A 144,179-nucleotide genomic window follows, 5' to 3' on the forward strand; every position below is an offset into this window, starting at 1 on the left:
GAAGAGAAGCAGGACCGGAAGAGGATCCTGGGGGTTCAAGTTTGGTCCAAGGTTTAGTTGTTTGTAGCGCCACACACACAAAGTGAGAGAATAAAAGGTTGTTCGAAAACAGTGAAAGAGTGCAACTAAAGTTTCTCAGAGTCCTCGTCCTACGTTATTTTGACATGGCGGTAGATGTGTTTCCATGGAAAAAATCAAAACCCAGCAAAACACAACCTCGTTTCGTTGCTGGAACAAGAAAACACAAATGTGGACAAGCACACACAAATTTGTCAACACGCACGAACCAAGGAAGTTTCCCAAACATGGCTTTTAGCCCATGTCTACGCTCCCCGGTCATTTATCTCCTTGTACATTTCCTCCTTATCGTATTTACCCTTTGTCCTGTTCATTCATCACAATTTGGCAACCACTCAGTTGCCAATCAAACTTTTCGGCCTAAGGAAGAGTTACGCAAATTGAACGCCATCAGAAATCGGCTTCAGCAAATCAACAAACCTCCTGTTAAGACAATTCAGGTTTGTGCAAATTATTATTCTATTCACCTTGTCTTCTTTTCTAGACCCTGCTATATGTGTTTTTGTGTTTCTTTTGTGCAGGGTCCTGATGGAGATATAATAGACTGTGTTTTGTCTCATAAGCAACCAGCTTTTGATCATCCTCTACAGAAAGGACACAAACCATTGGTATTTATTGTTGTTACTGTGTTTCACAATTTCAGTTTAACTAAAAAAAATTGTAATTTTTGTGCATCTTTGTATGTGTGTGTAGGATCCCCCAGAAAGACCGAGAGGGCATAACCAAATGGATGATTTGAGTGAGAACTTTCAGTTGTGGAGCTTGTCTGGTGAGTCGTGTCCGGAAGGGACAGTTCCGATAAGAAGAACAAGGGAGGAGGATATTTTAAGAGCAAGCTCTGTTCGCAGATTTGGAAGGAAAAAAATACTAAACCGTGTCAGAAGAGACACCAGCGGCAATGGACATGAGGTATAACTTGAGAGCAATCATAGAAAGCAACACAAACTCTGATATTCTTTTCTGTCTTTCCCTTTTCTCTTTTTCTCAAAGAAAGTGAAGTAAGAATAAACTAATAGTTTTAACAGAAACCGATTACAGTAATTGGTATAGAAGTAAGCATATGGAAGATGAATGTTCCATCTTTTTTATCACACCCTTTTAAAAGTTAAGTAAATGAAACCACATCAGAGGCTGTATTCCACCCAATTTTACCATTTTGTCAGTCCTCTTGCTATGGAACTGAACATAGCAGTGAACTTCTCCTAATCTATTTTTTATTAACATATAAAATGGGTTGGCTCTGAAATATAAAATATATATTTTTTGTATTTATACTACAGCAGTTAAGCTCCAAAGTAAGTGGGGGTGTTTTGAAGCCTCTTTTCATTCATCCATTCATGTCTGAGCTACAATACAACTATCTCTATCTTATGTAAAAACTTGAGAAGCAAAAATGAAGTTGGAAGTTAATTTGTTATAGAAACCTTAATTATGCTATCTTGAAATTGGTCTGACAAAAGTTTGTGGATGGTTCACACTGCACAGCATGCAATTGGGTATGTGACAGGGGATGAGTACTATGGAGCAAAGGCTAGCATAAACGTGTGGGCACCCCTTGTGGAAAACCCATCTGAATTCAGCCTGTCTCAAATGTGGGTCATTTCTGGTTCATTTGGGGATGATCTCAACACCATTGAAGCTGGTTGGCAGGCATGTTGCTATCATTACTTCATCTTAATGAATTCTTCATTTACTTTGTACTATTTATTTTCTTTATCTTTCAAATTTTTTCTTAAATGCATTCCATTTGGTTACGCATTCAAAAGGCAGTTAGCATATTCAACCACCTACCTCTCCTTTTCATCCATGTATTCAATTTTGTACTTTAGCCAATCAAGCTAATTTCAAGTAATTTTCTATGCAGGTCAGCCCGGGGCTATATGGGGACAGGTACCCTAGATTCTTTACTTATTGGACGGTAAGTAAATTTATTGAAGGAAAAACTATACTACGTATAATTATTTTTCCTTCAATTCTAAGATACCTACCAACAAATTTTTTATTCAAAACCACTAATAACTGTCATTTTTTGCAGACTGATGCATATCAAGCAACTGGGTGTTACAATTTACTCTGCTCAGGATTTGTTCAAACAAACAGTAAAATTGCAATTGGAGCAGCAATCTCTCCAACTTCTTCATACTCTGGTGGCCAATTTGATATTAGCTTACTCATTTGGAAGGTAATTTTCTGTTCATATTACCCAAATTCACTTTAAGTTAATGCTGTAAGATAATGGATAATTTGCACAACATCAGTTTTGGGTCCCTTCTGTAAAATAAAGCATTGGATTTTGATGATAGAAGAGTGACGTCTACCATTGGATCTCAATACTTTTTTTTTCAGGCAAATCTCATAGTCAAAGGTGCCAAAAACTAAAAGAAAATCTAAACTGAAAAGATGGTTAATGCGAAAAATTTCGGAAGTTTCTTATTACCTTTGAATTATGTCATTACATAGTTCATAAAAGAAATGCGAAAAATATATTTTTCTCTGAAATTTTCACAACTCACTTATTTTATTAATTCTTAGTCTCTCTAATTTTAAAATACACAGTTTTCACTTTAAAATAAATACATAGACAGAGTTTGAGCGAAAAAAATTGTGTATTTCAAATCTAAAGAAAGTAAATATGGGCAAGAGCTTTTAAAAAATTAAAGCCGAACTTCACAATATATAAAACGACAAAAAAAATACATTTTATCTTAAAAGAATCTAATTTACATACACCATTTTATTTAATAACATTCCATTCTATCGCGAAGTCATCATAGTATTACAACATGATGTGATAAAATGATTAAATTTTATTAAATGTGTGTAAAATTAATTTGTAATTATTAGGCGTATAAATTAAAGACTTGTAAAATAAGTAAAGACAAGGTGATTACAAAAATTGGCAGGGTAATGATATATTTGAAAAATATAAAACAATGACAGAGAAAAAGCGAAAGAAAATTGTTTGGAACATCACACGCGTGCAGTGAGTGCCTACGAATAATGTACTGTAACTCCCATATGCTTTAAGATTCTTTTTCCTTTTCGAACTAAGGAGCCTAAATATTTCAGCGCACGCACCTCACCTTTGTTTTTGGTTTTCCTTCAATTTTCTAACATTTGAGGAAAAAATCACAACATTTTTGCATATTTCATGCACCTGTTTTTGAGCAATTTGTGTTCTGATGCTGGGCAACAACATGTTGGTATGAATGATTATGTGTATGTGTTGATTGAAGGTTTGGTTTATTGAGCAGGATCCAAAGCATGGGAACTGGTGGCTTGAATTTGGAGCAGGGATCCTAGTTGGGTACTGGCCATCGTTCTTGTTCACCCACTTAGGGGATCATGCAAGCATGATTCACTTTGGTGGAGAAATAGTGAATTCAGCCTCATCAGGGTCTCACACTTCCACTCAAATGGGTAGTGGGCATTTTGCAGAAGAGGGTTTTGGAAAAGCTTCATATTTCAGGAATATGCAAGTTGTGGATTGGGACAACAACTTGATTCCCTTGTCAAATCTAAAGGTTCTAGCAGATCACCCCAATTGCTATGACATCCAAGGAGGGGTTAATAATGCATGGGGAAATTATTTTTACTATGGTGGACCTGGAAGAAATGTAAAGTGTCCCTAAGGGAATCAATCATACACAATTATAGGTAGAGATAAACCCTTTACTTTACTTTCATTTCTTTTTCCCATTTCTGGGTTTTCCTCATAGGTTTTCTTCTTCTCAGCCTCATTTGTTCTTATAATAAATTATGCTTCTTATTTATTCTTATTTTCTTTTCTTTTTCAGTAACACCTTATCCATTCAAACACAACATTTGCACCTCGACTCTTTGTATATCTTCATAGAGAAATAATACACACATATATATACTTCCTTCTATGCTTCTTTCTCACATTCCTTTTTTCTGCATATACTTCTATTGCTCATAATGATACTAGCAAACACCATTTAGCCATAAGTTTAGAAAAATGTTACAATTACACATTAAAATACACGTTTATAACACTAATTTCATCAATATAATTTTAGACTTATTTTATTTCAATAAAAAAAAAATCTTGCTATAATTTAGTACAGAATTTTCAACTTATCAGTACCCGAGAAACTAATGTTAAATTTGTTTTCGTTCATAAATAAAGGAAGCCATTACTACGTCAAGAACTAAGAAAATGATGGAGATGGCATATTAAAATTAGTATTAATATGAAAAATTTGTGCAGAAAAGTGGTATTAATAACTTTGAGTACAAAAAAAGTTGTTTTTATCAAGAAAAGATCAAGTTTCATGTATAGTCGACAAATAATTTTTTATGCAAATTAATATATTTATTAGTATTTACATTCTTGTATTCTTTTACTTATAAAGCAGGAAAAAATTTCTTACGACTTCTACTTATATTATTACTTGCGTCCCAACTGAATGTGTATTTAGATTTTTTAAAAAATTAAACAAATTATATTTTAGTTTTTAACAAAAAACAATTTTATTCCTAATTTGACTTTAAATAATTACATCAATATTTGTATTTTCAACAAATAAAATAATATGTTTTTATGAGAAAAAATAAGTTTGTTCCGAAAAATTGATTTAAAATTTCATAAAATAGGTAAAATTATAAAAGTTGTAACATAAATTAAATTCAACCATTTTTTTAGTCTATGTAGTTTGTGATTTAACTCTAAGTTTAGGTTAGATCGATCCAGTTAACCTGTTTCATAATAATAATTATATTCTTTTAAATTAAATTTAATATTACTTTATCAAAATATAATATATATATATATATATATATTATAATTTACATATCAAGTTGTCATACAATTTATATATCTAAAATTAAAATTTATTATGGCTTAAATTTTAAAAATATATATTTTATTTTTAATGTTTTTATTTTTATTTTTTCTAAATTGTGTCAAGTTATTTATTGATCTTACGTATTGAACCAAAAATAAAATCACATCCCTTTTAACAGTTCCATAAGCATAACTTGTAGTTGAACACATGCATGTTATAATCACATGTCATAATAATTTTAAATAAACATTTTGTAAAATATCATTTCTTATGGTTGATTATTTTTTCATAAACTTCGCTTATGATGGTTTACCTCGAGATATTTTTTCACATCTGAAATTCACGAATATAGGAATTTATAATTTTTAAGAATCACTAAAATCTTTTTTACTAGTAAAATTATTCATAAATATATTCACATAAATTTTCTAAAAATAAAAAAGTATACATTATTTTTATAAAAAAACTTTAATTTATTAGTATATTAAATGATAAGTAATATGATCTTTTTTATTTTAAATTGGAAAAATTAGATATGACGTTCCTATTGTTGAACACATGTTTAAAAATCATTTCCTAAAAGTCCAGTTTCCTGATAATGTTAGTTTTTAAAAGTTAAACCAAACGTATTAGATTCATGAAAAGCTAAAATTGTCTTTCTACCAAACTCTCCCCTATAGTTTAAATACGAATAGCTGTATCAGGTCACGTCAAATGGTGTTTGACATAAAACACCATTTTCTAGTGGTTTTATTGAATATATCAATTACAATAAGTCACTAACAAAATTACCATAATAGGTTATAAAATATTTTTTAATAAATAATTGTAAAAAAAAAAATACATGCTTCTAAAGATGTACAGTATATATAAGTATAATACGGATTAATTTTTTTATAATCAAACTTTGATGGAGGTTTGTTACTTAGATAGCTTAAAATGATACACTTTTCATATACCAATATAAGTTGGGAGTACTTTTCTTAAGTTATTTTAAAAAGTTTATGGAAATATGTTGATTGGCTCTCTTGAGATTTTACCAACTAGCATGTTGAGGAAGAAAACGAGAAGTAGGCACATAAACGAAAGAGGAAAACAAGAAAAAAAAATATTTATTTATTATTTATATAAATCCATATGTAGAAAATATATTCTAATATAGATATAAAAATAGAAGAGACTCAAACATAATAGATTGGCTAATAAAGACCCAAACACATAAAAAAACAACAAAATACATAAAGTAGAAGTTAAAAGCACACAAAACGTTTGAGTGTTAACATTTAGCACTCTAAGAGCGGAGACAAACTTATGAAATAATCCAAAGGCTTGGTAAACATGTTTGTAAGTTGTTTTGAGGAGTTTATTGAAATGAGATTTAAAAGATGTTTCTAGAACTTTTCTCTAACCATATGTCAATCAAGTACGTTTATGAAAGTTATTATTATGAGTTATGTGTTTAGCTGACTGACTATCGTAGAATAGGTTAGCAATATTATACGAAGTGATGCATAAATATTCAAGTAAGTAAACCAATAATTGTATCTTGCAATAAGTGGAGGCTAAGGCGTGGTATTCAACTTCATATGAAGACTTGAATATCGTGTTTTGTTTCTTGGTTCTCCAAGATTTCAAATGTTCTACAAGATAAATCCAAAATTCAATAGTGGAATGATGTGTAATCACATATGAGATCCAGTTAGACTCACTTAAAGCTTTTAAATGTATAGTTGAGAAGACGTTGTATCGCTTAATGATGATGCCTCGTAGAGGTTTGAACAAAATGAGAAATTGTACAAAAAAAAATCTTATATCGAGCCTAATGTTAGCCAAATATAGCAAATACCTTAAGGTTCTTCAATACATTGAAACATCATAAATAGCCACATTCTAATCAAATAAGCTTTCATTCTTCTTAATTATGGGTGTAACAACTGGTTTAACATTCAACATTCATGTATCCAATACATATTTTTTTTGACAAATGTGTATACCTTCATGACTTAGCAATCTCTAAACCAAAGAAGAACTTCACCTAATCAAGCTCTTTAATCTTACAAGTATTATTTATAGTGATATTAACAAATTCAATATCTTTTATACAACTTCTTGCTAATAAGATGTCATCAACATATACAAGAAAAATGATAAAGAATGTTTTGGTGTTCCTAATGAAGAATGAGCTATAAGCTTTGAACATAATGAAATCAATGGTAGTAGAAAAAAATGAGCTTTTCATAACATCTATTTTTTTTAAGCTTTCATGCTAGACATATTTGTCTGCTTTAAATTAAGTAATTAAGTAAGCGATACACTTGATTACACCTTATTGGAGTGATACCAAGAGGCAAAGTTATATTTTTTTTTAAATATTACAAGAGTCAAAATCAAAATTCTCACGGTTAATAAGGAATAAAAAATTATTTCAAATTTTATAGAGAATGAAATCAAAACTTTTAACTTGAAGTTAACCTTCAATTATAAAATATTACAACCAAAAAAATATTTGTCTTTTGCAAATTAAATATGGTAGTGAATCTAGACAAGGGTACGTATATTAAGTGTCTCAAAACACAAAACCACAAAAAATTTAGAGGCAAAAGGTTTACAGTTCGTATATTGTCGAATTTGAATCACATGTACAAGTAGAGAGTGGTGTCCAAATAAACATTAATTATCCTAAAACATATAAGTGTATATCTCACAATGTAGCATTAATAAATGTTGACTATTTTGTGATAGCAGAAGACGCAAACATTAATATATGTACTAGCAATAAGGTGTTGTTTTAATCACCAACCACCACAAATTGTTAATTTCTAAACCCTATTCATAAACTTATAGTATGAGAATTGACTTATTTGTTCTGGTCATTATAACTTTTATATAAAGTATATTAAGATTGTTCGAGTGTGAGAGAAAGAAAAGGCATTTTAATGCACACTGGCTTGGTATTTGGGAGTAGAATTATAATGCTTCCACGTGAATATGTCCAACTTCATATGTAGCTTTTCTCGCATTTAATTTACCACCTATCTTCTCCTTAAAGCTTACGTTACTATAGGAATAGGAATAGGAGCAGCTATCATTCATAACAATTCATGGAAAAACACCTTTTAAGTGCCTTCATACTACTCCCCTTTTACTCAACATAATCACTCCCATCACCCTCACAACCAATCATCTTCTTTCAACCCATTACTCAAAACAACACTATAATATTTAAAATGATTAAATATAATTTCAGTTCCTAGATATTTATGTGAAGATGATTTTTGTCTTTAGTATAAATTTTAAACTTTTCTTATATTTATAATAAAAAATTATTAAAATAAATCGTTAAGTGGCTTATGATGTTAAAATTATTATATGTGAAACAAATTTATATTGTAAACTAAAATATTAAAATATTTTATAATAATTCATAATTAACGTAGATGTTATAATATTATAATATTGATTAATTCGTTTTGTTACGTACAAAATACGTTCTAATAGTTTTTTCTTATTAAGTGTTTAAGAACTCTTAAATTTAGATTATGAACCAAAATTAATTTCGCATCTTTAGTTTTAACTATGAAAAAAATCTAATTTCACTTTATAAAATGGATGTAAAACATAATTAACTTTATTTAAATAAACAATTGTATCCTTAATTAAATCTTGCACTAACACTCCTTATTCATTGCCATCCATTAAAGATTTGGTGTGTAACGTGCTTAAAGATGTATCATTCACTATCATATAAAGGAAATACTCAAATCAATTCCTAAAAGAAAAGTATGTTACCTAATAAATTTATATAAATCGATTTTTTCAATTTGCATGTAAAATATTTATAGGTTTTTGATACGTAATTCATGTTTTGTTATATTTGATGAAAATAACTTGTATATAAATAGATATATTTTTTAATAACTCATTTATATTTATATGAAAATTTTAATCGAAGATCTATTAATCAACTTACTCATCTTTCACAAACCAATTTAAATATTTACTCTATATTATTTATGTGATAGTGAAGAAAAATACCCTACCAATTGATTTTAGCTAGAATGAGTAAAGAAGAAATTGACTAGAAGAACAATTATTAATTACGAACCATGAACCTAAAGGTCATTGACTTTTATTTATATATATATATATATATATATTTATTTATTGAGTGCTAGATAAAGGATATGAAGATAGGCATGGACAGAAAGGGAGACATGAGATTATTAGGATCGAAAAGTTTTGGGATCAATATGGTTTAATTTTGAATAAGTTTTTTTAATTTAAAAGATGTTTAGATTTAAATTTAGTATGTTATTTATTATAGGCTTTTTTTTCTAAAGTTGGCTTTGCTTTTCTTTTCTTTTTTAAGAGTGACTTACTCTACTAGTTTATTAATAATATATTGAAAATATATGTTTTTTGTCATTATTATAATGTTAATCAGCTTAATGTATTTTTTAAAACAAATGATATATATAATTAATAAGAAGTATAAACAAAAAAGAGTTTATGTATATTCTATAGTAATTCATTGTATAACAATATTATATTAATAAGTAGGGTGATGTGGTGAAATAATTAGTTTTATTAGATGTATTTGTGAAAATATTAGTAGTGATATTTTATATAATTTTTTTTTAAAATATAGTCTTCTTCTAAAAGCAGTATCTTACTTTTTGCAAGTAATTATTTATTTTTAGTTAACGTGATTTCTCAACATTAAAATTAATCTATTTTTTTATAATAACTATGTCAAAAAGTAAGTTGAATGAATTTGTTTTTCATATATCGATAGTAAATATTAATTTATCTTCAGCTACTTGTTTATTACTTTATAATTAAGTTACGCTTCAGTTAAAAATTTCTTTTTATTAAATTTATATTTATATTATTTAATCTACAATTAAGGTGTTAGTTCCTTTCATTAAATTTATAATTATATCATTAGTTTATCTTTTCTTTATTAAATTTATGATTATGTTTATTTAATTTATCTTGAGTTATGCACTATTATTTTGTGTTAATTTATATTTTATTTTTCTATGATTTATTGAATTATATTTAACTACTTATTTAAGGATTTTTATTTGATTTGATTTGTATTATTTTAAACACGTCATTTGTGGAAAAAATAAAATCACAAGAATGGATGGTTAAATTGTGATTTAATTTAAATTTAAAAACTTTTCACGAGTATTGTCTAAATGAGAGCATTCTGACGATGATTTATATTATCAAACAATCAAAATATAACCCATTGTCTAAAATATCATGTCAGACACAACTAGTTAATTTCATTGAATTACTTATTTGTAATATTTACTTACTAGTGATGGGGTTGTTATTCTAGCATCTCATAGATTACAATTGATGAATGTCTAGATTAAGCCAATTTGTTGAAAAGATATATATATATATATATATATATATATATATATATGTGTGTGTGTGTGTGTGTATGTAAGTATTCTTAGATATTTTCAACAAGTTTTGCCTGATATAAATACAAAAGGTGTACCATCAACATCTCATAGTAATTATGGTCAAATATATATATTTGAAAGGTTATTTTATCAAATCACTTGAGTTTTCTAACTCAATCAAATCACTTGATTATAACACATTTGCGTGTTTGCTTTACCAAGTAATCATATTATAGTTCTTTCTCTAACAAATCAATATAAATGCATATCAAATACTTAATTTTAAACACACTTTGGTAAAACAAAACACTTAGATTCGCATTCTGACAATAACACTCCTTCTTGGATTAGTGCAAGTGTAATAACATGCAAAATAATGAAGATAAGGAAGAGAGAAAATACTCATAAATTTATATTGGTTCATCTGTCACAACAATCTACATCCAATTCTTCTCCAACAAGTCAAGTTCAACTAGGTAAACTAATGTTGTAAAATACATTAGATTATTCCTTGGACTTGTAACCACTCTTGAATAATCTCTTGAGTATTCTTTCCCAAGTCACACCTAGCTCAACGAGTATTTTTTTCCCGAATCACTCCTAGCTTAATAAGAATTTTTTTCACAGTCATGGCTTAATTAGTATTCTTTTGGCACCTAGCCAGTCATGACTTAACAAGTACTATTTGGGTACTTAGACACTACTGACTACTACTTTGAGTATTGTTTGACAAACAACCACTCTTGGCTAAAGTCTAAAAGTTGGGTCTTTCAATAATCAATAAAACATTAGGTTTGATCACTAGGAATGATTGCGTTTGATGACAAGTATAAGATTTATGTTTTCTCTCCTAGTTCATATGTTCTTTCATTCTAGGAAGGGGTTGCGTCTTTCAACGTGTGCAATAGGTAAGCACTCTCTCTCCTAAATGTTTGAATGAACATTTTTAATCTTTTTCTTGTTATCTCTTTCAATCCATGATGATAGTAGTGTTCATGCTTTGGCTTTAGGATCATTCTTCTGAAGTTTTGAGGAATGCTCTTTATCTTAGTAACAATTTGGCATGATATCTCTCTCTCTTTGTGTGTGTGTGTTTTATTCTTCTTGATGGTAAGTTTTAGATATGCACTAGAAGAAGGTAATCGTTGACAAATCATTCATATTCATTAAGGAAATTCAGTTCTTTTGATGATTTTTCTTTGTCTATCGAGCTTAAAGATACTTGGTGTATTTAATGCATTTTTTCCTTACACAATGTCTTTGATAATTGACAATGCTTATCTCCCTATGTAGCATATCCTTTTCAGAGTTGAAATGTTATGGTGTTAGGAGGTTAGTGATAAAGACAACTTTAGCTATTTTCCCAAAAGATCATTTGATGTTGACTTTAGTTTACATCTTTTACGAATCTCTTTTACAAACGATGGATATTTCTTGCATCCAAGTAGTACACACACGCATATATGTATACTCAAGAGATATAGTGTCATTTAAGTGTATCGTTTGATCCTATAAATGTATGTTCTTATCATATAAGCATTATGTCAAACGTAAGGAAAGGTTGCACAATGTTGTTTTTCCTATTAGACGAAACACTCGCGTCTTACATGATCTACTTGGTTGAACATCAATTGTTCTTCAAACGATGCATGATCATGTTTGAACTTAGGTGTTTTCGACACTTAGTCAAAATCATATGGATCCATATGTTTGATAAAATGATATTGAGTTTTATAGTTGTAGGTAAAATCTTAGGCCTCATTATTTATCTTGTATGTTAAGTTTAATAAGATTTATAATTAAGGCTTACAAAAATCTCATTCATTTTCGTATTTTTCTTTTATATACACATGTGATACAAGTAGAAGCAAAATTTGCTTAATAAGAGTTGTTAAAAAAAGTTTCAGGAGATTTTTTGGAGAATGTTGACTCATGGAGAACATAGTTTTGATATCCTTAAGAGATATTAAATATATTATAAATGCCCGTGGAGCAATAACCTTCATCACACTTGGAAGGGGTGTTGTTTTAATGTTTTTCCAAGTGACAGAGTCTACATCAAAATTTGTGGTAGTGGAGGCCAACGTTCGCACAGCCTCTACACAAAGAAATATATATATATATATATATATATATATATATATATATATATATATATATATATATATATCCTTCTATTATGTTGTAGAACTCTTATTATTGTACAAAACATATAATGTTCCATCTAAGAAAATCTTGTTGCACGAAAAAAATTACTCACATTTTTAATTAAATAACAATTATTTATATAATAGTTGGAATATTGAACTCTTCCTCTTCTTTAACTATTCCGTCCATTTGTATTTCCTCTATTATGACATCTCCAATTTTTTTGTGTTAACCAGATCCTTAATGTAACATCCCATAATTTACATATAACTATTACAATAAAAGTTATATCAGATTCTATACAAACTTGGAGTTTTTCAAAACATTCCTAATACATTATTAGGATTTATAGAAATACAAATATTTACATATACATAGCTCAAAATAAAACTCTGAAACCTCTAAGGCTCTCCCGCACCTGTATGGTCATATGCTCGTGTACATAGTACAATCATCGCAGTTCAAACACAACACGAAAAGCAAGGGTAAGCTAGTGCAAAGAAAATCCATAACATAATTCATGAAAATAGAACCAATTTAGACTAATAATTTATAAACATTTATTTAAATGATTTCATGTAAAATTTCAATACTAATTTTGTCATTCATATAGACCACACATGGATCTATTTTCAATCATAATCATTGGATTTCATTTCAATCCCACTTCGTCTTCCGGAAGACTTACTAACTATGCCCCTACCAGAGACTAACACCTAATCCAAAGATTACTAGTGAATCCAATAGAAAGGATCAGGGTAAGTTCAAACATCCAATACCGAGTGTCTACAGCGGGACCCGGTGTGTATGAACTCCCTCTCAGCTTCTCACCATCTGATATCTTAGTCTACATGACTTAGATCATTAGTGAAGCCAGAGGATCTCCGTTAAACATAGGCTTTTCATACTTAATGTACCATCAAATAACAACTCATACATTATTTCAAATGTATGACATCAATTTCATACAATTTTCATAATACAATATCATTCAAAAAAGTGATCCACAATATTTAAAAGTCTATTTGACATAAAAAAAATAACACTTTAATACTAAATCATCAAAACCTAATATTTCCACAAATTTAAATAATATATAAACAAACAACCCAATATATATAAACACTCAACATCCCTGTAATAGAAATTGAATATTGGGACCACGTCCAGATCTTCTAGCCTAGGGTTCTATTAAAAATTAAATTTAGCTTCCCTTACCTTAATTGCTTGCTTTCCAAGCAACTTCTAAAATTTTATTTCCTACAGTCTGGATAAGCTTCAAGATTTACGGGTCTAATGCAAATTATCCAAACAGAACAAAAATTCAGTATATAGTAGAATAAGTTGAGAGGGTTAAACTTCTCAACTGACCCACCAAGATTGATGACTAAATCCTAAGGAAAAACATAGAACAAAGGATATTTAGAATAAAAATGAACTTACTCTGTTTAAAAATCTGATCGGGTAGAAATATTCCTTAACTCGCTAGCTACAACGTGGTCCGATCAGATTCTAAAATAGATGAAGATTGGGAGAGAAAATTAAGAGAGAGGGAGAGAAGAGAATATGGAGAGAGAGAAATGGAGATAAGGAAGAAAAATGCATGCAGAGGTTCTATTTCTGTTTTTAAAAAAAGTGATGTTACACTTAACATGAATGAGACCATTACCACTTAATTACCTTTACTGTTGGAGGAAAAGAAAGAACACTTGGTAAGAACACTTGGTCGTTGTTAAGAAGAGGTTTTAAGTCTCGAGAGTAACATATATATCTCGGATAGCTCTGAAGAAACACATAGTTTGTTCAAAGTTCCGCTTAACCATAATCTTCATAAGAGCACAACTTCATTTTTTGAAATTAACCTTAAAAATTCAAATTATTCCCATTAAATCTTCAAATCTGTGTAAAAATAAAAATAAAAAACATTTATTTCTCGTAATTTGATGAAATATATTTATTATAATAAATTTAAAATGATCGTTCTTGAACATCTTTCTCTTAATTATACTGAGAGGTCTTCTACATTATTGTGTAGATGATACTAGGTGAAATATGTGAGGTTAACACATATTTTATTATACATTATTGATGTAGATAGTATTACGCGAAATATGTTAGGTTAACGTATGCATTTTATTGACGTTGATGAAATTCAATCACATTAACTATCATTCCTTAAGTTTTCTTTTTCTTTGTTAATAATAAATAGTTATACTTTGCCACTTATGTTAATTTATTTTATTCCATTTAATGTAGGTTGAAATTGAAATATTGAACCCCAGTCCAATAATTGACTCAGGTTCACCTGAAATTGTTGATGTAGTTGTGAAGTGATACTAATTTTAATAAAAAAAAGTTTATTAAGTATTAGCCTTAAGCAACCCCAAAATACTTAATCGGCCATACGCATGATAGAAACTAGAAATGTGATTTAACAATATGTTTGGTCCTAAAGTTTGAGTGAAAACATATTTTTTCCTTCGTTTAACTTAAAATGCATTGCAATTATAATTTACAAAAATCACGCGCAAGTAATTTTTGGATATCCATAATATCATGTAACAACATTTTATAGTTTGAATGCTGTAAAAATAAATTATATTGTTGGGACTCGGGGAAGTATTTCGAGAATTGATTTACCTACGTCCTTTCCTCGACAGAGATGTAATCAATCTTCAATGCTAAAATGATGATTCGACAGAGAGAAGATAGGAGGGGCCAAACAATTAATTTAATTGATTTATTTGCGAGAAGAGGAAGAAAATTAATTTAGAGAACAATAAAACTCTACTATTTCTACTCATCTCTGTAGATCTCTTTATTTTCTATCTAATACTACACAATTTTTAAAATATTTTATCTTTATTTCTCACATATTTGTATTCTTCACTAAACATTCAATTTTAGTTTCTAATTATTTTTCTTCTCTACTTCCATCCTCTCTGTCTCTTTCCATAAAACCAAACACACAATAAATGTTTACTATCACACAAGATTCAGTATGACATGTATTTTATTTTTCAATAATCAAATAAGAGGCCCTTAATGTTCTAAAGCATGCGCCATTCCAAAATGTATAAATCGAAATGGCAAAATTTAGGGTAGAATGACCGCATCATCTCAATTTACAACAATCAAAACTTGAAGGATTAGAGCATAGTGAGTCACTCCACAGATATTGCCTCAAGCAATTTCTGGGTGTCTTCACTCACCTCCACATTCTCCATCTTCAACCTCCGTTGCATGGCCGAACTGGTCCTACCAGCAGCTGCATAAGTTCTGATCAAGGATTCAAACACCTCCGCCCCTAGAGAATCCATAGATTTCTTCACAATCTCTAGAAATTCTTCTGCACCATCAACATCCTTCTCTTGTTCAAAATGCCTCATCATGATAACCATGATCTTTGACGATGGAATCCACTTCTCACCATTCCCTCTACCAATTGATATTGCTTTGTCTAGACAATCCACTGCCAACTTAAAGTCTCCCTTCTGCAAATGGTAATCCAAAAATATTTCCCAGGATTTTGCATTCGGCTTGGCACCGCTCCTCCGAGCGCGCTCCTTGAGCTCTTCAGCCTTCTCCAGCATATCTAATTTTGCATATGCTCCAATCAGAACATTTGCAACTCGAATATCATACTTAGGAGAGCCAGATTCCCACTCCCGGAAACATTTTTCTGCTCCTGGGAGATCTTTCAAGTTAACCAACACCTGAATCATATTCAAATAGCTTATGTTTGCAGTTTTAGGAAATGCCAGCCTAAGTGATCGCCAGACCCGATAAACCTCATATAAGTTACCAGTTCGCCCATACAACGTAATTAGAAACTGGTAAGCAGAAAGATCTTTGAAAGCGTTTCTCTTCTCCAATTCCTTAAGCGCCACTTCCGCCTTATCTAAAAAGCCAGCATCAACAAAAATAGATGCTAAGTTGCTATATGTTGTCCAGTCTCCAGTGACTCCATCCCTCTTCATTTCATCATGAACCCTTTCAACACCAGAAATATCATTAACAGCAGCGAGAGCCCTCATCCAGACATTGTACGTGAAAGAATCCAGCGTGATATTGCTAGCCTTCATTTCTCGTATGATGGATGGAACTTTTTCTGGCTGCCCTACTTTTGTATAAAGAGTCATAAGACTGTTGTAAGGCATGGAACTTAAAGGAAGGCTAAGCTCCTTCATCTTATCCATAAGACCTTCTGCCTTTTCAGTCATCAGTTCCTTGCAGTAGCAGTTCAGAAGGGCTCCATAACATAGATGATTCTTAGCCGATTCTGGGAGATTAACAAAATAATTTTCAGCAGCAGTAGTTCCTCGAGCCTTGGCAAGCAGGTCGAGATGTATAGCATTGTCACTGACTGTCTTGATCATGTTCCTCTTAGCCATAGTTTCCGATAGCTATAACAAAAAATACATTTCCCATCAATAAAAGTTATGAAAAACTATAGTCTGCCAACAACAATCTCTAGATTTAAAGATAGCATAGTTTTGTTCCCAACTTGCATGCACAAAGAAAAAGTGATCACACAAGACAATTCATCACTCAAATTTGAAAGAACTAATAAAAAGAGAAACATCAAGTTCTTTTCTTAAAGAAAATTCTATACTCTTCTTTTCTTTAAAAGTATGTAGGATGCAAAATTTCCCATTCTTCTGTGCATCAGTATTTTTTGTCTGTGTTAATAAGTTGACAGCACATACTATCATTAATTCACTACTAAGTTACTAACCCTTTGATTGCCTTTGGTGCATTCACATCCATAAACTAAGAAAACAATATTAATTAAAAATTCAAGACCTATGTCAATTGGTTAAAAGTTGAATAACAACAATAATACAATAATTCCTACAACATTACGTACCAGATCCGAAATCTTACTATGGAAAACAAGGACTGACTATATTTTCATTCCCTTCAAATAGGACAACGTCTTCTTTTCCCCAAAATAAAATACTCTCTTCTTAGTTTTCCATTTCTGAAAATATGTTATATGTGATTCTTAAGGTTGTATATTCTCATCATGATCCTTGGTGTTGCAAGAAACAGCAGCGAAATGCAGCCACAAAAACCTTGTTGCCACCGAAATCAAAGTGAAAGACCTATTTTCATAAATGAGATAACAAAATGATACGAATTTTTTTGCGAAAGACAGATACTAAGCTGAATACATTATCATAACCGAGGGACTAGCAAGAGACAAATTTCACTTCGAGAAGCTAATAACCAACAATTCAGTATATAAAGTAACCAAAATCACATTCAACCTAAAAAATGTTTAATAAGAAGAAATGGATATTGAAATGAGTAGAATCACTAACATGATCTGTTTCTAAACGTTAACATTACGTAGAAATGGTTTAAACATAGAACCTAAAAAAGCGAAAAATGAAAATGAACGAGTGACCTTGAGAGCAGGTTGATAGAGCTTGCGATCGCGAAGCTTCTTGAGAGTGTCGCCAACCTCCCATTTGTAGACGCGCTTTCCGGTCTTGATAAAGTTGTTGAGGCTCTGACGAACGCTGAGTTGGGAACTGCCATCTTTGAAGAGCTTCACGTACAGTGCTTCCTCCAAGTACTTCTTCGACCGCTTCACCACGCTCTTGTTGCGTCCGTTACGTTGCATCATCGACATTTCTCAGATTGGTGATACTTGCTGATGCCAAAGATCGGAAATGTTCGCGGTCGGAGAAACCAAACCCAAAACCCTAACTGCTCCAACCCACCACCAACAAGAAGAAATGATTGGGCTCACAAATACGAAGCCCAAATTGTATTAAATGGGCTTTCTGCCCATATTTCCAAGGTAAATTCTTCCTACACCTCCATACCTTCCCCATCCTCTTCTATATTATTTTTTAATTTCAATAATGTCTTTTTGAGTATGGTGTCTTCTTCTTTATTTTATTTTCAATTGGTGGTAGTTGCTTGTGGTGGTTGGTGGTGAACATTAGTAGTTAAGATAAATTTTGTGGTATTTTTACTAGTGATGGATGTGTTTTCATTCACTTCTTGTACAATCCAGAAGCTATAAACCTAGGAAAAAAAAAACTAATAAGATGCAAAAATTGAGTACAAAAAGTAAATAAATAATTATCTTTGCAGTGCAGAAGAAACTTTTGGTTCCAATAATTGACAATTTGTTTCAGGTTGCAATAACAATCCGCTTCATGAAACCACTGGAAGTGCAACAATAGTTATTTGTTTTGTAGAATCTTTGCAATGTTGTATGAGAAACAACTTCTAACTATAAGAGATCAAAACCCTAGGTAAATGTGGATTTATTTATCTTATGAAACAAATTAAAACATGTCAAATGATGAAATTATTCTCTCAAAAATTGTGACTAGAGAAGAATGAAAAGTGTTGTGACTAAAAGAAAGGTATAAAGGGTACAACTGATGTTATTTAAAATGTAAAGTTATGTTTCATTCAGAGTTATTTAATTTTTTTAAAAATGTTAAAACCAATTTTCCACATAAAGGAAAATTTTGTCTATTTGGGCTAAACTATCTATTAAAAAAGACATTATATACTTTACATTTCGGTATGAATTTCTAATCTGAAAAATACCTACTAAAATATACAATCCAAAATATATTAATACATTATGGATTATATTCTGTATATTTTTATGAAATTAAAAATACCTTCCAAAATATATATATATATATATATATATTTTAAATTTATTAATCCATTTTAGATTTCATGTTCCTATATATATTTCTAAATCTATAATATTTTTTTTATTAGGATAATAAATTTTTTAGATTGTAATAAACTTTTAGAATGTATTTTTTATTTTGTATTCCAGAATACACGTCTCAAAATACAAAAATTTATATTTAGTAATAGACAATCTGAAATACAAAATAAAATATATATTTCAGAATCTAAAATTCAAATACAAAATCAAAAAATATTTCAAAATGTATATTATATTATATATTTTGAAATACAAAATGGTATTTTGAATTGTGATATGCAAAATACAAATTTTAAAAGAGTAAAATTGAAATTACGATGACTCTTCCAGAGGTTTCTGTGCAAGACATTAAGAACAAGAGTTTAACTCTTGTGCTAAGAAAATATTGCCTATTCAAGCTTAATTAGAAATAACATGTGAAAGTAAGATTCCATTAAATGGTATAAAAAATTTCAGAGTTGTGTAATTACTCGTACAGTAGTATATAAAAAAAAGTTTCTGTTTATCTTTCTCCATTATAATATTTATTAGTCTCATATTTCTCTCTTTTTAATCATAAAATTTGTTTACTCTTTCATTGATACTATAAATATTGTTTCAATGTAAAGATTATAGGAACTACGTTGCATTTCACAGTCTAAACAAAGCATATATAGTTATGAAGAATTTTTTTCCCCAACTTCCTTTCTTTTCTTGTGTGTACTAAGGTTTCTCTAGCTGATAAATAGAAACCAAATACTTTGAATAATAGTATTATCAATATATTTCATTATCTCTTTTAATAAATTATTTTCCATGGTATTCATCGTCAATATAAAACTCCTATCAATGTACTTTTTAAGTGTTTAACAATTTATTAGTTATATAAAATTTAGTTGGTTTAAACATCTTGATACTTTTATGTAACCGTAAAATTAAAGTAATTTTAATGGAGATCGTTTAATGCAATACTAGATTGTCTAACATCAAAGAGCTAAGGTCAGATGACCTCAAGTTATCTCTTAACGAATCTAATAGTAAATCCAGTCAACCAGAGTTTAAAACTTATTTACAAACGATAAGCCTTAGAAATAATAATAAAGATAAAAAGGGGGTTGGGATGATTATGCAAAAAATTAAGATAAATGATTATAAAACAGTAAAAAAAAATGAGGTTGACTCTCAAGTTCATTCAAAAGTGAATTCGTCATTGATTGTCTTAAGATTTTCATTTTTTTCAACTCTAAAACACATTTCGTATTTCACTCGTCTAACGTCTACTTGTGAGATATTTATTTCTACCTCTTGAATTAAGCAAAACAAAAGATTTATTAGAATTAAGCAAACTAACCAAGAACTTCAATTAAAGAAAAGAATCGAATTCTAAACTAGCGTTAAAAAAAATCCTTAACAAAAACGAATTAAAAACTCATATAGTCTGACACAAACTGGCACAGAGAATTTTAAAAAAAATAAAACTTTACTAAAAAACTATAAAATTCATTTCAAAATCACAAGATAATCAACCCAAAGAAGTTTAATATTTCACGTAGAGGCAAAACAGACAAAAAATTACAAAGAAGAAAATAAGAAAACGTTAATGCTTTGTTGTTCGAACGTGATTGTCTAGCTTCTTCTTTCTCCTTGAAACTTGTATCTCACTATGTAGCTTCTTCTTTCTCCTTGAATCTTGTATCTTTTATAAGTTTTTATGTTCCAAGGATCTCAAAAATATATTTTTATCTCATATATTGTTTATAATTTTCTTAATTTCCAAATTTCTAGAGAATTCAAATTATGTTTCCATTTTTGTCGCGATTATGCATCTTTGTATTTTTTTTTTTTTGCAGATGATTTACTTTTAATCTATGTAGCACAAACACTAACACAAACACGGAGATACGTAAAATCTCTAAAATGTAGGACACGAGGACACGAATCTATATATTATATAATTATGAATTATATAAATTGACAATAAAGATTTATGTGCCCAAGTATGTTCCAGATTATTTTTTGGAGCAGAAAGATGTTTTTTATGACTGATTCACAAGGATTTGTTTCTTATTTTTTATAACCATAATAACAATTTATACAATAAAGTTTAAATTTTTAGAAAATTAATGTATTTTTCCATTTTAAAATTGTGTTAGAAGTGTACTAGAATTGTCAAAAATCTAACAAAATATTTTTTGAATTGGACACTTCACGAATACGTGTCCTACAGGTGTCATACGAGTGTCGGTGTCCGATACTCGTATCGAACACCGACACGCTATTTAAGAGGAGTGACCGAGCTTCATGGCTTCCAATTATGTTTATGAAATACTATAGATTTTATTTTCTAATACTTTAACTCAAATCTCGTTTTCTATTTTCATTCAGAGAAACATCTTGAATTTTTACATGGTTTGATCAACTTCTAAGAAATATTAAAGCATCTACCATGACTAAAACGCAAGATTGGAAGAAATAATAATTAAAATCCAAACAAACTCAGTTAAAAAAATATTATTTAAAACAGTAGATTTATACATTATTTTCGTCTAAAACAACTATGATTAAAGGTTAAGTGTAGGTAAAAACATAATCACCACATCCTTTTTAATAAAATAAATTCTAACATTTTAATTATTTACCTATGCATTGACCATATCTAGTATGCCATAAAAATGCAATAAGAGCTATTCTTACAAGTGAGTTTAGGCACCAAATTTCAAGGTTGTATAGGCTCGATTTCTAAAAAAATCTATTGAAACTTGTGGGAAAAGAAATAGAGAAAATGATTATATTTTTGGGTAAATAAGTTAAAGCTACGAACTTCAACTTTTGGAGAAGTTAAACTAAGAAAATTTATAAAAAAGAATATATTGTGCATAAATAAATTTTAAGTTTCAGAAAAATCAATTCATTTTTTTTTTCTTTTCTTTTACTTATTTAAAATTTTGTCCAAACTATATAATCTTATATATGCTATGCAACTTCATTAACTTATACGTTTTCGAATTCAAACATGTATTGTAGGATTAAGAATCGATTTATTAAACAAGAACATATAATGTAGAGTACAAATTCTTTTAATTATAGTATTCTATCGTAAAAACTATTAATCATTTGTTTGGACCAAGTAATCTGTAAAACTTTGTGAATAAATATTTAAAAAATGCATTTGTATTTATCGTTCATACATAGCTGAGGGACAATTATCTCCCTTGTCTATAATTGGTCTATAGGAGTAATTTACTTGGTAAAACAAAACCCTAGAATTCTCTTTAAAAAGAAGATGAAATTACAAGGAGAAGTTGGAAAAAGATGGACAGAATGTGATTACAGAAAAGGCCTAAAAAGAGAAGAGGGAGAACCAACCATTTTCCCAATCACAACAGATTTGAGCGAGGGGCTTGATAAGAGTTTCTGGCTTACACTTGACAACTCATGATTTTCAGCTTTCAAGACTATGAGTAACTTCTAATTTGATGCGGTCGGCCAAAACCTCATTTGACCTGAGATTCCCTTTTCCATCCACGATCATTGAATGCGACAAATATTTCGGGAATACAAAACAAAGATACAAATCTCAAATGAGCCTCAGTTCATACTCTCCAGCCATTGTTATGTATCTCACCCATGGAAGAGCCTGATACCCACTTTTCTCAATAATCTTCAAATATCTTACCTACAAATCAAAACATTTACACGGTTGAATAACTCCTTGATTAATTAATCAATCATTACCTATATTAATTGAATTTAAACACCTAATATCTCTAGACTCAAATATAAAGGAAAATTACCTAAGTTCATATTAATGTTAGCTAAGTTTATTTAATATTCTTAATTTCATAAAATAAAACAAAAAGTACATTCTCAAAATTGTGTAAACATAAACGTATTTTTGAAACAATAACATTAAATAGAGTTAGTAGAAATTTGTTTGTATTTAAACTTACTAAGCCTGTTTTTTTTGTTTGTATTTGAATTTAAAGAAAATGTATGGTAAACTTAAACATAATTTTCACACAATGTCATGTGGATGTTGATGTTTCGTTCAGATTACCTAGTCCCATCCGTTTCATTACTACTAGACAAAACTATTAATCATAGAAAAGTTGGAAAATTATGTATAATAGTATATCATCCATTTATGATGTCAAGTTCTTTCTTCCCATTAGTCATTAGTAGTTATTTTAAAATTTAATATCATCTATAAACACTCTTTCTGACCGGAATATCAATGCAACCGTGAAAACAAATGAATTTCAGAAGACCCATCGACTTAAAAATACAATCGTTGCTTCATGCATCGAGAAGTAATCAAAATGATAAGTGAGACACCAACAGACAAATAAAGACAGGGAAAGTGTGAGCAATACGATGTAGCGTGGACACCTATCTAGTTCTAAGTGAGTGTTGAACATGCTCCTGACACTAACTCTTATACATGCCAGACACTCCTATAATGGACACTCTTATACAATCATTAGGCGTCCGATAAAAAAAATGTCAGTTCAGACACTAGCTAAGACCCTATGAATGGACATGTCACTAGTACCATTAAAAAAAACATTCATTTGTTGGAATTCTTTTGTAAAGAAACCAAGTAGTGATTGCAAAATAATGTTTCTGAATATTTTTTAGAGAGGCTTGCTAGCGTAGGAAAAAGATGAACTTGTAATAATATAGAAATATAGATTATTAATTAGACCATTAGTATGTTCATATTTCATTCCATTTGAGTTTTTTCTCTCTCTCTTATTTAAGTAGTGTGCAATGTTCCAGTATCCTATATTGTGGATCTTAACCGTGTTCGATTATCTTTGTCAATGTTGTATCCATTACTGTCAGAGACTGTGATTCAGAATAGGAGATATATAACAGAGGAAATATTCATCTTTTAATAAGATATAGAGATGCATATAGGAATAGCAATTTTCAGAATATATGAAAAGTGTTGTACGCGTAGCAATACCTGAATCCCAGACACAGTAAAATAGGGTATCTCAAATTTTACGCGTATGGGAGCTTTTCTCTCGGGAGTTGCTTCCTCGTCTATTATACTGGGAAGACGAAACTCTGCCCTTAACATGTACTCCTGACGTATCAAACAACAGAACCAGATCCATTAGCTCTCAATCAAATTGTGCCATCAATTATGGGCGTTATTCATGGGTACAATGCAACTTCCTAGTGAATTAATACCTTGCCTCCGGGAAATGATCTTATTTTCCAGATTAATGCATCTTTTTCAGGTGCATATGACGCAGATCCCATTGAAGTCCGAACATTTGGATTGGTTGCGTCAGCAGGGACAGGCAACTCGATCTCAACATTTGTGGCAGTACTGTAAAATTCAATTATCTGAGTAGCCGGGGAAGTAAATACATATAGTAGTATAAATCTAGAGCAAACCACTCGTGCAGTCAGTACACAATATTAATCAGATTAAAAAGGAAGAGATATGAAGGAAGAAAATACCTGCGTTCCTTAAATTGACTCCTAGTTTTTACCATAATCTCGATCCGACTTTTTGAATGGTTTTCAACTTGTGCTTCCACCCAAATTAAAGGCTTAACCTGGAAACAGAGATCAGATAATCAACAAACTTGGAATAGTTTTTTCTCCAGTATGAGTGTAAACTATTTACTATGTCACCGCAAAGTCAGAATTTTATCTCATATAGAGAAAATGTACCTGTGTACTGAGCCTATATGTCATTAAATCAAATGACCCATCAGGAGGGATAAAGGAAATCGTTCGGTCATTCTCAAATCGGGCCAAACGCACACACCTTTGTCAAGTGTCAGCACATAATTTGAGAATTAGTCAAGAATAGACATAGACATCTTGTAGAAAGTATATATTTAAATTTGCACTCACAGTTATCAATCAGAGAATATAAGGAAGAGAATCATGCATACATACTGATGAAATTTGATGTCCTCCAAGTCAATTGCTTTTCCCTTGGTTGTTCTACCTTGTGCCTCTAATAATACTCTATCATTTAACCCAAGTTTACACTCAGGCATACCACTGCATTATACAAGCCATGGATTGAATATTCATGATTTAGATGAACACTCGAGCACAGAATTTAATTATACTAATAGATACTTCAAAATAAATGTACAGTCTTCTTAATCCAAACCACTATCAACTGTTAAAGTAGACTCTAAAATGAACCAAGTAGTAGAATCTATGTTCAATGTACACTTAAGACTGAAAATACGATAAAAAGAGCATAAAAGATTTATTTGTTATATTGCAGCTGATCTTTGTTACTTATAGAAGAAAGTTACATCACGAACACCAAAAGGTACAAGAAATTAATGCTAATAAGTAAACATCTCATAGTAGTTTTCCAATACAATTACTCACTACCTATATTCAATACCTATTCTGACACTCCCCGTCAAGCTCAAGCATACAAATTGTATGTACCAAGTTTGAAACAAATAAATTCAATCTGAGGTCTCAATAAAATACAAATTTCCTTGGATAGCAACTTTTCCCGAATAAAATGACAGCCAAGTTCTATGTGTTTAGTCCTCTCATGGAATACTAGATGGAAGCAATGTGGAGAGCAACTTGATTATCACAATACATCTTCATTTGTTGGATCTCACATAATTTTAATGCTTGAAGGAATTGTTTCACCTATATACAATTTCACAAGAGACATCATTGCCCTATATTCAACTTCAACACTAGATCAAGCAATCACATTTTGTTTCTTGATTTTTCAAGAAATAATGTTTCCTCTAATGAGAACACAATACCTGTAATGGAACATCTATCCATAGGAGATTATGTTCAATCAGCATCATAATATTCCGAAATTCGGGTATTTCTCTTTATCTTTGTACAACAGACCTTGCCCCGAAGCCTTTTTATAAGTATCTTAAGATGTGGATGCTAGCATTCCAACTATCAAAACAAGGATTTTGCATAAATTGACTAACAACACCCACTGCAAAAGATAGATCAGGTCTAGTAATAGTGAGATAAATAAGTTTCCCAACAAGTCTTCTAAATCTCTCTGGGTCAAAGAAGGGTTCATCTTTATCAACCATTAATATTTTATTTGGATCCATATGGCTATCTACTAGTCTATCGTCAGTCATGCATGTTTCTTCCAAGATATCTAAAGCATATTTCTTTTGAGAAACTACAACACCTTCCTTTGATTGACCCACTGCAATGCCTAGATAGAAAGTATTTAAGATTTTCAAAGGGCTTTGGTCTAAAAGTGAATACATAAGTGTTCCTTTAGCTACAAGATTCTAGTAGCATCATTTTATGTAATAACTATGTCATCAACATACACAATTAAATAAACACCTTTTCCAGGAGAGGTATGATGATAAAAAACTGAATGATCTGCCTCACTGCGTTTCATTCTATAAGTTTGAACAATATGAATGAATTTTCCAGAATGTAATTCACAAACCAAGTCAGACTCCCCCTCACAACAAAACCAAGAGGTTGCTCCATGTAAATCTCCTCTTCTAGATCACTCACGAAGGAAAACATTTTTTTATATCTAATTGATGGAGAGGTCAATGACGTATAGTTGTCATGGCAAACCAGAGACACATTGGTCATTTTGGCTGCGGCAAAAAATGTATCACCATAATCAAGGTCATAGATATGAGTATATCCTTTGGCCACCAATCTAGCTTTGAGGCCATCAACTTCACCATTTGGCCCAAATAATGGTGTAAACCCAACGACAACCAACAACCTTTTGTCTAGGTGGAAAAGAAACTAAGTCCCATGTACCATTACATTCAAGAATTTGCATTTCATCAATCATGGCTTGTTGCCATCTAGGATGATCAAGTGTCTCTTTCACACTTTTAGGAATGGTAACAGAAGATACAGAGGAGATAAAAGAACAATAAGAAGAGGAGAAACAATGATAGCTTATAAAATTGTAAATAGGATGGGGATTGCATGAAGAGCGAGTACCTTTTCAAATGGCATGTAGGCCGACTAGAATCTTCACTATCAGGAGACATAGTATGGAACAATGATGGTGAAGGACTTGATGAAGAGGACTCACCATGTGGTATTGGAGCAATCACTGGAGACAGTTGTTGGAAGGTGATAAGATGAGAAGATGGTCCAGGTGAACTGGGCTAATTATTGGGAGATGTTGGAAAAATGTTAGGAATAGGATACACAAAGGGCTCAACTAAGGCCATAGGTAAGACCAATTGGACATAGTTAACATCTTGTGGGGAGGAAGAGAAGAGAGGAGTTTCTTCAATAAAAGGTGACACTTATAGACAAGTGAAATCGATACCGTTCTTGAATACGAGAATATCCTAAAAAAGCATTTTATAACTCATACTGAAAGTTTATCCAAACCTAGAGGCACATTATGTACAAAAGACACACAACTAAAGACTTGAGGAGAAATGGGAAACAAAGGTTCATTTGGAAACACAATGGAATATGGAACTTTATTGTACAAAGAAGATGGCATTTTATTAATAAGATAATAGGCAGTAAGAATGGCATCACCCTAGTGATGGACAGATACATTGGCACCAAGCCTCAAGGTATGACTAGTATCAACTAAGTGTCTATTCTTTCTCTCTACAATACCATTTTGTTTAGGTGCATGAGGACAGGTGGACTGGTGCAAAATGCCATGTGAATTTAAAAGGGTGAAAAAACCCCAGATGAAAAGTAATCTTTGGCATTATCACTCCTTAAAATATTGATCACTTGGCCAAATTGGTTCTCGATTTCATTAAAGAAAGACACAAAGATATTCGAAAGTTCAAAACGATCATTCATTAAGTAAACCCAACCCAAGTACAACGAGAATATTCATCAATAAAAGTGACAAAATAACGAAACTCAAAGGATAAAACTCGACTTGGACCCAAATAGCATAATGAATTATAGAAAAGACAAAGTTGCATCCTAATTCAGTTCTTTTTGCAAAAGAAGACCAAATATGTTTTCCTAATTGACATGACTCATTCTAAGACTTGGAGTTTGCTAATTGGGAATTATCCTTTTTAATTTTGATAAATGTGGATGACCAAAGTGATCGTGTAGAAGCTTAGATGATGGGGATGCTAAACAAGATTTTGACGATCTAGTGCCTTAGATAGTAGAGTCCCCTAGACTCATGTCTTTCACCAATCAGTCGACCTATACTACGCTCTTGTATAACAAAAGAATTTGCATCAACAATTATAGAGAAATTTGAATTTTTAGTTAATTGACTTAAGGAAATTAGGTTAAAAGGACAATTTGGGACAAAAAGGAACATTGAGAATGTTTGTATCCACTTGAGAAAAGGAAGGCATATTGAAGGAAGAATTTGCCAACAATCTACACTCCACAACTAGTGATAACTATTAAACTTTACAAATAATTGTGGAGGAAGAGTATGAGAGAGTAGGAGAGAGGAGCATCTCTTCCAAAGCTGAAACTAGAGGAACAAGGACCAAAACAAGAACAAGGAGGTCTAGCGAGCCTTGTGGAGAAGACGCAGAGTAGATTTGGTGATGGGAAGGTGGCATGTGACCTTTACGTGTCAATCTGCAGCAAATGGAGATGGCATGTGTGACGAGTTGGGTTGGACATCGCACGACGAGACACCAAATTCGACGGTTGACGAAAAAAAGGTGGTCACCAGCAGTAGACACAGTGACAAAAGGTGGAAAACGTTGACAAAACAATGACTAGGTAGAGATGGTGCCAGTGGAGGATGATGGTGGACAGTGGTGGAGAATCGTAAAACTAGCATAGAGGGATCGACTCGCTCTGATACCAACTTTAGACTAAAAATATGATAAAAAGAGCTTAAGAGATAGATTATCTCTCAACTGATCTTTGCTATTTATACAAGAAAATTACATAAGGAAATCAAAAGGTACAAGAAATTAATGTTAATAAGTAAACAACTTATATAGCAGTTTTCCAATACAACTACTTACTACCTATATTTAATACCTAATCTAACAGTAACTATTCCCTAATCATGTATTGTTAGCACCAACTCTTAAAAAATTTTAACTATACTAAATGAGTGAAGCAATCCAATGTCTAATCAGCAAAAGAAAACGACATACTCCAAAATACTATTTTCATTTGCACTTCTTAGATTTTAGCAAACCTTTACAACATTTTTAAAAAATGTTGGATACAATTACGAGAGAAGAGAATCAAAACCAATATGGGAGGAAGAACATCCAGATTCATCACACCAATGAAGCCTAGATACTCCAAAAAATGGAAAAATATTGATATCCTACTTGTGTCGAGTACTGATACCCCCGACTACCAGTTCAAGAAGTATTTGAATTTTAAAAAAGTCGTATGACGCATCTGATTGTTAAACTCGGATACAATAAATTACACGTTATTGCATAGAGTCAAGTCAATAATTGTTTTGAGTTAACCAAAACTGATTATGATATGCACAGAAACTATACTTTTTGTTATGATTATGAAAGGAACAGTGAGGAAGAAATGGGCCAATTAGAGCCAAATAGTGAGGGTGGACTAAACTTTATGTCATAGGAAAAGTTTCAAAAAGAATAGGGATGCTCTGAGTTGGCATTGGCAATGGAGTGAGAGAAATGACATGAGGTTTAGTTAATTATATAAGGACTCAAGGGAGAGAAAAGACGGATGATAGAATTACTAAGAGGAGAGAGAGGATCACCGAAAATCTTCTCTCATTTAAGGGGCCACTTTCTGGGCTGATAGAATTGTTCTACCAAAATTGTCCTCATTTTTTGTTTTACAAAATGGTTTAGGCCTAACTCAACCTTAGCAATGACCCCACTAAAATATCCTCCCTACATACGTATTCATGTGGCCAGTCCAATTTCTTCAATTCAAACACCTTCGCCAATGGAAACATTTTGAATTAAGGATTTGGGACCACTGAAACATTTTGAGCATAGAATTTCCTAGAACTAAATGAGGTATATTCATAAACCACAAAAAATATGTATTAGATTTGCTAAAGAGACTGGGTTGTGAAACTGTAAAGCAGTAGAAACTCCTACTAAACAGAGACTAGGAACAAATATATAACACAAAACTTGTGTATGAAAGAGCCTCTCAACCCTGTCGTATATATATAAATTATGTACAAGAGGTTTGCCACAACTAGCAAGTCAGCTAGATGTTAAACTGAAGTACCCTAATCACCAGGACTTTAACACTTTGTAGCTGTTTATATAATTTTGATTTATCAAAAAGGGTCACAAGGAAGAGGCTGTAAGAAGCATGGGAACTTGCAAATAGAAGCATGCAAAGATGCAAATTGAGCTGGGAGAAGCAGGGGATGTCAAATCATTATAGCATTTTGCTGAAGGATGATAGGATGGAAAATGTGCAGTGCTTGTAAATTTTTAGGGAAACAAAGGATGATAGGATGGAATAACTTAAGTGAATAGCAGTATATCCTTCATGAAAAACGTCCATATATACAGACTAAGTAGCACTGTTTCCTAGGCTATGAATAAGTGGACTGCTACATGCTATACACTATTTTTTATGAACAATAAATGCAATTAACATGTGAGAGACACATGAGTCACATGTGAATGCAATGACTATCCCCCTCAAGCTTACTAAGCTTTAAGCTTCTCACAAATAAACCCCTTTAAAATAGATAAAATATAGCATGGGATACAACAATGGAAAAATGAGCATTGCTGGAGAAACAGCACAACAAAATGGCTAGAGTGATTATAGTTATGGATAGATGGTTAAAAGTAACCGAATAGAAAACTTATCCAAAATCACAGAAAACTGGAAACACATCAAATATTTCAAGGTGATAACAAATCAGATCTTAGTATAAATGGAAAAATGTAGCTGAGAGTATCTAAACAGAATCAGAGAATTTGATAACAAAGGTACGAATAAGATCAAATACACCAAACACATGTCCACACTGCTGGAGTTGACACAACTAAGCAAGGATAGGCAATTGGAGATTGACATGAAGTGGTCAAACAATAGAGGTAATGAAGAATAACTTCTCTGAAGAAATTCAACAGCGCTTGACAGATGCCAGAAATAACTAGTCGAAAGTTTTTCAGCAGTTGCTGGGAAAGTAACTGGGAGTTGAAGCTCGCCTAAAACATTGTCAAAAAAAAATTTCTACAAGCTTGTTAAAATGGTCACTCGCAGTGACAACTTGCTAGAACAGGTCGCCAAAAAAAATACTTGAAACCTCTTCACCATTGAATCTTCTTTCATACCAATAGTTTTCCCTGCTTACATGTTGGTTCATGTGTGTGGTTTTTTAATGGAGTTCCTTTTGAGATATTCAGAGAAATCAGAATGCTCTTTTGAGTTTCTTTTTTCATTTTTTTCTGGTTAAAGGAATTCCTGATCCTCATATGCTGCATTCTTCTTCACCTTTCACTACTCATAAAATCTAATCTTACCCTACCCTAATCCCCTGAAGATTTAAGAAAATGAAAACCATAGCGCTAAGTGCTAACCCAATTAACTAATAGCCCATGATAATGGCTTGAAACTCTAGTTTTCAAAGAAAGTATAAAGCAAACCTCAGATATGTTCTCATCTTCAATGCCCCAACCACATCAGACCTAATTATTTGCCCATTGCTATTGACAAGCATGTTAACACTCTCCACCACATCCAAGAAAACCTGGAAAAAGAAGAATATTAATTGGTAGTCTAGACCGTGAAATTACAAGTCAAGATAAATTCTAATGCCCACCTCATTTTTCTTGTAGCTCACTCCTTCACTGCGCCAGGATACAGCATTTGTCACAGCCATGGGAGGTCTCTGTGTAACTTCCATTTTATAAGCATCCGTCTTGATAAACTCACTAAGAATCTTTGCCTCAGTATATTGGGGGTAGCCAAAGTCCATTATTTCATCAAGCAGTTCATACTGTAAAGGACATATCCGTAATAAACATTTTGCCCAGAAAGACTAATTCAGCTGTTAAAGAAACTGGTGTTCAAAGGGACACTAGCATTTTACCACAACAACAAAGTTGTCCCTAAGAGATTCCTCTTCCAATTCTTCAAAATAATGCTTAAACACCTGCCTCAAAGACACGAACCATTCCTATGAATCATTATCGCTATGACAAAACCAAGCCTTCAATTCAAAACCACAATTAGAAATAACACACTTACATCAACAATACGATGTAGGAAGAAAAGAAGGCTAGCAGCATTGCAGTTTTGTCTGGTAGCCGTCATGAGGAAAATATTGCTATGCTGTATAAACAAGTAGGTCACGCCATTATCATACACAACCGGATCTTGAGACTGCGGATCTCCCTGCAACAATTTGAAAAACAAGCTTCACTATACAAAAATCAAAATTCTCCATTCCAATTCCACTCCTATTAACATAAAATCTAGCCTAGCTTCGACAAAAACATTATAAACTGCATCAGAAACAGCAGAACAAATTTCTCAAAACAGGAGCTGAAACGAGAATATAATTGATACGTTACTTGGTGCTGAGTTAAACAAATAATCATATCATAGATTGGTCAAAAGAAGGAATGAACCTCTTTTTCAATTAGTTTGGTGAAGAAGCGTTCGGCTTCGACGGCGGTGACATCGCCGCGGTAGTCGCGCCAAATGAGGACGCGGCCTTTGATGTCGAGAAGGAACAGAGCAGAGACTGCCCCTGACATTGGATTGGATCAGATCGGAATCAGAAAGGGATCGGGATCGGACAAGCGTTGCAAAGAGGGAGAAACGCTAGGGTTCAGCGAGCCATGTCAGAAGCTAAACCATGGTAGAGTAATTGGGTTTCGCACACTGCGTGTAGGAATTGAACCTTTCGATTTTGTTTCTTCTATCTATCGCTGCAATGTAATGTCGGATTCCATTCAAGGTGGGGGTGGGTTGAAACTCCAAACCGCGACTACGAAGTATGACCATACGACGACGTTCCGCCAATAAACAATAAAAATTAAATAACAATTTAGTCCACCAAATATTTCCTCCTATTAATTTTTCTTTTTAGATTTGTTTGTGTTATTGTAAGTTTTCAACAATTATAAGCATTATTTTCAGCAACATGAAAAAAAAAACAGTAAATTGATTACGTACATAAATTGAAAAACTTGTGACGCCTAATTTAGAATGAATTTTCCAATTTTCTAATCAATTTTTTCGTAAAAAGTTAAAAACCATTTTATTTCAATTCAAAATCTCAAATTCACTATTTTAATTTTAAATCACTTAATTATAATATGCAAGACATTATTAGTGAAAATATCTTTTATTAGGGTGGTTAAAAAATAAATTCAATCAAATTAATATTAAATTGAGTTACATGAAAAAAACTGAATTATTTAAAAAAAATTACACTAAATTGTTCTATAAATTTAATTTTTAAAAATTGACTTAATTCTAAATAAAGTTATTTCAACTGAATTGGACTATAATTTATAATATTCAAAAACACATTTTAAAATAAAATATCAATATATAATAATCTAAACAATTTATATAGTTAAACAATTATATAAAAAATTCAATTTAGTTTAATTTATGTAATTCTGTACAACACGTTCAAAATTATTATATAATTCAATTCTCTTAAATTACTTTTAAACTTTAGTATAAGTTTATAATAATTATTTCAATAATGTATTTTGTCTACTTATAATATAGTTGAATTCAACTCATTCAAAATTATTATACAATTCAATTCTCTTAAATTACGTTTAAAGTTTATTATAAGTTTATAATAATTATTTGAATCATGTATTTTATGTACATGTGTCTATACGAGCCTTAAATTTAAGATATGGGTATTATATGAGACCTAAGTCTTGAAAATAAAATAAAAAAATATTATAATAATAAAATTAATATTTAAAGTTGTAAAGAAGTGTGAATTAAAAAATATATATAAAATGTATAAACATTATAGAAGGTCTTAAAAGATATATAATACAGTAAAACTTCATATAAAAGACTTATAAAATCTCTTTTTTCTCCACTGGGATGCAGTCTTTATTGTAGTGCAAAACAAGGACAATACTTCAAAGCCTCGGTAGCAAGTCATTGCAGTTGATCCTCTCCCTTAAAAAATTAATTTAATATCGTGTGAACCAATAGTTCACATATTAGATATTAAATTGATAAAAACTTCTTTCATTGTAAATGTTCTTATACAACCTAATGTTTCTTGATCTACTAAAACAATTAGATTATTAAACATTTATTTAGTTGCTTTGTTGTATTACATTTTTTTATAAGTCTATTTTATGTTATTAATTTTATTCAAAGGACATAATTAATTTGAAAGAAAGAAAGTGTAGTGAAAAGAAAGTTCTAAACATGAACATGATAACTAAATATTTTTTTTTAAACTATCCACTTTTTGTTTTATTAACTTATGCTTTGGTTAATTCATCGACAAATTTTTTTATTAATTTTTTAAAAGTTGGAATTAAGCAACAAGTATTGCTAGCAAAGAATTTACAAACTAAGCATTAAGTGTACGTAAGTATGGTAAAACAGGTCAATTTCGACTCGATTCGTTGGTGACTTATCAAAAGTGGGGTAGGGCGGATTGGCTCGTTAAGGTTGTGCGGGCTAGAAATAGTAACTCGTCCCGTCTTAATTTTGGATTGGCGGGTTGACAACAACGTTTCAATAATTTTAATTTTTTTACTTTTTTTGTAATTTTTTAGTTTTAGATTTATTTACTTGGTTATAATAATTGATATCACTTTTTGAACAATAAAAATACAAGAAAGAGTAGTAAAATTAAATCAAATTTTAATATAAAAGAAAGCTAATATCTAACAAAATAAAGTAAATATCAATAATACTTTAATGAATGAAATGATATATAACGAAATTAATGTAAATAAAGTTATATATAAAACATTAACCATCGTCAGTTTTTATTCCAAAAGCATGAGATCCCTCTTTAAAAAAGTGCAAAAAAAAAAATAAAAAAGGGCAAGCTGACATAAATATTATTGAGTATCACCATTGGAACGCATTCAATTGATTTTGATTAAATCTCTTTTTATCATAAATTGCACATGTGAAGATAAATGCGATCAAGGTAATTTGTTTCATTTTTGTTGAGAATTCTAACCACTAAGGAGAAAGCTACCCTAACAAATTCTTTATCTTTGTTTAAACCACTTGATCAAATAAATGAGTTTTAAATTCTTTATCTTTGTTTAAACCACTTGATCAAATAAATGAGTTTTAAATTCTTTATCTTTGTTTAAACCACTTGATCAAATAAATGAGTTTTAAATGCCTTGAGCTAGAAAAAAATAAAGAAACAATGTCATTCCATAGAGAAAATGAAAACATGTTGATGTGAATGATATGATAAATCTGCATTCTAAGTAGGGGTAAGCATCTTTTTATTAAATAAGGATTGAGCTTGTCAAATATTGAGAAAATTGAGTTTCATTTTAACAGGCTCGTCGAGGAGACATTCATTACCAAGTTTTAGAAAAATGTCAATCTTATCACATTGGTTGATGAGTGATTCTTAGCCATTTGGATACTTTGAACATAAGTGATTCCACTAGTGTAAAAATGACTTATTAAGATAGTTGTACAAGAATTTTTATGATGGTTTTAATGACGATATATATTCAAGTGATATAGAAATTTGCACTTTTTATGTCGGTTGAAAAGCTAGCATAGTAACTGTTGTATATAAATTGTCATAAAATATGCAAACTATCTGTCATAGTATGTTCGGATGAAACTTTTTATGATTAGTATCTCTAGAACAATCTAGAAAATATGGCTTATTATGATGGTTCTCATCAGAACTGTAATAGTAAGTGATTTTCTATGACAAATATTTCTACCACCCGTCATGATAAATCAAATTGGACATATTGCAATAATTGTCATACTAAGTTTGTTTTTTTATTAAAAATGTTTACTTTGATCAATTTTTCGCCATTCATTAATAATGATCAACTGCATATCAATGTTATCCATTGCATACAATTTCTAGACAAAGCCATTAATTGATAAATATTGTACAAAAAAGATAAATATAACATTCATTGTATATTTAAATAAACAAATAAATTTTTACATCTTATCATATACACTTAAAAAAAATGAAGTTCACTACATTCACTACAAAAAAAGATATTTTTAGTGGGGGTTATATTTGACATTACCGACGATTTTAACCTCCGTTAAGTGTGTTACCTGCGGTTTGCTTTTCTCCTGGAACTAGCGTTGCTAACTGATTACCGGCGGTTTCTAAGAACCCCTGGAAAATAATCACTTTCCGACGGTTTGAAAACCCCCGCTATTACCGGTTTTGAACGTATTCCCGACAGTTTGGGGAACCTCCACTATTTCCGACGATTTGAAAACCCCCACTAAATTCAAAACTGGAATTGAAAAAAAGGAAGAAGCAGGTGAAAGATGAAACCCTTATTTAATTCTGCATTTTCTCCACTCTCATATTTTGAAATTCCAATTTTACCCGTCAAAATAAATTATCTCTGTATTCTAAATTCCCAAACGTTTGAAGTTAAACTTTTTTTTTCTAAAATTATAATCCAAAATATAAAATATGTATAATTTAAAATCTATATTTTGTATTTTGCATCATACAATACATATTTCTACTTGAAATTGTAAATGTATATTTTTAAATAGAAACAATTTTGGAATGTATTTTTTGAAACCTGAAATATATTTATTCCCATAAGGTTAATTATACATCTAAATAAAATCACATTTAATCTTAAAATTTACTTATAGTTGTTTTTTAATATTTAAAAGTTAAAAAGATATACAAAATTACGTTAAATTTTAGAAAAACAAAAATAATTCAAGTTTTTTACATTTTACTCCAAATCAATGCCCTGAGACAATTTCGTTCCCATATCACGTTCCCTGATTTGTTCATTCTTCAAATTCCCAGCATTCAAAATCGCAATTGCAAAGCATAATTCCAATAGCTTAGGAGCTCTAACGCCATTCGAATACAATAAAAAAAAACAAATAGGAACAATTCCAAAAAAAACCTTAAAGTTCTTTATATAACTGCATTCCACCTTCAAGAAATTTTTATCCCATTTTTCTCTTAGGGAAATCTGCAAAATGGAAGAGAAAGTAAAGTACCATTTTTATCTTCGATACAATCAAAACAAAATCCACAGATAACTAAAACATATGAAATCTTAGAAAGTTAAAACAATTCCTATTACATTCTTTGGCTATGATTGCTGATGTTGATCATTTGTTTCATCATTAGGAACACTTCCTCGATTGGATGCCTAATATATAAAAATAGTTATAATAAGTAGCATTCCAATTACAATATAAAATATATATTAATTTAATAAAGATTACCGGTGATGCATGAAACATAGCAAAATCATGAGGCAACTCTTCGAAATAGTTTTGCACAAAAAAAGTCATCATTGCTTTCATTTCATTGACTTGTGATGTCAATATAGAAACCTAATTTATAACACAAAATGAATGAAATCAATCACTTGCCATCAAAATACTATTGCCAAATCAAATCGGTCAACACCACAGTAAAAATTAAAATATAATAATGTACAATCACTATAAGAAAATCTTAATTTAGCTGCAAACAAATATTGAAGGCCATAAGTGGACACTAAATAGTGTCCATTAAACCTTCACTAAACCTTCATTATTAAAATAAATTAAATAAGGTGTGAGGAAAGCGTGAGTTATTCCCACGTAAACTTAAAAAAAATAAAAAATAAAAATAAAAATAATGGTTGCGTTGCTGAAAGGGCAGCTACTAAAATTATAAAAATAATTAAAATTTAAATATTTGAAGGTTAAGCCCACGCTAAAAGTTTTAAAATTAAATTTAAATAATATGAAAGTTAAGCCCTCACAAATTACACACAAATAATTAATTTTAATTTTTCTTTCATTTTTCAATTCTGAAGAATTCTCTCCTACTCACTTCACTCCACTTTTCCTCATTAGGCATCAGCAACATTCTCACATATATTTCAGTATCTTCAATTGCCCTTCTTTGTATCTTGTAGTCAAATTAGAAGCCGGACCAGGAAGGCCTTGTTGGGAAGAAAAGGAATCAAGAAAGCTTTTTACTAAATTTACATCCACATCTACTGGAGAAAAATCCTCGTCCATATTATGTTCTGATGCATTTGATGTTCCCTGAAAGTGCAAGAACAGAACAAAACATCAGTCTAGCAACTGGTATTAAATTTATCATTTTAAGATTTGTTATATATGAAATAAATATTTTAAAGACTATTTTTTTACTATTTAGGAAACTTGATATTAAAATTAGAGGATTAAATCAATGTCAAATGAATGATAGAAGTAATGATAAAACAATAATATCATAACTTAACAACTGTTAAAACAATAAAATAATACTTTTATTTGATGAAAATTAGATATTTATTTTTAAACATGTTACGTAGTAATAACCATATTTGTTTCAAATATTTATTTTTATCATTACACGGTAAAATAATAATAATTATCATATTACAATAAGAGATCTAAAAATATATAATATTTACTCTACACCATATTTGACTATTATCTTGAATTTTAAAATTGATTACTAATTGGATTTCGAATTTTACAGGTACATGAATTTTATATATGTGTGTATATTTCTAGTTTTTTAATATTTATGATATAGGATGATGTAGTTTGTAATCATCCCTTTTTAAGATTATAATATTGTTTTTCGTCATTTTTTGAATTATAAATTAGTATTATTAACTTTTCATGTTAATAATGTAAACTTTTACAAAGACAATACACATCCTTATTAAACCCACAACATTTGAGAGCATTCAAGCATTCAAGCATTGACAAAGGCATTCAAGCATTGCGACGACGGAGGCATTCAAGCATTGCGACGACGGAGAGCATTCAAGCATTGTGTCCTAATACTGTAAGTTTCACATTTCCTTTCGTTTTCAATCCATCTACAGTAGCTAATTTGTGTTTCGTGGCTCAAGGCTCTTTGTGGCGGATTGGGATTGCGGAGGAACAAGCCTCGCGACCACGCTTTCGGCGTTGGCGAACCCTCGTTTTTGCTTCCGCAACAGAGTTGTGCCTCATTCTACTGTGAGTTTTCTCGCTTCGTTTCTATCTTGATTTTTTTCATTAGAGTGAGGAGCCATGGGTATAACAGCGTCTTCTGGATCACTAATACCTAGGTGGATGCTTAGGTAGTGGAATGGTTTTGAAAGGTAGTGGAAGAAGAAGCGTTGGGACAAACATAAGCTTAAGCTAAGCTAACCTCCAGTGTTTTATATGGCATGGTTTTGATTTATGGTTAGTCTTCCAGTTGCTTAGAATGTGTTCTTTTGATGCTGCAGTCATGGAATCTTTGTACCTATGCAATTTGGATTGCTCTAATGGACTTAGGTTAGGTTGTTATGTTTTGTTGAATGTGTGGAAGGTATAAATTAAGAAGCCTAAGTTTATAAGAAGTTTGGCTCTCTTATTAATAAAAAAATATAGAATAATTATGCAGTAAAAATCTGCATAATTTCCAGCATTAGCAATACAAGTAGCAACATGGCTTTACAAGCATTACCATGCCTTTACAGCAATATAACACCAGAATTCCAGCACTGCATTCGCATGAGAACATATAAAAAAAAAGTGATTCAACAACAAAAAATAAAAGACAACATAAGAGACTAACTAAAGCACTGAAATGGTCGAACCAAGTAGCAGCAGGGACAGTAACAGTTGAACATTAGGGAGACATAAACCAGAACATATCTTTCTTTGTAACAATTTTTCATTTCTTTGTTCTTCTTTTCTTATATATGTAATTATCTTAAAATGTTTTCCGAAAACTAAGCTCTAAACTTATTATTTTTAAATAAATTATGCAAATTAGTAGAGAGATTTTTTTAAACAAATAATTACAAAAAGTAGAGATGATATATATTTTTATTATAAGTGATGCAAATATGATAACTTATAATAATCTACCAGAATCAACATTTATGTGAAGTACAGAAGACAGTCTAGTTCAAGAACAAACAGTTTTGGTATACTTGGATTTGATTTGGTGCTGTGCTACTAAGTATGGATACTACGTTTTTACTAGTTATTAAGAGTGTTTTAGGATCAAATTAAGAGTGAAGAATTGATGAGAGCATTAGGTTTCTAAAAATCAGAAAAGCGATTATGAAGCCTTGAATGTGTGAGTATAAGGTATAGGATATAAAGCCATTCATAATGTCAAAGGATGATTTCAAATGAGAGATTGAAAAGGAACAACAATATATCTGGTTGGATAATTAAAAAACTCATTCTGTCACATCCCCTCGCACTTATCTTATACAAAACCATTGCACCATGTTGTTTCTAGGGTAACTCAAATTTTCACTACATAAGCTTCAGGTTACTATTATTATGCTATAATGCTATGTTGTGGAACCATTCCTAAAACCTATGGTTGATTCTGTCAACAAAACAGCTCTTCCCCTTAGGCCAACCTATGTAAACCTCTACAAGTGGCCAGAATCTGATGTAGAATTTGTGAAGAGTGTGGATTCTAGCATCCGTGTAGGTTCTAATGTGCAAACAAAAGGAGTTGATAGCTTCTCCTGTAGGCAAATGTACCTGAGGAGCTACAAATTCTCAAAGAAGAAAGTTGGTGTCACAGAGAAGACCCTCAAGTGTTTCAATAAACTAAAGGAAGGGGTGGCTTGTGTGAGTAATAAACTAAAACTGAAGGGTAAGAATAGGGTTCTAGGGAGAGCCAAGGATGTTCCTTTTGCTGCCTTCTCAATCTTTCAAACATTTCTACCCTGCTCTGCTAAGGTTGATGTTCTTCATGATTTTAATCCAAATTCTCAATCTACATGCTTCTTTAGCTTTTCATGTTCTGCTACTTTATACTATGTTGTTCTATCTATGTTCTTTTTTCCTCCCTTTTTTTCTGATTTAAAAAAAAACAGAAGGAAAAGATAAAGAAGTGTTGTATACCAATTTCAAGCAAATTTGCAGCAGTGTTTTGCCAATTTCTTTCTGCTGCAGATTGATTTAAGTTGTTACCTCTTGTAATTATGTGAGAAAGAACTTGAATAAAAATTATATAAGCTTTTTTTTTATGTGTCTAATATGTATTATTATTAGTTGATTTGTTTGTAAATACTTTAGTACCATACAAGTGTGTATTGGCCCTTTCCAGTGCCTACGAGGTGTTATGTTGTGTTAGACAAATTAATCTTATGAAGTAATTATATATGATTAGCTGATAGGAAATTTATTTAGAATTAAAAATAGTTAAGAAAAAATATTCTAACATTTAATTAAGCAAAGATAGTTATATGTATTTGTAGAAACTAATAAATGTTAGGTAGGACAGATGTGAGTATCCTTGAAGCTTGAATACTGGCAGGAGATCTTTGAAGCTCTAGGTTCTGGTATTCACACATATTTTTGTCTTTAACTGGGACTGGCTAGCTATTTGAATTTCTCTGGTTTTTGAATTCCTTCAATTCATTAATTCATCTTATGCTTTCTTAGATTCTTTGTCTTTATTACCAATATCCATTTGAATTTAAATTATGCTTTCTTAGATTCTTTGTCTTTATTACCAATATCCAGACTGATATGTGAGGTAGGATGTGGAAACACTTGCCAGGGGATTTGTGAAGCTTTAGGTTTTGTTACCCTTACATTTCTTGTGTCTTTATTTGTGATTGACTAAACTTCAATTTTGGATTCTAAGTTTTGGTTGGATTCATTGTTAACCTTGTAGTGTGACTGACAGTCTGGCAGTTCTTGTGGGTTTAGAGGTCCTGAAATTTGGATTCATCTATTCTATTCTAACAATTGTTTTGCACTTTGCAAAAAATCAAACTACCCTATACCTGAAACGAATGAATTTAATATTCTAGTACTTGGCATGCTTTTCTTTGGCATGTACTCTCACAGTGTTATATTGACTAATAATTTCATCACTACTATATACATATATTCCATGCAGAAAAATGGATCGAAGTTGGATGTATGAACGACTTGATCCTTCAAGGAGACTTAGCAAACAATTCATTACTGGAGTGAGTGAATTTGTTTCAAAGGCAATGGATCAAACTTTTTATACTTTAGAAGGAGGGATAAGGTTGGGGTCCCCCATTACAGTCCACACCTACTCCCTCATCATTTCATTTCTCTAGTGCTCCATCCGTTCTTGTGACTCCTCAAATTCTAGTTCAACCCACTTATACATTAGTTCAGCCCACTCATACATCAGTTCAGCCCACTCAGGCATCAGTGCAACCCTCTGATACGCCAGTACAACCCACGCCTACTACGCACCATGATATCCCTGATGAAGAACATGATGGTAGTGGAAGAGTCATCATTCGACCAGTGGGTAAAGGGTAAGTTTATGATCACATTGAACTTTATTATGAATTGTTTCCTATACTTCATGTTTAACATTTTGGTTTGCATGTTTTGTAGATGGACACCTAATCATTGTGCTACTAAGGCAATTGGGCATGCAATTAGGTCACAATTTAGGGGTCCTTACTATCATTATGACGAAACACCAGAGGAAGTCCAACTTAAATGGTGGACTGAATTTAAGGTGATCATAACATAGCATTTTCGATCATTTCGATTTAAGTATTTATTTATATTCATCAACTTCTATTTAAATTTGTTGTTCTTTTTATAGACTCGAGTGACTTGGGCCCCTCATGATGAATGGCAAATTAGAAAAGTGTACGAGTCAAAGATGAGAAAGCGCCTTTCTGATATGCTTGCTAAAGCTAGGATGAAAGCGACTAGACCTAACTGGATTAGTGAACAAGCATGGATTGGTCTCTTGGACTATTGGGATTCAAAAAAGTTCAAAGAATAATCAATCCAAAATAAATTGAATAGGTCATCAACTCGAGGTGGGGCATTGCACTCTACTGGTCGTAAATCACACCTCGACATTGCATTGAGCCTAGTAAGTATCTATATTTCGTTGCATAAGCTTAAATTTAGTAGATAATATCTAATGTTGGTAACCTTTTCATTTATTTCAGGAACGAAATTTTGGTCGGCCGGTTGAACCTGATGAATTATTCATGGCCACACACACTAAGAAGGATGGACTTTGGGTAGATAGTCGTGCCAAACAGACTTATATAAGTTATTGCTCTACTTTTCTATACATGATTTATATTCCTTAGTATTGCCCCACTTACAATTTTCACAATGAACTAGGAAACCTACCATGAGCGATTGAAAGCCCTCCAATCAGACAACTCTGAAGGATCATCTTCCAACTGCCAACCGATCAATCTAACAACAAAACTTCAATGCTGGAAGGATGTTGCTGGAGGCAAGAGTAGAGGTCGATGTTATGGCACTGCAGACTTGGCTTCCAACATTCGCCATGGAGTGTCTTTCCTAACCCAACCTTCAATATTTGCTCCTTCTAGTGATTACTTTTCTCTTAATGAACAATTTCATCAACAAGTGATGCAAGCAAATGAAAGAGCCGATTAAGCAACTCAAATAGCTGCTCAAGCAAATCAAAAGTGTGCAATGTTAGAGGATAAAATAAAGTTCATGGAGCAAAAATTAACCATGATGATGGAGCGGCAACAAGTTGACACCTCAACATGCACAAGTCAGGTTCACCCTCACTATGCTCGGAACCTTGATGATCAACCCCTGCCTTGAGTTCATCATTTTGTAAGTTTTCTTAAAACCTTTCTTAAGTTTGGTTTGTAGTTTCCTTGACAAGAATTTATGCAATGCTACAGAAAGACATGGAGAGGTTGAGTCATTTATGTATTACTCACATTGCATGCATGACTCTTTGCATGTTTTTATCTTCTTGGCAGTCTTGTGATGAGCATGTTTTTATCTTCTTGGTAGTGTTGTGATGAGTGAGTGTGTTCATGCAGTAAAAGTTCGTGATATAAGAAAGGGAAAAAGGATTGCAATTTTGGGTAAGTATCTTATTGGCAGTGTGTTCATGCAGTAACTCTCATTTTTCTGTTTTGGGTTGTGACATCTATCTTTGCTTAAAACATTTGGCAAGTGTCATTGCCTTTCAATGTTCAATCACAAACTTCTTCATTTTGGTGTAATTAGATTAACTGTGGAAATCAATCCAAAAATTAGAGATGGTATTGTTTTATATTTGGATTATGCATGGATCTGTAAATTCGGGTCGATTCTCCTCAGTTTTGAATCATGGTACAGAGTTGAGTAACTCATGGGATTTCATGGTACTGGAATGGTACTGTTTCTAAGGCCAAATAATTGCATTTTGATTATGGTGATCAAACTCTTAACGCCACCCTAAGAAAAATGTGAAGAGTGGCTTGCTTGAATTGACTTTTACAATTTGTTGTTGGCCATTATAAACCCCCTTTATCCTTTTCTTTTTTCCTTTTATTTTTGGCGAAAACTTGTTTTATTCTCCTCAGCATCTTTATGGGGCTTATATGATGAGTGAGCCCTGTAGTAGATGGCTTGCTTAATAATTCATATTACAAAGAAAAGTTAACTGCACGGCCACATATGTATCTGACAAATAATTTTTACTGACTTGCATTAGTTAGTTTGTTGCCTTGCCTCTGAACACTAACATGTGGAGGAACTTCTCAGTACAATACAATTGGAATAGAAAACTTCATTCTATTAATTTATTCATCATTATTTTTTTTATCTGTGAGTGCTATAGACTCTTATATTATGCATGTTTTGTTAAGGTTGAATTCCATGATGGAATACAGCTTTACAATCAATGATGGATTTATATATACATGACCCTACCGATTGATTGGGTTAGTGCTTAGTTATGTCATGACAAGCATTGAACTGTGATGGTCCATTAGTGTTACGATTCCTTTGCAAGGATAATAATGTAACAAATTAATTGTTACCTATGTTGGCCCTACACCGCATCAAAACCATAGACAATTTTCAATGGAATGCCTTAAAAAACAACTGTTCTTTTGCAGCCACCAAGATATCACTGTACATGTATATTAGCTTGTTTGGAAGAAAATACTAAAAGGGGCTTATTTTGAAACCCTTAATTTCTGCAAATTTCTACCAGTAAAAAGACAATGAAAATTCTACATAAATCATTATTTGGTTAAATATCTTGGTAGTCCCTGTAGTTTAACAAATTTTACATTTTAATTCTTATATGAAAGACCATCAATTTTAGATTTTGTGCATTGTATTTTTAATCTTCTTTATTCATTATGAATTTAGATAACAGTGAAATGTATGCTATAACTAATTAAACTTAATTCTTATTATCCTTTATAACATCTCATACAAAGACACCAAATAATACAAACATCTTCTTTTGTTTTTTTAGTTTTTAACTTATTAAAAAAAACAAATTAAAAAATATTAATATTTAATATTTAAAATCTAAACTTTTATTTAAAAGTGGAGTTCAATAGCTGCTGTTTTTTAGTTTTTAATTTATCAATTTATTGATGTTTTTTTTTCTTTTTAATGCTATTGCAAAAAAAAAATTAAAAAAAATTAATATTTAATATTTAAAATCTAAACTTTTATTCAAAAGTGGAGTTCAATGCTAAAAATAGTGCATACAAAAAAAAAATTATGTGTCCACATATCCAAGGTTAAGCCCATTCTAATTTCATTGTCACTTTACCAAGGTCAAGCCCTCGCTTTATTCTAATTTTATTGTGCCACTATCCAAGGCTAAGCCCAAGCTTTATTTTTAATTTTATTGTCCCCTTATCCAAGGCTAAGCACACGCTAATTTTATTGTCCCCCTAGTTAAGCCTAAGCCCTCACTTTCTGCCCAAGGCTAAGCCCCCACTTAAGTTAACATTAGTAATTTTTTTTTGTTGCCAACTTGTAGGCAAAACCCACGCAAGCCAACTTATTGCGACGCCACTCACCCGACACTTTTTTTTTGCGATGGGGATATTAGCTTCAAAGTTGTGTGAAGGCAAAGCCCACGCTAATTGCATCTTTGCGTGGGCTTTTTGTGATTAGTGTCCGCCTTTGGTCCAATCTAATAAATTTTTTTTTTTTGTAGTGAATAATATAATAATGTACAATTGAGAACAAGAAAAGTAAATAATTGAGTAATAAAAGGTAATATGTACATGTTAGCAACAAAAACAAAGGAAAGCAATATGATGTTACTCTAATTAAACTAAATGGCTACAAACTGGTTCCAGCACTAACCACTATTTCATCATTTAGGCCAATATCCAAAATCACCACTTCCTAAAAAACAGAACTTACCATTAATAGGCTTTATTTCATGATTGTATCTAGCATACTTAAGTCATGCCAAAACACCACACTAATTAATACCCTATAAATAAATATTAAAAGAAAATATTATGTACAAATAAATATTAAAAATCAAAAATATACTCAGTGATGCATAAAGCTAGTAAACTAATCAGGTGTGTAGTTGCTTTGTGCCATCTTGATTGCTGACAAACCACTAAGTCCTTTGGAGATTGCATGTGTGAAAAGTGATGAAAATGACCATGAATTATCGTCAGCCCAAGTCAAGTGTATTTAGGTCTTAGGTTTATTAAGTTTTTGATAGAATTATATTGACATTTTTCCTAGTTTTTTGGAAAATATATTATACACTATGTTTTGGACAAACTGTTTATCAACATTTAAAACCGTGCCAAGTTCACAAAGTTGTTAACCTAATTCTTTCTTTTTAGCAGGTCAATCACTACAATAATGCTTCCATCCACTATTAAAACTACATTCATTAGTGATGGACTCCAGCAATACTCTTTTTTGAGTATCAAAACTTTTAGTTTTCCTAATTCCTACTGACCAACTCTATCCCTATGGCCAACTCCAAAAATCGAACAAGTCTCTAATATGATATTTCAATCAAGGTTTCCCATCTATTAAAAAAGGTTAGTGCCTAGCTTAATATTAAGAATGAAGATGAAGGAACTAGTGTGCAAATATACAACAGAAAAAAATGTTGCCACATTTCCACTGCTGCACTTCACATCCCAAATAAAAAAATATGATCAAAAGTAATAAATAATGAACCTGATTTTGTAAATCTGTATTGGAAGATGTCCCACTATACGAATGAGCATTGCAGCCAAATACATTAGATGGACAAGGAACCAAACCTAAACCCCTAACACGTCCACAATGTTCTTGACTTCCGAAAACATAAGCTAAGGAATCAGTTGTTGATATTTCTTTAGATATGAATGGTGATGAAGTTAATTCATATGCTTGAATTTTTTCCTACAAAGAACACAAGAAGAAATAAATTAAACTTACATTAAGTGTGATTGACAATTATAGACTTTATCATAATTAAACTTACACCAATTTCCTTCGCTTCATCACTCACAAATGCTCCATTAGCATGCTTATGTGTAGCTATCCATATATCTCCTCTACTAACCTTGTGGCCACACTCTTTTTCCTATTAAAATGAAGAAAAATTATATGACACATTCTAAGAGAGATTAAAACATAAATTTGACATGAACATATGTATTATTGTCACCATTTCTTTTCCTTGCAATGGTCTTAGATCCACCCGTGTGAGCAATGATTTGCTTTGTCCTATTCTCTTTATTTTTTAGAGCATTTTCCTAATCATCAACATGTAAAAATTAATAATCTGAATGTAAATGCCTAAAAAATGTTTTATTTATACCTTCGTTTTTTAATTTAGACGGTAATCCACAAACGAAGCCCAATGATCTCTATTTATTCCTTTTGGAGCCATTGCAATCAATTCATCTCTAGTACGTGTTCCATCATTCATTTGTTGCCACAATTCTTGTCGGTGGTCTCTCCATTTTGTGTTAAGTGATTTAAGGACATGATTTATATGAACATCAGAATGGATATCAAATTTAGCCTTCAAAACAATCAACAAATAAAATTAACAATAATTATAACATATTTAATTTTAAAAAAAATTAATTATAGTATAACTTTAGACATGATTTACCTGAATAGTGTTTTTAAGTATATCTTCTTTATAAACTTTAGGAATCTTCCTCCAACTAGAATAACTAATAGGAAAGGAATTATGGTTTCTTGCAATACTACCTAAGAACCTATTCAATAATGCTCCACCGTCTGCAATAGGTTGACCCTCATTATTCCATTTCACAAGAATCCTTTCATTAGGACGTAGATGCCAAACATCATTGGTTCTTAGCTGTTTTGTGTTTCTCTTTCCTTGCTCATCTGTGAAATATAAAAACATCTGTGTTTAAGGGATATAAGACTAAATGGAAAAATTAATACTACATAACTATATATAACATTGTATGATTTTAACAAATGATAGTGGCTTTATACAAATTTCCATTTTGAACTTGATATATAGTGACTTACCAATGATATCAACGAGCCATGCTCTTTTGCAGGCTATAGGCCTTTATTGATGTGCTTGCATCTCAACTTCATCGTTTTCTTCCTCTTCATTATTTGAATATACATCTGATATACCAGGTATTGTTGGTACAAGTACATGTACATATTGATGTGGTGGTGGCTGAGAATCAGATTGAGGTGTTATTTGTGGTTGAACAATGAATGTAAGAGCAGAGTTAGTCTAACTTTTTGAACATATCCTAACTTTCAAGGTTCCTGAAAATAAATCAACTCAATGAAAAAAAACAATTAATGATGTGATTATTAATAAATTTGAAAAAGAAGTGAACACAAATTACTTGGCTGAGATGCGATTGAAGGTGGAAGGGGAGCACGTTTAATACTTGGTTGAGGTGCAAATAGAGGTGGATGGGGAAATGGAGATGGAATACCTTTAGGATTACTTGTTTCAAGTCCTGCATCAATCACAAAATTACAAGTGAATTACAAATGAATCAATATATTGAAGAATGTAATTTATAGATAACAAATAAATTGTATGAAAGTTTAGACATCTAACCAGGTTTATAAGGGTGAGTATTAGGCCTTGAAGGATGACTATTCACTTGATTTTCTGACTTAGACTTACTTGAGTTTGCAAATTTCATCTTCAAGATTCCTAACAATCAATAAAACTCTTGAAGATGTAACATTACGTATTAATGAAAATTAAAACTCAAAATTTTAAATTGAACATATTACCTGGATGAGATGAAGGATAAGCTATAGATAAATTATTCTTGTTGGTTGGTATTTTCTTCATCTTCAGGTGGTCTACAAAAAATAAGATAAACACATAAATTTATGCAATAGGATAATAATTACATAAATTCAATGTTGTAGGATAATAAATTAAAATGAAATAGTAAAAAAAACCTTGTTAGTTGTATATTTTCTTCCACATCTAGAAATAATGTTTCTACGTTTTGTTGTTCAAATGGCTCAGATTCATGAAAATTGTCAACATCATCGTCAACCATGTTGTACAAGTCTCTAGGCTTTAAATGTACAGGTATGCACAAATTTTTATCAAATTCATCTTCTACATAATATACCATTTGAGCTTCTGATGCCTGGATGTATGGCTCGTCATCATCGTTATCACTAGTGTGGATCAAGTGTGAAAAATTTAGTAATGTAAATCCATACTCATCACTCATAATCCCTTTAGATGTATTAGTCCACATACATTTGAATAAAACAATTGAGAATCGACCATGGTAGTTTATCTCAATTATGTCTATCAATCGACCATAATACGGTACACCTCCAAACCGCATTTGAGTATCACTACTACTTGCATAACTCCTTGTCCCAAATGTACCAAACACTCCACTGTTTTGTGTTTTAAGCCAAAGGTCACGCTCCAATATACGAAATTTGAACCCATTAACATTGTAGGCACTATACCGCTTTGCACAATCAATCAGACCCATAACTAAGAATTTTAAATCATTTGAATGGATACCAATTGATCATTCCTTACCTAAAAGAAAAAAAAATATCATATGAAATGTAATATAAATATATATATATGAATCAAATACTATTGGTGTAAATATACATACACGACGTGAAAACCACTTTGCAAATTCTCTATGAACCCTCTTGTCTATCACAGAGGATGATCATGTGCGACTTCTTAGTTTTCTTCGTAGAGTATCTCTAAATTCCCTATATTAAACATATAAAATATATAAGTTAATACGAAAGAGAAAATCAATTATAAAAAAACACTATGGTTCATAAGCTTACTGCAGAAATGGGTCAACTATGGTGCAGTTAGTTAACAGATGACGATGTGCTTGCAACTTTTCCTTTGTAGATAAAGTGAAATAAGTAAAACCCCCAACTGGTTTTTCGACTGGTGGGAACAATGTATTTTCATTAGAAGGCACAATAGCAGGCTCATCATTAACACGATGCAATCGATTGAAGCCAGTCTCAATTCCATCTAAATATCTCGAACAAAAAGTTAAAGCCTCTTCAGCTATTGACCCTTCTGCTTGTGCTTTATTACGAACATAAGACTTTAATTTTCCTAGATACCTCTCAATGGGATGCATCCATCGATATTGGACGGGTCCTCCAAGCTTGGCATCTTTTACTAGATGCACAACTAAATGAACCATGACTGTAAAAAAGAAGGAGGAAATAACATCTCCATGTGACACAATGTGAGGACCACTCTACTTTGTAGCTCGTCAAGTTCATCCATTTTTAAAACTTTATTAAACAATTTTCTAAAAAACAAACATAAATCAATCAAAACAGAGCAGACTTCCTTAGGAAGTGTATTTCTCATTGCCAAAGGTAGAAGCTGCTCCATCAAAATATGTGAGTCATGACTTTTCAATCCTCCAAGCTTACGTTGTTTGACATCAATGCATCTGCTAATGTTACTAGAGTAACCATCTGGAACAGTTATGTTCTTCAAAGTTTTGAGAAAGACATCTTTATTTACATTTGTCAATGTATATATAGCAGGGAGATATCTACCATTTTCATCAGGCCAAAGATCAGGTCTAATACCCCAAAGCTGTAAATCCTTTCGTGCCTTTATATTGTCTTTACATTTATTTGAACTATCATTCAACAATGTAAACACCACATTATCACATACATTTTTTTTCAATGTGCATAACATCCAAATTGTGGGGCAATAAGTTGTCTACCCAATAAGGAAGTTCAAAAAATATACTTTTTTTTGCCATTGTTGAGTGTCTAACTTTGCATGATTAACTCCCCGCTGTCTTTTTGCCCGCTCTTCAAGTATTGGTTCTTCCCAAATTCAACATTAAGATTCTGAACTTGTTGTAAGACATCATATCCTGAGATTGCCAAAGGTGGACTTCTATCTTCTCTAGTTCCATCAAATCTCATGCGAGCTAGTCTAAATTTATGCCTTCCATCTAACCAATGACGATGACTCATGAAACAAAATTTACCACCTTTAAGAAGCTTCCTAGGAATGGTGTCAAAATTACATCTAGGACATGCCAACCCAGTATGTGTGTTCCATCCAGATAGTGTTCCAAGACCTGGAAAATCACTAATAGTCCACAATATGGTTGCATGCATATCAAACACTTCATTTCCATATGAATCAAAAGTTTTCACACCAGTGTTCCATAACTCTTTCAACTCTTCTATTAATGGCTGTAAATATACATCAATATCATTTCCTGGAGCTCGCTTCCCAGGAATGATCATAGAGAGAATGAATGAACTTTGTTTCATACACATCCAAGGAGGAAGGTTGTACGGTATGAGTACAACTGGCCAAATACTTTGACTAGTGCTTATATTTCCATATGGATTAAACCCATCAGTAGCCAAACCAAGTCGCACATTTCGAGGGTATGAGGAAAATTCAGGATGTTTAAAGTCAAATGACTTCCATGCTTCAGAATCTCTTGGATGCCTTAAGATGCCTTCATCTGTACTTCCCGATGCATGCCATCACATATGCTCGGCTATTTTAGAAGACATAAACATCCTTTGTTAGCGTGGCTTCAAAGGGAAATACCTTAAAACCTTTGCAGGAATCTTTTTCCGTTTGTTACTTGTAGCACAAGCAATTGTACTCTTTTTTTCCTTCCATCTAGATGTTTTACATTTCTTACGAAAATCCTTATTTACGTCTTCTCCTAAGTACAACATGCAATCATTCGGACAAGCATCAATTTTGGTGTAATGAAGACCAAGCTTGTTAATGGTTTTCTTCACCTCATAAAATGAGTGTGTAATTTTAGCATGTTCAAAGGCATCTGCTAACAACTCTAGTATCATGGACATTGCCTTGTCACTTTTTTTGCATAGACATTTGATGTGGTACAACTTGATCAAGAAAGAAAGTTTAGAATATTTATCACACCCTTCATATAGACTCTCTTGACCATCTTGTATTAACTCAAAAAAATCTTCAATATCATCATTAACAGTATGGCTTGAATGTGCACTCGTTTCCCTATCATTCACCATGTCATTTCTATATTGATGATGCCCAAATGCCTCGTTAACCATATCACACATCAGATTATTAGCAACAATTCTTTCATTATCTTCTTACGGCATTACATCTGCTTCATTTGTCACATTTACTCCTGTTCTCTCCCCATGTAGAAGCCAGACTCTATATCCACTTGGAAAAGGTTTAACAATCAAGTGGTCATACACTACTTCACGACACTCCCATTTGTTAAAGTTGCACTTTTGACATGGGCATATTATCTTCCCCCTCACACCATTATTAGCAAATGCAAAGTCCAAAAACTTATTCAAGCATTCCATATATTTTGGTGTATTTCTTGGCATGTCCATCCAAGATTTATCCATTGAAATGAGGTCTGCTCAAACAACGATTGATACATCATTTAACTATTTCAATAAAAATATATTCAATGATCTTAATTCTTTATTAACACAAAACCAAACATGTGAGGATGAATTTTGTGTCATGTTAGATAACAAAGGATGAAGATGCTATAAAGAAAGTTATCAAATAATATATCCTTTTTTATATAATAGTATAGATATAAAGATATATTCTAAACTTAAAAAAGTATATTCTAAATCAGTTTTTGAATTAATCCACATAAAAAAAATATTGTTTTGATGTCACTTGAATTTTTAAACATATAATATGTACCATCTCAACCAAATCAACATGTCAATCAAGAAATAAATACAGATAAATCAATACTCCGTTAGTACATGTATGCCCTCGTTATGTAAAAATTAAATTTTTATTTAATTACGGTGTAAGATAAATTTGTTGAGTTTTATATAATAATTATTTTTAAAGTATGTCCAAACGTATCTTCTTGCAAGTCCAGTAGTTAGAAAAAGTTGTAAAAAGCTTCAATATTACAACTTTAGAAACTAGTTGATTAATACTATTTTGGGCCAAAACTAACAATCTAATCATAATAATAGTAATAGCAACAGCAACACAAAAACTGCACACACATTATTCTAAGTTAGTTAATTAGGTGAATAGTTTATGTGCTTCTTTTCTTTTCCAACCTTATTTTGAGTACATCATACTTTTTCTAAGGCCAAAAACTGTACATTAAAACAGGGTGCAACAGAGATAGAACAAGCAGAAAAAAAAACAGAGTGCATTAGTGAAAAACTAGGACATGTTTTCTGCATAATTATGCAGAACTATACAGCGGTCCAGTACCATTTGGTCAAGGAGTTTTATCTAGCTAGAGTCTAGGAGTTTTGTCAATTTTCTAGGTAGTACAACTTGGTCCATTGGAACCGTTGGATATAAGTTGACTTGAAATCATAATGTACTATGCCTCAGACAATGCTCTCAAGCTCTTGAAAAAGTGCTACCTCACTGTGGCTACTCAACTTCTTTTTTCCAAAGCTATGGTTGAGAGTTTCTCTAGGTTACCTTAGACCATAATTCTCATTCTAACTAGTATTTTATGGTGTTCAATGAGAACACCACATTTGCTCACCAATAGCTTCGTAACTAATGATAACTTCTAAGAAACTTAAATTGAAAAACCACTAGTAATAAGATCTAAATACAATACAAAACAAACAAAAAATTCAAAATTAGTTAATAAGAGAAAACAATTAGACTAGGGATGAGAAACAAGTATCATAGGGTCCAAGCAGAAGTTGTTCACAGTTTTCACTTTGTAAAGATAAAGAAAGGGATGAAGGTAGTGATAGTGCAGGAGACACAACCGTGTAGCAACTTGCAAAAAACAGTATCCCTATACTCCACCACACAAAACAGTCTCCCTCCATTTATATCCTTAAAAACAAAATGCATACATTTTAAAAAAATATTCAAAACAATTCTAAAAAAATAAAGCTCGGAGATGAAGAACACGTCATCAAACCAAAAAACTAAAAATCATTACAATAAGAGAAGAGCCTACCTGAGACTAATCAAAGACAGTGTTCCAAGAGATCCTTGAGCAGAAACCTGAGGCAGGAACGTGCAAAACGCACCGCAACTCTGAAAATGAGAAATGGAGAAGATGAAAACCAAATTTGAAAAATCAAATAGGGGAAAACGGAAATGAATACCAAATATAAAAAAAGCAAAGTGAGAAATTAACATTCAATTCAGAGGGAAGAACGAAGAAGTTGAAGATGACTTTCTAGGGCAAAATCACAGTGAGAAATGAAGCTTCAGATGGAAGAACAAAGAGGTGGCAGATGATTTTTTAGGGCTGAAACGTGAGAGAGTTGAACTGGAATTTCTAGGACCGAAGGATCTGTAAAAACGTGAAAGGTGAGAGGGTTGAACGTTCGAAGATTGAAGAATGTGTAAAAATGAGAAGTGTGCCACCAACAAAATACACAAAATGAAAAATAAAGAAAAACAAAACTATTATTTTGATAAAAGTATAGGAACTTATTTTGTCTAATTATGAGATGTGCAACATTTTGGTATTATATGAAATGTAACATTACACATATTTTATACGTAACTTTTTTTATGTTTCTAAATTCTATAATCATGAATTATTCATACATTACTTAATGCTAACAAAAAATCAATTGTTAGTGAATCACAAACACTATTATGATGCAGTGAATGACAAAAATTATAAATATTATGTATGAACACAATAATATTAGTTGTTTAGAAAAGTAAGACATTATTATCATACTAAGAGAACCCATAAGCATAACACAATATACAAAAGATGACATTGTAATGATGTTTGAAAAATTATATTTATTTTTTTTCTCTCAAGTTTGTATATGAAGAAGTTTGTACAAATATAACTTAAATGCAAATAATTTTTCTCAGATTTAAATGAAGAATAAATACATGCAATTGCCTAATTATGACATCCGCAACATTTTGATATTATATGAAATGTAACATTACACATATTATATACGTAATTTTTTTTTATGTTACTAAATTTTATAATCATGAATTATTCATACATTACTTAATGCTAACAAAAAATGAATTGCTAGTGAATCACGGACACTGTTATGATGGAGTGAATGACAAAAATTATAAATATTATGTAGGAAAACAATAATATTTGTTGTTTAGAAAAGTAAGACATTATTATCATGCTAAGAGAACCCATAAGCATAAATATAGTATATAAAAGATGACATCATCGTGATGTTTGAAAAAATATGTTTTATTTTTTTCTCTCCTAAAAGTTTGTTTATGAATAAGTTTGTATAAATATAACCTAAATGCAAATAAATTTTCTCAAATTTAAATGAAGAATAAATACATGCAATTGCCTATTTATGTGATGTGCAACATTTTGGTATTATATGAAATGTAACATTACACATATTATATACGTAACTTTTTTTATGTTACTAAATTCTATTCTCATGAATTATTCATACATTACTTAGTGCTAACAAAAAATCAATAACTAGTGAACCACGGACACTGTTATGATGCAGTGAATGACAAAAATTTTAAATACTACCCATGAAACAATAATATTAATTGTTTAAAAAAAGTAAGACATTATTATCATGCTAAGATAACACATTAGCATATATATATGCATGGAAACAATAATATTAGTTGTTTAAAAAAGTAAGACATTATTATCATGCTAAGAGAAACTATAAGCATAAATACACTATACAAAAGATGACATTGTCATGATGTTTGAAAAAGTATGTTTTATTTTTTTCTCTCCTAAAAATGTGTTTATGAACAAGTTTGTACAAATATAACCTAAATGCAAATAATTTTTCTCAAATTTAAATGAAGAGTAAATACATGCAATTGTCTAATTATGAGATGTGCAACATTTTGGTATTATATGAAATGTAACATTACACATATTATATACGTAATTTTTTTTATGTTTCTAAATTCTATAATCATTAATTATTCATACATTACTTAGTGCTAACAAAAAATCAATTGCTAGTGAATCACAGACACTGTTATGATGCAGTGAAAGATAAAAAATTATAAATACTACACATGGAAACAATAATATTAGTTGTTTAGAAAAGTAAGGCATTATTATCATGCTAAGAAAATCCATAAGCATAAATATGCATGAAAATAATAATATTAGTTTTTTGGAAAAGTAAGAAATTATTATCATGCTAATAGAACCCATAAGCATAAATACAGTATACAAAATATGACATTGTCATGATGTATCTCAAGTAACTTTCCTGAAAAAGAAAACATTCTCTTTAGATCCCTAAAATCATATTTTTTTCATATCATTCTGATACAAAATTAAGTATTCCCCCGCTTTCTAGCAGGTTGTCTCCAATCCATTTACTTCATATAAATAAGGGCTGACAAATCCTTGCAGTTTTCAAATATAATAACTTAATCTAGTATTTATCTAGTAATTTTTGTATCTCTGCGTAACATTTGTTTGCATAGAAAACTATGAAATATAAATTTATGGACAAAGTTCAACTTAAGAAATGATTATTGTATAACTATTAATAAGATTACACTACAAAAAATTATGTATAAAGTGACAGTTTTAATATGGTGGTTACTAATATCCGCCACAATTTGCCGTATAATACGACATTTTACTATCCGCCAAAATTTTTCTTTAAAATATGTCATTTTTAACTGTCACAATTGTCCTTCATAATAAAATTCCCGTGTTTGGTTTCCCTCCCTACACCATTCCTCTTTATTCTAATTTTTTTTTCTAAAACTTGTTGAAAACGTGCTTTCACTCTTTGGAAACCAGTGTTTCCTCCCACTCTCTTCCCCCTCAATGCTAACTCTCTTCCCTCTCTCTACTAACGTGACATTTAAAAACCCTTACATAACCTTGACGAAACCCTCACACGATGTTCACAAAATCCTAACGCCCACTCCTCTGTCTGCCATTGCCGCCTCCGCGCAAGGTTGTTTTAGGTTTGTGCTTGCGTGCCTTAAACCTCTATCTTGGAAATCTATTGTTTGAAATCGTTATAGGTTGAAATTTTTCGGAATCTAACTTCTGATTTTTGTTCATTGATTGTACAACACACACTCGCGACCTTCACGACACCCTTACACGACCTTCACGAAACCCTTCCTCAGACATTCACGAAACTCTAACGCTCACTCATTTGTTCGCTATTGCCGCCTCCACGCAAGGTTGTTTCAGGTTTGTGCTCGCACGCCCTAAACCTCTGTCTTGGAAATCTATTGTTCGAAATCGTTATTGGTTGAAATTGTTCAAAATCTAACTTTTGATTCTTGTTCATTGATTGTGCTTTTGTTTTGTAAAGTGAACCGAGTTCTGAATTTTGATGTGTTTTTGCTTTGTAGATTGAACTGAGTTATGAAGTTTACCTCAAATTCAACACGTTATTACCTACAGGTTCTCGGATTCTTCTCCCATGATTTGTTTGTATAATGTTTTCTAATTTAATCATTTTGTAGTCACTGCTTCTCATTTTATTGTAATACTATTTTCATTTATTTTTAAGAAATAGAAGGTGATTAGTGTTTGCTTTAATGGGTTAGGAGAAATGTATGACAATAACATTAAGTTTTACTAGAATGAAAAAGGTGTGTAATTTGTGAAAGGGCAGAGCAAATGATGGTAACGGAAATGAAGAATTGTTTTGGGCTATTTTGGATGTTGTTTTGGACTATTTTGGGAACATTTGTTTGTGTCATGGGTATATATTGTTTTGGACTATTTTGTATACTGTCTTAGACTATTTTGGACACCGTTTTAGGAACATATTATCTCTGCCATGGGTTTGTACTGTTTTGGATTGTTTTAGGCTATTTTGGATGCTATCTTGGACTATTTTTGACATTGTTTTGGGAACATATTGTCTTTGCCATGGGTATATATTGTTCTGGGCTATTTTGGATACTGTCTTGAACTATTTTTTACATTGTTTTGGACTGTTTTGGGACCATATTGTCTCTGTCATGGGTATATATTGTTTTGGACTATTTTGGATTGTTGTGGGCTATTTTGGATGCTGTCTTGGACTATTTTTGACATTGTTTTGGACTGTTTTGGGAACATATTTTCTTTATAAAAGATTTGAAGAATTCCTAGTTCCTTGGACTATATGTGCACGGAGTTTTGGATTTGATAAATAGTATTTTCTTTATTATTGTTATTGTTTTTCTACATGGATCGTGTTTCTTTGTTAATGTTGGTTGCTTCCATTTTTATGTAGGAAAAAATTGATGAGCTAATTCTGCAAAATCCATACACTGCATCAAATATATCTCCAAATGATCCAGTTGGTGTCATTTTTGGAAAGGAGCATCCAGGGAGGGTCAGAGGACTTTCATATGGAGCTTATCCAACCCTTGCTTTCAGGAAATCCACAACAAGGTTAAGCAATATGAATCATGGTTCCTTTAGTGGTGGGTCTTCAACAAATGTTGAAGAAAAGGTAGATCAGATGGCAACTGAACTTGCAACTGTAAAGAGCCAAATGCATACTCTACTAAGCTACATTGCTTATAGACCAGACGTGTCGGAACATTTAGCTGCAATGGCAACAAATTTGGTACAACCATCTATTAATGAGGTATAAATTATATAAATTTTATTCTAATATTGTTTTCATTTCTTTGTTAAAAGTTGTCATTTGTAAACATATTTTAACTTATTTCAGGCACCGAATGTTGGAAGTGGTGCTCCATCACCAAACCAGAATATAAGATCAAGTGGAAGCAGTAAGACAAATTCGGATTGGAGTTTTAGTTGTAATATGTTTAGAAAGTGAAACAATTTATATTTTGACAATTTAATTTACTTGTTGTTTGGATTAGTTTAACATTTTCAACTTTGTTCTTTAAATGAATGAATGAAGTCATCTTTTGATTATTATATTTCTCAATTTTAATTATATTATGAAGTAATTATATTATGAAATTAATTTATATTATAATTTAATTATATTATGAAACGTAATTGTGTATTGAAATTTAATTATAATATGAAATTAAATAATATTATGAAATTTAATTATAATATGAAATTTAATTATAATATGAAATTTAATTAAAATATGAAATTAAATTATAAAACAAAATTAAATAAATTATTATAAATATTAAAAATAAAATTAAATATTTAATATTTGAATTATGACCGTCATAAAGGTTATCACAAATGTCATACTATACCGTATTAAGTGGCGTTTATAATTGTCACAATTTATGTTGGAATTAGTTTACCAGTTTGAAAATTACGACATTTATAACTGACGTAAATGACAAGCTTAAAATCACCACTTTATACAATGCATTATATGGCGTCTGCTACAACGGTTCTCACTTGACCGCCGCATTAAACTTTGTGGCGACAAGAATGCTAGCGGTATGTGGTATCGCCACAAATGTAAAATGTGGCGGTTATAAACGCCAGGTTATACGAAAATAATCGTCACCACATACACGTTTTTTTTGTAGTGTTAAAACAATAAAAGACCATTAAAATTAGATATTAGAAGGTAAATAAACTTACATTATCGTTGTGAGAATCTCCTAAGTTAACTAAAACATAAACAAGTATGAAGCCTCTCTGATGGGTTGTTTCCAAGGCTATTTGGAATGCATTTTACAAAACAATAGATAAGTAAATAACCCTCAATGAAATAGTTCTACAAATGAACATACATCACAAGAAAAATGGTTTCATATAGTTATGGATTGTCATAACATCAAGTAACACTAAATTTTATTAACTTTTTTTCATATAGTGAAAATTGTAGTTATATGTGCTTAATCAGTAATTTTTCGGTCACACACACCTTAAATTTATGTTTATATAGAGATACACATTATCACCTCAGATAAGGTAAAGTGGATTAAGAAGACAATCAACTGGGATCCATTAATTTGTAAAAAACAGGTTACATATTACATCGATTATGTGAACAATCGGTGTAATATGTACATTAAAATATGTGACTATGGAGCACATATTACATTGTTATGACCTATAACCGATGTAATATGTCCCTTATCGATGCTATTTTTTTGAAAAACCAATTTTGGTATTTTACATTGGTGTTTACAACTGATGTAATATGTGATGGACATTTTACATTGATGAGATATACATCGGTGGTATAACCGATTTAATAGGTCTCCTAGAACTGATGTAATATGCGTTATTTGCACTAGTGTACCACTATCAATATCAATTATATCAAGAGTGAAAGACGAGATGAAAATTCTTACTTAGGCTCAATTTAATTATGAGTAATCAAATCAATAATTTGACACAAAAAAGGTGTGTGCATATTTGATAAGTGTCATAATTCAGTAATATTTCATATAAAAAATATATGCACTTATGAATTATAATTAATAAAATAGTTATAATTCAATCCCTAATTTATGAATTTGAACTTTTTTTACATATTTTTGGATTATAAGATGAATGTGATGATTTATTTCCAAATTTGTGTTAGTTTCATGATTCTACGGGAAAATGGAAATAAAAGGGTTAAAGGAGAATGGAAAAGTTAAAGATAAGTTGCAAAGACAAAGTTGGAACATTGAAAACTCGCTCAAGTAAGATCACTCCAGAGAAACTCGTCAAAGGCTCGCTTAAGCGAGTTCACTCAAATAAAGTTGAGTTATTTTTCGTCAAACAAATCTTGATTGACATTGATGCACATATTAAACCAAATCTAATTTAGGTAGGAATAAATTAATAAAAAACAAAAATATTCATTATTATTTCTATTTTGCATGTATAAACTTTCTTAACATTTTTTATAAACATTTGTGAAAATATTTATAAACTTTTTCTCTAAAATTATTAAAGCCCTCTCATACAATGTCTAAGAGACTAATTATTCTGAAAAGTTTGGTTTAACTTTTTTTTTCCTTTCTAACACTCACTTCTTATTTCTTATTTTATGATCTTCATCTTATTATGTGTGGATTTTTTTATTTTATTGATACTTTGTTTTTACATTATTAAAATAATTTATGTTTTCACTAACTTTAACATGGAAAAGTCTTTACAATACTTTGCCAACCACTTTGAGAATTCATTTCTCTTAATATTTATAACTTACACAAAAGTCTCTTTCTCTCTTAGAACATATCCAACCAAACTTTATTTTCCTATAAAATCAAAACATGTATATATATATATATTCTCATTTGGGTCCAAGTAGTAATGAAAATCATATGGAGCAAAGATAAATGGTCAATAAATGTACATTCACTTAACTAGTAATTAACAAAGACTTATTACAAACCCTAATTTTCATCTTCCACTGTACAGCCCGCTGAAGACCTGGCTATTTCCACATAGGGATGCTTCCCACTCTGTTGAGGACATCACAATCTGTGACAGTGCCCCAATTATATCCCTCATTTCAGGCCTTTCTATTGGATCTTCTTGCAAGCACCACTCAGCTATTTCTGCCATCTGCAACATTATATATACACAAATAATATACATTATAATAAGTGATATACGTGGTACTAATGCTAATTCTATTTTTTTTAAGCTAATTGTATGTTACTGCTTACTAGTTTGTTTTATAATTTTTTTTAAAATATATTGATAAAATGTTTACACATATCACATATATCAAGATATTTAAATATTAAAAAATATTACTTTGATAATTGTACAGTTAAAAATATCAGTTTACAACTTTTCAAAAAAAAAATTCATCTCATCATGAGTCTAAATTTGAGTAAAAGGATCATTTCTTCTTCTATTTTTTTAGAATTGTTACATAGAACATTTGATTGTAAATATATCATAACTTAATATTTATGATTATTTTTTCTCAAGCTTTTGAAAAAATTATTAAATAAAAATTAATTTTAAAATTAAAAAATAATTAGTTGTTATAGTGACTAAATTAAATATTATTTTAAAGATTAACAAAATTATTTATATCTAAATTAATTTTTATTATTAATAAATAATTTATAAATTGGTATCTAATTAGCTACCTAGATTTTAACTATCAATTATTTAGATTCTAAAATTAATATCTAAAAGTTTTGTAGTTAATTAGATACCAATTTAAAAATTATTTATTAATAATAAAAACTAATTAAGATACTAATAATTTTTTTAGTCTTTAAAATAATATTTAATTTAGTCAATATAATAATTAATTAATTTTTTTTCTCTAAAATCAGTTTCTATTTAATGATTTTCAAGTAGTATATAAACATACACAAAAATAAATATACAATATTGAAATTAATGAAAATGACAAAAGATTATTATTTTTTGTAATGAATATGGTTTATTATTGTTTTAATGTTTTAAAGGAAAAGGAAAGTATGGGAAGTTGAAGACTTACTTTTGTAACTTATGGATGAATAATAATTAAATCTCTTTATCTTTTACCATCATAGATGAATTTTATTACCTTGTAGACATCTTCCATCCGATAGCTTGCTTCAAGATTCTTATCTATGGCATCTTCTAAGGCAATCTCTGGGTCATCATCTTGGAATATTTTATTAACCTGAATGTGACGAAAAGAGATCTCAATCTTCTGTTATATAAAAAGTTTCAGTGAACGAAATTAATTGTTTTCACTCTCAGCTTTCAGCAAGGAAATTTCAAACATGACTCAATCATTTTTTTTTTTAATTTTCTTAACACTTACAACACTGATGAGTGATTTCATTTTAATCTCTTCTTGGCTTTCTCGAAATAATGCTCGTTTCCCTGTTAACAGCTCTGAAAGCACCACTCCAAACGCAAACACATCGGTTTTTGGGGTCACTTGAAGTTCCTTCAGAGATCTTAGAAGGTAAAAAAAGAAAGTGAGTGAAAATAAAATAAAAGTAATATTTTTTCCTCAAGGTTTTTGATAGCAGAAACATTCTTTATGATTGAAATGCATAAAACCTTACTCTGGTGGAAGGTAGCCTGGTGTTCCTACAAGCCTGGTTGCTATAAAATTTTCATCATCGGTTCGATCTACTAGCTTTGCAAGTCCAAAATCTCCCACCTTTGAATCAAATGTCAACTCAATGATTAGAACCATATTTAGTACACAGAATTGATTGTAGCGATGTAATTTGACAAACAACTGAAATTACTATTATGGACTTTAAGCCTAACTCAATCCCATAAAATCGAAACTGTCAATTCATACGTGAGACTATAGGCACGATAGGCCCAACATAAACATTCGCTAGGATAGACCCAAAATGACTCTGATACCATATTACGAAGTGGACTTTAAGTCTAACTCAACCCCATAAAACCGGCTCAATGAGGTGAGGTTTGCACTCAGTTATATACTATGAAAGACTCTAATCTCTAGTCGGTGTGAGATCTCCAACACTTACTGCTTCACCAAATTAATCCTGAATCTATGGTTAGGTATATTTCTTATATGAAATCCAATTTTCTTCATTTGTTTGTACCAATAACTAAAAGAATTAATGAGAAGCATTTTGAGAGAGAAGTAGTGACAAGTACCTTTGCTCTGAACTTGTCATTAAGTAGAATGTTGCTACTCTTTATGTCACGGTGCACATAGCGTGCTTTTGTATAGTCATGTATATATTCAAGACCTTTTGCAGCATCCAGTGCAATTTGAACCCTAACACTCCAAGAAAGAGGCTGGTTCCCTGTTCCAGTATCATGCTCATTTCACCAAATATATCTTATAACTGTTTACATTTTTTCCTGAACTAATCAATAGATTTGTCAAGGACAAACTCTTATAATTCTTCTGTTTCTGTGGCTTTTCTTTGAAACAATTTTTGCTTTTAGTTTGGCTAGGAAAAGAAAAAAAGTACCTTTCAGTAATGGGTCATGAAGATGATCACTGAGAGATCCATTTGGAACGTACTCATACACCAAATAGAGGTCATCTTCTCCGTTGGCATATCCCAACAGCTCCACCTGTAATGGTCATTATCAAAAGCATTTCTCGAAACAAATAACATATACTTTTTATTTATTGCACTGTTTTATATGCTTTCATGTGTTTTCATGAAATTTAAACAATTATTGATAAAAATGAGATGATAAAATGTAAAAAAAATGGTTAAACTTAGCCTTGGACCACAATTTTGGCTCTTTGATATACCAGTGTTATATTCAAACATAAAAACTCTTAACAGTAGGTCAAAGAAAATATCAGCAGAAGTGTTACTTACAATGTTGATATGGTGGATCTTGCATAAGACCTTGAGTTCTGCATAGAACTCTTTAGATTTATTGGACCTCATTTTCTTCACAGCCACCTCCTGCAGTCAAATGATCTCTTGCTTATAGTCAACACATCAAAGGATGTGCTTGCACTGCTGAGGATCATTAAAGAATGTAGTTGGTATTTGCATACCTTGTTCCCTAACACTCCATAATAAACAGTTCCATATCCACCACTTCCTATTCTTCGACTTTCATCAAAGTTATTCGTAGCCTCTTCAATCACCTCAAGATTATATGCTATTGGTCTTTCTGATTCTAATGAAACAACATCTGCACTAACATTTAGCATGAATACTCTTTCTCTTTCAGTGCATTCACTGATACTATCACTAAAAAGTTTTTATTTGAATCATAAGTAACGAAAACTGTCTTTTAATTACCTTCTATATATTCTTTTTGAAAGTTATACTTTGAGGAAATAGTTCTATTGGCAATTGATCTTCTAGAGATAAGGCGTGAATCTTCACTGTTCTTTTGATTCTCTTTATTTACTCTGACAATGAGAATGATAGTTGTAATAACTGAAAGGAATGTCACTCCCGCTAAGATACCAATTATTGTTGTTGCCCACTTAAGTTTCTTTTCTGCAAACAAGGTAAAAATCAAAAAGAAATTGACTTTCAAGAGCCACTGAAAAAAAAATGTATCTATTTAGTTTGTTTGGATCAAAACTGTGTTGTTGTCAAACTTCACTTGGTCAGTGAACATCATCTGGTAAAAAATACTAGTGCGCCACCCATCTAAAGCACTTTGCAGAATTGAATTTAAATTATGAGGAAACATTATCATATGAAGTGGAAATAGTTGAATGAAATCCAAAAAAATGAAAAACTATTATTGAGGTTGATCAATGCTGATAAAGTAAGAGTTCATCTAAAATGTTGTTTCCTGATGAAATTCTGTTACTGACCTTAAAGTATAGTACTGATCTAATTTCTTTACAAACAGCAGCATGTAGCTAAATGGTAATTTCTGACACAAATTTTGCAAACAATTTATATAAGAAGAATCGTGCAGAGGAAGAGGCAGAGAGCCAACCTTCATTGCCAGCAGCAGTACTAGGTAATAGCCCTTTGGATCCTTTGGGAACAAATAGCACCCAACCAACATCTATGAATTTAAAGTTCGGATCCAGAATCTTGTTCATGCTCAGCATGTCAGCCAGTGAAGCATTTAGCAGATTCGCGATCAGTGTTGGTGTATCATTTGGCTGAACTGTATAGGTGACAACTATTTGAGAGTCACTTTCTGAGCACCCACATGGAATGTGTATTGCTAAATTCTCATCTGGGTGCAATGTACCATTAACTGGCCAAGCTTGGCCACTGAAAACCAGGTTTGAAATATTGGAAAAAGTGTCATGTGGCCTTACTTTGTAGGTGGTGTCATAGAAATATCCGCTAAGGTCACTTGTATGTTTGCAAGAACAGGGTACTCTGAGGAGGTAGTCTTGTTTGGTGCCATGCTTTATGGGTGTGATATGGGAAGAAGTAACCGAGTAAAAGGAGGAAATTTGGTGAATGGTGAGATTATGGGATGTGTGGTAGAGTGAGGCATTACATGTTGTGATCTTAGCAGAGCAATATAAAGGAGACAAATTAGTAGCTTTGATTGAGACCTCAAAGGCAAAAACTGTAGGAAAAGTTGTCAGCAAAGGGAAAACAAATGCAAGCAGAGGAGTGAAAGAAGCCATAGCTGTGATCTACAAACTCCCCTGGTGAAGGAGAGAGAAGGAGGAATACATGGAACTTGTTTTAAAGTGCATCGCTTGCCCTTGTCATCACATGCTTGTTGATTCTTTCAAGAAATAAACCTTTTAGTCCCTATGTTGATATAATCTGGGACCTTTTTCTTGTAAGTTTAGAAACAGTTGTCAAACAAAAAGTTAATTATTAATCGAGTATTAATATATTGATAATTATAATTTAAAATGTTTCAATACACTAGTATAGTCTTCTCAGAGGCGAGATCAATGATCGTTTACATATTCCTGTTCCTTCATCCGTTCTATCCACCAAAATATCTTTTTAGGATAAAATTGTAATAGAATACCGACTTTCAAAACAGAAAATACCTTGAATGTGGTGATTGATCCTAACGATGTATATCTCGGATTTTAGGTCGGAATGAAACTTATTTCCAGTTGTTTGAACTCTGAAAAGTTACTAAATCCAATTTTTAAATAATATATTGGTGAGTATTAAAAATTATATAAGTCCTTATATTTACTTCCCAAAAACTTTGTTGGCTCATGCTATGTTATGTGAAATGTCAACCCCTGTATTTCTTTTTTCACTTGCTTTTCACCTATACATATATCAAACTTAGATATAATTAAAGTGATTTTTTTAATATTAATCAACTTTTCTTCTTCCTTCATCTTCTTCTACTTTAAGATTAAATTTAACTTACTTTTAAATCTTTAAATTTAAAATACACATTTTTCTCTCTCTTCTCTTTCTCGTTATTCCTTGTCCCTTCTTTCTATTACAGTACTTTAAACACTAAGTATTATACTTTATTATTTAATTATTTTTATATGACGACAAGTTTGCGATGTAGAAGTGACAACTAATTAAATTGATATGTGGTTTGAAATTTGATACAACTAGGTGGAGGAGATGGCTAAAAATTCGTATGCATCATCAAATTGAATATGAAAATTGTACCGTCCCACCTCCGGGTGTTGACCAAAGTCAAAGTCAACGTCGGGGCCAAGGTCAACATGTGGTTAGACCATGCGAAGGGGTCAAAGAGGAAGTCAACAGAATAATTATACAAGGTGTCGCCAAAGAAGGGTGTCGCCGAGATAAGGCGTCGCCTAGACAAGGTGCCGCCAAGATACGGCGTCGCCAAACAAGCCACCGGTAGTGTCGCTCCCCAATACCCGTGGGTAGGAAAGACCATGGAGGGAGTGACGCCACGGAGGCTTCGGGCCCGCCAAGTGCAGAAACAATGATAAAGTAAAGAGAAGGGTGGCTTCAAGGCCATAGTACTAGCGTCAGTGGAGAGCAATCTGACTCGCGAAGTGCCCATGTCACCCCAGAGAGGCCTTTGGGATAGATACGACTCATGAGAGGGTCACGCCCAAGGGTAACCAGGTGCAGGGTACGAGAGGAAGGTAGATACGCTCTCAAAGCGAGTGACTAGAGGGTTGGGGGCATGAGTTGGCACCCAAAAAGTCACCCCTTGCGCCAGATGCACTCCAAGGAAGGAGGACTCACACGACGAAATACCCCCAAGTGGGGTCACGGTGCTGTGAGGCCCTCCACGTGTAATAACAGCCAAGTCAGGATAGCAACATCCATTTGTCAGGTATAAGGTAATTAAAGCTATTTAAAGGTAATTAAAGTTTACGTTTCGAGCGTTTTAAGGTACTTTAAATGCTTCAGGCGGTTTAAATGTCTTAAAGGCGCTGAACGTTTCATAATTAAATGCGCTTTAAGACGCTTTAAATGCTAGAGGCGTTTAAATAGAACCTGTTATGTTGGAAACGGAGTTGGAACTTTTGGCAAATTTTCCCAGAATACACTCTAGTTGCTTGCTCGAGTCTTTACGCACAAGGGACTAGAGAAAGGTTGTTTGCCAGAGGGAAAAAATATACACAATACACAGTTCTTTTTACCACCTTCAGAGCACCATCCACAGTGTTCCGATACGGAGGTGCAGAGTTTTGGTGTTTATTGCTAGCTGACTTGAGCGTCGAAGTGCAAACGGCCGCTAGGGCGCCCATTTGTCCTTCTTTGCAGGTGTTCACAGATTGTTAGAGGGAAGGCGTCCTTAGCTGACGGGCAAGGTTGCGCACAAAGACATCCGCGAGTCAACCGGCCGGAACAAAAATCATACTTTGAGAACATTTAGAGTTTTATATAATAATGATAAATTTAAAAATAAATATATATAATAAAAAATAAATTTAAAATTAAATAATATGAAAAAATATTAAAATAATAGTATTATGAATTATAATGTGTTATGTAAAAAAAATGTGAGCAGTGAACTTATCGCAATTGAATATTAAGCAAGTTTTACAATTGTTGGTTGTATGGACTAATGCTTATAACTTATAGTAATGTAGAAATTTTATAACAACAACTATATATTCAATTTTATCTTTGGCATTCACTTGCATCACTTTAAAGAATTTAATTTCATGTTAAGTTTAAGTAAAATATTTTATAATAAATGACCTCTTAAGAATTTTATAAATATAAATTTATAAAATTTGTCCCAAAAAATATGTTCGCTCGACTACGGTCCAGGTCGACTCCACTCAACTATGGCCCAAATCTATTCCTCTTGACATCGATTTAGGCCGACTTCGTTTGACATCCACTTGAGCCGACTCCACTGGACATAGATCCAGAACGACTCAACTCCAGATCGACCCGGGCCAAATTCGCTCGACATCTATCTAGGCTGACTCCACTCGACGTCAGCTCGGGATGACTCGGCTGGACATTGGCACATGTTGACTCGGGTCGCCATCAATCCGAGCCAACTCGGCTCGCCATTAATTCGAGCTCACTCGGCTTGATATCAGCCTGGGTCGACTCAGCTCAAAATCGACCTAGGAAGACTCGTCTCAAAATCTGCTTGGGCCGACTCAGCTTGGCATCATCCCAGACCGGCTCGACTCTACATTGGCAAGGCTCGACTCGGCTTGACATGGGCCCAAGTCAACACGACTCAACATGGGCCTAGGCCGACATGACTCGACATCATCCTGGATCAATTCGGCTCGACATGGGCCAGGACCAATTTTGCTCGATATCAGCCCGAACTGACTCGACACGACATGGGTTTGGGCCAAATCGACTCGACATGGGCCCGGGTCGACTCGGCTCAACATTGACCCGGGTCGACTCGACTCGACACCGGCCTTGGCCGACTCTGCTCAACATCGTCACGGGCCGACTCTGCTCGACATCGGGTCGGGTTGTCTCATCTCAATTGGCCCATACTGACACAACTCGACATCGACCTGGTCTGGCTCGGCATCATTCGAGTGGAGTCGACTCGACACGGACTCAGACTGACTCGACTTGACCAGGGCCGACTTGGCTAGACATTGGCTCGAGTCAATTCGACTCGACATGGACCCGGTTGACTCGACTCGACTTCTTGAGTCGACTCGACTCGACATGAGTTTAGGTCAACTTAGCTTAACATGAGTCTGGATTGACTCTACTCAACCTAGGCTTGGACCAAGTCAAAATGCAACCCAAAATCCAATTTAGATAATCCAAAAATGTATCCAATCTATATCTAGTTCATATCCAATTAAATGGATTGAAGTTAAAATCCAAAAATAAAGATTTAAATTTAAAATAAATTCATTTAAATAGATTAAAAATAATATTAATTTAAATAATAATGAATTGAATTTGTCAACTTAGATTTTTTAACCGCTCTTAATTTAGTCTTAGTTTGAGCTAATTCGGACAAGGCTTCCCTTATTTAAAACTAACACCAAAGATACCGTGTGGAGATGTTCCTTAAGCATGTGTAGCCGATCTTCTTGTTTATGTATCACAGAAATCAACTCTCGAATAACTCACATTTAAATATTAGATTAAAAAAATAATGAAGACCATGAGAATTAACTTTCCTTTATCTTTAATATATTATTGAGGAGAGATTAAATTACACTGACATACATTTTATCGACTGCTATATCGTTGATAAAAAAAACTGAAAAATTATTCAAAAATACAATATTATTTTAAAAAAAAAAGGTTAATTCAAGCAGTTTAAGACTTTTAATTATAGAATCACACACAAAGTCAAAATATTTGAAGACATTTTTAATTTTAACTACCAATAAATTATTATTTTTAATTGGGATAAAAGGGTGTATCATCAACTAAAATATCAAGATTAATATTTTGAATAGATTGCCATATAAAGTGAATTTAAATTGAAACATGCATTCAAACAAACCACTTTTACTTGTGATTTAATGTTATTTTGAGAATCTAAAGCCAAACTAATACACCCAACGTGTTTATGAGCAAACAACATAAAGATATTTGCAATATTCGAAACTTAGAGTAACTCGTGGGGTTACTAAAAGCATAAATGAGCATAGATAGAAACAATGGTTGTAGATAAAAGAAAGAGTTATACAAAGTTGCACGAAATAGAATGGGCAAAAATATATAGTTTTTCATAAAATTTAAGAGTTATTTGATTGGTTATTAATAGTGTAAAAGTATACACAAATTTTCTATAGATGTTTCCAATAATGTAAGTTCGTCTATCTATAAAGAAAATTTTTACATTAAGTCTCTAACTAGACTACCCATGTATCCATGTTTAGGGGATATATTAGAAAAATTTACCATGAATGAGATACGAGTTGCCCGTATAAAATAGTATGAGAAAGTCTCTAATCTAAAAGTTTAAGGTTCAATGTTTGTAAGTCTTCTTTCTTACTCAATTTTTTGATTTCTAATTAATGTGAAACTTTTAAATACTTATATTCCGAATAGTGTTCCCTTAAGTGTGAATTAAGTTTTTTCACAAGTTTCTACCATAATAAGATTTGTTTGTCTCACTCATTTATCTCAAAAGACTTCTTATAATCCTAATTACTACTGGATTTTTTTTACCATAACAGAATATATTTATCTATGTTTGAGTTGATTAACAAGACAAACCATTTTGATACCACGATTGGAAATTTTCTATAGGGGAGAGATTGGGAAGATTCACCACTAATAAGTTTGAGTTGCTCATATAAGATAGACATCAAAATCTAAATGCTCAATGTATATAAATGACCTTTAGACTATGATGTGTGTTGCATTTTGTAACAATTCTTTTGTGTGGATATTGCACAATATCACGTCCAAATAATTTTTATTGTTTTGTTTAATTATTTAGAATAATATTAGTATAACATCTTGACTTTCTTTTTTAAATTTTTTGGTTTGAGTCTAGTATCATCTAATAATAAATATTTTAACTAAAAAACAATTTCACTTCACAACCTAATAATTTCGAATTACTTTTATTTTAAAGTCGTTTATCCATATTGATAGTCTCACATTCTACTTCAACTTTAATTCGAAGTTTACTTTTAATAAGATTTTGCATCGGTATGTTATTTGTTTGAACATTGTAAGTTGTTTGAATATTCAAATAGCCTTAACAATCATCAATAAATTTTAATTAAATAATATTTTTAAATCCACATTTAGATTTACTTTTACATAAATTGTATAAAAAAAATATTGATCCAAAATTATTTTATATTTCATTCATGTATGTTAAAATCAATGTAATATAAATCTTTCAAAATATATTTATTAAAAATAATTTTTATCAATAATTACATAAGTATTTTGAGGAAAGGAACATGTATTTCATTTACAGGCATTTCATTCTCTATGGCAAATCATTTGTCATGATCTATCGTTAAATTTTCATCAATTAATGTTTATAAAAATATCTTCATGAATAAATATATTATTACAAACATAACTTATTTGAGAGATATAATGTAGATATGTCCAAATTAAAGATAAGAAATATCAAAGAAAAAAGTGCAAGAATGTACTAAATGAAAAAGATAAGAAGTATAAAGGAAATGAAATTATTGCAGCAAAGAAAAGTATGTAAAAGTAAAAGAAACAGTTAAAACGTTCAAATAAATAATGAAAATAAAATAATTGAGAACATTGTTGTAATTCATCTCTCGGTAAGCATTTTCATTATTTATGATTTTATTATTTGTGATTTGTTGATAGAGGAATTTGACAATTAATTAAAAAAATACTTTTCGAACACAAATCGAAATATTTTATTAACAAATAAGAGTTTAATATGAGATTATACTAAGCCATAATATTTAAGAGATTTGTATTCTTAACTAACCATATATTCATATTTTCAATTGAGTGAAGGTAGATGTGACTACAAGAAAATCATGAAATAGAAACAAATTTTAGAGACTAAAAATAATTAGTTGATATAGTAATTAAATTAGAGACATTCTAGGGACTAAATAAATTTTTGGTTTTTAAATTAGTTTCTATTATTATTAAATTGGTATCTAATTAGCAACTAAAGTTTTTTCTACCAAATTTAGATTCTAAATAATTGGTAGTTAAAATTAGATACCCATTTAGAAACTACTTCACAATGATAGAAACTAATTTAGAAATCATTTTTTTTTAGTTTCTAAAATGGTCTCTAATTTAGTTACTATTGCAACTAATTATTTTAGTCTTTAAAAATTGATTTTTATTTGATGATTTTCTTATAGTGTGTATTTGGATATGATATTCTTATGTATAATTTAATATCTTATTATAAATCTTGTAATGATAAATACATGCGTGACATAATTTTATAAATAACATAAAAAATACTATAAATGAAAGAGATCATAAGATGAAGGAGTTATAGAAAAAGGATGGAATTATGAATAATATAGTTATAGAAAGAAAAACATATTATAAACAATAAAAGAAGTTATAGAAAGTATAAAAAGTTAGAGAAAATATAATAAAAATAAGATGAAAAAACATACAATTTTCTATAAAATCATAATAATAATCGTAGTAGGTGTCCAATAGTTGTTTAGATGTTTTAAGCTACCTAAAAATTTTCAAATTTTCTATTTATAGAAGAATTTTACATGGAATTTTAAACTATCGCACTTATTAAATCTTATGATATTTTGCATGTTCAAATAATGGTGACTATTTCTTTCGGCACATTATACGGACATTGATACAACACGAATATGGACAAGAAGACATGTATAATATCTAAAATGTAGGACACGAGAATACAAATTTATATATTATATAATTATGAATTATATAAATTGACGATAAAGATTTATGTGCACAAGTATGTTGCAGATTTTTTTTTTTTAGCAGAAAAATATTTTTCATGACTGTTTTAAAAGAATTTGTTTTTTATTTTTATAATCATAATAAATATTTATACAATAAGTTTGAGCATTTAGAAAATTAATGTATTTTTCCTTTTTAAAATTATGTTAGAATCGTACTAGAATTGTCAGAAATCCAACAAATACTTTTTGAATTGGACACTTCACGAATACGTGTCCTACAAGTGTCATACGAATATCGGTGTCCAATATGAGTATCCGATACCAACACATCATTTAAGAGAAGTGTCTAAGTTTCATATCATATAACGGCAACTGCTCTTTGTAATTCGTGTAATAATAATTGTTTTCTACCACAATTATGTAAAGCTTGATGTTTTCATGATAATTTCTTGTGGTTAATAATTTACATTCTTGTTTTCTTTACTTTTAATATAAAAAAATTAACATTTTGGGTAGTTGGTTGGAATGCTAAAAATAATATATTCTTTTTCTGGTGCAATCTTATAAATATTTTTAATTTATTTTTTAAATATTTTGTTAGTTGACTTAATGACCTGTATGGTATAACATGTATTTTTTTTTTAAATGTTTATATAATGCCAAATTTATATCAGATTATAATTTTATAGAGAATTTTTTTTTATTGAAATTGAACTCCACGTCAAAAATTATAAAGTAAGGTCTTTCACTTTAAAATTATCAAAAAAAAAAATTATTCTCACGTTCTACTTCTTGTTCGATCGGTCCCTATATTATCTACGAAATCCATACGATTAATCATAAATGTTTTGAGCTATAAACCTTTTGAAATTTACTATTTGTGATTTGCCTTATACCATTTTTTATATAATCTTTTTTTACTACACAATTCGAATTTTACTTCAACTTTTACATCTTAACTTCTTTAAATCAATAATTTTAACTATACACGTTTAAATACTATTTTGTTTTATAGATGATTTTTTTACCGTTCTAAATACTTTAAAATCATTCTTAACATATATTTAAGTGGGTTTACAAACATCCCACTATACATTACTACTAATCAATATAAGATAAATAACCATTCACATAATATTTACATTACCATTTTATAAATCTTTCAAAAATAAATTTTCCTCCTCAAATCATATTATATATACATAAATTCAGAAAAAAGAAAACAAAATATAAACATATAATATTTTTTATGAGATTATCCTATGTTACTATTGTGTAACACACTATAATTAAAATTGATAAAAAAATAAACAAAGACACAAAACAGAATACGTTAGAGTTTAAAAGCAAAACTTATATCCATGCATTTATTTAAATCTTATACGTATATTGAAGGGGAAAAATTCATACATTTCATCCACTTCTCATTCATATATTCTCAGGAATATAATTCTCAGTTCATTGAATAAATCTCTATAAAAAAAATCAAATATCTATTTCTCAGAAAAAAAGTCACAGGTCACATCTCATATCATGGACTACTCACAAACACTTGAATTTACTTATGAAAAGTCATGCATTGAATTAGTATAAAAAATTTACACTTGTCATACCACCTTCATTAAGTTGTCATTACAACAAAGCTACATAATAGGAACGCAATCATATGATAAAATGAATCCCTATGGCATGCTAGAAACATTTCTTTCTTACGTGCATATTAAATCATAGGAGCTGCCTTCAAACCTCATCACTTAATCTTTTTCTCTATGTGAGTTTAATATCAAATAGAATCGGAATATCTCATACATAATCTCAAATTCAATACATAGCTTAATTCATCTCTAACAAATTATTTCCTACTTGAAAATATTATGTTCACAACACACCATATTTCATATCACAACCATAATATCATAGATTTTATTTCATACATATACACCCAATTCAATTTAAATACTAATAAATTGCAACTCATCATCCATTACATTATAACAATATTCAAATACAATATATTAATCAAATAATATAGTGAAAGATAACAAACAATTATCATTTAGAAACATTTAAAAGCATGTTATTTCAAAATTTAGAAAACACTCTCTCACTCACCCAACACTTTGTTTGTTTGCCGAATTAAACACATGTTGCAATTCGTCCATACGAAAACTCTACTTGCCCAGTGACCAAAGTATTCACCTAACGACTACACCATTGAGTTTTCATAAAACAACTTGTTTAACAAGAATTTACTCACCTAGTGACCAAACTCTCGAGTTTTAAATTAATTGAATTTCACCAAATGACAGTTGGCTCGTTCAACGACCAAATCACTTGGAGTTTTTATTTAAACAATTCACTTAATAAATTTAACTTGTCATTACAAGAAAATCATTAAATAGAAATCAATTTTAGAGACAAAAAATAATTACTTGTTATATTGACTAAATTAGATATTGTTTTAGAGACTAAAAGAAGTATTGATATCTAAATTAGTTTCTATTATTAATAAATAGTTTCTAAATTGATATATAATTAGCTACCAACTTTAGAATCTAAATAATTTGTAGCTAATTAAATATCAATTTATAAACTATTTATTAATAATAGAAACTAATTTAGATACCAATAATTGTTTTAGTCTCTAAAATAATATATAATTTAATCAATATAGCAACTAATTATTTTTTACCCCTAAAATTTGTTTCTATCTAAAGATTTTTTAGTGTGCCCAGTGACCAAAACTCTCAAACTTTCAGTTAATTGATTTTTTTTTCTAGTAAGAGTTTTGCTCACCCAACCATTCTTCTTAATTCATAAATTTTACAAAATATAACAAGTGACCTAATTGGTTCAAGTTGAGTTTTTTCTTCATTTCCTATACTTAACATGAAATATTTTGTTCCAAAATAACAACAACTTGAATCAATTTGACTCAATTGAAATATTCTAACTTTTCACTACTAAAACATATATGACATATCACATTAAAATCTATTCACTTAAATTATACAACTTTTATCTCAATCACTTTCAGCCCTTTAATATCTCAAACATACCATACATAGCTAACCAATTTGTTTTTTAAGTAATCATCTTGCAACATTAACTTCTTCACCATATCTCTAAACATTCATTATTTCATATAACATTTATATCTAGATTCAAACGATTAGAATATATTCAAACAACACACAATTCTTGCATAAAAATCAAGATATTATGACCACGTCACTTTAACATTCAAATAATTTATCCTAAAGTCCTATAAAAAAAATATAGCTAATTTTCCTTATACAGACTTATCAAATCAATTAAGCTCCTAATTTCTCTATCTCATAAGTTAAACACGTATATAAAAGACTTCAATTAAAAATCTAAACATATAAACATATACTCACATTTCTGAACTAGCAAATATTCATCTTTACCGTAAAAACAAGACATGAAATCTTAGGCATGTAAACTTTTTCAAAAATCAACTGAAGAAGAGGGTAGAGTAAAAATTACTTAAAAATAAATTCTAATTAGACATAAATATTTTAGTCTCCACCAAAATCTATAAAGTAGACTCTGATATAAGAAAAAAATGACTAGATATTACAAAACTCTAGATATTTCAAAACTCTAGACATGATTGTTAACATATTTAATTTTCTATTGTAAATTATTGGGCTTTGTTTCTTTGGCCCAACTTTCCTTTTCTATTTTAGTTAGGTCTTAATATTTCTCTTATATATACACCATGTATTTTACTCTTTAATACACAAGTGAATAAAAGTTTATTTTATATTTAGTTTTCTCTACAAGTAGGGTTTATCAAAACCTTTTTTTTTTCATTATGATTACGTACAATTACGTACACTACATTAAAGCATCACATCAGACAAGGAATATTCATCATCTTCATTTACTGTAATATGGTATCAGAGCTCTTCAAGAGCTCTGCTGCGCTTCTCTCTGATTTTTATTTCCCTCTTTGCTGTTCTTGGTTATTTTTTTTGTTTTGTTTTTTTTTCTTTCTTTAAATCCTTGTAGACGATGGCTAATGCAAATCCCACACCGACTTCCTCTTCAAATGGAAACCCTACACTGATGCCCCTTTTGGAACAGCCGATGAACAATTTCCTATACTTACACCCAAGCGAGAATCTCGCAGCCTCGTTGGTGTCGCCTGTTCTTGATTCAACAAACTACCATTCGTGGAGTCGGTCCTTCATCACTGCTCTTAGTGCCAAGAACAAAGTGGAGTTCATACTTGGCTCACACCCGTGCCCACAAAGGGATGATCCCACTTTCTCGTCTTGGACACGCTGTAACAACATGGTTGTCTCTTGGTTAGTACACTCTATTTCAATCCCTATTAGGCAAAGCATTGTTTGGATGGACATAGCCTTTGACATCTGGAATGATTTAAAAGTTAGATATTCACAAGGGGATTTATCTCGCATTTCTGATTTGCAATTTGAAGCTATTTCTTTAAACCAGGGATATGTCTGTCACAGAGTATTTTACAAAATTGCGTATTATTTGGGACGAATTAGAGAATTTTAGACCTAATCATGTGTGCACATGCCCAGTAAAATGTTCTTGTTCTGTCATTTCTATTATAAATCAAAGAAAATGTGAGGATCGTGCTATGCAATTTTTAAGAGGATTAAATGATCAGTATAAAAATATCTGTTCTCATGTTTTGCTCATGGATCCCATTCCTGCCATATCCAAAAAATTTCCTTGGTTGTTCAACAAGAGAGACAATTATCCACTGTTGTTCATGCCCTTAGTCTTCATAGTCTTAACAGTAGTTGCACTACTACATGCAATTTCTGTGGTAAATACGGTCATACTGAAGCTGTTTGTTTTCGAAAAGTGGGTTTTCCTTCTGGTGATGCTAAAACTTCAAAGTTTTCTTCTACTAGAAAAAATTGCACTTTTTGTAATCGTCTTGGCCACACTATCGACACCTGTTATAAAAAGCATGGGTTTCCTCCTGGCTACAAATCCATCAATAGGACATCCCAAGCCAACAATATGTTTACTACTAACTCTTCTTCTGAGTCTTTTTCTAAAGGACAGAATGTAAAGGGGATTCAACTTACATCACAACAGTGTCAATTCCTAACCAACATTTTGCGTCAGCAAAACCTTGAGGATCCTGCCCCTCACGCTCAAATTAATCAAGTCGGAACCTTCTCGACGAACAAAATCACCAATACTGAGCAATCTTCAACGGGTAAGTTTTTCTCTTCACTATCTGCTATAAAAGAATCTTGGCTTGTTGATTCTAGTGCCACTGATCATGTTTGCCACAATTTGAGCGCTTTTACTACTTTGACTAAAATCAAACCTGTCTTAATTAGTCTCCCAAATGGTCAAACTGTTTATGCCACATATTCTGGTTTAGTACACTTTTCGGCCAAGTTTTATTTGTCTGATGTGTTATATGTGCCTCATTTTCAATTAAACTTAATATCTGTTTCTAAACTCACACACCAACTTAAATGCACTTTAACTTTCACTTTAACTCACTGCATTATACAGGACAATCTCACCCAAGAGAGAATTGGTACAGTTGAAGCCACTGGTGGCTTGTACCCTGTCACTACCTTGCCTGCTTCTAGTCGCTCTAAACCACATAACTTTGCTCTTCTTATTAATTGTAATATCACGGACAAAACACTGTGGCACTATAGACTGGGGCACCCTTCACATGAAAGATTACATGTCGTACGTAAACAATACCCTTTTATTACTATTGATACTCATCATGTATGTGACACTTGTAGTCGTGCAAAACAGAGAAAACTTCCTTTCACTTTAAGTACTACTGCTACCTCTGCTATTTTTGATCTTGTACACTTTGATATTTGGGGACCCTGTTCCATAACTTCTATGCAAGGTTTTCGTTATTTCTTAACTATTGTTGATGATTACTCGCGTTATACTTGGGTTATTTTGTTGCATAATAAATCTGAAGTGCGTTCGCACATCATTAACTTCACTGTTTTTGTTCAAAATCATTTCCAAACTAATATCAAAACGATTCGTACTGACAATGGTGTTGAGTTTGCTATGTCCAGTTTTTATGCTTCAAAGGGAATTATACATCAAACATCTTGTGTTGAAACACCACAACAAAATGGCATTGTGGAATGTAAACATCAACACAAACTAAATGTAACCAGGGCCTTACTTTTTCAAGCAAATCTTCCTCCTATTTTTTGGGAATTTGCTGTAAATCATGTTGTTTTCTTAATAAATTATATTCCTACTCCATTACTTAATAACATCACTCCTCATGAACAATTGTTTGGAAAACCGTATGACATTTCTTTTTTAAAAGTGTTTGGTTGCCTATGTTATGCTAGTACCATTACTGCACATAGGAAGAAATTAGATGATAGATCTATCAAAGGTATTTTTCTTGGTTTCCCGCAAAATACAAAAGGTTATATTGTCTTAAATTTAAAGTTTCATCGCATAGAGATATCAAGACATGTAATCTTTCATGAAACCCATTTTCCATATAAATTGGATGGTGGCTTGCCTAGGGACCCCAACACTTTATCTCTCCCTATTTCTAACGCATATAATTCTGCTCTTGATTTTTTTTTCTGATACTGCACCTCCTGCTGAGCCGTGTGCCTCTACTCCTGCATCTCTTGCCGAGTCGTGTGCCTCTACTCCTGCACCCAATACTGGCCCTCCACCAGCCTTATTATCCTTTGATCTTCCAGCAAATAATGTCTCTGCTCCTGCATCCAACACTGCACCTCTACCAGCATCATCACCTCCTGCACCTCCAGGAAGCACCTCACCCCAATTTCCAAGAAGATCAACTCGTCCTCACCGACAACCTGCCTATCTTGTTGATTTCCACACAGCAACCAACACTGTAAGTAGTAGATATCCTATTCATAATTACTTGTCTTACAATTCCTTATCTTCTAATTTTAGAAATATTATTTCCTCTATCAATTCTCATCCTAAACCTCGCACTTATACCGAAGCCTCCAAACATGCTTCTTGGCAATCTGCCATGCAAGTTGAGCTTCAAGCTCTTTCTGCTAACAATACTTGGCAACTTACCCCTCTCCCTCCAGGAAAGAAAACTATTGGTTGTAAATGGGTATATAAAATCAAATATCATTCTGATGGCACTGTTGAGCGCCACAAAGCTACAGTTGTTGCCAAAGGGTTCACCCAAGTTGAAGGACTTGATTTCTTAGACACTTTTGCACTTGTTGCTAAACTCACTACCGTTCGCCTTCTCCTTGTTGTTGCCACTACCAAAAATTGGGTTTTAAAACAACTTGATGTCAATAATGCCTTTCTTCACGGTGATCTCCATGAAGAGGTATACATGACCCCCCACCTGGCCTCTCTCTTCCTTCTCCCCAGCATGTCTGCAAGCTTCAACGGTCTTTGTATGGTCTTCGTCAAGCTGGTCGTCAATGGTACGCAAAACTTTATACTTTTCTTTTATCAAATAAGTACTTTATCTCTGTTGCTGACCACTCTCTTTTTCTTAAATATAATAATGATAAACTCACTGTTATTCTTGTTTATGTTGATGACTTGGTCTTAACTGGTGATGACACGGAGGAAATCAATACAATTACTGCATCCCTTCACCATCACTTCAAGATAAAAAAATTTAGGTAATCTCACCTACTTTTTGGGACTGGAAATTGCTCGCAACAGTACTGGTCTTCATTTAAGTCAACGCAAGTATACTCTTGATCTCCTTCAAGAAACTAGCATGCTTGACTCTGCACTTGTGGCCACTCCTATGACTCACACCTCCCGTCTCTCTCCCGACCAAGGCTCACCTCTCGATGCTGATGCCACTTCCCAGTACAGAAGACTCATTGGATGTCTAATTTACTTAACCAACACGCGACCAGACATCGCCTTCGTTGTCCACAATTTAAGCCAATTCATATCTGCACCCACAACTCATCGTCTCCCGTCTTTTGCGTTACCTCAAAGGCACCCCTGGTGAAGGACTATATTTTTCTCACACTAGTTCACTTCACCTTTGTGGTTTTAGTGACTCTAACTGGGCAACATGCCTTACCACACGCAAATCTGTCACTGGATATTCCATCTACTTAGGAGACTCCCTAATATCATGGAAATAAAAAAAGCAGCCAACTATCTCTCGCAGCTCCTAGCCGAGTATAGAGCACTTGCCACCACCACATGTGAGCTACAATGGTTGTCTTACCTCCTTCGGGATTTACATCTTCCTCTCTCCCAGCCTGCAACCCTGTATTGTGACAACAAATCTGCCCTTCAAATAGCTTCCAATCAAGTTTTTCATGAACGAACCAAGCACGTCGAAATTGATTGTCACCTAGTTCGTGAAAAACTTAACTCTGGTCTCCTCAAACTGCTGTCCATTACCTCTGCAATGCAAGTTGCTGACATATTCACCAAACTCCTTGCTTCCGCACAGTTCTCTACTCTCAAATCCAAGCTGGGTCTAACAAATATTTACTCCCCAGCTTGAGGGGTGTTAACATATTTAATTTTCTATTGTAAATTATTGGGCTTTGTTTCTTTGGCCCAACTTTCCTTTTCTATTTTAGTTAGGTCTTAATCTTTCTCTTATATATACACCATGTATTTTACTCTTTAATACACAAGTGAATAAAAGTTTATTTTATATTTAGTTTTCTCTACAACTAGGGTTTATCAAAACCTTTTTTTTTTTCATTACGACTACGTACAATTACGTACACTACATTAAAGCATCACATCAGGCAAGGAATATTTCATCATCTTCGTTTACTGTAATAATGATCGTAGGAGACAAGGAAAAATGTTTTAAAGAGATAATAATTTTCGTGAAATGTTTTAAAAAATAATAGTTTTTGTGAAATGTTTTAAAAAATAATAGTTTTTGTGAAATGTTTTAAGAAATAATAGTTTTGTGAAATGTTTTAAAAGATAATTGTTTTTTTAAATGAAATTTTAATATTCATAAACGTTTTAAATTAAATAATAAAATTCATATTTTATCCCAGTTAAACTATTTTTACTGTAAAAATTTAAACAAATTAACTAAGTCCTTTCATAAATAACTTTTAATCATTGATAGGTTTTATTGTGGATTTTCATTATTCGTGACATTAATGTAAAAAAGTTAACAAAATTTGACCAAAATATCATTATAAAATAAAATTATATTCAATTAATAAAATTTAGTTTTTATATAAAATTAATAACAATGAAAAAGATTAATCTTCCCCTCTCTTTTATATATATCTATATATATATATATATATATATATAATGTAGCATAGTAAGTGTACCACAAGCTAAGTCATTAGTAAGACAATAATATTTGAGCAATGCCTTGTTGACAAGGAGTAAATGCCTAAGTTACAGACAAACCCAACCAAAAATCTCTCACAATCAACTCTGAAAAGACCAACGTGGAAAAAAGTCATCCCATGCTACGTAAGATGCATACTATGCTGCAACTTATTATCTGTTTTATTTTGTTTTGGTCTTGTTGGTTGTATTTGGGCATCTCATCTGTTCTATTACTTGGAAACTGTAAAACACACTCCTATGAATCACCTATATTATTGCATTGAACAAATCACCTTATAAAATAGCTAAAGTCATTTAAGCATTTTTTTTATTTTAAATATTATAAAACAAAGCAAACAAAGCATTAGACGCTCCTCCCTCCCCATAAGCGGATTCAAACAAGGTGAGGAATTTCAAGAAAAGAATCCTAGTACAGATTCCTCATTTTTCATTTTTCCTACTCCAGTTTTTCATTTAACCTTACAGAAAATTTCTAATAAAAGTTGTAAATAAAAATATTTTTTAATATGAATATTACATAAGCCCTTTTTTATAAGTGGATATAATAAGAAAAAGTGATATCTTTATTAAATAATAAAAAACTATTATACATCCTTTATAAAATAACTTAAACAATATTATAACTAGTCACTAATAACAGTAATCAAACTACTCATCACTAATCAAATTTTAAAATTGAATTAAATTCTATAATAATATGTATTTATGGTTGACTGAATGATAAAAATCTAACAATCTAACGTTTATAATCTTAACAAGTAAATTATTTAAAATTAAAGAGATTTATTCATTTTAATTGATCTCATATCTATGAATCATTTAGAATTGAAGAAAATTATTTAAACCACTCATGTATATAAAATCTATATTAAAATAATACTTTCATTCATGAACTTTTTTTCATATAACTTTTTTATTGTTGTGTTAGTAGCTATACATAATAAACACCTCTTGTATGTATATCACACACCTAAATAACACTTACAATTTTTCCTCGTATCACCTGTTATATCTGTATTCTTTTTCTTTCTCAGTATCAATTGGTACTTAAAGTGTCTATACATGACCTTTTAATGAAAAAAAACTTAGGTAAAATACTTTAGACGTTATTTATACTATTTTTCAATCAAAATTATAATTTTACTTCACTATCTAGCATGATAGAAAATTGCTTATTGAATTAAAACTTTGATTCTAATGATAAAAAAAAGCACCACGGAAGATTCTGCATCTAAATTTTATCTGTTTACTACGTGGACTAACTGATTTGATGGTCACAATACCTTCTTTTGTTACCTGTTAAACAATAAAAGAAATTATCTGTTATTCTCTGTTTACTCGAGTTGGACTTTCCACGTAATTAGTTTTCTGCCTCTTCAGTCTCCTAATCCTAAGCAAAATCTGTAGCAGAAGATGGTTAGGTAGCCCTTTACTTTTGTCCTAAAATCAATATTCAACTCGTCCACTTGGTGCATGGTTGGTTCTACGTTTTAACTTTTAAGCAATGGAATGAGCAACCAAACACATGGTTAGAGTAACAATAAGATGAGAATAACTTGAAATTTTTGTACTGGTGAATTTCTAAATGAATTTAGGCCATAATTGAAAACTGGGGTGTAATGACTCGATTTTGCTAGACTCCACATTATGTGCCAAAATGGAGAGAAGCACATTGTTAATATTTTTGTACTATACCAGATTACAATTATTCTGAGATCATTGTTTTAACTAAGGTTTCTTAAACAGAAACCACTTTATATGTTTTCACTAGCGAAACACTGATCTATCATGCATTGCCTTTCTTCTGACATTGCTGTTTTGCTGACCAACAAAAGATACCAAGAAAAAATTTAGCCTCACAGTGAAGAAAGAAGTCCGCTGTACATTTGTTGGGAAATATGCGGTGAAGGTCTCGTGCTTCAGGTGCAGTAAGCGGGGAGAGATGCTAAGCTGCCTGTTAGTCATTTTCAATTCCCTGGAGTGGACAACTAAAGGGACATATCACCCCCCAATTCGCTGATAACTTTCTCCACCTTAATCAACATATCTAATGATAAGAAAATGGATCAGGAATCTCTTGGACACAATTTGGAAGACTGTACATGGATCTAGCACATGACCTCTACTAATACCTAAGCTTTAATAGCATAACTAAAACTACCGGTGATACGAGGTGCATAAATTCATATTCAAACCAAACAAAATAAAAACTTTCTGAATTTTCCATTAGTATTCTGCCCTAGGACTGGGGAAAGGGAAACAATGATCTTAATAAATAAAACGGCACATCTTGGTTATACGATGTAAGAGACTAATATGCAATAAAAAAAAGGATTGCTACCTTGGAAGGAAGAATCTTCCATATACCTCTACATCAAAGAGAAAGAAACATTATGTTAATGGTAGAGAAGTTGCACTCTCAAAATATTTGCATCTTAGAGAAAACTTATATTATAACGAGCATCATATCAATGTGATTGTGTTAATCAAAGCATCAACCAGTGATATCTTTGCCAAAATTCAAAAATATGTACCACAATTTGGGATTTGAGCTCAATTTCCTCTGAAACAGTTGGTTGTTCTGCAACATATGATTTTATTCAAATGAAATAGGTTGTGATAGAAATCATAGCAAATATTAGGTTAAAAGAAAAAGGCTAACAAACCATGCTTGTTCTGAGAGCAATCCATTAGTAATGAGGAAAAACTGGGTGGCAAGGCTGGGAGCATGCCTTCAAAGTTGTGACTGGGTGTTGCTCCCTTTGCTTCGGATTCTGAAGGTTGCCCCACCTCATTATTCACAAATAGTGGCAATTGTGGAATGTAATTGTCAACCGGAGTCATAAAGCTCAGTTCTTCACAAGCCCTACAAATACAACAAAGTCAGTATTCATTCCAAGTCTCCGACATAATTCAGGGTTTGTTTGAAGAAACGTCTCCATAATTATTTCTAAGAGAAAAAAATAAAAAGAAAAAATGAAATCAGTTTCTCAATAAGTAAAAATTAACTTATGAATAAGTTAATTTGTAAAAGTTGTTTTCTGTTAGCTTCTTCAAAATTTGACTTTTAACTGATGCATAAGCTAAATTTAATTTATGAACAAGTTAATTTCATTTTAGCTTTTGATTTTTCTCTCCTAAAAGCGTTTATGGAGATGTTTCCTCCAAACATGTTAAGTCAATTATAATACCTCAATATGAGTAATAAAAACATATATCTACTCTAGATAAATGTGGAAAAACAGACAATAGATCAGTGAAGCTTATTTAACAATCTATCCAGGCCTAAGAACTCAGTTACATCCTCCTATTTATTCAATCCCGCAAACTCCTTTGTACCTGCTATAGGAGTGTTCGTTTGTTGACATGAACTCTGACTGCGATGAAATTTCAGAACCAAAGTCGGTATTCAAAGGTTCTGGGTTCTTGTCACCTTTCAGAATCTCCTACGAAGCAACACAAATCATCAAGAATTGACAAAGGAGAATGTGGTCTTAGAAGTTCAGCCCCAAGGTTGCGCATATTTTTGTCAATTACCTTTAAAACATCGATAAATGACTCTGCTTCATAGATTGATGGAAACCGCATAGCAAATTTTTGAATCTGCCAGAGGAAAATTAGCTGTGTAAAACTTGCATCAAGTGTCCATTAATCAATTTAGCCAGGTAAAACTCCACATAATAGTGTCACATTCACTCACACCCTACCAACCCAACCACCACGAGATGTTACAATTAGAAGATCAAGAATCAACATTGTATCTCCAGTTTGCTACTGATCTCACATAAATGACAAATCAACAATACTGAAGGAGCCATCATTGAGTTATCGTATCTACAAAGTTTACACAAGTCACAGAGGGAATTAACAAGTCTCCTGCTATGCAATCCAAAGAAAAAGCATTCTATTTCTATCAGACAAGCGTAATTTAATTAAGTGCATATTTCATATTCAGTTATCCAAAATCACGTTCAAATATCAACTAATAGTGCGTTTGAATTTTCATCACTGACTTGAGTTTCCAACTAAATTCCACGTCCAATTAACAAAATCTTATATGCTACTCTGTGCAGCTTCACTCCTAACATGCGTCATTTACACTGCAACAGGGGCATGCTATTTTAGGTAAATGTTCATACGTTTCTCACATTGAAGAATTGATTCTGAATCCAAAACTCATTTTGAATTGAGCAATTTCAGTAGTTGTCATGTTGGATAAAAATATGATATACAACCAATTTGCAAAAGATAAAAAGAATCATGCCTCGCCTAGGGGATCTCTGTAGCTAACTAGCACGGTTCTGATGCCCCTGGCAGGGTATCCAGAAACGCACGACACCTGAGGCCACGTGAAATGCAGCTTGGAGACGTAGTGCTCTTCCTGCCACATTATTCAAACACACCGAGCTCACAATTCAAATTGAAGGCGTTGTCGTCCGAAAAAGGAACGAAACAAATAAGGTTATTATTAATGAAGAAAAAGCAATGGCAACATTGAAGAGTTGGATGTATAAGAAGGTTGGAGTGGAGGAACTGACGAGGAGATCGGCGTTGAAGGAGATGGTGAGGAGAAGGTGGGAGAGGTGAGAGGAGAGGCGAGAGGAGAGGCGGAGGAAGGCGACGGAGGAGGAGGAGATCCAGCTGCCGCGAGGAGGGAGGGTGCGGAGGCGAGGAGGGAGAGGAAGGAGATCGGAAGAGGAAGGGAGAGAGGGATAGGGGATGAAGCGAGCGAAGCATATCTCCCATTGGTCTCTCACCTTCACCGATTGCTCCATCACTGCCACCGTGCCCGCCATTTTCCCTTTTCAAATTCTCTCTCTCGATTTTTTTGTTTATTTTAATTTATGTTCATTTATATATATACGCTTCTCGGAGGATGTATTATTATTGCTTATTAACAAACTGCATGCTAATTCATTATTCCTTCCTTTCTGATATAAAATTTAAAAAAAATCTCATTAACGGACTCTTAAAAGTACTATTAGACTTAAAAAAAATAATCAAATTCACATGCCAAATACACTAAAATTTACAGTAAAGATGCATTAATGATATCTTTAATGAAATGTTTTTCTTTAATGAGCCAGATAACATACATTTATATGTTAAAAAAGGGTTAAATTATAATTTTAATATTTTATATTTGCAAGTGATTTCATTTCTTCGTAATATAAAAAAAACTAATGAATTTTGTCCTGTTTTCAATTTGGCATATATTTTATTTTGATTTAATTGAATTTTAGATTCAACATATATCTTTAAGATATAACAAAAAATCAAATTAATTAATTAAATATGAAAAAATGTGTGTGTATATTATTAAATACAAGGAACATAAACAATTCAGATAATGGTTTGGAAAAATGAAACTCGCAACAAAGACTGTGCCTGGTGCCGCGAGAGACTAACGCCTCTTTTTATCGTTGTGCGCATCTTATAAATTTTAAGATTGAAAATTCATATTTTTAATTTTTTTAATCTTAAACAAAATAAAAAAAATTTATCTGAAAAATTATAAAATATGAATCAAAATAAAAATTGTTTCTACCGTAAATGAACTCGGGGAGTGCAACTCAGTGAGGATTGCATGTTCCTCGAAGAGCGAGGGAGGTCTATCTGCAAAAGACTCACTAATGTTTAAGTCATTAGGAGCACAAAGATGATGATAAATTCTCTTAACAAAGAGCTAAGAGTATATAATAGAGTTTAGTGTGTCTTCTTAATGAGAGAGTCATCACCTATTTATAAGTCTTGTTGGACCCAGACTATTAAGAAAAACATTGAATGATTATCATGGGATATAAATGAATTTTATAATAGTAACTATAACCGCTAGTAACATATAACTGATTTATGATCTGATTTATGTGTCTTAAATATAATATTAAACAAACAATTATAGTCTAAATGTACCGGTCGTAATTGGGAGTATGTACATAAGTCCCCCAACTCAGAATTCGAGAAGATGTAAAGGTGGCTCAATTTGAAGGATGAACGAGTTTAGCTTGGACCCATTTGGATTTGGTTTTTAGTTATACTCGTGGTTAAACATGCTTCGTTTTTTTTATTGAACTTGCATTATTTTGCTTTGCTCTTGATTGAACGTGTTGTTGTGCTCTTGGTTGAGTGTTTCTAGTTCTTGATTGAACTTGCATTATTTTACTTTGCTCTTAGTTGAGCGTGTTGTCGTGCTCTTGGTTGAGCATTTCTAGTTCTTGATTGGACTTGTATTTTTGTTTTGTTCTTGGTTGAGTGAGTTGTTGTGCTCTTGGTTGAGCGAGTTGTTATTGTCCCTACGAGCTATTTGATCATGTAGTACCAACAATTCTGCCCTCTGTTGCTCTCTTAGGGATGCCAAATATCGTTCCATTTTCCCCTGCATTTGGCCCAGGACGTCTCTCACAGTTCTAGGTAGGTATTCCTCGTTGTTTTTTTTAGGCGATCCCCTATCAATTGCTTTGTGTTTTCCTGTTGGATACTCATATTGAGAGTGTTTGTCCATATTTTTGTAGTGATCATAGAAAAAGTTTTAACATGCCCCACGGTGGGCGCCAAATGTTTCTACCGGAAATGAATTCTGGGAGTGCAACTCGGTGAGGGCTACGTGTGTCCTCGGGGGATGAGCTTTCAGTTCGTCTCTGATGAGAGAGGGATGTCCACCTACAAAAGGCTCTCCGATGCTTAATTCAGTAGGAGCACAAAGATGATGATAAATTCTTAACAAAGAGCTAAGAGTAAGAGTATATAATAGAGTTTAGTATGTCCTCTTACTAAGAGAGTCATCACTTATTTATAGGTCTTGTTGGACTCATACCATTAAAAAAAACATTGAATGAATGGTTATCATGAGATATAAATGGATTTTATAATAGTAACTATAACCGCTAGTAACCTATAACCGATTTATAGTCTAATTTATGTGTCTTAAATATAATATTAAACAAACTGTTATTGTTTGCATGTATATACAAAAATTAAATTTTAGTAAATGAATTTTTAGTAGTTTGACTCAATTATATTTTTTTGACCACCCTTAATCTTAAATAATTTTTTTTCTTATATGACACTTTTAGATCTTTACTCAATTAATTTTATTTCTTTTCTTTGATGAATTAAGGATTCTCTATATATTTTCTCTTCAGAAAAATTAAGGAACTTTCAGTTATTAGAGTGAAGTTATGAAGGGAAAATATTAATCTTTCAAGGAAATTTAGAATTTATGATTTGAAGTTACACTGTTATGGAGAAAAAGGAAAATAACACCTATGTATTGAAATAGACATTTATGCATGTATATATGAGTAAAAAAAATCTCAAGCACATTCATTTTTGTCATAAGGCTTAATGATAAAAAGGTTGGAAGAGTAGAAGAAGAAACTATGCACTTTCTTATCAAAGTTAGTCATACTTTCTTATCAAAGATAGTCATTCTTTCCAAGTTAATAATAATGTTATTGTAGAAGTCAACTATATTGTCTCAAGCTTAAGAATAACTTCAAGAGTAATAATGAGATGAGAATCCTTCTTTAAGATTTTCACCTTTGTTTTTTTGGTGATTTTTCATTTCTACACTAGTACAAAATATTAATACCACAACACTATAAAAGACGGTTAAACCAAAACCATCGTCAAATCACTCTGTAGAACCGTCTTTATAAATCACTTTTAGACACTTATATGCTTTTTTCTGGATTAGAGAGTGGATTTGAGATGACTTGAATAAAAAATGTAAAGAAAGTTAGGGGTTTGGATTAAGATAAATAGAGTGGAAAGTGTGAGGAAAGTTTATGATGATGGGTGTGATTGAAATTGTATTGTTTTTAATTAATAAAAATGTAACTTTACATATTTGTCCTTACATTTAAAAATTATTAAAAATAATTTAATTTATTTATTTATAAATTATAATTATTTTTTATTTAAAATATTATTTAAATATTTATAATTATAAATATTTGATAAAAACTTATTTTTATATTAAATAACATTATTATTTTAATTTTTAATTTTTTAATTAATATAATTATTATATAAATTTATTTCTTTATTATTAAAAAGTATTAATTATGTTATTTTAGAAGAATTACTTTTTTATAATCTTAATTATATTTTTTATATTTAAATTATAATTCTATTTTAAATAAAATAGTAATATTTTATTTAAAATAAAAAGGGTAAAATAGTAAATTATAAATAATTAATTAAAATATATATATATTCAACTTTCTTCCTAACTCAGCGAAAAAAGTTTAGAATGCGAATTTTTTGGGCTTTCGTGCCTTTTTACATTGATTTTCGAGTTTTCTTTTGCACAGTAAAACTTTGCTTTTCCTTGCCGCCCAGAAACAAACAGGGTCGTATAGACGGTTTTATAAAGAACTGTCTTTGATTGTCAGTGTAGGGGATATTTACAGAATTTTAAAACCTCGCACTTAAGCTTCTTCGCTACCCACTCTTCACTCTCAAAAGCCCCCCCTTATTCTTCCCTGCGCCGCGCAACCACCTCCCCACGCCACCAATCTCCCGCACTGCCGTCACAACCCTAAGCTGCCACCGCACCCCTCTACCTACGTCACTTGCCTCGCGCCCCTGCAACCACCACGCCCCGTACCAACGCGTTGCTGCACCCCACTCCCCCACGTCCACCGCGACTCAAGACCCTTCCACTGCGCCGCACTACAACCCTGTGTGGACAACCGTGTCGCGCCTCAAACCCCACCGGTGCTGCTTCCGGAGCCTTGCGCCAGTGCTCCCCCTCACCGCCCATCAAAACCCACGCACCGAGTGAAACTGCGAAATCCCAATCCCACCCTCTCCGACACACCCAACCATGGTTCCTTTCGTTGACGACGCAACATAGAGGAAGAAACCCCAACCCCAGGTTCCCCCTCACTAATTCTCTGTTTTTTTTCTTGTTTTAATTCGCAAAACGCGATTCCACTTCTTTCTCTTATTGACGTTTGGTGTATAATTTCTGAGCATGTTGTTAGGATGACGACACTCTCGTTGTAGAAGACGTGAAGGACGAAGCTGACGACGATGAAGAAAACGACAACAATGACAAGGAAGACGGTGCTCAAGGTGCTCCTCTCTTTCACTGCATTTTTTATTGTTTTTTTGTCTTAACCTAACGAAATCCTTATTTGGTACTTCTTTTATTGTTTTGTTAATAAAACCCCTTATGTTCTAATTTATCAACTTTTATTATTGAGTTTCCATGTTCCTCGCTTAACTCATTAGACTGGTGATGACTACCTTTCATCCATTTTTTAAAGAGATAACTTATAACGACGGTTCCAAGAGGAATTGTCTTTTATATATATATATATATTAAAATTTAGTTATTTAGTAGCTAAAGTAACGATGTTTGGTTATATGTGTCGTTATAATTCATTTATAACGATACTCAGAATAACGACAGTTCAGAAACCGACTTTATAGGTCCTTTTTAATCGTTGTTAATTTATCTTTTTGTACCAGTGTTATCCTTGTTGGCAAGGTTCTTACTCTCAAGATAGGTGACTTGTTCATGGTCCTAGGTGACTTGAAATTGTAATGGATTCATCCTTTCTAACAAAAAAAATCGAGGGATTAATCAAAGATCCTATAGAAGTTCAAGAGTAAAATGTCACATTTTTTCCAAAATCTCCTGTATTGAAATGGAAAGACTTTGTGAAAAGGAGAGACCACCACCAATAATGAAGTACATGATGGGAAAATGACAAGACATGGTATTTATAGGGAAAAAAGGCAACCTTTGGTTCTTAAATGAACTATATGACTTGAAATGTCATGCCATTTGCATCAATGACATCTTGTGTAAGAATATGTAATAGTTGAGGGACTCATGTGATTCTACACCTATTTTGCTAGTTTTGAAATTCAATTTCTATTAATGAAAAACGTGAAGCTAAATGTTATGGTTAAAAGTATTATCTGAGTCTAATCAAGTAAAAATCTCATATGACTCCTACTCTTATTCCAAGCTCAAATTTTGAGAGCATGTATTGGTCCATTGACAATAATATATGAACATACCAACTTCTCTATGGATAGAGAAATTCAACTTGCATAAGAAATAATTTAATTTGACCATATAAACTTAATAATGAAACCTCCCATGTAATCCAAAATCTACCGTAGAAGAGTGTGAATATTGCATAATTTCATATTTTATGACTATCTACCAAGCCATAACAACCAACCTTAAAAGGCTAGAAAGTAAACAACTATAATCTTATTACATGTTAGCTATCTTACTTGAAAATAAATATAAGATCTCCATACCTATTTAATGAAGGTGCAATTGACTCAAAAGGAGAGGGGGGAATAGAGCCTAAACTTAAATTGCGAAATTGAAAGACAATACAAACAACATTTAAGAAGCAAATATACACAAATTTATATTGGTTCATCCTACCACTTGGGCTACATCCAATAAGCAAACCACTTAAGAGCTTTCACTAATGAGTTTCAACACCTCTCAAGGAACAAGTATTCTACATCTATCTAAGTACAAGTATTCTCCATCTCTCTAGGTACAAGCATTATACACCTCTCCAAATACAAATATTCTATATCTCTCCAAGTACAAGTATTTTACACCTCTCCACGTACACGTATTTCCTATATCTTAAGAGGTCACTAGGTACATTTCACTGTGTGAAGAATTTACAAGGTTTAGCAGACAATCCAATTCACTAGACGCTTTTATATAACAAATATAATTTGTACAATGCAAAACTTTCTTTCTCATTCACACAAACTTTTATTTCACTTTGAAAATGTTTTTTTGTGTTGTTCTTGTTCTTTTTCATCTTTGTCTTCTAGGTATTTATATAGCCCATCGAATATGACCGATTGAGGCTTGCAATCTGCACTTCACCGTTGATGACTTTTTACGGCAAGTGCATCGCATTGTCAGAAGTAATAATTTGTCCCTAAGGACGGATATCGATCCCACAAGGAACAATTTCATTATCAAGTACAATGCTCACTAAATATATAACAGAACAATTAAAAGTGTGTTGAAAATGGTTGTGTTGGCGATGATTAATAAGAAAACAAGAAGAGAATTAGTTGCTTCAAGTTGGAAAAATAGATATTAGGTTTCATCTTTTCACTCTCATGTGTTAAGTTCTTTGGTTGAAATTGATGCCTGTATAAAATTCATTTATATCGATTTCTCGCATATAAAATTATTAAGAATGTTTCCTAAATATCGATTCCTCTCATATTTATAAAAACAACTTAGAGTCGCGCTCAAACGTTGATATCAATTAACATTTCAAGTCTATTTCTAGCATTCAAATATGTTAAATATTGTTGTTTAGGTTAGAACCCTAAAAATACTTTTCAGTCAGATTTAAGATTCTAAATCAAGAGTTAGTAGAAACAAAACAACAATACCAATAATTAATCAAGAACATAATATTATATCATATTTAAATATCACCTAAATACATAAGAGTTCAAACTAATTACTCCCAATCCCAAATGATAGAATTAGCCACCTTAGAAGAAATATTTCAATAAAAAAAAATCATTAAGACAAATCAAGATATATACTTTCTGAATTGCTCTCTTTTATGTTCAATATATGAAAACTATCTATAAATAATTTATTAGTTATTTTGAATCAAATGTTGATTTGTATGATCAGATGTTATCAAATGATGTTCGAAATAATCAAATAATGTTAGAAAACATTCTAAGAACATAAAATCGAGTTTAGATACTCCTTGATGTGTTAGACTGTCTAACGCGTAGAAGATGAAGTGACTGACTAACATACAGACAACGAAGTGAATGTCTAGTGGGTTCATGATAGTTGTTTCATCCAAATCATATTATCCTTTGGAATCATCTAACATGTTGAGCATCCAAAGACTGTCTAACGTGTCCTTGTATTGTGAGACCGTCTAAATTGTCCTTGTATTGTGAGAACATCTAACGAGTCTATGCATAATTGAATTGTCTAATGTGTTAATATTGTATAGTTTGACTTTACTTTTTGAACACAGAAACTACCTAACGAGTTTAACTCTGAGATACTGTTTAACTATTTTAATATTACAGTATCGTCTAACATATTTAACCTTAATAAACTGTCTAATATTTTTTTTTAATTCTAGACTTATAACAACTTTGTTAGAAATCTGATTACATCTTATAATAATTAAAACTCACAAATTTTCTTATCATGATATATCTAATAAATATTAAACGTATAAGATATTGAATCGTTTAACATCTTTAACCTTTATGAGATACATCGTTCATATTTTAAATCTATTTCATTTATTTAATCATTCGTATTAATGTCAAAGTCTTTTCTACACATGCACATGTTATCATCTTGGAGGAGATGATTCAAATAAATAATTCAACCTGAAAATATAAAAAATATTAAAACAAGTGATTAAAACACGTAACAACTAAGAAGTAGATGTCTTCATTTAATACGCATGAGTGACAAACTCCTTCACGCGTTATGCCTCAGTTACTTCTTAATTATTTTAACGATAATACACTAAATTTTAAATTTGAATAAGACAAATGTCATAAGACAGAAATGAAAAAATAATAATAAAATTTCTGTTTTTGCTATTAATGATTTCCTCACAACATAATTACTTAATAAATTGGTTATATTTAACAAAATTTTAATTTTAAAAACAATTAAAGTTACAATTGTCATCAAAATATATCATAACATTTATTTCCTTAATTTAAATATTGATTAAAATATATCTTCCATAAATTAATTATTAAAATTAATATTTTTAAGATAAAAATATATATTTTTTAATTCTAATGTTTTTCTTGTATTTTCTAAAAAAAAAAGAGAAATCAAGTGACCATTGGATTCCTCAGTAGAATCTCGACTCTTTCCAAAAAGGGCCAAATAAAACAACGGTTAGGATTGGATTTTCCTTATACAAAATTCTACCTAAAAAATTAAAGTCAGAGAAATGTTGTGCTTTTTGTGTGCTATTGGGGTAAATAATAACTGGAACCGTGCCACGTCTGACAAAAAAAAACGTTATGCAGAGGGATAAATCTGGAAAAGTACACGGGCTTGTAAATGAAATCTTGACTTTTGATTTTTTATTTATTTATTTTTATTTTTATATTTGAGTGGGGAACTCTTTGTTTATTAAAAACTGAGATCAGCGCCGAGGTTTGAGCTTATCATTCAGCATTCTCTTCACAAGGCTGGTCTTCCGAGCTTGTCAACCACCTCGCCCAGAGAGGCAGAGAGAGAGAGAGAAAAAAAAAGCATCGTTAATAACGAATACTTGTAAGCGATGAAAGTTGTGATTAATCCCGAACCGTTTCTTTCCCTACCAAACTCCATTTTCCCCAGCAAGCCTCCATGCAACACTCGCTTTCAGCTTCGCCCCCTCCCAAACCTCCATCGCCACCGCTGGATCAGCCGAAGGCTCTCTTCGACGCTGCAGCCGAGGGCCACGTTGGATTCCACTACCATCGAGCAATTCGGGATTCCGGAGTTCGACGTTCGGAACCCGGCGCTGTCTTCCTCGTATCGCAGTTCGGCACTCCCGAGGCCCAACCAGACTGTGATGGAGGCCCAAGCTAGGGTTTGCACTGGCCCAACCCAGACTCGCCCCCTCGACGAGCAACAAGCCTTCAAGGTCTTCGACACAATCCTCAGATCAGGTTCCTCTTTCTTTCACGTCACATTGATGTGTTATTGTTCGTGGTTTTGGTTTTTACTTTTCTAAAGTGAGAGTAGAATCGGAGAACAATACAAGAGCAAATTGATACTGTTTTATTAGAAAATGGACGGTTTGAGATTTAACAATTTGCCATACTTATGTTATCACAATCTCAAATGTTTGAGAACTTTCTCATCGGTTATTTGGGCAAATCATCAGTTTAGTGTTTGTTTGTGAATCCACTGCGTTCCTCGTATTGCATTTTCTGAGACAGTTTGTAACCTTGAAGTTACAATTTGTTAATTATTTTAGTTCAAAATTCAAAGAAGTCAAGTGACTGAAGTGAAAATATTGACATTTTTTATGCATCAGAGTTAAGTTTAGGGACTGATGTGATCCTAGAGATTTATTTAAATTTCTTTAGTTCGAGGAATTAATATGATATCGTTTTATATTTTTTAGGAACCAAAATGGTGTTTTACCCCAATTATTATGGCTACACTCTGTCCTCCAAAGTATGTATATCAGCTCATAGGACTCTAGTATTAGTCAAGTGCTATGTTGCATTGATACCAGAACAATACCATTACTGAATATTTAAAATTTCAATGAATTAAAATACATTATATATGTTAAATAAGTCATTACTATATTTATATATTTCTGATATTCAATTAATTAATTTATTTTGCTTAATATAATATAATCAATATTTATTTTGATTTGGCATTGGTATCATATTACTAGTAGTATTAAGCGTTTATGTAGTCAAATTTAAATAAAACTGATAGATTCAGTTATGAAAATAAATCTTTCTCTATAATATAAGGGATCACAATATGAAACATCTAGGTTCTGATACTTAAGCCTCTGTATGACACGCTTACCAGTATTTGGTAGGTGTACAATATGGACTGTCACTGATTTTGGAGTATCTGTGCATAAGAGGTCAAGTGTTAGTAATCAATAATCATAATCAAATTTGAATGAAGCCCTACAATCATATCGAATAGGTGGTTTTTGTTGAAATGATGCTTTTCTTTACTAGCTATATTAGAGTCATTGAAAATAAAAAAATAAATTGTTTTGAGATTTTATTACTTTGTATTTAATCTTAGCTAGGGGAGAAATGAAAGATGAAGATGAAGTTTCTAAAGCACAACTTGGGGCATTTTTTGCGGGGATGACAATCCGCGGAAATGCATTTCCTGAGGCAACACAATGGAGTGAAGGGGAAATGCGTGCAATGAAGACATTCTGGCCACTTCTGGTTAGAGTGCTTCCACCTGAGGTGATATTCATTGCAGACCCAGAAGGGTTGATGATGGGTATGGGAAGTTCCATTGGGCCGCAATATGTTGGCAATGGCACCAGCGAGATGCGATTGGTTGGTGCTCTTAGGGAGGTGTTGGCTGGTGGCCATCTTGGATTCGAGGAAGTGCAAGGTGTGTTAAAGGATGTCCTTCCCTTCCAAGAGGGAGATGAAGAGCCCAAGAAAGTAAGTGAGGCTTTGCTTTCTGCATTTTTAATAGGTCAACGCATGAACCGTGAAACTGACCGCGAATTAAAAGCATACTGCCTTGCATTTGATGATGAAATTGGTATGAATTTTAACCCGATTATTCCATTTTGTTCTTTTTAATTGTCGCAAATAAGAATCTTTTTTGTTAATATTATTGTGAGTTGATTCTCAGGCCCTCCTCCTATTGCTGATGTTAGATCATTGACTCATTACGGTGAACCTTATGATGGTAATACACGCTTCTTCAGGAGTACATTATTTGTTGCTGCGGTTAGATCTTGCTATGGGGAGTCTTGCTTACTTCATGGTGTAGATTGGATGGCACCTAAGGTGTGAATTGTTTTCCAAGTGTTGGGTGTTTTGTTTCTTTAAGCAGAAACTAAGATGCTTACTGATCATGAAGTTTTCTGAAATTCTATCCTTGGAGCCGACGAAGTGCATTTTCAAAGTCAATTTTTACTTCTGAATTTCTATTCTTTGATATTTTATCTGCTGATATTTCATACAAAACCATGTTCTATTTCTTGAACAAACTATTGTTTATTTTTTAGGGTGGTGTAACTGAAGAGCAGATGTTGAAATTTATGGGGGCAAATGTAAACTTATCCCCTTCCAAGGCCAAAAAACTTCTTGAGGTATTTTTTTTTTCCAGAAAATAATGTTAGACCATCATAGTGTTTTTCTCATTATCCTCGTTTAGCTTCTATCCTCACTATCTTGTTGAAATTTATTTGTGATCTTTGTCTTTCCAGGATGATGAAGTTGGGTTTGCTTATGTAAGTCAGCGTGAAGCTCGCCCGTCTCTGTATGAGCATCTCACTAAACATTTTGAATTCTAAATTTTTTAAAGATTAACTTATGTATAGAAGTTATGTATGGTATAGCCTTCTACTTATAGACATGGGGAATATTATACTAATGGAAAAGAATTCAGCTGAATGAGAGAAACAATTTTATTGAATTAATGAAGGAAACAATACATTAGCATCCATATATAGAGAACTCTATCCCTAAAGTAATGCTTACAAAGAGATCTCTAGTATCTTACTACAACACACTTATAAATTTTTACAATATCTTCTAACTCACAAAATATTTTCTCCTGACTCAATAGTCCCCCTTAAGCTGGTGAATGGATATCTAAGATTCCCAGCTTGCATATGAGTTCATGAAATCATTTTGTAGGAAGACCTTTTGTAGACAGATCTGTGCTAACTGAAGGCGAGATGTGGCATAAGAAGCGACGTAAGACCACTATCTAGTTTTTCTTTAATAAAGTGTTGATCTATCTCTATGTGCTTGGTTCTATCATGTTGATCTGGATTGTGAGCAATGGTAAAAGCTGATTTATTATTACTATACAGATTTATAGGCTCTTCACATGTCACTTTAAGATTGTTTAGAATAATTCTCTGCCATAACAATTCACACACCCCATGTTCCATAACTCGAAATTCATCCTCTGCACTAGACCTTGCAACAATATTTTGTCTTTTACTTCTCTAAGTCACCAAATTTCCACCCAAGAACATGTAATATCTGTGGTGGATCTCCTATGTAGTAGATTCTACATAATCTTCATTAGCATGCACCTCCATTATTAATTTTCCATTCCTCTTGAACAACAATTTATGTTCACATCCTGTAAATGTCGTTCTTTTGGATCATTCATGAGCTGATTAACTACACTCACAACATAAGTTATGTTAGGTCTGGTGTGGGCTAAGTAAATGTGCTTCCCCACAAATCTTTGATATTGGCCCTTACTCACAACAAAACTTCATCACACCCAATTCTATGGTTTTGTACTATGGGAATTCTAGTGGTCTTGCAATCAATCTTACCAATTTCTTTGAGAAGATCAAGATGATACTTTCTTTGGGAGATAAAAATGCCTTTCTTTGAGTAAGCTACTTTTATCTTAATGATGTTTTTTAATTTTCCTAGATCCTTCATCTCGAATTGAGTAATAAGATTTTCTTTCAAGCTCCGTTTCTCATGTTCATCATCTTCTGAAACAATCATGTCATCCACATAGATCAAAAGTAGAATAAGTTTCCCTTCTAAGGAAGGCTTCATGAACTGAGTATGGTTACCTTCACCCTATCCATACTACATGGAGATCATAACCTGAGTGAGTCTACCAAACCATTTATGGGGTGACCGTTTGAGTCCATACAAGACTTTCTTCAATTGCACACTTTATTCCCTTCAATAAACCTAAAACCTAGTGGAATCTCCATGTAAACTTCTTCCTCTAAATGTCAATGCAAGAAAACAATTTTTGCATCAAATTGCTGCAATTCTCAATCAAAATAAGCTGTTAATGAGAGAATGGTTCTAACAATAATCATCTTTGCTACTGGAGCGTGTGTCTCCTTACAATCAACACCATAAGTCTAAACCTTTTAGCAACTAACCTTGCTTGGTAACGATCCAATGTGCCATCAGATCTATAGTTTATATTGTAAATCCACTTGCGTCCTATTGCCATTTTATCTTGTAGTCTGTTAACAATCTCCCAAGTTTGGTTACTTTTTAAGGCACTCATATCTTCATTCATGGCATGTACACAACTCTCACGGTGCTCTTGAACTGCTGAGTAGGCACTCTAATTGCATCAATGGTAGAGAGGAAACTTTAGTGCTGCACAAAAAGGTGTTTTGTGGACACAAAATGAGAAATAACATACTCGGTATAAGATCGAGTTCCTTTACTCAAAGCAATAGGTAGATCATCAAGGTTATTGAAAGAATTTTGCAAAGGTTCTAAGGCGTTAGAAGAGTGAACACTTACCCCTGGCTTAGACAATTGGACCTATTCTTGGATCAAGTTGGGTAGCTTTTGTCTCCTCTAATATATTATATGGAAGAAATTCTCTAGACAACTATTTTCCTAAGTTGATTATGATTCTAGGACAAAAGTTGCCCTTGTTAGGAAGCAGGTTTAGAAGCATCCATATGAGATGTGCCAGGCAAAGTACTAGGAGTACCAAAAGGGAGAAATGATGACTTAAGAGACTCAATTTCTATAGATCTCTTCCCTGGAAGATGAGGGCACATGTAAAAGGATTTAGTTTCATCTAAAGTGACATCCATAAAAGTAAAAAATATTTTGACTCGAATGATGGTAACAATGATAACCCTTTTTATCAGAGGCATAACCAATGGATATGTTTTTAATAGTTCTAGGATTTAACTTTCCATGGAATTAACTATGAATATGGACAAACACAACACATCCAAAAATCCGACTGTGAAGGCTAGAGAGAAAGGGAACAAATGGAAAAAAGGAAGACGTAGACTCAACAAAACTAAGGTCATCTAAAACTCGAGAGGCTAATAATTTAATAAGTAGGTAGTAGTAGGGACCGTCTCTCCCTAATAAGATTTAGGGATAGATATTTCAAAGAGAAGGGTTCGTGTCACTTTAAGAAAATGCTTGCTTTCTCTTTTCAATGATGTCATTTTTGTTGTGGTTGTATCTATTGATGTGAGTTTATGAACAATACCATTTTTCAAAAGGAATTTAGACATGTCATGATTTACATATTCCCCTCCATTATCAGAATGCAAACGTTTAACAGACTTTCCAAATTGTGTGTTTATCATACTGAAAAATTTGACGAATAAAGTAAAAACTTCAGATTTTCCTTTCACGAGGAAAATCCATGGCATGAGTACAATTATCAATAAAAATGACAAACCGTTTAGCAACAAATATACTAGAGGTTTATGCAAACCCGTAGATATCAGCATGAACCAAACCAAACATGTGACATGATGGTGCTTTACAAATTGACATACATCACACTTGAATGACTTAATAGACTATCATTAGACAAATGTGGAAGAATGTGGAAGATCAACATTGCTTAGATGAGTTGCCATGCTAAACATAAAGATGCCTTAAGGCCCCTACCCCTCTTTTTCTTCCAGAGAAATGTGAACAATAGTGCCCTTTTCAAAGGAGAGAGATGGCTTATCCCCTTTTTATTTAGAGAAAGAGTGAACAATATTGCCGTTTTCAAAGGAGATACGCACCCAAGGCGAAAGTGGTAAACAAGGGCAGGTCTGGAACAACCACCTCAAGTTTGATTATGGCAAAGCAAGCGGTAACAAGAATGACAGTCAGAATTGCTATCTAGCTTTGGAAATGGGTGGTACGTGAAACCTGTTGTAAACAGAAAGTATATATTTCAAAGAAACAGAAAGCAGATATTGCAAACCCACGGTGCCTGGTCATGCAGAAGTTGTTGGCGAACGTGGATTGAAGAAAATGTCAAATGGAGTTGTGAACGTGCAACAAAAACAAATTAGGTGCAATAGCAATTGAAATCAGTTATGGAGATGGAAAAAATCTTTGATTCCTCTCTCTATAAAGAGGGGTTCCATCCTCTCCAAAATCACATCTCTCTCATTCACTCTTTTCATCTTCTTCACCCACCACCGTGAAGCTTCTTTTCTCCTCTCATTTTTCCACTTTCTCTCTCCTCATTTATTTTATTTTATTTTAAGTTTTATATTGGGTTCCATTGGGTATTACTCTTTTAAAGAGTAACTTGTTAGTTTTGATCCTTGGAAATCTCTGGGAAGTTCCTGTTGTATCCTGGGGGACTTGCGCAATACACTGCGGATAAGTCCTTACGGACAGTGATTACTCACGCCTCGGGAAACCAATTTTGTTCGTTTTAAAGCCTATTTTTGCTACAATCGTAAGGACTTATGGCTGAAAATACGGACAACAACAACATTGCTACAGGACCGTCAAATGTTGTTTCCACAACGCAAACCATTTTTGCGAAACCATTTCCGGATGTCTCCAAAATTGAAGTCTTCACCGGTCAGAGTTTCCGACGTTGGCAGGAACGCGTGTCCACCTTATTGGACATGTACGAAGTTGCTTACAACTTCCAAACCCGACTCAACCACGCCTGCGAAACAAGTTGACGATTGGACCCATGCAAATAAGGTATATCGTCACACTTTACTCAGTGTGTTATCTAACGATCTGTTCGATGTTTATGCTTCTTATAAGAATGCGAAAGATATTTGGGATTCTCTTATCCTTAAATATACTACCGAAGACATCGTCAGACAAAGGTTCGTAATTGCAAACTACTACAGCTGGGAGATGATCGAAGGCAAAGAAATCAAAATCCAGATAAATGAATATCACAAGCTGATTGAAGATATCAAAACTGAAAGCATAACCTTGCCGGATGAATTCATGTCCGAACTCTTGATCGAAAAGCTTCCGCAATCTTGGACGGATTACAAACAACAACTGAAGCACAGACACAAACAGATGTCACTATCAGATTTGATCACCCACATCATCATCGAAGACACAAATAGGAAGGAGTGCACTGCTGCAAAGGCCAAAGCTTTGTCTGCCAAAGCAAACGTGATAGAAGACAAACCAGCTCCAAAAAGGTATGAGAAAAAATTTGATCACAAAAAGAAACCTAATAAAAAATTCTCTCGTCCTAGTGGAACTAACCCCACTTTAAACAAAAATAGGCTTTAAAACGAACAAAATTGGTTTCCCGAGGCGTGAGTAATCACTGTCCGTAAGGATTTACCTGCGGTGTATTGCGCAAGTCCCCCAGGATACAACAGGAACTTCCAGGAGATTTCCGAGGATCAGAACTAGCAAGTTACTCTTTAAAAGAGTAATACCCAATGGAACCCAATATAAAACTTAAAATAAAATAAAATAAGTGAGGAGAGAGAAAGTGAAAAAATGAGAGGAGAAAAGAAGCTTCACGGTGGTGGGTGAAGAAGATGAAGAGAGTGAATGAGAGAGATGTGAATTTGGAGAGGATGGAACCCCTCTTTATATAGGGAGAGGAATCAAAGATTTTTTCCATCTCCATAACTGATTTCAATTGCTGTTGCACCTAATTTGTTTTTGTTGCACGTTCACAACTCTATTTGACATTTTTTTCAATCCACGTTCACAACTCTATTTGACATTTTTTTCAATCCACGTTCTCCAACAACTTCTGCATGACCAGGCACCGTGGGTTTGCAATATCTGCTTTATGTTTCTTTGCAATATATACTTTCTGTTTACAACAATCCCCCACATATTGCAAAAGATAAAGATAAAGAAAGAAAAAGAAGAAAAAAAATTGGGTTCATCTAAGATGTAATGCATCAGAGCTGGTATAGCAAGCTATATGAACCAGTCTTAGATTGATGAACTTAACACATAGTGTAGTTGGTATAACAAGCTATATAAACCAAGACACTTAGTATGTGTTAGAAGTTTATCAATCACAATACACTCCCACAATACTTGCTGTTATCGCTGTGTTGCGCTACTAGGCCATGCGCGTGCCTGATATTCATGAGTGCTATAGAGATCTTGCCAAGATCTCCTGCAAGCGGCCCCACTTGACACTCATATAGGTGATTTCATCAAGTGTATGCTGCAAATCATACACCACCCATAAGGGATATGAAAATCATTAAAACTTTGTAAATCATTAAAACTCTTTAACCTCTGAATTTTAACCACAAAGTTTATCCTCTTGATTATGCAGTATCTAGCACTTTCACACACACCATAGGAATGGACAAAATTGATTTAAAATCAATATTAGTGCTAGCAGAACTAACAAGTGATTTGTTTTTACCCATATGAACCTTATTCATGGGATTTCCAATCACAAAGGTTAGGTTTCCATCACTTGTTTGTTTGCAAGTGGCTTAAGTCCCATTCCCCTTGATGTTTCTAAAATCATTTTTCTCCGTAGGGGTTTTGTCAGAGGATCTGCCAGATTCCGTTCTGACTTGACATAGTCAATAGAAATCGTTCCACTCTTTAACAGCTGTTTCACCAAATTATGTCTCAATTGTATATGTCTATTCTTTCCATTGTAGCTTTTATTTTTAGCTATAGCTATTGCCGATTGGCAATCACAATGCATTGATACAAATGGGGTTGGTTTCATTCCTAAAGGAATGTTTGCTAAGAAGTTTTTCAACCACTCAGCTTCACTACCAGCCATTTCTAGAGCAACAAACTCAGATTCCATCGTTGATCTTGCAATAATAGTTTGCTTGGCTGATCTCCATGTAACTGCACCACCCCCAAGTGTAAATACATAACCACCAGTGGATTTTGTCTCATCTGAATCAGAGATCCAATTAGCATCACTGTACCCTTCTAGCAGAACGGGAAATCCACTATATTCAATGGCATAATCCATTGTACCTCTTTAAGTATTTCATGAGTCTCGCTAGAGCATCCTAATGATCCTGACTAGGATATTGAGTGTATCTACTCAATCTACCTACTGCATAAGCAATATCTGGTCTATAAAAGCTCATTAAATGCAATAAGCTCCCAATTATCTGGGCATACTGAGTTTGAGAAATAGATTCTCCTCGGTTCTTCTTTAATTTAGAATTAGCATCATAAGGGGTACTCACTGACTTAAAGTCATAGTAACCAAACTTCTTAAGAAGTTTCCCAGTGTATTTTTCTTGGGATAATAATATACTATCTCCCTTCCTTATGATTTTAACTCCTAGAATCACACTTGCTTCACCCATGTCTTTCATCTCAAACTTAGATCCAAGAAACAATTTTGTTTGAAAAACTATATCATTGCATGTACAAAAAATTAGCATGTCATCTACATACAAACATATAATGACATATTCACCATTTTCAGATCTAGAATACACACATTTATCAGTATCATTGGTAGAAAAACCTTCACAAAGTAAAACATTATCAAGTTTTTCATGCCATTGTTTTGGTGCTTGTTTCAAACCATACAAAGATTTTAAAAGTTTGCATACTTTTTCCTTTTGACCTGGGACTACACAACCTTAAGGTTGAGTCATATAAATTTCCTCTTCTAATTCACCATTCAAAAAGGCTGTTTTAACATCCATTTGATGAATTACTAACTTACGGATTGATGCTAATGCTAGCAACACACGGATAGAGGAAATCCTAGTAAAGGTGCAAAAGTATCAAAGTAATCTATGTTATGTTTTTGAGTAAAACCTTTAGCAACTAATCTTGCCTTATATTTTTCTATGGATCCATCTGGATTGTACTTCTTCTTAAAGATCCACTTACAACCAATGGGTTTTGCTCCTTTAGGCAGATCTACTAAGGTCCATGTATTATTTTTCTTAATTGAATCAAGCTCAGTTTTAATGGCCTTATCCCAATGTTTAGCATCAGGAGCACTAGTAGCTTCTAAAAAACTTATTGGATCATTCTCAACTAGATAAGTATAAAAGTCATCTCCAAAAGATGTTTCCTTTCTTTGTCTTTTACTTCTCTTAACATCCTCACTCAAGGCATCACTAACACTATCTATAGGTTGTTCAGATGTACCACTACTCTTTAGAGGAAAGATGTGTTCAAAGAACTCAACGTTTTTTGTCTGTACTATAGTGTTACATTCAATTATATCACTATTAAGAACTAAAAACCTATAGGCAACACTATGTTCTGCATATCCTAAGAACATACAATCAGATGTTTTAGAGCCTATTTTCCTTTTCTTAGGATAAGGTAACATCACTTTAACTAAACACCCCCACACTCTTAAGTATTTCAAATTAGGTTGATAACCTTTCCACAACTCATAGGGTGTTTTACCAGTTTTCGTATGTGGTATCCTATTTTGCAAAAAACACGCGGTAAGCAGAGATTCACCCCATAAATTATCAGGATTATTAGAACTAATAAGCATGACATTCATCATTTCTTTAAGAGTCCTATTTTTCCTTTCAGCTACTCCATTAGACTCAGGTGAATACGGTGGGGTTACTTCATGAATAATACCTTCTTTTACACAATAATCATTAAATAAAACATATTCACCACCTCTATTTGATCTAATTCTTTTAATTTTCTTATTCAGTTGATTTTCTACTTCCGCTTTATAAGTTAAAAACATGTCAAAAGCTTCATCCTTATGTTTAATTAAATACACTTTGGTGTATCTAGAAAAATCATCTATAAAAGTTACAAAATAATTTTTACCACCTCTAGACATGGTTTGTTTTAAATCAGCAAGGTCGGTATGAATTAAACCAAGAATTTCAATTTGACGTTCTACAGAGTGACATGTTTTCTTCGTTATTTTAGATTCTACGCATACATCACATTTACTATTTTGTTTGTCATGCCTGTTGATTAATCCTAGTCGTTGCAATTTTATAACATACGAAGAATTCACATGTCCTAATCTAGCATGCCATATATCATACGAGTCAACAATATAAGCAAAAGATTTAGATTCATTCATAATTTCAGAAATGTTTAATACAAAAAAGCCTTGATCACAATATCCCTTTCCCACAAAAACATTGTTTTTTGTCATAACAATCTTGTCAGATTCAAATGACACTTTAACCCCAACTTTGCTTAGCAATGCCACAGAGACCAAATTAACTCTAATTGATGGCACATGTAGCACATCATTCAAAGCCAGAGTTTTACCAGATGTGAGCTTCAAAAGAACTTTTCCTTTTCCTAGGACAGGAGTTGTCCTGGAGTCATCAAGATATACTTGTTCTTCTCCATCCCCCACACTTGTGTAGGAGGTAAACACATTTGTGTTTGCACAGATGTGTCTGGTAGCCCCAGAGTCTACCACCCATTTGCGCTCACATTTGTCACAAGGTTTACTTGTGAAACAACTGCCACAATTGTATCTTCCTCTTCGACTAGATTTGCCTTAGGAAGATATTCGTTTTTAGCCCTATGTCTGCACTGAGGTGCATGATGACCTAGCTTTCCACAGACAAAGCAATTACCCTTTTTCTTGAAAGTGAGGTTAGTTCCACTGGGACGAGAGAATTTGTTATTAGGTTTCTTTTTGTGATCAAATTTTTTCTCGTACCTTTTTGGAGCTGGTTTGTCTTCTATCACATTTGCTTTGGCAGACAAAGCTTTGGCCTTTGCAGCAGCGCACTCCTTCCTGTTTGTATCTTCGATGATGATGTGGGTGATCAAATCTGATAGTGACATCTGTTTGTGTCTGTGCTTCAGTTGTTGTTTGTAATCCGTCCAAGATTGTGGAAGCTTTTCGATCAAGAGTTCGGACACAAATTCATCTGGCAAGGTTATGCTTTCAGTTTTGATATCTTCAATCAGCTTGAACCCATACACATATAAGGTAAACGCGCATGGGAGAGTGTGACAACTTTGATGACGGTGTGACTTCCGGAGTTCAAAATAGAGGACGACGAACCTCTTGGTTTGGACATTGGTCAAGTTGGTGGCTACAACGGCGATGGTGGTGATGGTGACAGCCAAGTGAAACACAAACTAGGTGCACTTTAGGCAACCCAGCTAAACAAAGGAAATGGGTGCATCTCAAGCAACCCTAGAAGGAAGCTGCATCTAAGAAGACAATGGAAGAATGCGGAAGCATAGCCCTGAAGATGGGGAACTTTGATACAAAATTGAAAAAAGCTGTATGAGGGAAAATATCTTATTTAATTGAATGAGTGAAACAATTCTTTAGCATCAATATATCGAGAACTCTATCTCTAAAGTAATGATTGCAAAGGGATCTATGGTATCTTACTACAACACACTTGTAATTATTACAATATCCTCTTATCACAACACACTTTTAATTAGTACAATATCCTCTTATAACTTAATAATTTCTCCTCACTCAACAATACTAAAATTATAGATTGAATCAAATATTTAGCTAGTCCCTGTTCAATAGCCCATAAGTTTTGGTATAATGCAAATTTCTCTGTTAGTTAATTTTTCTTTCTCATAGGAGTGAAACTAAACCAAATAGGGACCATATTACCGGGTTTTGAAATTGTAGGGACTATTTTGCATTTTATGAAAACTAGGGGCACTTCATTAAACAGTATTAAATGATGGGGACTTTATTGAGTGTGGTAAAACTATATGGACTAGTCCAATATTTGAATCAGGAGAAAAAAAAGATGGACATAGATACAAAAGTGAGGGTAAAGTTGTGTTCTGATGTTGAGAAAAGAGAAGCAAAACAATTATTTTCCATTATTTTAACCTAATTGGCATGTTCTATTCCACTATTATCCCTATTGGTGCATTTGTTATTATGTTGCATCCTCCCTTAAAAGCTATCTTTGAAGGGGGAAGAACCAACCCATTCAAGTTCTCCACCAACATCTCATACTACTTGATGTGGGACTTGGGTTACCCAGAATACCCTAAGTCTCTAATGACTTTAGTAAAATACAACAAGAATAGCAGTGAGATTGAATGGGGTCGATTAATATGGGTGGGTGGATATTGTTAAAAATGGTATATAAGTCATTTTGTAACTCATACTAACAAAGACTAATGCTGCTAGCCATAAAGGGTGAAATTATAATATCCCTTAATAATATATAGGGGAGTTGTATTCAGGAACCAAGTTTATAACAGTACTATTTGGAATGGAGATTAAACTTGTTTCCCCTCTCCACCCCCCTCTTTTTTTCCCTACAGCTACTCTTTAATTGGGATTAGGGAGCACATAAAGAAACGGCCTCCGCTTGCATCAACCGAAAAGGTTCAGCAATATGTAAAGGTGGGATGCAGACTTGTTTTTCTTTTGTTAATTTTATTAATCTCTTAGTTTATAACTTGATTCTACATTAACAATTTTAAATTCACCAATGAATAATCTATTTTTAATTTTAGTCTTTAGATGTATCATAAGCCATTATTTGTTAAAAAAGGTTATTTGTAAATTTTCCAGGTGATTTTACTATCACATTATATTTCCTCTCCTTGATAACATAGGACATTTAGTTGTGCACTCCCTGTACCATATTAACAAGTTATTAGATTTTTGTGCATGAAATTACCAAAGAAATCAATAAATAACTTAACGGTCAATTTAGCACAAATTTGAATTTTTTAGAAGAATAATTTTATGTGGAAGAATTACTTAAGTAATGTAGGTTTCAACCTAAGGAGTGCTAACAAGTTAAAAACTTAACTCTTCTTTTGGTTCTTTGATTCTGAAAATACCAAAAGGGAGTTCTTTTTAAAAGCCTAAAAAATAAAAGCTTGTGGTTGCTCAAATGAAATAAATACCACACACTAGTCTCACATGAAAAAAAACTGTTTGTTTATTCACTTTTAGCTAAAGCCTATATGAGTATTGGAATCATGACTTGGTAAGAAAAGTAAAAGGAGGTAAGAAAAGGGTTTAGGAGGTGAACCATGAAAGATGTTTGGTGAAATTATTATAAGGGATCTAATGGTGAATAATATGACTAAGAATTTGGTTTTAAGTTCAATGTCATGGTATGATTCATATATCCGACTCACCTAGTGGGGCAAGGTTACTGTTGTCGTTGTTGTAGTATATGAAAATTCTGTATTTTGAATGTAAGTCTTAACTGAATGGAAGAGACCATGAATTGGATGAAAATTTTCTTTTTCTTTCTCCTATAAACCTTAACCAATGAAATTGGCCCAAGTTATGGGGTTACCAAGCATGATTTCCTTTTTTTCATAGAAGTCACCATTTTCCTATTTAGTTAAAAACGTACATTTTTCAACAGGCAAGTGGCAAGGAAGCTCTTGTAGCTGGGTTTTATCATGAAGGTTATGAAGAGCCATTGTTAATGCTCATGAAAAGAAGGGGAGTGCATTCAGGTTTGGTAGTGAAGGTTGGGATTCCACTTTTAATGCTTCTCAGTCTGTGAACCTTTTGTTATCATTCTTTTCCAACATAAAAATATTGATTTGCTTGTATTATGAACTTTTGTTTTCTTATTAAATTGGTTAAATAGTCCTAATATTATATATTAATATCGGAAGTTGCTAACACCTTAGCAAAAGAAGCCACACCACGTTGATTTTGCTCATTATGTAGGGAGAGGAAGGGGGACTCTCATTGACTACAAGATTGCGATCAGCTAACACAACTAGGGGACTTCCTGTGAACTACTGTTCAGGGTTCCGTGCACTTGATGTCTCGTCCTCAATTGACCTTGGTGGTATGTATTGGTTCCTTGTTTGTTTCTATGTATTATTTGCGAACTTAAATGATTACTTCTTCATAATGTCCAAGTCTATAAATGTTATTATTTTAGTTTTTTTTTTCAAAGCAAATTGACAACCCTGTCACTATGCCAGTTTCTGATCAGCGAACTGATAATTCTGTACTACATCATATCTTAGATTGATGCCCATAAAGTATTTTTATTTTTTATATTGCAGGAGTGACACGTCAAGGTTTTAATCTCGAAGTCAATGCCAAGGAGTACGGTTTCCAACCCACAGACACACCAAGAACTGATAGATCGGTAACGTTCTTTAGATTTTTGTATTTTCTTCTTTTGATCTTATTCTATCCTATATTTGAAACTTATTAGCAATATGTTTGCACTTAACTATTCCCAATATATTTAAAATTTTTCTGTTGCAGTTGTAAAGATTGCCTTTATTAAACATGTATGTATGTAAAGCTGAAGAAATTTTGATGTCCCCTCATGCAGAGGATTGGACATTCCAGCTGTGGGAATAGATATTTGTGAGTAGTCTAATAGAATCCGATAGTGGATGGTATAATAAGCCCAACAAATCTAGTTAGGATAAGTTTTGATACCATATTAGAGTCTAACTCTTCTTCACAAAACTCTAACTTATAATATGAGGTTTGCCTCTACTTGTATATTGTAAATTAGTCATATCTTTACTAAATATGGGATCTCCAACATAGATTGACTGAAATTAAACTTAAGAAAACTCTGATAGAAAATAAAATACGTAACCATTTCAATTTATGAACCATGAGAAAGATCTCTGATTCTGTGCTAGTCATTCTAGCATTAATTATCTCTTGGTGAGTTCTGTTGTCTTTTGTATTGAGTTCTATCTACCTACCTAACTTTCAAACACAATGTTTGAATAATATATTTCATAAATTATCTTTACTCCTTGCATGCGTGTGCTATTTTATCAATGAACTAGGAGGACCATCATTTATGAATTGTACTACTTTGTTCTGACCATTTCGTGAATTTTGTCTGGAAGTTTATTCTTTGGTGATGTGTTGAAATGTCAAATGTTAAGTCTCATTAAACTATTATATAATGTAATGTCATTGCAGGTAGAAGGTCTCTAGTGTGTAGTCTGTTTTACATTGTGAGATGTTAACTGCCATTATTATCATTTTTCCCTTTTGGAACTCCAGGTCTCAAAGAACATTGAATTTGGTTTATCTGCTCTCTTGGGAGAAAAAGGACCAGCGTATGATCGAATTGTCTTGAATGCTGGAGTTGTGGATCACTTGCTTGGAGTTGATGGTGCAGAAGATATATCTGCTGCGCTGGATAGAGCCAGAGAGGCCATCGACAGTGGTAATGCTCTAAAACGACTTCTAAACTATATCAAGGTCTCCCACAAAATGGGTTGAATTTTTTAAGCATTGCAAAATACCTTAGTTTTACAACGTGTTGAACATGTGAGGGATTAAAGGGGTAGGAAAATGAAAATGAAAAAAAGAAAAAATTGGAGAGGCATCTGATTTTTTTCTTTTTACTTATCAGTTTTGAGGATTTTATTACGTTTTGTATAACAATCTCCAACATGCTTAGAACCCACAGATAGCAGCTTCATTTGTAATTAATAGACAAATGCTAACCCGTGTGCTTAGGACACTGGTTAAAAATGAAAAGGGAAATCTTTGAATTGGAATGCATAAAAATGTGTTCTTTTTATGAATTTTAATGCACTTCAGTATATGATTTTCAACAATATATATGTTTTTCTTTTAATATCTTGACCAATATCGCTAAGACATTGTTTAGCAAGTTCCTAGTCAAGAGTAGGAATTATGTATTGTTTTATTGGAAGTTGAACATTGTAACTTCCTCCAAATTTTTAATTAGAGAACTTGACAAATTAATTGCCAACGTGTACTAGATAATTTTTATTGTGCTCGACCATGGTGTTTTGGTCTCGATTTTGTTTGTATGCTTTAAGACTCTCACTCCAACAAATATAGGATTTCAGTTGGTTTTCAATTTAGAAAGAGATTAATTTCATAAAATCAATTATGATTTTGATTTGTATCAATGAAATAATCTTTTACACGTAAAATTTGAATGAATAAACTTGTTCTTGGAGATTAGTCTCCACAAGATTTAACTCCTCCCTTTGATATCTTCCGGGCTAGATTGTCCTTCACATAATAGTTTTAGATGACTTAATAAATTTACAATAAATGTCAATTGTAAATACATGGAAACATTAAATATTTATAGCATTTTCATGAATCTTTTTACCTAAATGAGCTTAGTTTAACAGTGTTTGATTCCATAATTATACTCATAATGTTTTCTACGTGAGTATCTAACATGGTTTTTTAGTGTCGGTTGGTACATTGGTCCTGGGAAGTGAGTATTGTGAAAAAAGAGAGAGGATTTCATATCTTTGCACGAGACCTTATGAATTTTATCCATCTAAGCTTGAGAAGAAGGCTTTGCTTCCTCCACCCAATCAATTCTAATCTCCACCCTATTAATTTTTGAAAAACCAATTTTTGGAATAAATTTTTGCGTTCTGGAAATGAAATTTTGGATTAGAATTGAAAAATAGAAAATCTTATTCTTGAAAGACAATTTTGTAATACAAATGATATATTTCGGAAAACAAAATTCATAAACATTTTAAAAAAGTGATTTTGGAAACAAAAATCTAGAACCAGAAAGACTCTTTTGAAAAATTGTTCTGATAAGTCTGATCCAAAAAGGTGTTATGAAAATCTAAATCCAAAACTGTATCATGAAAAACTAAAGATAACATTTTTTTTTATTTCGCGTTAGTAATAGGGTACAAATTCAAATTTAATGGGTGCACCAGAAAAAAAGTGGGAGAAGAAAAAAAATGTCAAAGCGTCTTTTATTAAGAAAGAAAATTTTGAGTATCCATACGAAACTGTTTCAATTAGTAAACATCGAGATTTCGTGTCAATTTATCATATTTGATAAAGTAATATAGGTTGAGCTTAAAAGTTCTGAACTGATCGAAATATCAAATATTTGATAGAAAGAGTGACTGGAAACAGACAAATTAGATACTCTACTGTACTCAGAAAAAAAATAAAAATGCAAACTGTTAAAAAACATACGGATTTCAATTGATACAGTTTGTTATGTGGCGTGTTAGTGTATAAGAGTTGGCAATGTGAAAAAAATTGAAGATTAAATAAAAAATAGATCTTATTTTAGGTTATTAGTCCAAAAAAGAAAATGAAGTCGCGGAAAATCGGAACAACTTTGGTTTGCAAATGTCTTGTACTTAGTTTGTAGGTTTTTTCTTTCTACACCCCTATCATTACTATTTGCAATCTGTACAAATAGAAAAAGACAAAACTACCCTGTTGTAGTCGTGCAACTGCCATCATTACCGCCTCTACATCATTGCTGCCACTGCCGTCACGACCGTCACTGTATGATCGCTGTTGCATCTTCATTCGTTGTTGCATATTTGAGAGGAGGAAGAAAAAGAGATAGAGCTCATTTTGAGCTTATTATGGAAATAAAGCTCGTTTTGAAAGTTTTTATATATGTTTTCAATTGTTTTGGAAATTTTGTTTCAGAAAGTTTGTTTTGAAATGTATTTTATGTGTTTCAAAAAACTTGTTTCGAAAAGTTTGTTCTAGAAAAATCGTTTTGAAATGTATAAAATGTGTTCTAAAAAGTTTGTTTTGGAAATTTTGTCCCAAAAAGTTCATTTTGAAATGTGTTTTGGAAAGCATGTTTTGAAAATTTTATTTTAGAAATTTTGTTTTGGAAATCTTGTTCCAAAAGTTACAGAAAACTTATTCTTGAAGACTTTTAGAACATATTTTTTAGAGCTACTTTTATGAGAAATGTTAGATGATAAATCTCATCTCAAATGAATTTTTCAGTTTTCAGTTATATCCTGCATAGGTTAACTTTATGAGTTGTAATTACATTTATTTGCTTTATCAATTTTATTTGTTTTATAAATGGAGTACTCAATGATGTGATTAATAAAACATAATCTTTTCTTGAATTCTTTTCTCCTTTTTCTCTTATTTATTGTTCATTTTCCTACAAATGAGGTATATAAAACTAATATGGTATGAGATTTTAAGAGCTATAAACCATTTGTTTTGCTTATCTGTTATACTCTTTATTCTTTCACTTTGGCAAGACAAGGCTAAAAGAGAAACAATTCCTATTTTTGCATATATTGTGGCAGAAGTAGTATTACAATGGACATATGTTATCATAAACATGGATTTCTATCCGGTGAAAAATTCAAGCACAAAGCAAATAAATATGCTAATTAGACTGCATTCGTTAATGTTCAAGAAGAGGTTGCTCCTTCCAAGGCTAATCCACAAAATTCTAACATTCATATTTTTCAAGAACAGTACGACAATTTAATGACTTTGATTCAACAATCATTTTCTAAAACCCTGTTATGAATCATATCAGTACATCTCAATTAATTTAGCCAAATCAAGTAAGTTTTGTAGTCGCTAAGTGGGCTACAAATTAAATATACTACAATAAAAATATTTTCTTTTCCATTCATAGTAAGTCACCTATATTAGTCTCTTTAGCTAATGAAAATCAATTAAGTGTTAATCGTTACGATAGAGTTCAAATCTCTCCCTTACTAACTTTGACTAATGTTTTATATGCACATTCATTCGTTGCAAGTCAATTTGATCCGTATTTCAAGATTAACCACAAATAACAATTGTTTAACCATTTTTCAACTTACTATTTGTTTCATTGTTCAAATGCAACCATGAAGAGTGATTGGTATAGTTGAGAGATCACACAACCTTTATCAATTGAGAACTTCCAATATCCATCAGGTGTCACAAAGCAAAATTGGGACAAATAGATATGACATTAAGATTTCATATATTCCTAATAAGACTGTCAACATCAATAAATTGTGTAGATACTAATAATGCTACACTTTGGCATTTTATAATAAGACATTTGCCTCATGATAGGTGGAAAACTTTGTCATCATATTACTCAAATATTTTCATAGGTTTTGTTGATCCTTTTGAAACATGTCATTTTTCTAAACAAGAGATTACCTTTTTCTTTTAGTTTTACTAGATCAACTCAATTTTTTAATTTGCTTCATGATGATATATGGGGTTCTTTGAGTTATGTTTTTGTTGAATGGTATAAATATTTTTTAACTCTTGTAGATGATTTTACCCAATATACATGATTTTTTTTAATGAAAAGTAAAGCTAAAGACACACATTTACCAAATTTCATCAACATGATTGAAAAATAGTTCAATACTTATTTGAAAGTATTAAGAAGTGATAATGACATTGTTCATCAAACTAGTTATGTGGAAACACCACAACAAAACAATGTTGTTGAATGCAAACATCAATATATTTTGAATGTCACTCGTGCACTGATTTTTCAGTCTCAACTGTCTTTTTATTTTTGGTCATATTTTTTTAAGCACTTTGTTCATTTAGTCAATATAACTCTTACTCCTCTTTCACATAATAAATCACCATATTAACTGGTTTATAATACAATACAAGATTTGTCTCATATAAAAAATTTTGGTTGTCTCGTTTTCACTATAACTAGTGGTGTTCAAAGAACAAAGTTTAGTTCTAGAGATAGAAAATGTGTGTTTCTCGGTTACAAATAATGGGTATAAGGTTTTACTCATTTAGATATGAATCAAAAGAATATTTTTGTGACACTAGATTTTATTTTTTATGAAACCTATTTTTCTTTCTATAAGGATAAAATTGATACCAATTTGGACAAACTTGATCTGTTTAAGTTTGTGCATTTGTTTCTATTTCTGATAATGATATTGTTGTACCTACACCTATTAGTGATATTGTTCCTAAAGTTTCTGAAACTACATTGTCACCCAATACCTTTGCTACTGGTTCTTCTAATTCATTACATTTAATTGATATTGATATCTTACAACATCAACATTCTGATCCACAACCTTCATCTATTCGAGTTTCTACTCGTCTCAAACAACAACCTGAATACTTGAAGGACCATCACCCTACTTTCTTCTCTTTAAAAGATGTTACCAATCATTCTTCATGTACTAAGTATCTATTCAAAAATATCTATTTTACCAAAAAAATTTCTTCTATATATTCTTCTTTTTGTTATAATATTTCTTTTATCCAATAACCTAAATCATTTAAAGAGGTGATAAAACATGTTGGAAAGAAGCTATGCAATATGAACTTGATGGTCTTAAGTATAATGAAACTTGGTCTTTGCTGGATTTTCCTCCTGGAAAGCAAGCATCCTATTGTGTGTAAATGAGTTTTTAAAGTTAAGCATAAACTAGACGACACCATTGATAGGTACAAGATTGACTTGGTTGCTAAGGGATATACTCAAACTGAAGTTATTGAGTATTTTGAGACTTTATCTCTAGTAGTTAAAATTACTATAATTTTCTTTATTATATCTTTAGCAAGTGTTAAGGGATGAATTCTTCATCATCTAGATGGCGATCTTGATGAATAAATTCATATGAATCCTCCTGCTGGTCTTAATATTTCTCATCCAGCATAAGTTTTTAAACTTAGAAAATCTTTATATGGTCTAAAGCAAGCGAGTAGGAAATGAAACTCAAAACTAACTTAAATTGCAATACAACTTGGTTATGTTTAAAGTGCTGTTGATCATTCTTTCACAAATTTATTAATACATGTTGATGACATTATGTTAATTGGAAATTATTTTCGAGAAATCTAGTGTGGTAAAAGTCATCTTCATAACTCATTTAGTATCAAAGACCTCGGTACTCTTTGCTATTTCATGGGATTTGAAATAAGTTGTTCACCTAATAGTATTGTTCTCAATCAACGAAAATATTGTCTAAATATCCTTTCTGATAGTGGTTTATTAACTTGCAAACCTGCCATTTCTTCCATTGAACCATCTCGTCTTCTCTCTGAAAGTGAAAGTTTGTTGCTTTTAGATCTAAGTAAATATAGAAGATTTATTGGATGCTTTGTTATACCTTACTCACACTAGGCCCAATATCAGTTTTGTGGTTCATAAGCTTAATTAGTTTGTTTCAAATCTATATGAACCTCATATGACAACAATTTTTCGTGTATTACGATATTTGAAAGGATGTCCTGGTCTTGGTCTATTCTTTCCCATTAATAATCAAATTGTTATCAATACTTTTTCTGATTCTGATTGGGGAACTTATATTGATTTTAGAAGGTCTATCATTGATTATTGTGTGTTATGGGAAACTCTTTAGTTTCGTGAAAGTCTAAAAAGTAGTAGTCTACAATGTCCAAATATTCTTCAGAGGCTAAATACAACACTAGCTTCACTTGTTTGTGAACTTCAGTTATTATAATAAATGTGTTATGGTTTTCATACAAATATTTCTAAATCTTTTGTTTTTTTTTTGTATCAATAAATATGTTATATGCGCAAAGAATCTCACATTTCATGAGAGGACGAATCACATTTTATGTTCGGACTAAACTACAAAAATGTCTCATTCTTTTAATTTATGTTTCTCCTAACTGATATATTGACCAAACATTTACATCCATAGTTATTTGGTGACAACTTATCCAAGCTAAAAATGAAAGATATACATGTTTCATTTTGTGGATGCTATTAGATGATAATATAATCTCATGATTTTTTTAGTTTTTAAGTTATAAATACATATATTAATTCTATAAGTTGTAATTGTATCTATTATTTTATTTTATAATCTGAATAGAATATGTAACAAATTAATAAAATATAACTCTTTCTTGAATTTTTTTTCTCATTTTTCTCTTGTTTATTGTCCATTTCTCTATAAATAATTAATAACAAATAAAATAATTATTTTAAAAATTATGGGGGTGAAGTTTTACGTTTTATGTTATTGGGTTGGTAGTTTTTTATGGACTTTGTTACGAAGTCCAAGTTTTATTTATTTTTTCTCTATACTCTATAAAGAGTTATCAATGTAAAAGACAGAGTAACACAAAATGAATAAACAGTTTTTTTTTTCTTTCAGAATATCCTTTCTTCTTCCTTGCATTCACTCTGTTGATTTTTTTTTCCTTCTTGAAATCATGAAATCCAATATGGATGGTGAAAAAAATTAAAAATAGTTTGTAATGTTAATGGGGCATGTTTAAACGAATGGAAGTGCTATGTTAGCTTGATTAGGTGTTAGTGATAATTGTGACACAAAAGTTAGTCCCTAACCCACCTTACTTTTAAATTTTCAACTGTGTTTTCGCTTGAACTTATAAAGTTTTAATTTTTTTTTTTATATTAGAAAACTATATTAAACACAGAAACCATTCTTAACCAAACATGATATTATGAGTTCTTCAATGACAGTGAGTTTTTCTTATGACGCATTTGGCCAAGCTTAAAAGTAAAATAAAAAGTATGTAGAAGTTATTTTAGTTTACTTGTTTTATTATAAATTCCTTTTCAGAGGAGTTTGGTAAAAACATTTAAATATTTTACTTTTATTTAAATAATAATTTTGTCTTAAAAATTTATGCTTATAAAATTTAAAATATAATACAATATTAATTTGATTTACATAAAATATTATCATTTTCGCATTCGAACACAAATGGACGGATCTAAATTAATAAAAAGAAAAACATTTCCTCCGAAAATAAAAAATATAAGACTTTGTTTCGGACAATGAATAATTCGCATAAATAGTGTAGTTACAAACGTTTTAATTTGACGGTTGTTTAACTTTTAATCTTCCATATTAGTATTTCGATTTATTTTTTCGCAATTTCAATTTTTGTATTTAAGAAAATTCTCAATTCTTCATTTTTCATATGTTTATTTCCCTTTTTTTTATTTCAACGAATCAAATAATTTGTTGAATATACTTTAAATTGATATATTAGATTATAATTCAACTCGAACAAAATAAAGAAAATAAAATATATCCATAAACTTTCAATGAAATATAATCAATATATTTATAATTTTAAGAAGTTCATATAAGAAGTTCACTTAATGATTCATTTGAAACATACGATGAATGACTAACGATGAAAGAAGAACAGAAAAAGGAGAGTTTATGAAAGGAGATTTGTGAAGAAAGAAAAAAAAGAAAGAAAGGTTGTGTGGAATTTCCAAAGTAATTCCCCGCAAATAAGAGAAGAAAGGTAAGGAAGAAGAGAATCCACTTACTAGAATAAGGTTATCAGTTTTTTATATTTTAAAAAAGAAAGAAAAATTATAAAGCTAAAATTAATTAATTAATTAAAAATAAATATTTTGCATATTTATGTTTTAAATATATCTTACATGTGCAATCCTGATATATGCATGTTACTAAATTAAGGTAAAATCAAAAAATAAAAATAACATTAAAATAAAATAAAAGAAATAGCAATGACTTTAACCTTAATCATGCCCATATGAGTAGAAGTCTAGTCAAAATCATCATTGTAAGCCTCAACAATGTCAACAATTGAAAATGAACTAGTGTATATGATGGAAATTTTAGAAGAAACTATTGTACATGTTATATTTTTTTTATCGGTAAGAAAAAATAAATAAATGTGGTCTATTTAAAGGATTATCCAACTCTTATACAAAACACAAAAACATACACGCTTATCTCCAAACACAACGAACCCACATTAATACCTCCATCTGCCTACACTAACAACACCAGTTAAAACACCCTACCACTCCCAGTTACCTCAAAAGCTAGCTCCCCTCAAAGACACCAAAAACCATCCAGGAAACCTACAAACATCATAAGTTTTTAATCGAGAGCATACATACCAGGGGTTCCAAGCACCAATCTGAGAAGGAAAAACCCACAGAAGAAAATATTTTTGATGAGATCCAAGACTAAACCTTTAATTGTGCCAAGAAACAAAATTTCAAAATGGTCAATCACTCCACCCTTAAACATATAGTTATTCCTATGTCTCCAAATCTCGCTTACCATCGCAATCCAAATATTACCCATAATAAGATAAACAGACATAGGTGCATTAAAAAAACTGAACTGCATAAAATGTGAGATAGGCATAAGGGTGTATACTAAACTCACTCCTAACCACGTGTAGCAAAGATTCCAGACTTGCTAGGAAACCCTGCATCCAATGAACAGATGACTTGTCGACTTCCTCTAGAACCCCACACAAACAGCAAAGGTTGCTCTCAATCGCAATCCCGATGTTATAAATGATAACAATTCTATAAACAATAGCCATCGCAGTATTGATATTGTGAGAAAAATTGAGAAGCATATACTATAATGATTCTAGAAAAAACCATTGTAGTGTATATTATATACAATGACAATTGAAGTTGTCATTGAAATTGAAAACTTTTAATGACGAGTTAAATAAACAATTTAAAATTATTATTCAAAGAGCTTTTTAACCATTATTAAAAACTTTTTTTTTCAAAGAGCTAGTAATACTAGTACAGCTAGTAATACTAGTATTGGTAGTAATACTAGTACTGCCAATAATAGTAGTACTAGCAGTAATACTAGTACTGTCAGTAATACTGGTAATACTAGTAATGCTAGTACTGTTAGAAATACTAGTACTACCAGTAATATACTAGTACTGCTAATAATACTAGTAGTCCTAGCAGTGCTAGTACTGCTAGTAGTGTTAGTAGTACTAGTAATACATGTACTGCTAGTAGTACTAGTAATACAGGTACTGCTAGTAGTACTAGTAATACAGGTACTGCTAGTTATACTAATACTGTTGGTAATACTAGTAATACTAATACTGCTAGTAATGCTATTAATACTAATACTGCTAGTAGTATTAGTACTGCTAGTAGTACTAGTACTGCTAGTAGTACTAGTACTGCTAGTAGTACTAGTAATACAAGTACTGCTAGTAATACTACTAATACTAGTACTACTAGTAATACTACTAATACTAGTATTGTTACTACTACTAGTACTGCTAGTAACACTAGTACTGCTAGTAACACTAGTACTGCTCGTAAGACTCGTACTGCTAGTAACACTAGTACTGTTTGTAATACTAGTACTGCTAGTAATACTAGTACACCCAGTAATACTAGTACACCCAGTAATACTAGTACACCCAGTAATACTAGTACACCCAGTAATACTAGTACACCCAGTAATACTAGTACACCCAGTAATACTAGTACTGCTAGTAATACTAGTATTGCTAGTACTCATAGTATTACTAGCATTACTAGTATTACTGTTACTGTTAGTAATTTTAGTAATTCTAGTACTGCTAGTAATTTTAGTAATATTAGTACTGCTAGTAATTTTAGTAATACTAGTATTGCTAGTAATACTAGTACTCCTAGTAATACTAGTACTGCTAGTAATACTAGTAATTATAGTAATGCTAGTAATACTAGTACTGCTAGTAATACTAGTACTGCTAGTAATACTAGTACTGCTAGTAATACTAGTACTGCTAGTAATCCTAGTACTGGTAGTAATTGTAGTACTGCTAGTAATTGTAGTACTATTAGTAATACTAATACTGTTAGTAATTTTAGTACTGCTGGTAATACTAGTACTGCTGGTAATACTAGTACTGCTGGTAATACTAGTACTGCTGGTAATACTAGTACTGCTGGTAATACTAGTACTGCTGGTAATACTAGTACTGCTAGTAATACTAGTATTGCTAATAATACTAGTAATACTAGCACTGCTAGTAACACTAGTACTGCTAGTAATACTGGTACTACTAGTAACACTAGTAGTGCTAGTAATATTAGTAATACTAGTAATACTAATATAACTAGTAATACTACTACTGCTAATAATACTAGTAGTACTAGTATACTAATAATCCTAGTATTGCTAGTAATACTAGTATTGTTAGTAATACTAGTACTGCTAGTATTGCTAGTAATACTAGTAATACTAGTATTGTTAGTAATACTAGTACTGCTAGTAATACTAGTACTGCTAGTAATACTAGTACTGCTAGTAATACTAGTACTGCTAGTAATACTAGTACTGCTAGTAATACTAGTACTGCTAGTAATACTAGTACTGCTAGTAATACTAGTACTGCTAGTAATACTAGTACTGCTAGTAATACTAGTACTGCTAGTAATACTAGTACTGCTAGTAATACTAGTACTGCTAGTAATACTAGTACTGCTAGTAATACTAGTACTGCTAGTAATACTAGTACTGCTAGTAATACTAGTACTGCTAGTAATACTAGTACTGCTAGTAATACTAGTACTGCTAGTAATACTAGTACTGCTAGTAATACTAGTACTGCTAGTAATACTAGTACTGCTAGTAATACTAGTACTGCTAGTAATACTAGTACTACTAGTTATACTAGTACTGCTAGTAGTTGGTGTGTGGAGAATGATAATGAAGCTTAAGAGAGGTTTGGCCAACTCCTAAGAAGAATCAAGCAAAACACTAGTAGAATTGAAAACTTGAGAGTGAGAATTTGAAGAGAAAGGAGGTAGCAACTTGGGCAACATTTCTTTATCAATTCAAATATGATTTATAAGGGGATAGCACTTGTATTTATAGTGCTATGGGTAGCCAATGTACAAGCTTTAATCCTAAAAAAACTCTTCAGATGGTCTAGAGTTGCATTGGGTCTAAGGAGGCCCAATTGTAACTCTAGCTAGACTCTTTCTTTTTCTATTTACACCCTACTCTAATTGGAAAAATTGGGCTAAAACATGGCCCAAGATAATGGTCGAAATACAAAACCAAAATAAAGATTATACTACTTTGTACAAATTTATAATACTAAGAAATTTGGAAGAAAAATTTAAAAATTAATTCTGCATAAAAATAGACTTTTCTGAATTCTTTCTTCTTCTTTTTCCATTCTTCTAGCCATAGCCTTAGTTAAAGGCCCAATATGTGTCATTCTGGATGGTCCTCCATCAAAGGTACTCATCCCAAGATTTGTGGTTTCCCTTAATGACTGACCTAATCATAGTGGAAAGAGATTTATTCACAACTTCTGTTTGTCCCTTTGTTTGAGGCTGACAAGAAGTTGAAAAGTTCAACTTAGTTCTTAGCCTTTCCCAGAGAGTTCTCTAGAAACGGCCAACAAATTTGAGATCTTTATCCGAAACTATGGTATAATGTAACCATGAAGTCTCACCACTTCTCTAAAAAAGAGTCTACAGATGTTGTTAGCATCATCCACTTTATGGCATGATATAAAATGAGTCATCTTGCTAAACCTATCCACTACCACAAAGATGGAATCAAAACCTTTTTGTGTCCTAGGAAGTCCTAATATGAAATCCATGCTTATATCTTCCCAAGGAACACTAGCAAAAGGTAAATGAGTGTAAAGTCCATGAGGCATTGTCTTAGACTTAACTTTTAAATATGAGATGCATCTATGACAATGTCTTTGACCTTCTTTCCTCATGTGTGGCCAAAAGAATTTTTCTTATAAGAGCTCAAGAGTTTTATCAAATCCAAAATGGCCCGTGAGTTCTCCTTCATGTGATTCTTTTAGAAGGAGTTTCCTATGTGTTCCTTGAGGTATACAAAGTTTTATTTCTTTAAATAAGTACCCATCAGAAACATAAAAACCTCATTTTTCTCTATGTTGGCACTTAGCAAAAGTGGGTGCGAAATCCTTATCTTCTTTATAAAGTTTAGGTATGTTTTCAAATCCAAGAATTTGGGCTCCAAGTTTAGAAAAGAGGGCATGTCTCCTACATAGAGCATTTGCCACAATGTTTGTTCTGCTTTTCTTGTATTTGATAACATATGGAAATTGCTCAAGAAATTACATCCACATTGCATGTATTTTTTTAAACTTGTGTTGACCCTTCAAATATTTCAAAGACTTATGATCACTATGTATGACAAATTCTTTTGAAACTAGATAGTGTTCCCGAGTCTGCAAGGCACTCACAAGTGCATAAAGCTCTTTGTCATAAGTGGGGTAATTGAGGGTTGTACCATGAAGTTTTACTCTAAAATATGCAATTGGGTGCCCACCTTGCAACAACACAACACTTATTCCTACTCCTGATGCATCACACTCTAGCTCAAAAGTGTTTGAAAAGTTTGGTAAAGTTAGAATGAGTGCATTAGTGAGTTGAGCTTTTAACCTTTGAAAGGCTTGCTCATGCTTCTCAGTCCAACAAAATGGAGTGTCTTTCTTCACTGACTCATTGAGTGGTGAAGTTACACTTGAGACATTGGGAACAAATCTTCTATAAGAACTTGCTAAGCCATGGAAGCTCCTAACATCTCCTACATTTTGTGGTGTTAGCCATTCTTGGATGGCTTTGATTTTCTCGAGGTCAAGATGAACCCCATTTTTGTTGACTATAAATCCTAAAAACACTACACTATCTACACAAAAAGTGCATTTATCTACATTATCAAACAAATTATTATTCCTAAGAACTAATAGAACCTCCCTAAGGTGACTTAGGTGGAACTCTAGACTTTGAGTATATACTAATATATCATCAAAATAAACTACTACAAATTTACCTATGCAATCCCTAATGACATGATTCATAAGCCTCATGAAAGGGCTAGGAGCATTAGTGAATCCAAAAGGCATTACTAACCATTCATATAGTCCACACTTGGTCTTAAAAGCAGTTTTCCACTCATCATCCTCTTTGATTCTTATTTGGTGATATCCTCTTTTGAGATCAATCTTGGAAAATATAGTGGCCCCGTGGAATTCATCAAGCATATCATCAAGTCTAGGAATTTGATGCCTATATTTGATGGTGATGTTGTTGATGGCTCTAAAATCACAACACATTCTCCACTTGCCATCTTTCTTGGGCACCAACAAAACAGCTACAACACAAGGACTTGGACTCTTTTGAACCTAGCCCTTCTCCAACAATTCCTAAACTTATGATTCTATCTCCTTAGTCTCTTTAGGATTAGTTCTGTAAGTCGGTCTATTTGGTAGACTAGCTCCCGGAACTAAATCTATTTGGTGTTCTTTAACCCTAAAAGGTGGAATTCCAATAGGTCCTTCCTTAGGGAATACATCACCAAATTCTTTTATAAGTTTTTTGACTTTAGGAGGTAGCTCACTAACTTCAGAAAGTGTGGCAATGCTCGTTTACAAAGAAGGACGTATGAAGGTTGTTCAAATGGAAGTATTTTCTTAACTTCATAATTTCAACTTTTTGTTCTATTTGAATGATCTTGTGGGAAGGAGCACCCTTCTCCCATGCTTTAGCATTGTCCCTAAGGACTTTCACTTGATTTCTGATTTTTTTTCTTTTCATTTTCATTTTTTGTTTTATTTGTACTTGGTCCTTTACCACTTGTGAGGTATTAAAGGATAGAGTACAAACTTCTTTTTCCTGTGTGTAAAAGTTATCTCGTTGGTAAGACCATCATGGGTAGTTTTCTTGTCAAATTGTCTTGGCCTTCTCAATAAGATATGACAGGCTTTCATGGGTACTACATCACATAAAACTTCATCTTTGTAATTCCCACAGAAAAGACTGACTTTTACGCGTTTATCTACAATTAAATCCCCATTTTCATTCAGTCATTGAAGTTTATAAGGTTTTGGGTGGGGTAAAACTTTTAGATTAAGCTTTTCAACCAACCTAGTGCTACAATAATTGCAGCAAGATCCACTATCCACTATGAGAGAACAAGTATTTTCTAAAACTTTACATCTTGTATGAAAGATGTTCTCTCTTTGTATCTCATGTTTCATGCTAGGTTGATTGTTGAGGGTTCTTCTATCATCAATAATTCCCCCACACATGGATATGCTCCCTCATTTTTCTCTTTTTTCTCTTCCCCGCTAGACTCATAATCTTGGCTACTATATTCATCCCTCCCTCTTAAGATCATGGTTCTCCTATTTGGGCATTGGGATGTTGTGTGGCCTCTACCAAGACATTTAAAACATTGTATGTCTCTATTGTGGGTTTGTGGGGGCAGACACATCCTTTCCTTGGCTCTTGGGAGTTTCTTTAGATTTATATTTTGAAAAACTCTCCTCCCTTTCCTTTTTGTACTCCTTCTTGGGATAGGAGCTAGAGTAAGAACTTTCCTTGCAACTTGACCATTTTCTCAAAATTTGTTGCGCAACTTTTATGCAAACTTGGATGAAGTCATTCAAGTCCCTATAGGACAAGAGTTCCACTTTATCTCTTATCTCAAGATTGAGACCACTAAGGAACCTAGATATGGTGGTGATTTCTTTCTCCCTAATAGAGGCTTTCATCATATAAAGCTCCATCTTTTGCCTATATTCTTCTACACTCATGCTCTTTTGTTGGAGTCTTTGGAACTTGTCCATCAACTCCCTATTACAATATAGTAAGAAGGAATATGACGGCATCTCAAGGCTCCCCTAAGTTCATTCCAATATTCTATGGGAGGGTCCTTGTGGAGGCTCTTTATAGGGTTGTTCACCAATACATTGCATTAGATTGAAAGCTTAATGTTGCTAAGGGTACCTTCCTTTCCTCATTAACATGATGGCAAGCAAAAAGTTCTTTTACTTTCATTTCCCAATCTAGGTAAGTTTCAACATTTTCCTTCCCATAAAAATAAGGTACGTCTACCCTAGTCTCTTTTGGTTGGCTTTCTCTTCTAGTTCTTCTAGGCGGAGGTTGATAATATTCATTAATTCTAAGACTCTCTTTCCAACATGGGAGTCACTCGACCTAGAACTAGATACATGTGATGCTTGTGTTTTTTTTTCAACTTTTTAATGTATTCATCTTTTTCTCTAACAATTTTTAATTCTTCTTCTAAGATTGCAAGATGGGCATCTCTTTCTTTCTTTTCTTCTAAAACTTGAGCCTCATGTTGCAGTTGTCTTAGTGAGAGTGATTGAAAATCTCTAGCCAATTGTTTCAAAAGAGATTTAGTAGAGTTCCCATCACTTTCACTATGACTAGAAGAATGCTTAGACATGTTTAGAGTTATGTGTTAGAAGTATTTTCCAAAGAGAAAAATAGGTGGAGTGAAGTAGGCAATTTCCTAGGAAAGGGAGGTGGATCACTAGGATCTCTTAAGTACCAAGTCTTTCCTTATCAGATACTATCCCTCAACACTTTCACAAATCTTTCTCTAAGCAATTTACTTAGAGCACAATCAAAGATTAAAACAAACATTTTATGCAAAGAATATGCAAAGTAATAAAAACACAATTAAAACTTGCTAACTATAAAACTTTAAACTAGGTGTTTTCCTAGGTGAGGCTTCTTGACTCTTTGAACCTTGAAGATACACTCACCGAACTATACGCACAATTAATCCACTAATTAATCAATGTTTTACAAATTACAACTCAAAGAAATAAAATAAAAAATTAGGTCAACAATGTTTATGTGCTAAAAATTTAAATGCCTATTTTATGCACTCCACCACTTGTAGTTCCTTTTGAATTTTGTGTGAATTTTTTTTGTGAGGTTGCTATTGTCCCTTGCTTTGCCTGTTTAGGATATTGAACTTAAGGTACTCGGTTTTACCTCTTTAGCAATGTGGCTTGCACAAAAAAATTCAACTCCACAACTCACCAAAGCAATTAGGTCACTTCGACCAAGAGAGGTCAAACAATTTGAAAAGCAATAAAACTCAAATTTAAAAGTAAGGACTACTGCAAATGGAGTTGGTAATTGACATGACTTGAAAGAGTATTCAAGAAGTTGACAAGCAAAAAATTAAGGCTCACAAGAAAAGGTAGCACACAAATTGAATCCTAGAGAATGAAACTAGAATAGATGAAGAAAACAAAAATTGCACTAGAGAATTTTAGTGTAAAACTTTCTCAACTTGCCAAATTTATGCTGGAAAAATTACTTCAAATTAGGACTTGAAATTTGAACCACACAAACCTCAATATTGGCTATGGAATTTCACAAAAATAGTGCACAAAATAATTGCAATATTTTTATTCAAATTCACTACCAATTCAAATTTTCTAGAGTCAGATTTTTTTACACTCTTCCCGTTTTTCATTTGCATTTTTTTTTCTATTTTGAATTTTGATGTACTTCTTTTTCCACTTTTTATTAACACATCAGTGTACTGAAATCCAGAATTTCACAAATTTTAACCAACAAAATTAATTGTAATAAACATTTTCAGTCAAGACAAAAACTGTAAAACAGAGGAACCCTAAACTGGAATTTAAAACAGAATTGAAAACTTAAAAAACATAATGGAATTAGATGGAAATTGAACTTGTATGGAACTAACAACAAGTATGAACTCAAATCCGGAAAAATTAAAATGCACCAAAGCTCAAATTCAGAATTAAAATTGTACTCAAAATAAATCAAACAACCAAAATTAACAACAAAAGTACTACATGGAATTGATGACAATTTTGGATGAACATGACTTAGACAATACTTGAATGAATTCAAAAATTAAAATGACTCAACCACAATTAATTTGCACCGATTGAAATAACAAGAAAACTCAAATAAAATAAAATAAAAACAAAACAACTCACTCAATAGAACCTAAAACAAAATTGAAACCAAAATGCTCAAGAACAAATTGAACAAAATAAACTGTACAACACTTTCAAAACAACATTATGAACTAACATTGAAATTAAAACACCAAGACAATTCAAAACTATGATTAACAATACGGAATTAAAAACAACACAAAAGAATTAAAAGAAGAGAAGACACTTATCTCTTGAAGAACCAAGGCTCTAAATACCAAATGATGGTGAGTGCCTTCATTGTCGAATTGGGTTCTTGAGAATTTGATGGAGTTGAAGGAAGCTTGATGGATCAATGGAACAAGGATGACTCCAATGGAGCTATGGATTCTTTGAAAGTGCATGAAGAGTATGGAGAGTGAGTGGTTGGGCCATATCACTTGGAGAGGTGAAGAAGAAGAGTAATGGTGTATCCTAGAGAGGTTTACACAAGAGAGTGTAAGAGCTAGCAACTTGGCAGCATAACACTCATAAAATTGATCTTATTAATTCATGAGCCAAACACCTCAATTTATAGGAGAGAGGGTTGAACATTTTGGAATCAAAATTTGAAAATTCAAAATAAAACTCTCCAATGAGAAGGTGCCATGTGGACTGATTCTTTCCATGCTTAGCTCACACCTTCCATACTAAACCCGCTCCACTCTTAGGCTGCCATGTGGACATCCATGTGCTCCATGCCAAAGTAATTTTCATCCTCTAATATACCTTAGACGTTTTAGGGTTACATTGGACCCAGAAAAGCCCAATTGTTACCCCCAACTAGTCACTTTTAACCCTAACTAGACCTATTTTACTAATGGCCCAAATACAAGCCCAAAAACCTATGTTACTTGGCCCAAATATTTGGTCCAATTATTTTATGCTACTAGGCCCAATACATGGCCCATGAAATCTTAAACAACTTTATACAATTTACACTAGGTTATGATATTTTTGAACATATATAGAAAGGTGTCTCTACCATCAGTAACAGAGTCTCAGTCTTCTTGAATCTTCCTTGCCATCGACCTAGTGGTTGGTCTGTGTTGGACCTTCTGCCATCAAAATGCATATATAAGATAGTATCTAAAATCCTTTCAAATAGATTGAAAAAGGTATTAGCGAAGATAACTGATGACTCTCAATCAACAACATTCATCATAGGAAAAGGGTTCCTTGATAGTATCTTAGTTGCCAAAAGGTAGTGGAAGAGATAAAATGAAAAAAAGAAGAGAAAAACACGGTACTAATTAAGATAAACTATGAAAAGAGAAGATAAACTATGAAAAGAGACACAATTATGTAAGTTAGGAGTTCCTCTATTCACTACAAAAAAAATCATTATATAAAAACCAATTTTAGAGACAAAAAATAATTAATCACTATATTAATTAAATTAGATATTATTTTAGAGATTACAAAAATTATTGGTATCAAAAGTAGTTTATATTATTAATAAAATTTATATACTAGTTTTTAAATTGATATCTAATTAACTATCAAGACTTTAGTTACCAATTAATTTAGATTTTAAAGTTGATATTTTTTATATATAATTCTTTTGAAAACTTTAAAAAATAGTCAATGCGTATGACAATTTCTTTATAATTATTTTGTATTTGTCGTTCACAATTTATCCAATTATAGAATAAGAAAAATGATACCCATTTCAAAATAACAAAATTGAATTACTCCATTTCTGAAAAAAAAAAAACCGCCAAACTTTGTAACAAGGAGAATACTTATTTTGTTAAGTATGATCAAGTAAAATGGATCCATTTCAGTTAGAATTTGTTGAGATTTTATAATAACCTAAAGATAAAAAAAAATTATTAATTAAATCAATTCTTAAAATTATCTTCAATAAATAACGTTAACATTTTTTTTTCTTATATTGTAGTGAGTATTGTAGTGAGTAGTACATCGCATGCTAAACTTCACCATTAAATATTTTTTTAACGAAATCATCACTACTAATTGCTGCTAATTAAATTTTATGCAGCGAATACGATTTCTACAGAGAATTGATGAACACGAGATTAACAAGAAGTCGTATCTTTTATATATAGTCTTTTTCAAAACTTATTCAAATCAAATTTTAGAAACCAAAATAATTAGTTGCAATAGTAACTAAATTAGAGACCATTTTAGATACTAAATAAAATTTTGGTTTCTAAATTAGTTTCTATTATTGTTAAATAGTTTTTAAATTGGTATCTAATTAGCAACCAAATTTTAGAGACCAAATTTAGAAACTAAACAATTGGTAGTTAAAATCTTGGTAGTTAAATAATTAGATACCAATTTAAAAACTATTTAACAATAATAAAAACTAATTTAGAAACCAATTTTTTATTTAGTTTCTAAAATGATCTCTAATTTAATTACTATTACAATTAATTATTTTAGTCTCTAAATATTATTTCTATTTCATGATTTTCTTGTAGTGTGTGTATGACAATATATTTATAATTATTTCGTATTTACAAAATACAAAAATTATACCCATTTCAAAATAACAAAAATTGAATTACCCCATTCGAAAAAAAAAACCCGCCAAACTTTGTAACAAGGATACTTATTTTTGGAAGTATGATGAAGTAAAGATGGATGAATTCCAGCTAGAATTGCTGGAACATACGAAGCTTAAGTTGATGTCTCCTATGTACAGTTCAAATGGTAGTATATTTTAGAATATGCCTTTTGTGCAGGGTAGGTCATAGTGTAACCACTCAGAATCAATCATGGATCTATATATTATGTGTATATTTTTGGAAAAGTGTTGAAACACTCTAAATATTCATTTTATGTCTTTATTTTATTCTTTTTAAAAATATATAGAGAGGTCAAAACTAGAGAAAAAGAATTCCAGGAGCAGACAACAACAGCTTTAATTTATCTTGTGAAAACGTGGGCCAAGATGCAGCACTTATGTAAGTATATGTATGCATGTTACGTTAAATTTAGAGTTAGAAAAGGGTTTGGTGGAAATAAAAATTTGATGAGGATAAGGGACAAAAGATGATGGAGATGCAGAAAATTGAAAGATTAATAAAAAAAATGGAAATGAAATTGGTGGTGAAATGATTCCCTGTGAGGCGCATCTTTAAAAAGATTGGGCAAAAGAGAAAGGTGCTTTGTATTGCTTATGGCTTTTGGCATAGAGGGAATCACTTCCCATTCTTCTTCATCCACAACAACACAATGCCCTAACACAATTCCCGCCAAACTTCAACCTATTCTCTTTCTTTCAACACCTAAATTCAAATCAACATCTCTTAATTAATATATATAATAATAGGTCATAATATTTGTAGGGCATGAAAAAGTTATTCATTGAAAGAAGTTTGCCAATATTTATTTATATATATAGTTGTACTAATAATTGTATGTACATTTTTTTTAACATCTGTTAATAAATTGAAGTATTTTAAGACATTTCAACCTTTTTTTATCAGAAATAAAGACTAAATAAATAAAAATAATTTCAGAGTGATTTAACCTTTATACAAAATTATATTTATCTCTTGAACACAAAATAAAAAACAAGGTCAATAGCCAGCTGAATATCTAGGATAAAACCAACACACAAAAACAATATTAAATTACATTCATGTAAATTAGGAAAGCAAGAAACTAGCCAGAATAAAAAAAACAAGCTAATGGTACATTGGAAATAACCCACAATCAAGCCTTTAATTAAATAAGAAAAAACACTTTTGAAACATCCATGAATCCTCCTTCAACCCTCTTTAAAGACATTTCAACCTTATTATATAAAAAAAAGTTTACTTGTTTTAACCAAAAAAAAATCTCTATATTCTTCTTCCAAAACATTTAACACCAGAAAAACAGCTACTCCTAACTTGAAAACCTTTACGCTCACCCTAAGCCTAAAAAATCATCACTCATTTAGTTTCATACCTTAACAACATATAATGCTAAGCAATTTTGTTACTATCATTACTTTTAATTTTGATTCCTTTTATTAACAATAAAAAAATAAAAAATTTATTTCTCTATTTTTTATTATAAAAGTTAAGTGTGTCTTCATCTTTATTTACTTTGAATTTAAAGTATTTTTTTTTCGAAGACTCTTTATATTTTAAATTACTTTGAGTTCCCAGTGGTTTAACTTCTTCGAAAATAAAAGTAAACTAATCAAAATATATACTAAGTGATAATCAAATTGATTTTTGAAATAAAAAAATCCTTAAAAATGTAAATTATCTATCAATTTAGTTTTTAAAATTACAATGAAAACAAATGATCTTTAATTGTAAAAAAGTTAATTGCGCCTTTTTTTTATTCCCCAACCAATAAATAGAAGCATACATTTAATAACGGTAAATAAACTTTTATAATGAAGAACAAATCTGTTTTACTTATAAAATATTTTCACAAGTAATAAAAACTTATGAAATAGAAATCAATTTTAAAAATAAAAAATAATTAGAGATCATTTTAAGACAAAAGAAAATTGTTTTCAATTTAGTTTTTATTATTGGTGTAACATCCCTAATTTTTACCCATATATAATAAAATAAAAGTAAAACAAACACTGTCTACTTAACATATGAATATATAACTATCTCATAATTGTATCTGAAAAAAATATCCCTCTTTATAGGGATTTTAATATATACATCAAAAGTTCTAAAAACAAACAGAGCATTCAAATTAAAATTATCACATTCTCCAGTTGCTCACTTAGGAGCTCTATTACCTGCAATCTCACCTACTCCGTGTACAATCATCACACAGGTAAAGAAACAAACACAAACAAATAACAGGTAAGCTAACTATAACAAAATTTTCTATATAATTTAAATTTCAAATTGATACACAAAATTCATAAATTCTCATACAATTTCTCAAACATTTCACGTAACATCAAGTGTCTATCACGTTCATCATCCACATTACTCTTGTTAGATTTCTACTAACTCATACTCAGACACTTGACTCTACTTCCGGAAGACTCGTGTATTGAAATTAGCATTCAGAGACCTGCATCTGTCATACTACTGTTGTGAAACCCACACAGCCATGCGCATAATTATCTCAATATCTCATCATCTTCATATGACAGGGTAAATTCATTTGATCTGCTCTGATTAGTTCTTTCAAACCTCAGACTCAATCAAATGGACCTCCTTCAACTCTCACCAACTGAATAACTTCATCTATGTGATTCCATTATATCAGTTGAGTCAGGATCGTCTCATTCACAGGACACTCACAAATCAATATACCCTAATAACAATCTCAACAAGTATTTCCTTTCCTGAAAATACTATGTCTTGATCACACTTTAACATCATTTAACATATCAATGCACCACTCAATCACATCATATTTAAACTTTCTAAACAATCCAAATATATCTAAAACTTTACTTAAACACATAATTAATTCCAATATGCTCTTTAAATCAATCATCATCTAAAATCAAACAATCATTTTTCATCGAACGTCTCACTTAAGTAAATAAATAAAATATTAAAAAAAAACAGTTCAACTCATTTATATTATCATTCAAACACTTTCAATTCTCAATCACAAACACTTTCAACAATTTATTCACCTTAAAGTCAATATAAAAGATTCAAAATCAACCATTCTAGTCAATATATTATTTTACTTTTCAAAAGAGACAATCCTGTAAGTAAATATTGGAATTGGTGACCACGTCACCCTCATATCAAGATCTTCTAACCTAGGGTTCTATTGAAAAGAATAAGACTAGCTTCCCTTACCTGGACTTGAGCAGATGCTCACTAAGAGCTCCAACCCACCAAAAGCTTAAGGATAACCCAACCTGCACCACAAAGTCCTGATCACAAATCTAACTATATCACTATGACCCTGATCTAACATAGACTAATTCTGAAGATAAAAACCTCACATGCAAACTTAACTAAAAGACAACCCTAACCAAATCAAAACTAACTCCAAGGAAAATGAGCCAAGAATGAACTTACTCTATCTAAGATTCTGATCGGGCAATCTCGAGTTTACTGCCAGGAGTCCAATGACAGACTCTGATCAGCGAGCAGGTCAAAATCTTAGATAGAAGAGAGAGAAAATGAAAAATGGAACAAAAATGAACTTACTCTATGAAAGATTCTGATCTTGTGGATCCACTGCCAGGAGTCTAATGGTGGACTCCGATCGTCAAACAGACGAGCGAGGAAGTCAGAATCTTAGAGAGAAGGGAGAGGAAAGGAAAATGAAACTTTTAGAGAAATAGTGGTTCTTTTAAAATGAAACCTGAATAACTAATTTTCTATTTATATAGATTTTTCACTTTAATAATAAAATATTCAGGTGTCATTTTAATTGTACCATTTATACTCTAAGACTATTTTTCTCGGTCCTTACAATTGATAGTAGTTTCTAAATTTGGTAGCAAGAACCTTAGTAACTAATTAGTTATCTATTTAGAAACCATTTAATAATAATTTAGAAAGTAATTTTTTTTAGTTTCTAAAATAGTCTTTAATTTAGTCAATATGGCAAGTAATTATTTTTTATTTTTAAAATTAGTTTCAATTTCATAATTTTATTGTAGTGTAAAATGATTGATACTTTATATTTCAAAAACTATTTTAATCGTTTAATTATTTAAGTGACTGTATCAATTACAATTTGAATTATTAAATTAAGTAATAATGTACAACTTTAAGAGCTATTTTGCTATTTTATTAATTTCAGTGATGAATAACTAATTATTCCAGTCATGAATGGATGACTAACATATTCTTTATGGATTGAACTCAACTTACATTACTACCACAAAATAATTAAATAAAAATTAAGTTTAGAAAAAAAAAAATAATTGTTATATTAATTAATTAAATTAATATTATGGTAGAGATTAAAAAAAATATTAATATAGTTAATTTTTATTGTTAATAAATAGTTTATAAATTGATATCTAACTAACAATTAATATTTTAATTATCAATTATTAAAGTTGATAATTAAAATATTTATAATTAATTAAATACCAATTTAAAAACTATTTATCAATAATAAAAATTAATTAAATATTAATTTTTTTATAATTATTATATTGATTAAATTAAATACTAGTTTAAAATATTTTACTTAATCTTTAAATTATTATTTAATTTAATCAATATAATAATTAATTATATTTATCTAAATTTGATTTCTATATTGAAGTGTAAACTTTTTCTTCTTCGTATTAATTAGTATTAATTAGGATTAAGATTGACTTAACACATGTTACTACTCTAAAAAAATAAAGTGAGAGTAAAAGAAAGAAAAATATAAAAAAGAAGTGGAGAGAGGGCAGCATGATAATTTTCTTTATTACTAAACATTAAGCATTTATTTACAGTTCCTGTCTTATGTTGAGGCATTTTCACGGGCATCTTCATCCTCAACAGCAGCACCATTCTCTCACACTCTTCTAATTGGTGTTCTTTATTTAATGGTCACTGCTTATGTCACGAGTTTCTTCCTTTGCTTCTCTCTTCACCAATTGCTTTCTAACCTCTTTTCTAACACACCAACATTCATCATCTTCACACCTTATTCCACACATTTAATACTGTATCTTACTCTTTCTCTCATTCTCATTCATTCTCCTTCATTCTCTTACCTCAACTCAACCCTCTTCTCTTTTTCATTTCCACTGTCCCCTCACACTCCCACCTTTTATTTTCCTCCCTCTTTAATTCCCACTTCCAACCTTTTCTTCAGTCAACACTTTCCCACTCCTTATCAAAAGAAACAAAACAACCAAACAAGTCGTAAACACTTCTCTTTATCCAAGGATATATATACCAAGGCTGCGAAAGTCTTATGCTTTTTGATCCACATGGGGTTCTCCGAGATGGCTCAAGTAGAGGGAGGGTTTGATTCAGATAACAACAGAAAATGGGTCATCGCTGGAATTGCGTTACGAGCGCCATTGAAGCCTATATACACCGTCCCTGTCGAGAAGGAACAGAAGGAAGAGGTTGACACAGAGGAGCATTCCACCACACCAACAACCGTGGAATCCAAGATCCCGACACCCTTCACGTGCCCACCTCCTCCCAGGAAGCCAAAATCTTCCTTCAAGTGCAATTATCATGGCGTTGTTCGAGAGCTTTTCACGCCACCAGACTTGGAAACAGTCTTCATACGCCACGTAATTGATCCCACCCAAGAGAAAAATATGAACGGAAAAATCAAAAACGAATTTTAGTACCTACTTTCTTCTTTAGAGATAACTATAGCTAGCTTTTGCTTCTGGTTTTGTGTACTTAGTGTTTCTCTCTCTCTCAATAGTGTAATTTTTTCTGTTTGGTTCTGTAGCTAGAGCTTCGGTAGTTCGATATATATTATTAGAAGCATTTTGTATAGAGAAACTAGAAATAAATGAAAATCACATCTTAATTAGCCTGCATGATCTCAATCATTTTATTTCATGATCAACGATGTTATATATTATGTAAGAGTTTTGAAAACGAGTCTCTTGTTGAAAGTGAACTGAGATGGTGAATGTATTTTTCTGATTAAACGGTATGTGTTTGTGCTCTTATGGATAATGTTGATATATGAACTATTTCCTTATCCAACATGGTTATCTAAGAAATGGTGCGATTCCACAAGGGTACATGTGACACTGTTGGTGAACACGCGAAGGAATAAGAAATTTGATTATGAAGTCAAAATCAGAGATAAGTAACAAATAGTTGAGTTGCCAAAAGCGAAAGGAGGAATGCAATCGTTTTCAAAGAGACGAGATGGGGCACAGCACATTGTTCATTGACTGCACACCCAAGCCCCACACCAGTCCTCATACCCAAGTACCATTACCTTTCCTTCTGTCAATAATTTTTTTTCTTTTCATCAAAAGTTTAAGTCATTCTTTACAAAAATATAGATTCAAATTTTGTTACTAAGATAAGAGTTCATTGCTAGGGTTATATAAATATATCTCTGTAAGTTTTTTCTATCTTTTGAGTATCCTTTTCTTTTTATGAAAAAAAAAAGAATTAATGTGAAGGATTTTAGGAATAGTTGAATCCTGTTATAGTGAACAGTATATAACCTCAAACACCCTCCTTTGTTAGGTGTATGTATGTCTTACGGTTTGAATAAAATCAAGTTGAGTTTCAAAGAATTGGAAGGTGTGTAACTTAGTAGGAAGATGTGTTTTTGTGAGAAGGTGTGACTTTCATTAATGCGAAAAATGATTTTCCAATATAAAACAAGGCTATGGTCTATATTTAGAGTTTTAATGGTTACAAGAACGGCTCGATGTGTGTTCATAATATGTAATGTCTTATTCAGATATTTTAGAAAAATATTTGAGTAGGTATAGCTAAAACTTAGTACAATATAAAACTTACTTTAAATTCTCTCATTCGTCTTATATATGTTAATACTGTTGATATTTAACTTAAGGGTGAGTTTCCTTCATAAAAGGTTGGGTTGCTTTTTTTAAAAATTATTTTAAAATTTCTCTAAAATAGTGAACACTATATAAATAAAATTTATACACTCTTGAAAACAAAAAATAAATAAAAATATGCTATAATTTTGTAATAAAAATACAAAAAAGAAAATCACTACGTAAATAATTTTTATTTTGCCAAGGAAAATTTGGTTTTACTGTGTGGATTAGAAAGAAATTCATACACTCATAAATTTTGTGTTTTAATTAAAACACAAGGCTAATTAATATCGATTTCTCTTACATTTATTAAATTATAGATTGCCCAGTTAAAAAGGTTTCTAATTTTATAAATTTTTGTATCAGAAAAAAAAATAAAAAAAATAAATAAATATAAGACATTTTAAAAATATTTCAACCTGTTACAAAGTATCCAAGTAACCCTTAAAAACCTAATTTAGACTGAATTTTAATTTATGATGTCAAATATACTGTCAATCTATCATAAATTAAAGTTATGGATAGATTTATATGTGAAAGTTTGAAAAGAGTATAATTTTCACAGCAAAGAAATTATTAAATAAAAATCAGTTATAGAGAAAAATAATAATTAATTGATATAATAATTAAATTAGATACTATTTTAGAAATTAAATTTTTTGTTGGTTTTTAAATTAATTTTTTTTATTATTAAATAGTTTTTAAATTGGTATCTAAATAGTTACCAAGTTTTTGCTACCAAATTTAGAATCTAAATAATTAGTAGTTAAAATCTTGATTGCTAATTAGATAACAATTTAGAAACTATTTAATAATAATAAAAATTAATTTATCAATTAATTTTTTTTTAGTTTATAAAATGGTCTTTAATTTAATTATTATAGTAACTAATTACTTTTTGTTTTTAAAATTAATTTTTTTTTAAATTAGTTTTTATTTAATAATTTTATAGTAGTGTGGATTTAATAAGTATAAGTTGTGGAAGAGAGTATGAAGTAAGTTTTAGTAGTAATATATGTGATGGACATAAATAGAATAAAGTTAGCATATTTCTCTTGAAATGAACCCTACCCTGGCTTGTATTGATAGTGGGAAGGTTCTCCCTATTCTTTGTGATATTAGCTAATGGATTCATATGGTAAAGCGACAAGTCACATGTGGAGGGAAAAATTAGAATCCTATGCTACTTGAATCACTCTCTATGTATATATTTTACACTTATAATAAAAGTTATGTTTTGGTCACCAATAATTGGAAGATTCAACACTATGGTACAATATAAAGTCATGCTTATCTTCTCTGTCTCCTTCTTAGACTGCTATTAAATATAGAATGTTTATTATGAATATATACAAAAGAAAAAGTATTATTTTAACATCCTACATTTTCTCTCACATCTGTTTAATAATTATATATAATAATAAAATATTAAATTAAGTTATTTAATTAAAGTATTGAATAAAAATTAATGAAAACAAATGAAAGTATAAATTTTGAAAAGTTTCAAACTATAAAAAAACCTCATTAGCTTACCAAGTGGGGAATGACTTCAGAAAGTTCATAGAATGCTGTGTACCAAACAATGGTCCCTCGGGATCTGATATTTTATAGGCAGAATAACTTGCATTCACACATGTAAAAAGAAGACAAAAAACCTTTATGCAGTGTTTTTAAATTATATTTATAATATAAAATATTTGCGAAACTCAAGAATTTATTCTACCATTTAACGTAAACTAGTTTTGTTTTAATTTGGGTTAATCCACACCACTAAAAACAATGTATTACTCAAAATTTTCAAAAGGAAGAGTTAAGATTTCTCTTGACTTCTCTAGTGGTTGTTTGTTGATTATGTTAATTTATATAATATTCCTAAATGGAGTGTCATTATTGGAGACCATAAGCAAAATCATTTCTAAGTATTGATTATTGATCATTCTAGAACTATCAATACGAATCCTATTAAAATAATACTTGTCCATCAAAACTAAATTATAATATTTTAGAGTGTCCTTGGTGACACAATTTTCTTTTATATATATTTGTTGCGCGGGGTATTCTTTAAGAGAAAATTAAAAATTCATGTGAAAGACATTTGTTTAATGACTAAGAATAAATTTGGATAATTGTTGGAAACAAAACTTTAATCATCTTTTGCTTCTAACATGTTTTTAGAAGAGTTTATACTGTGTCTTAAACATAGATTAATTTCTTAATAATATATAAACTTGAAAAACAATTTTTTAACATGTTTTTCTTTGATATAGTTGAAAAGAAGAGAAAGATCAAAGAAACAGCCTTAGAGAATACAAGAAGGAACGTAAATCTATGTCACAAACATGAAGATGAGTAAGGGTGGAAGCTCACATCTTTGCAAGGTAGTTTTACATATTTTGGATTTTCTAATGTACAACAAGAAAAATGTCAAACACAATATTTCTTAACAAATTTTTACTACAAAAATAAATTAAATAGGGTTGTTTTTTTAGTACACAACTCCAATGACATTTTCACTATTTACTTTATTATTTGGTAATATTAGAATTGTTAACTTTTTTCATTTAAAATATGGTGTTTACAATTATAATAATTATAGCCACAAAAAAAATGTGTCTACACTATAAGAAAATCAATAAATAGAAACTAATTTTACAAACAAAAAATAATTAGTTACTATATTGACTAATTCATAGATTAAGAGATGATAATGCTATTATTGAGGATCCCAAGCTTATTGAGGATCATATTTTGGATTTTTACAAAAATCTCTATGTAGATCCTAATTCTAATGCTCACACTACTGGTTCTACTGAAGAATTTATTGGCACCTACATTCCTTCCATAGTTTCTTCTTAGGAGAAGATTATGCTTACTAAATGTCTGGATGATTTGGATATCAAGATTGTTCTTTTTAATCTTAATGGTAATAGTGCCCCTAGTCTTGATGGTTTTGGTGGTGTCTTCTATCATATTTGTTGGGAGATTATTGGGAAAGATGTTTGCAAAGTTGTTTAATAGTTATTTTAATCAAAACTAGATCCTTCCTTAGATGAGTAGTAATGTGGTCTTCCTTATCCCAAAGATTCAAGGTGTCAACTCTATTAAAGATTTTAGATTCATTGTTGTGGCTAATTTCAAGTTTAAGATCATTTCCAAAATCCTAGCGGATAGGCTTGTTATGGTTGCTTCCAAAATCATTTCTCCTAATCAATAGGGATTTTTGAAGGGTAGGAAAATTCATGAATGTATTGGTATTGCTTTTGAGGCTATTAACATGCTTTAAAAGAAGGTCAGAAAGGGTAATATGGCTTATAAAGTTGATATTCATAAAACCTTTGATACTCTGAGTTGGAACTTCTTATTGTTGGTCTTAAATTGGTTTCCATCATTCCTTTATCAATTGGATTAGTACGATTCTTAGGTCAACTATGCTTTCTATTAGAATGAATGACAATTTTTTTTGGCTTTTTTTTCTTGTAATAGAGGTGTGAGACAATGTGATCCTTTATCTCCCTTGTTTTTCTGTCTAGCAGAGAAAGTTATGAGTAGATTCCTTTCTAAGCTTGTGAATTATAAGAAGATAGCCCTAAATGTTATATCATTCCTTCTCATATTTTATATGTTGATGATATTTGTGTTTTCTGTGCTGATAATAAATATTTTGGAAATTTGAATATTTTTCTTCAAAAATATGGCGCCTTTTCTGATGAATATGTGAATAATTGTAAGAGCAGTTTCTTCTCTACGGATAATTCTGCAAGATTCATTACAAAGTTCAAAGAGATTTTTCTTGCAATCATGGCTCTTTACCCTTTAACTATTTAGGGGTGCCTATTTTTATTGGTGCTCCCAAGCTCAAATTTCTCCAACCTTTGGCTGATAAAGTTAAATTGAAGCTTGCTTCTTGGAAAGAGAAATCTCTTAACATGATGGATATAATCCAGTTGGTTAACAATATGGTTACTGGTTTCCTTGCTTATAACTTTAATGTGTATAAATGGCCTACTTCTCTTCTTAAGCAAGTTGAGCAGTGGAGCGGAAATTTCATTTGAATTGGGGACATTATTAAGAAAGGCACCTCTACCCTTAACTAGGCTAAGATTTGTTTTCCTATTGACATTGAAGGGTTGAAGATTAACAATCTACAACATGAAAATAATGCATATCTTCTCAAGCTTACTTGGAATTTTGCATATAGTAATAAGCCTCGGTCACATCTCCTAAAAGATAGAGTTCTTAAATCTAAATACCAGCTTAGCTTGGCTTATAGCTCCTCTTCTATTTGGACTGGGATTAAACAATTTTCTGACACTATTCTTGAGCATACCTATTGGAATATTGGTACATGTAATGATATTAATTTATGGAATGATAAATGGTGTTCTTCTACCTGTTTATCAATCATTGCAGGGTTCCCTGATGCTTCTAGATGTTCTCTGGTGACCAAATTTTCCCAAGCTTGGAATGGTAGTGATTGGATTATTCCCTCGACTCTTCAATAAGTAAATCATTATTTTGATGATATCATTATTAGGCAGGAGCAAAATACTCCCAATTGGACTTAGGACGAATCTGGAAATTTCACTTTCAAATCTGCTAGGAAGTTCTTCTTGGATCCCAAAGTTCCCTGTGGTTGGGGTAAGCTTATCTGGTCTCAATATATTCCTCCTTCCAAAATTATGTTCCTTTGGAAAGTTTTTCATGGGCAGCTTCCCATCGACCAACAAATTCAATACAAAGGTTTGCATATGTGTTATATGTGTACTCTTTGTTGAAAGCAGAAAGAATCTATTCATCACTTATTTTTTGAATGTCCTCATGCTTTGCATATTTGGAGTTGGATACATGAAATTTTCTCTAATGCTCATTTCTCTAATGTTAATGATCTCATTTCTTTTGTTAAAAGTGATTTAGTTAATTTGATTAAACTTTCCATGATTACTTTCTCTATTTGGATGATATGGCATATGCGAAATTATGCTAGATTTCAGGTTAAGATTGACCTTCCCAGGGCCATTTCCACTATTAAAGGCTTCATTTGTTTTGTGGGTAATTAGTCTAAAAGCTCCATGAGGAATGATGTGTTTGATTGCTCTATATTTAAGTTCTTTGACATCAATACATGAAGTAGCAAAGTCCTTCATCCTCTTCTTGTTAGATGGGATTTCCCTTTCCCTGGTTGGGTTAAAATTAATACGGATGGTGTTGTTAGGGGTTCTCCTAGTCTTGTTGCTTG

At 31.6% G+C, this 144,179-nt stretch overlaps 10 protein-coding genes and 2 long non-coding RNA genes across 17 annotated transcripts in view; 6 read left to right on the plus strand and 6 right to left on the minus strand.

Annotated features, from left to right (window-relative positions):
- LOC137806572 (protein neprosin-like) overlaps window positions 1–3,968 on the plus strand; it is a 4,013-nt gene extending 45 nt beyond the window's left edge. The window contains exons 1-8 of one of the 2 annotated variants that reach the window (XM_068606773.1): window positions 1–518; window positions 600–686; window positions 772–987; window positions 1,564–1,728; window positions 1,943–1,996; window positions 2,114–2,260; window positions 3,333–3,735; window positions 3,876–3,968. The exon at window positions 1–518 is cut by the window's left edge and continues 45 nt beyond it. In XM_068606773.1, the coding sequence (XP_068462874.1) occupies window positions 165–518; window positions 600–686; window positions 772–987; window positions 1,564–1,728; window positions 1,943–1,996; window positions 2,114–2,260; window positions 3,333–3,710 (1,401 nt within the window). In that variant the 5' untranslated portion in view covers window positions 1–164 and the 3' untranslated portion in view covers window positions 3,711–3,735; window positions 3,876–3,968. Of the gene's footprint in view, window positions 519–599; window positions 687–771; window positions 988–1,563; window positions 1,729–1,942; window positions 1,997–2,113; window positions 2,261–3,332 lie in introns of both variants that reach the window. The other variant, XM_068606772.1, reaches the window with a different exon arrangement.
- An 11,484-nt stretch (window positions 3,969–15,452) lies between these two features.
- On the minus strand, window positions 15,453–18,259 carry LOC137806573 (large ribosomal subunit protein mL101 (rPPR4)). 2 transcript variants are annotated; one of them, XM_068606774.1, is made up of 2 exons: window positions 17,871–18,259; window positions 15,453–16,863 (listed from the first exon to the last, which is right to left on the minus strand). In XM_068606774.1, the coding sequence occupies exons 1-2, from the start codon at window positions 18,096–18,098 to the stop codon at window positions 15,622–15,624; spliced, it is 1,470 nt and encodes a 489-aa protein (XP_068462875.1). In that variant the 5' UTR covers window positions 18,099–18,259; the 3' UTR covers window positions 15,453–15,621. The 2 variants fall into 2 exon arrangements, with proteins under 2 accessions (XP_068462875.1, XP_068462876.1); XM_068606775.1 differs by having other exon boundaries at window positions 17,328–18,165.
- A 4,020-nt stretch (window positions 18,260–22,279) lies between these two features.
- On the minus strand, window positions 22,280–33,295 carry LOC137806574 (AP-1 complex subunit mu-2-like). The gene is made up of 11 exons (XM_068606776.1): window positions 32,696–33,295; window positions 32,313–32,459; window positions 32,155–32,217; window positions 31,885–32,061; window positions 31,709–31,812; window positions 25,074–25,181; window positions 24,843–24,939; window positions 24,627–24,724; window positions 24,351–24,492; window positions 24,121–24,243; window positions 22,280–22,827 (listed from the first exon to the last, which is right to left on the minus strand). The coding sequence occupies exons 1-11, from the start codon at window positions 32,822–32,824 to the stop codon at window positions 22,729–22,731; spliced, it is 1,287 nt and encodes a 428-aa protein (XP_068462877.1). The 5' UTR covers window positions 32,825–33,295; the 3' UTR covers window positions 22,280–22,728.
- Window positions 33,296–38,974: 5,679 nt separating this feature from the next.
- Window positions 38,975–44,329, plus strand: LOC137806575 (uncharacterized). Of its 4 annotated transcripts, none has more exons than XR_011080366.1 (8): window positions 38,975–39,081; window positions 39,149–39,257; window positions 39,350–39,467; window positions 42,148–42,544; window positions 42,627–42,753; window positions 42,844–43,122; window positions 43,202–43,856; window positions 44,072–44,329. It is a non-coding gene; the product is annotated as an uncharacterized lncRNA (long non-coding RNA). The 4 variants fall into 4 exon arrangements; XR_011080367.1 differs by having other exon boundaries at window positions 39,366–39,467; XR_011080365.1 differs by lacking the exon at window positions 39,350–39,467 and having other exon boundaries at window positions 43,202–43,307; window positions 43,383–43,856.
- A 2,002-nt stretch (window positions 44,330–46,331) lies between these two features.
- LOC137839063 (uncharacterized) lies at window positions 46,332–49,171 on the minus strand. Its single transcript, XM_068648191.1, has 8 exons — window positions 49,084–49,171; window positions 48,863–48,979; window positions 48,133–48,374; window positions 47,863–48,039; window positions 47,663–47,767; window positions 47,494–47,595; window positions 47,205–47,411; window positions 46,332–46,397 (listed from the first exon to the last, which is right to left on the minus strand). Exons 1-8 carry the CDS (start codon window positions 49,169–49,171, stop codon window positions 46,332–46,334), a joined length of 1,104 nt encoding a protein of 367 aa, XP_068504292.1.
- Window positions 49,172–50,314: 1,143 nt separating this feature from the next.
- LOC137839064 (uncharacterized) lies at window positions 50,315–52,589 on the minus strand. Its single transcript, XM_068648192.1, has 4 exons — window positions 52,093–52,589; window positions 51,325–52,008; window positions 50,820–51,148; window positions 50,315–50,697 (listed from the first exon to the last, which is right to left on the minus strand). The coding sequence occupies exons 1-4, from the start codon at window positions 52,587–52,589 to the stop codon at window positions 50,315–50,317; spliced, it is 1,893 nt and encodes a 630-aa protein (XP_068504293.1).
- Window positions 52,590–61,634: 9,045 nt separating this feature from the next.
- On the minus strand, window positions 61,635–66,478 carry LOC137805801 (lysM domain receptor-like kinase 3). Its single transcript, XM_068605723.1, has 10 exons — window positions 65,753–66,478; window positions 65,095–65,298; window positions 64,845–64,984; window positions 64,660–64,749; window positions 64,297–64,402; window positions 63,974–64,125; window positions 63,400–63,497; window positions 63,150–63,288; window positions 62,907–63,005; window positions 61,635–61,939 (listed from the first exon to the last, which is right to left on the minus strand). The coding sequence occupies exons 1-10, from the start codon at window positions 66,405–66,407 to the stop codon at window positions 61,775–61,777; spliced, it is 1,848 nt and encodes a 615-aa protein (XP_068461824.1). The 5' UTR covers window positions 66,408–66,478; the 3' UTR covers window positions 61,635–61,774.
- Window positions 66,479–84,433: 17,955 nt separating this feature from the next.
- LOC137806576 (protein POOR HOMOLOGOUS SYNAPSIS 1) lies at window positions 84,434–87,735 on the minus strand. The gene is made up of 8 exons (XM_068606777.1): window positions 87,410–87,735; window positions 87,136–87,252; window positions 86,409–86,474; window positions 86,211–86,317; window positions 85,538–85,737; window positions 85,406–85,452; window positions 85,213–85,240; window positions 84,434–84,918 (listed from the first exon to the last, which is right to left on the minus strand). The coding sequence occupies exons 1-8, from the start codon at window positions 87,665–87,667 to the stop codon at window positions 84,860–84,862; spliced, it is 882 nt and encodes a 293-aa protein (XP_068462878.1). The 5' UTR covers window positions 87,668–87,735; the 3' UTR covers window positions 84,434–84,859.
- Window positions 87,736–91,173: 3,438 nt separating this feature from the next.
- On the plus strand, window positions 91,174–92,880 carry LOC137805802 (uncharacterized). Its single transcript, XR_011080239.1, has 3 exons — window positions 91,174–91,752; window positions 91,862–91,952; window positions 92,352–92,880. It is a non-coding gene; the product is annotated as an uncharacterized lncRNA (long non-coding RNA).
- A 3,132-nt stretch (window positions 92,881–96,012) lies between these two features.
- Window positions 96,013–112,776, plus strand: LOC137806577 (uncharacterized). The gene is made up of 10 exons (XM_068606778.1): window positions 96,013–96,554; window positions 97,672–98,154; window positions 98,248–98,405; window positions 98,627–98,710; window positions 98,828–98,880; window positions 109,560–109,641; window positions 110,627–110,734; window positions 110,941–111,064; window positions 111,288–111,373; window positions 112,264–112,776. Exons 1-10 carry the CDS (start codon window positions 96,182–96,184, stop codon window positions 112,483–112,485), a joined length of 1,773 nt encoding a protein of 590 aa, XP_068462879.1. The 5' UTR covers window positions 96,013–96,181; the 3' UTR covers window positions 112,486–112,776.
- An 8,213-nt stretch (window positions 112,777–120,989) lies between these two features.
- On the plus strand, window positions 120,990–124,122 carry LOC137839065 (uncharacterized). Its single transcript, XM_068648193.1, has 7 exons — window positions 120,990–121,093; window positions 121,521–121,669; window positions 121,780–121,959; window positions 122,285–122,315; window positions 122,474–122,697; window positions 123,942–123,997; window positions 124,048–124,122. The coding sequence occupies exons 1-7, from the start codon at window positions 120,990–120,992 to the stop codon at window positions 124,120–124,122; spliced, it is 819 nt and encodes a 272-aa protein (XP_068504294.1).
- Window positions 124,123–137,377: 13,255 nt separating this feature from the next.
- On the plus strand, window positions 137,378–137,749 carry LOC137839066 (cyclin-dependent protein kinase inhibitor SMR6-like). The gene has a single exon (XM_068648194.1). The coding sequence runs from the start codon at window positions 137,378–137,380 to the stop codon at window positions 137,747–137,749; it is 372 nt and encodes a 123-aa protein (XP_068504295.1).
- Window positions 137,750–144,179: the final 6,430 nt, after the last annotated feature.

Source organism: Phaseolus vulgaris, chromosome 3 (genome assembly GCF_000499845.2).
Source record: "Phaseolus vulgaris cultivar G19833 chromosome 3, P. vulgaris v2.0, whole genome shotgun sequence".
Lineage (NCBI taxonomy): Eukaryota > Viridiplantae > Streptophyta > Magnoliopsida > Fabales > Fabaceae > Phaseolus > Phaseolus vulgaris.

Coding starts and splice junctions, on each gene's coding strand:
- LOC137805801 (XM_068605723.1), bottom strand. CDS start 66,407: ATGGCTTCTTTCACTCCTCTGCTTGCATTTGTTTTCCCTTTGCTGACA. Junction 64,750..64,844: donor ATGGAGTGTTAGGGAACAAG/GTATGCAAATAC, acceptor ATTTGACTGCAG/GAGGTGGCTGTGAAGAAAAT. Junction 63,498..63,973: donor ATGACAAGTTCAGAGCAAAG/GTACTTGTCACT, acceptor TTTGATTCAAAG/GTGGGAGATTTTGGACTTGC.
- LOC137839064 (XM_068648192.1), bottom strand. CDS start 52,589: ATGGTTAACGAGGCATTTGGGCATCATCAATATAGAAATGACATGGTG. Junction 51,149..51,324: donor AACCAATACTTGAAGAGCGG/GCAAAAAGACAG, acceptor GTTGAATGATAG/TTCAAATAAATGTAAAGACA. Junction 50,698..50,819: donor CTCTGTTTTGATTGATTTAT/GTTTGTTTTTTA, acceptor TCTTTTTTACAG/TCATGGTTCATTTAGTTGTG.
- LOC137806573 (XM_068606774.1), bottom strand. CDS start 18,098: ATGTCGATGATGCAACGTAACGGACGCAACAAGAGCGTGGTGAAGCGG. Junction 16,864..17,870: donor TCTATCAACCTGCTCTCAAG/GTCACTCGTTCA, acceptor TTTTTGTTATAG/CTATCGGAAACTATGGCTAA.
- LOC137839063 (XM_068648191.1), bottom strand. CDS start 49,171: ATGAAATTTGCAAACTCAAGTAAGTCTAAGTCAGAAAATCAAGTGAAT. Junction 48,375..48,862: donor TTCAATCGCATCTCAGCCAA/GTAATTTGTGTT, acceptor TATATTTCACAG/ATGAGCAAGGAAAGAGAAAC. Junction 47,596..47,662: donor ATGGTGACAATAATACATAT/GTTCATGTCAAA, acceptor TCATTTTAATAG/GAAAAAGAGTGTGGCCACAA.
- LOC137839066 (XM_068648194.1), top strand. CDS start 137,378: ATGGGGTTCTCCGAGATGGCTCAAGTAGAGGGAGGGTTTGATTCAGAT.
- LOC137806574 (XM_068606776.1), bottom strand. CDS start 32,824: ATGTCAGGGGCAGTCTCTGCTCTGTTCCTTCTCGACATCAAAGGCCGC. Junction 25,182..31,708: donor AAGATGAGAACATATCTGAG/GTTTGCTTTATA, acceptor TGTATAATGCAG/TGGTATGCCTGAGTGTAAAC. Junction 24,244..24,350: donor GATCATTTCCCGGAGGCAAG/GTATTAATTCAC, acceptor TTGATACGTCAG/GAGTACATGTTAAGGGCAGA.
- LOC137806577 (XM_068606778.1), top strand. CDS start 96,182: ATGAAAGTTGTGATTAATCCCGAACCGTTTCTTTCCCTACCAAACTCC. Junction 96,555..97,671: donor CGACACAATCCTCAGATCAG/GTTCCTCTTTCT, acceptor ATTTAATCTTAG/CTAGGGGAGAAATGAAAGAT. Junction 111,065..111,287: donor GTCCTCAATTGACCTTGGTG/GTATGTATTGGT, acceptor TTTATATTGCAG/GAGTGACACGTCAAGGTTTT.
- LOC137806576 (XM_068606777.1), bottom strand. CDS start 87,667: ATGGCGGGCACGGTGGCAGTGATGGAGCAATCGGTGAAGGTGAGAGAC. Junction 86,475..87,135: donor ACAGAGATCCCCTAGGCGAG/GCATGATTCTTT, acceptor TTCCTCTGGCAG/ATTCAAAAATTTGCTATGCG. Junction 84,919..85,212: donor GGAAGATTCTTCCTTCCAAG/GTAGCAATCCTT, acceptor TCTTATCATTAG/ATATGTTGATTAAGGTGGAG.
- LOC137839065 (XM_068648193.1), top strand. CDS start 120,990: ATGGTCAATCACTCCACCCTTAAACATATAGTTATTCCTATGTCTCCA. Junction 121,094..121,520: donor AATAAGATAAACAGACATAG/GTGCATTAAAAA, acceptor TTTTTTTCAAAG/AGCTAGTAATACTAGTACAG. Junction 122,316..122,473: donor TTACTAGTATTACTGTTACT/GTTAGTAATTTT, acceptor TAGTAATACTAG/TACTGCTAGTAATACTAGTA.